General features: G+C 41.6%; 14 protein-coding genes and 1 pseudogene across 17 annotated transcripts in view; 7 read left to right on the forward strand and 8 right to left on the reverse strand.

The window, feature by feature from the left end:
• Positions 1-15,379, reverse strand: part of adamts7 (a disintegrin-like and metallopeptidase (reprolysin type) with thrombospondin type 1 motif, 7) — a gene marked incomplete at both ends in the record, with an annotated part of 65,068 nt that extends 49,689 nt beyond the window's left edge. The window contains 8 exons of the mRNA XM_080843503.1: positions 2,728-2,871; positions 4,219-4,368; positions 5,193-5,317; positions 8,099-8,182; positions 12,192-12,385; positions 13,180-13,357; positions 13,736-14,097; positions 15,256-15,379. Of these exons, the coding sequence (XP_080699629.1) occupies positions 2,728-2,871; positions 4,219-4,368; positions 5,193-5,317; positions 8,099-8,182; positions 12,192-12,385; positions 13,180-13,357; positions 13,736-14,097; positions 15,256-15,379 (1,361 nt within the window). The remainder of the gene's footprint in view (positions 1-2,727; positions 2,872-4,218; positions 4,369-5,192; positions 5,318-8,098; positions 8,183-12,191; positions 12,386-13,179; positions 13,358-13,735; positions 14,098-15,255) is intronic.
• A 1,784-nt stretch (positions 15,380-17,163) lies between these two features.
• On the forward strand, positions 17,164-18,411 carry rxfp3.3a2 (relaxin family peptide receptor 3.3a2; the record flags this gene model as incomplete). The annotated part of the gene is made up of 1 exon (XM_080843820.1): positions 17,164-18,411. The coding sequence occupies one exon, from the start codon at positions 17,164-17,166 to the stop codon at positions 18,409-18,411; it is 1,248 nt and encodes a 415-aa protein (XP_080699946.1).
• Positions 18,412-23,127: 4,716 nt separating this feature from the next.
• Positions 23,128-28,489, reverse strand: cdhr5a (cadherin-related family member 5a; the record flags this gene model as incomplete). Its single annotated transcript, XM_080843504.1, has 14 exons — positions 23,128-24,602; positions 24,826-24,977; positions 25,141-25,207; positions 25,329-25,442; positions 25,598-25,804; positions 25,991-26,088; positions 26,175-26,265; positions 26,369-26,554; positions 26,632-26,736; positions 26,824-26,910; positions 27,050-27,139; positions 27,235-27,297; positions 27,682-27,857; positions 28,255-28,489. The coding sequence occupies 14 exons, from the start codon at positions 28,487-28,489 to the stop codon at positions 24,021-24,023; spliced, it is 2,253 nt and encodes a 750-aa protein (XP_080699630.1). The 3' UTR covers positions 23,128-24,020.
• A 9,558-nt stretch (positions 28,490-38,047) lies between these two features.
• On the forward strand, positions 38,048-41,406 carry drd4b (dopamine receptor D4b; the record flags this gene model as incomplete). The annotated part of the gene is made up of 4 exons (XM_080843951.1): positions 38,048-38,290; positions 38,879-38,991; positions 39,115-39,704; positions 41,192-41,406. 4 exons carry the CDS (start codon positions 38,048-38,050, stop codon positions 41,404-41,406), a joined length of 1,161 nt encoding a protein of 386 aa, XP_080700077.1.
• A 2,944-nt stretch (positions 41,407-44,350) lies between these two features.
• sirt3 (sirtuin 3) lies at positions 44,351-47,772 on the reverse strand. Of its 2 annotated transcripts, none has more exons than XM_080844016.1 (8): positions 47,544-47,772; positions 47,265-47,367; positions 47,004-47,174; positions 46,609-46,841; positions 46,387-46,487; positions 46,124-46,285; positions 45,555-45,767; positions 44,351-45,023 (listed from the first exon to the last, which is right to left on the reverse strand). In XM_080844016.1, the coding sequence occupies exons 1-8, from the start codon at positions 47,617-47,619 to the stop codon at positions 45,012-45,014; spliced, it is 1,071 nt and encodes a 356-aa protein (XP_080700142.1). In that variant the 5' UTR covers positions 47,620-47,772; the 3' UTR covers positions 44,351-45,011. The 2 variants fall into 2 exon arrangements, with proteins under 2 accessions (XP_080700142.1, XP_080700141.1); XM_080844015.1 differs by having other exon boundaries at positions 44,351-45,026.
• Positions 47,773-49,057: 1,285 nt separating this feature from the next.
• Positions 49,058-54,464, forward strand: LOC308369160 (26S proteasome non-ATPase regulatory subunit 13-like; annotated as a pseudogene). The gene is made up of 7 exons: positions 49,058-49,079; positions 49,623-49,687; positions 49,898-50,015; positions 53,385-53,447; positions 53,543-53,621; positions 53,694-53,828; positions 54,339-54,464. The product of its transcript is annotated as a 26S proteasome non-ATPase regulatory subunit 13-like (transcript).
• A 2,177-nt stretch (positions 54,465-56,641) lies between these two features.
• Positions 56,642-61,447, forward strand: jph3a (junctophilin 3a; the record flags this gene model as incomplete). The annotated part of the gene is made up of 5 exons (XM_080844163.1): positions 56,642-57,023; positions 58,386-59,151; positions 59,350-59,474; positions 59,834-61,161; positions 61,367-61,447. The coding sequence occupies 5 exons, from the start codon at positions 56,642-56,644 to the stop codon at positions 61,445-61,447; spliced, it is 2,682 nt and encodes an 893-aa protein (XP_080700289.1).
• Positions 61,448-70,337: 8,890 nt separating this feature from the next.
• On the forward strand, positions 70,338-75,655 carry csnk2a2a (casein kinase 2, alpha prime polypeptide a). Its single transcript, XM_080843932.1, has 12 exons — positions 70,338-70,577; positions 71,713-71,824; positions 71,948-72,049; positions 72,242-72,292; positions 72,373-72,432; positions 72,623-72,706; positions 73,105-73,215; positions 73,357-73,458; positions 73,574-73,674; positions 73,835-73,983; positions 74,259-74,339; positions 74,439-75,655. Exons 1-11 carry the CDS (start codon positions 70,474-70,476, stop codon positions 74,330-74,332), a joined length of 1,050 nt encoding a protein of 349 aa, XP_080700058.1. The 5' UTR covers positions 70,338-70,473; the 3' UTR covers positions 74,333-74,339; positions 74,439-75,655.
• Positions 75,656-77,330: 1,675 nt separating this feature from the next.
• On the reverse strand, positions 77,331-81,365 carry kiaa0895l. Its single transcript, XM_080843292.1, has 7 exons — positions 81,289-81,365; positions 79,738-80,530; positions 79,458-79,601; positions 79,114-79,246; positions 78,161-78,466; positions 77,911-78,008; positions 77,331-77,825 (listed from the first exon to the last, which is right to left on the reverse strand). Exons 2-7 carry the CDS (start codon positions 80,494-80,496, stop codon positions 77,664-77,666), a joined length of 1,602 nt encoding a protein of 533 aa, XP_080699418.1. The 5' UTR covers positions 80,497-80,530; positions 81,289-81,365; the 3' UTR covers positions 77,331-77,663.
• A 257-nt stretch (positions 81,366-81,622) lies between these two features.
• On the reverse strand, positions 81,623-84,311 carry LOC308369581 (gamma-aminobutyric acid receptor-associated protein-like 2). Its single transcript, XM_080844078.1, has 4 exons — positions 84,135-84,311; positions 83,024-83,079; positions 82,758-82,930; positions 81,623-82,599 (listed from the first exon to the last, which is right to left on the reverse strand). The coding sequence occupies exons 1-4, from the start codon at positions 84,166-84,168 to the stop codon at positions 82,509-82,511; spliced, it is 354 nt and encodes a 117-aa protein (XP_080700204.1). The 5' UTR covers positions 84,169-84,311; the 3' UTR covers positions 81,623-82,508.
• A 241-nt stretch (positions 84,312-84,552) lies between these two features.
• On the reverse strand, positions 84,553-86,876 carry nqo1 (NAD(P)H dehydrogenase, quinone 1). Its single transcript, XM_080844168.1, has 5 exons — positions 86,760-86,876; positions 86,438-86,568; positions 86,048-86,161; positions 85,736-85,837; positions 84,553-85,249 (listed from the first exon to the last, which is right to left on the reverse strand). The coding sequence occupies exons 1-5, from the start codon at positions 86,797-86,799 to the stop codon at positions 84,908-84,910; spliced, it is 729 nt and encodes a 242-aa protein (XP_080700294.1). The 5' UTR covers positions 86,800-86,876; the 3' UTR covers positions 84,553-84,907.
• An 8,099-nt stretch (positions 86,877-94,975) lies between these two features.
• On the reverse strand, positions 94,976-96,890 carry kcng4b (potassium voltage-gated channel, subfamily G, member 4b; the record flags this gene model as incomplete). The annotated part of the gene is made up of 2 exons (XM_080844152.1): positions 94,976-95,863; positions 96,132-96,890. The coding sequence occupies 2 exons, from the start codon at positions 96,888-96,890 to the stop codon at positions 94,976-94,978; spliced, it is 1,647 nt and encodes a 548-aa protein (XP_080700278.1).
• Positions 96,891-102,359: 5,469 nt separating this feature from the next.
• ist1 (IST1 factor associated with ESCRT-III) lies at positions 102,360-108,720 on the forward strand. 2 transcript variants are annotated; one of them, XM_080843354.1, is made up of 11 exons: positions 102,388-102,442; positions 103,089-103,159; positions 103,350-103,460; positions 103,563-103,743; positions 103,844-103,931; positions 104,072-104,155; positions 104,262-104,372; positions 104,558-104,761; positions 104,869-104,979; positions 105,610-105,655; positions 106,542-108,720. In XM_080843354.1, exons 3-11 carry the CDS (start codon positions 103,373-103,375, stop codon positions 106,706-106,708), a joined length of 1,080 nt encoding a protein of 359 aa, XP_080699480.1. In that variant the 5' UTR covers positions 102,388-102,442; positions 103,089-103,159; positions 103,350-103,372; the 3' UTR covers positions 106,709-108,720. The 2 variants fall into 2 exon arrangements, with proteins under 2 accessions (XP_080699479.1, XP_080699480.1); XM_080843353.1 differs by lacking the exon at positions 103,089-103,159 and having other exon boundaries at positions 102,360-102,442.
• A 13,315-nt stretch (positions 108,721-122,035) lies between these two features.
• On the forward strand, positions 122,036-129,619 carry dhodh (dihydroorotate dehydrogenase). The gene is made up of 9 exons (XM_080843411.1): positions 122,036-122,064; positions 122,519-122,731; positions 124,358-124,557; positions 126,233-126,315; positions 126,564-126,751; positions 127,300-127,413; positions 128,155-128,308; positions 128,584-128,743; positions 128,861-129,619. Exons 1-9 carry the CDS (start codon positions 122,047-122,049, stop codon positions 128,976-128,978), a joined length of 1,248 nt encoding a protein of 415 aa, XP_080699537.1. The 5' UTR covers positions 122,036-122,046; the 3' UTR covers positions 128,979-129,619.
• A 7,173-nt stretch (positions 129,620-136,792) lies between these two features.
• On the reverse strand, positions 136,793-138,608 carry LOC308369162 (trace amine-associated receptor 13c; the record flags this gene model as incomplete). The annotated part of the gene is made up of 2 exons (XM_080843506.1): positions 136,793-137,727; positions 138,332-138,608. 2 exons carry the CDS (start codon positions 138,606-138,608, stop codon positions 136,793-136,795), a joined length of 1,212 nt encoding a protein of 403 aa, XP_080699632.1.
• Positions 138,609-141,489: the final 2,881 nt, after the last annotated feature.

The following is a 141,489-nucleotide window of genomic DNA, read 5'->3' on the forward strand; positions in this document are numbered from 1 at the left end:
ATTTTTGTCCCAAACTACACACACATGCATCATGTGAGATGACATAACATTATTCACAAAGCTCTAGTAATTAAGGCATTCTCCTTGACCACATGAATGGGGTTTTTATCAAAGGCTTTGCCGAATGAACTCTATAATCTATCTACAATACTTCAGAGGCTTTCCATTTGTTATCCACGGCGAACTGCACAGCGGTTTAGACGTGATGCGCTGCATATTATCAGAACCGATCCAATTAACAGTTCTTAATGACTTCCAATGAATTCTCTGTGACACTTGTACTCAGGATGTCGCTCATAGAAAAGAACAAGTTCAGCGTGAGACTGCATGTTCAGACGACCATACAAAAGACACCGCCTGCATGACCATTATCTCCACAAATTGCAAATTAGGTAACATGTTAAAGTGCTGTACTGTCATCATCCCTATTACCCAGACACATTTTTTACTTCAATGCAACACAAGATCAACGCAATTACAGTGATTATGGTCCTGGAGGTCGATCATCAAAAAGGACTCCGAAGTGTTTGCTGTCTGTTCGCAAAACCACAGCTTCTCAACCCACTCTTCCACATTCCCCATCTAAGCAACACTTAGCACTCGGCATCTCATTAGGCTGCCCTACTCAGTCAGACCTCTGATCTGCAGCTCCATAATGCAGCTTTGTGTAGAGGGCCGCTCTTGTAGTGAGATGGAGGTCTAGCGGCGTGATGCCTGTGCACAAGTTGGGGGGGGGGGTTGGGGGGGATGAAGGGAGGAGTGCATGGCCCCAGGGGCCAGCCTTCACAGAAGTCTAGCGAGAGGGAAACTGGGTTCACATCCCCAGTTAAAGACATGGCTGTGATCTGCAGCCTTCACAGAGGTCTAGTGGGAGGGAAACTGAGATCACATCCCCAGTGAAATACATGGCTGTGATCTGCAGAATTACTATGAGCTCTCAGGCAAGCAGAGCCTAGTGGTAAACACAGGAATGCTTCACGCTACTTGTGAAGCATTTCTTTCTGTCGTTGTATACGTACGTGTGGGGAAGTCCTCTTTTTATGATGGTCTTAGCATGTTTATTTATTTTTGTAAGAATACTTTTGATGACACAAGTTATTTAAAACCGTTGATGAAATCTTACTATCTCTGCTATTAAGGCAATAAACAGTTGAATGTCTCATTTCACATTCTGGCAAGCAAATGTTCTGCATACTTTCTGAAATGCTGATGTTGGCATGTATTCAGTGACCAAAATTCGAAACTATCTGGAATTTCCAGTTCCCTTTTAAATTGCAGTGATATTCTGCAAGTTCTCAGAATTCACATTCTGCGCATTACAACTATTTTTGTGTAGCCAGAGATTTGCTTGATTTATTTCTTTACAGTTAAGCTACAGTTGCAGAAGTGATGAGTTAAAACTAGAAAGCTTATTAGAAAACTAGAAAGCTTATTACCTAAAAGGTTTGCAAAAACCTTGTTAACACCAACAACAGCATAGTTGCCACTGATAAAAGCTTCCTAGATGGCGTCTTTTGGGGATATAGGAAAAATGTTGCTGTGAAAGTACTTTTTGCAGGGTTTCATCACGGAACTTCATAGCATATAGGGCAATGTCACATACTATGAAAATTAATTTGAAGCAAAAAACTCAAAAGGTGGTGAATCTCTGCATACTGATGTGTTAAAGCTCCATAAGCTATTACCATATTTATTAGCATTATGCAAGGTAATGACATTTATAAAGTTGGTGATTCTTGGAGAGTGTTTCCCAAAACATGGCACCTACTACCGTGGCTTTCTCCTGTTGCAAACTTATTCTGGAACAGCAGCTATTCATGCATTGAGTCACATGTGAAGCCAATCTCTTTACAGTAGTGACGGGAGAGTTCAGGCTAAATGTCCTACCATGTTTTTGCCATGTGAACTGTGCTGGGTGAGTCCACAAGGATGAAATAAAAACACTGGGGAATCATTTAACTTTGTGAGACAGTAAACGGCCTGCAACAGTACAGAAAACAGATGAGGACCAGAGTAAAGTGGAAGCACTGGGCTTTCACAAAACACGCAGAAATACATCAATTGCTGTGCTCCTAAAAGAACAGTCTCTCATAGTGTTACAGGGTCCTCCCTGTGTCTCCGGGTAAATGTCCGTGATGTCGAAAGCTCCCCGGGAGCTGCTCCCTCCCACTCCCCTCTCTCTCTGGGGTCAAACTGCAGCCGTCAAGCCATGCTTAATGCATTCCACATGGAGGCTTCACAGAGAACTGGAGCAACCCTAACAGCCAATTCCACTTAGTGTTGTCTTGATGCTGAAGCCGGGGGAGCCCTGAAGATGTTCACACACAGCAGTTTGGCATCACACGAGCCCGAGGCTGCTTGTTTGGACGGATTAATGCCCCGTGTATCCGGATCTCATTACTGTCGAGTGCCAACCCGGTACACTCACTTTTATCATCGGCTGACCGACAAAAGATAAACGAACGTCCTATAACGCTGAATGAAATTTTCTAATTACTGTTAAGTACAATTTCATTTTTCTTGTGCTTTCACTGAGTTTAGCTCTATCGTGAACTGTTAGGTACTGAAATAAGCAGGTACATTGTTCGGTGTTTAATTCACTTTACAAATACCATACATGTGCTGCAGTCGGGAAACAGGGTGAGCTAGGGGCAGAGAAGGAATGGAAGAAACCAGAAGCTGTGGGAGCAGTTTGTCAATGTGGTGTGTAAAGTGTGTGGGACTCACTCGAGGAAGCGGGTGATGTACTGGCGGCTACAGCGAGACCAGCTGGGTGCGAATGTGCCATACAAGAGTTGTGGGGACATGATGAAAGGTCTTTTCCCGATCGGCTCACAGTCATTGCCGTTGCCATCATGCTGAATCCCAAAGCTGTGGAGAAATCACACAGAAAAGTCGGTACTGAATAGACAAATCATTCAATGCCCTATCAGCAGATCTCCACAGCCCACAACTGACAAAGAGGAGCTGCAATGCACAAAGAGCACGACAGGCCAAGGAAGGCCAGAGGGCTAGTATTACAGATGGTTGTGTGGGCGGCAGTGAAGCTTTCATCACCGCAAGTGACATTGCAGTCATGCCATTCTCTCTGTACATTTCGAATTATAGATTTGGAAATAGTTACACAGTTTACTGATGCGTCGCTCTGATTGTCTGCTCGATTGGGTAAAGATCGGATGACTGTTTTCGTGTTTGTTCCATCTCTGTCTCTCTCTCTCTCTTTCTCGCTCTTGTTTAACAGCATCAAGTCATCAAGGTTGTTTGAGGGCAGTAGTGTATGGAGACCTATCAGTACTAAAGAAAAGACTGGAACTTTTACCAATATTTCTGCTACTCAAGGGTGTGAGAGAAACAACTAGAGAAAGGTTTTGTGTAACAACAGTAATCCTGTTGGAAATTGAAGGATACACGCTTCATTTGATGGCAGTTGTCGCAGTTTTTCTCTGTCTCTGACTGCCAAATCTCTTCTTGGCTATAATCTGTGTGCTTAATGGGGCAGTTTCATGCTTTGGCATTTTTCTGAACACTGGCATCACAAAATGTGCCACTTAAATTATTCAAGGTACATGAAAGCTAACGTAATACATTTCCTTGCTTATGATACAAGTTTAAAAAGTATAAATGTAACATATAAGGCTAATTGAATGAATTCCAGAGTATGGTTTACCTGCTGTATCACTTACAAATATTACTACATTTGGAGGACCCTAGCAAATCTGTCCATTAAAGGCTGTTCTAGGAAAATATTGCATTGTGAAATCAAACTCACTATCCTTTTCAAACTTCAATTATGGCTATTTTTGGAAAATATTGCATTGTGAACTGTCATTCAGTTTACCCCATAAGGTGTTACATAATGTCTCAATGGAATGTGTAGTGCAATATCAAGCTTTGCAAGAGGAGCATGCCATTTCATGGTAGAGCCAGTCAACTTCAGACTTTGTGTTTGTTCCATTTTAATCTTTTTCAGGACTAACTAACAAGCAATAATGAAATGCAAATTAAATAAATATATTTTAGACACTAGAAAGCAACATGCAACCAAATCAAATACATTGGTAATAACAATTCATAGTGCTCTAAAATGGGGTAAAAAGGCCTTCTGAACACAATATGTTGTCCATGATGTCATTCCTATTATCAAAACAAAAACATTTCAATCACATCTCTATTCCTGGTGTCCGTGTGGACATCAGAGTGACATGACTGAAAACATACTTGTGCCCAAGCTCGTGTGCCACTGTGAAGGCCACGGGTAGACCGGTGTCCTCACTGATGCTGCAGCTGCGGAGGGGCTGGCACATGCCGGCCACATGCGAGAGCCCCAGAGTCTCGCACGGCTTATTGATCGAGGCGCAGATGTCCTTCCTGAGCACAGAGAGAATGGATTCACTCGAACACAAATAGCACCTCCATTTACCCCCCCCCCCCCCCCCCCCCCCCCCCGCCACAAAAAAGCTTTCAATTCTGTTCTTCACTAAAAAAAATTCTCTAGGTTTTCACTCTATCTATCAAAACATGTGCAATCACAGACACACTCACAGACAGACAGACAGATATGCACACCTGCCAAAACACACAGAGACACAAACATACATACAGTACCAGCACACACACACACACACACACACACACACACACACACAAACACACACACACACACACACACACACACACACACACACTCAGACAGAGACATTCACTTATTAGTGTGCTTGCCCGAAGGGAAGCACAGTATTGTTGTTGTCAAGTTTTCTTTATTTATTCTCCCCGTTTTTCTTGCAGCTAACTACTCCTCGCCCGTTCGAGGTACAGACGCCGTTCAAACACCGAAACGTCCGGCCCGATCCGGTGCAACCTGCTATGACTTTTTGTGGCGGTACTCCTTGCCACTCCTTTTTTATTCCTCTTTTTCCATAACCTTTTTTCTCCATAGACTTGCATGGCAGAACTCTGTGGATTATGACATCATAATGGGGTCATTAAAACTAGCTTGCACCTGTGCTTCACTGACACAGAGCAAGCACACTCTTGCAGTTCGTTCACGAAACGCATTCTAGTTCTCTTTTGTGATTCTATGTAAGACAACTTGCCCTGCCACATGTTTCCTGGAAAAATAATACCATCTAGATCCCAAGCTGAAAACTACAGAGGCATTATCAATTCCAGGGTTTTGTCAGGGGTGTACGTACCTGGTAAGTAAGATAGCGACATCATGATGCACAGGATGCTCATCTTCCTTCATGTTAAGACGTTTCTGCCACTTGCAGAAGCTGTTCAGGCTGTGGTCTGCATGGTGGGAGATCTTTAAATCCTCCTGATGATCACAGAGGATTACAAATAAAGAATCCCTCACCTCAACAAAGGCCAAAACACATTCAAGGACAAATTATCTATAGTCCTCAGTAAAGACTATCTGATATTTAGGCTTAGAACAAGGCCTAAAGGAGGCACAAGGCTTGCTTAAGGATGCAGACCTTTTTACCTCCAGGCAGCATCTCACAACTGCCATCCAAAGACCACCAACATTGCTGATGTTTTGAAGGATTCATGATCTTATGCTTGGGAACTTTTAATCTTAGTGATGATAATATGTCTCATATGAGATAAATGTAATACCCCACTTAACCACTCTCACTGATGTTGAAATGACTAGATTCCTTCCCTGGTCTAATACTGCAGAAGCTGAGCTGAGCTCATACCTCATCACCACTGGCACTCTAGGAGAAAAAGCCATCAAAAGACTAAAGCGTAATACTAACGTCAAAACTTAATCCCTTGCTTGACTTGACTTATTGTGCAGGCTTTGTTGATGACTCAAGCTCAACACATGGTCCAAAGGATGTGGGGAGGCTGGAGCTCGGGTAATTGGCATCTGTGAGGTTAGTTAGTGTAGTAACCCACATACCTCTCAGACAGACTGCATGTGCAGGTACAGGAATATACAGGAGTTACTGGGAATATGGGTATGTACAGTATGTGTGAAAATTCTATGCTAAGTGCATTTAGTGTGAGCTGTATAGCCCTGAATGGCCCTGTTGTAAAGCTTCGATGGGCATGATGGCAGGGAATGACTGTGACCTGTACATTTATGTGATTTTCACTAAGCAGTGATTTTTATTTAAAGTGGCTTAAAGTACAGGTCAGGTGCTGTTAGGTGGCGTACCTGTACTTTCAATGAAATATAGACATATAAATTCTTTATAGCAGGGATTCTAATGCCTTAGTTGGTATAGCTTGAATTTCTTTTAAGAGGCCTAGCAAATTGCATTCTTTGCCAAAGCTCACAAAACATTTCCAAATCTTAGGTCTGCAAAAAAACTGGCAAAAGCAGAAACATTCATTTTATGTGCCATGTGCACATCACGCCGCATGGCAAGAATCCTAAAAAGAACAAGATCTTCCCTAGGGGCCTAATTTGACAGGGCAACGAGCTGTGTGTTACGCATGTGAGGTAATGATAGTCCACAAATGGTGCGACATCAAAGGAGTCGAGAAGAATTGTGATTTGCACGGGTTGGAAGGCTAGAGCAGTGGGAAGCCTCTGTGGGACAGGTGAAATGGCCTATTAACAACATATTGTGGTTGTGCCATTGAATGTGTGTGTTTTTTTCTTATTTATGCCGTGATGCAACTTTTCATTTGTTTTTGGAGTTCAACAGACATCAGTGCATTTTGTGAAAATATTTAAACTGTCAAATTGTCATTGTGAAATTATAAAATATGTTGTTGATAAAATAGTGAAAAGGTAAGTAAAGAGGGTAGTAGGGATGGGCATCCTAATTTCTTTAAGGGGCAAAAAGTCCTGTTACCACTTATGCAGTTGAGAAAAGAATGCGATGTAAATGCACTTGTCTGTTGATGTTGTGGTCATTTTCAAGAATATTCTTGCAAAATAATGAAACACTCTTTATCTAAGCAGTCCCCACAGACCCCCTTGTTGGGCCTTCTGGAGGTATTGTTGGCCTAAAAAAAAAAAAACACTGATGAACAAAGGTGCCCATATGACAACCCCAGTGAACTCTTCACAAAGGCATCTTTGCTGTTGTTGTTGTTGTTGTTGTTGTTGTTGTTGTTGTGATGCATTGTTAAGTATCAGAATCGATGGTTGTAGTGCACCTTGTTGTTACGATTCTTTGACTAGGTTGTTGGGTATGAGTACTTGCATGTCAAAGTGAGAGGTTTGATCACTGTGTGAAGTCCTTAACCAATAGCCCTAGGAATGGAACAACTTTTTACTGTGTATAACTAGAAAGTATGTCTCGAGGAGGAGTGCAGACCTCCACTGGGAATGGCCTGGGCTGTCAGCTCTAGAGAATGTCTGTGGTAATGGCCGCACCCCCCTCAGAGGAGACTGTAAACTAATGGGAGTGCACTCATTCTCAAATCTGCCAGGAGCAAGCAAATGACCAGCAAACAGTAGTTATCTCTCCCTGGCAGCATTACGCTCTCTCAGTGGGAATCTTTTAGAGAACACCACATGGGGTGATGTAACAGATAACGCAGGCCAAGAAGGAAACCGGAAGCAATTATGTGATTAAAATAAATGTTATGAAGAGGCAATAGGCTTTTATACTGGTGGTATGAAGGATGGCAGATTCATGAACATTGCTTGGTATTGCTATGGAACAATCGTATGACATGTTTATATTCTGCTAGAGACACTTGTCACAGTGAGAACAATGGGATCATAATTCTCCTATACGACCTCTGGGAAAACAATAGCAAATTAATGAGGGGTGCATGACATGGAAAACTTCCAGGACACAAATGAATCTGTAAGGTTCAGCAAGGTAGGATTCTTCCATATAATATAATGTTGGACTGTTAATTAATTTTCATTCAGTTGCCTGCAGGGACTCTACTTATTAAGTCACGGTGAGCGAGGAAGTACAACTTATTTCTGTCTGAACCCTTCTATTGTGGATGTTGAATTTCAGTGTTGGAATACTGGGTGGACTCTGGACAGAACTCTGGCAACAGCCCTGCCACCCAATGGTTTTCTTGGTATGCCAAAATAAAAAGTCAATTTTACAAACAAACAAATGCCATGGAACTAGCAGCTTGGCAGCCCATGCTCAAGCCTGTAAATTCGTACCTCATCTTTTTCCAGAAGAATAATCCGAACAACTGCAATGTTGATGGCATTACCTATGCTGGCATCCCGAAACAACCCAGCTACCTGGAAGAGATTGATGAAATACAACAAACATTAAATATTTGGATGAATGATCGCTTGCAAAAAAACATTCACATTACACTAGCATTAATGATAAGCTACTGTTGTTACCCAGTAAATACACGTTTCACAACATAGCATGTCTGATATATGATTCAGATATATAGGACATTTTAGGATTATCTATGCATACCAAAACATCACCATCAGATAAGAAAGGGGTTATGGGGGTCGTATGGGGCTATAATATCAAAACTTGACACAACTCTAAAGTTATACTATACTCTATGATCACAGATATTAATGGCCATGTCTATGTTAAATGTCTAGCAACATTAAATTCTAAATTTCCAGTCTCTAAAACCACTCTATGCTAATTTTAGTTTTAAACCCACATTATAGGTACATAATGTCTGCACTGAAGGGGGACTGTGAGTGGAGTGAACAACTGAACTCGGGAACGTTTTCTATCTTATTGTAGAACTGATGCTTTGCAAAAAAAACGGGTCTAGAGGATGCTGGGAATAAAATGTCCCTGCTCAACAAACAGTCCCAGAGTACAAAGCATGTTTGTAAATAAAGGGTTATTAAGCAGCCAGATGTTGTGTCTGGGCTTGCTTTAGGCCTGAACTCTAGACCCTGAGTTGTGGAACATCTTCTACAACTACTTCTCTAGCGGCACTGAAAACAAAAGGTTTGTATGATAAATAAAGATTTCCAGCCAGAGGCCCTAACACAGAGCCCCTCACGGAGACTGGTGAATAAAGGATGAATAGTCAGAGTACATGTGATGAAGATCATGCAACAAAATGAGGTGTTTTTGAGAGCATTTGTTTTGCATTATTTCCATTTGCATTTAGAATGGATTATCATGTAAATATAAACAGGATTGGGTGCATATTTAGGTAGGTTTCTGCAAGTAACTTCCTGTCGACTATTTCTTTCTATTCTATACAAATGCAAATCACTTCCTGAATAAATAAAGACACAGATACAAAATATTGGCCCTAGTGCATCCTAGTAACCATGGTTCCATGACCTTTTGGATAGCCATTGAGCGCTTGGATTGGCTAAGCGCTCTATCTGTCCGGCTCCATCAACAATACCTTGTGACTGTGTGACACATGTACCACCCAGGGAAGAGACAATGGATGGCTTCACCTTCCTTAATGTTTCATACCATTACATTCACTAGTGCGAAACTAAGTACATGGTCATGCATTTGGACCATATTATACCTAAACACACCAGGAAAACACAGTGGTCCATTATACGATGCATGATTGATTCATTCATGCCGGTCTGACTAAGCAGTAAAACGCATGCACATACTGAATAGCAGTCTGTAAGCAACTGCATCTTGGTACATTCAAGAAGCATCTAAACACTCAACTCTGCAGAAGCTTATGGGGCACCAAATTGAACAGACCTTATTTCATACACAGAACACATTCTGTGCATTGATTGTGCAAACATGTTAGCTTTGTGTCCATGAAATACAGAAGAGAGCACATTCTTTCATGCACAGAAAACAAAATGGATGATTGATGTTGCATCCTAAAAATACTGTTGTGCTTTTTGTTTTATGGTCAAAATAATCTCATTGCGTACATAAAAGTAATTCTGTTCAGTTAATCTGTTCACGCAAAATGTACAATACTATGTTCAATCCGTGCCAGCTAATGTTCATCTTGTCCACTTACAGGTTTTGCTTTATGAAAAGATAACCTAAAGTATGTTGTTCATGGAGTCTGACCACAAAAATCCATGACTGACTCACGGAATGTACTGGACAGGCCTTTTGTGCACATCATACTTTCATTAATGTAGCCTATGTAGATCATTCATTTTGTACTTCAGCAAAATATGAAAGTTCAAGCAGCCTTTGTTTTTGTGGACAGAATGTGCTCTGTAACTCGCTGAGTCACGGAAAACGTTGTGCTAAATCCCTTTTGTGCAGATATACAGATATACCATAATATAGCAGAACTGCTATGTGTACCAAATTTGAAAATTCGATGGCACAGAATGATCATAGTGTAGCACACTGTGTATTTTGTGCCACAAAGTGGGAAATGCCTTCAGCCTTTTGTCTGCAATGAATGACCTCATCTGTTTTGTTTTCTGTGCATTATAGAATGTGCTCTCTTCAATATTTCTTGGACAAAAGGCTTTTTGGTGTTACATGGTTTTGTAGTAACTTAATGCGTAGCAAAGAATGTATTCTGTCTACGAAAAAAAAGCCTGAAAGGCCATCTAAGTCAATTCTAACAGATTAAAAGCCCTTTTGATGTCCTGCAAGCCATATATATATATTTTTTTTATGCCTCAGTCTCTCTTTTAAACATCTCTTGGATTAACTAATGGTAAACAAAGCCGAATTATCTGCCATGAACAGTACATTAGTTAGTTTAAGTGAAATGACAAGTTGAAGTATTTAAGAGGTCATAGTGCTGCAACAGGCTTTGGAACAAACCCAGTTTGAGCTGCTGCCAATTATGTTGCATGCAGACTGTCCACCACAGACAAAGCCCTTATTTTTTAGATAATTCAGGTGCAGTACTGATGTCAAAAGTATCTGGAAGAAAAGTAGAGACGGCATGGTTGTCTTAGGAAATCAGAGAAAATGTAACTGGGATGGAGACACAGTCAAAATCTCTCTCCACAAATGAAGCATATCAATCTTCCCCTATCATGGTATGAAAGGGAGGATGAAAATGGGCTACCGCACAGGGATAATCCGTGCAAGACGTCGAGGAGTGAAACCAGCGGTGGAGATTCCCACTGTGAGCAGTATGTCAGGAAAACACCCCTGAAGCCACAATATGCATAAGGGTTGGAAAGACTGACCAGGGCCTGCCACAATTAGATCAGTGAAAAACATAAGGCTGGAAAGACAACGCCGTCTGGCATCGTAAGTATCCCAGGAAATATGTATGAAAACAGGGTCGCAAAGTAGCCTCTTCACTAGGAAACTGAACTGACATTCAATTTTTTATTTTTTTTATTGAATCCCAACACGTTAATACAGTGGAAATATTGCTATCCTCTATATCCTAAGGAGGTTTAGCACTGTAGTTGTTGTCACAGAATATAATGGGATATCTTTACAGGGAACTGTCTCAGAAGCATTAAGGGTCTTATTCATCATTCAGTTTTTCCCCGTTTCCTTTTCTCCCTGCCACACATCTCCATAAAAAAAGGAGGAAATACTTTGTTGAACAAATGTCACCGTGTCATTTGAACAGACCTTGAGCCTGGCTCACTGTGGCCTGACATACCTGGCATGGCTGCTTGTGTTCCATACCACTTTCCTCTCTTTCTGCTACCAAGGACACGGAAGGGGAAACATAATGGAATGACGCTGTCCGTGAGAAGTACTAGTGGAAAGATGATGGCTTTTTTTGCACCTTTTAACACAATGCCTTCTAACACAACATCAAACAAAAAGCATGTCTCTGCACGTGAGAAAAAAAAAACATTCGTCCCTGATACTGCAGGAAGTGGAGGATAATGAATGTCTCTCCTTCACATTGCATCCTTCATGCTCAACAAAGAGGGAAGATTTCTCCCTTTGAAATCTGTCTTCCTTTGAGCCTTCCATTGCCTACCCCTTAGTAACAGCTGCTAGGCAATATGCCATGGGTGTATTTTGGAAAATGTGCCTAACAGACTGCAACGGTACTGGGACTGGTCGGCTGACTTGGACGCAGCCCAAGGCAACCCTAATAGCATAAAGGTTGCTTGAGCAGACCTCTGCATAAACAGAGCTTGTGGAAGAGATGCAGAAGGATTCAACTTTGAATTAGAGCATTATTAAAGCGTCGGGAGGGTATTGGGGGAGTAATAAATTACATTTATTCCTGAAGAGGATAAAAATGCTGCATACAATCTCACAGACAGCAACAGTGAAGTGAGAACATTCCAACTGGCTCTGCTTGCCACCCCTCAAACACTCACAATGTTCATGACAGCCCAAATGGGCTCTGCTTGCCACCACTCAAACACTCACAATGTTCATGACAGCCAAAATGTAGCTTTCCACTCTTTGGGTTCCATGGTACTCCACCATTTTTGGGTCGGCCACCACCAGCGTTTCCACCCATTTCTCTCGGCTGATGGAGCGCTCCTGGATCCTCCTTCTGTGCTGTCGGCGTTCCCAGCGTTCCCGCTGCCTCTCCCAGCGCTCCGGGGTCCCGGACTGATCTGTGCACAGAGGGACAATTCAATTCAATGGTCTACACTATCCTCTTCCTTGTAGCACATTTAGCTCTGTCAATGAGGCTCTGTCTGTCCATTATGTTTCCAGAGAATTTGTGCGCTTTGATTTCTTTCTGCTGTGCCCTGCAGCGAGTGGCAGTGCTATAAGTAACGGGGGACGAAACAGGAGCTGCAACACGCTTTAAGAGCAGCAATGTTTTCCTTCAAATCTACAAGAGAATGTTTATTTTGTCAGGGCAGCTACTCTATACCGAGATAATATCTTGACATCTGCCCTACTGCTGTGTACATTAGTACATTATTCATTGCTATGCTATTCCATGGCAATATGTAGGCCTCCTAAACTACTGCCTAGATGTGATATCATAATTGTTTTTAATTATGTATCAATCTAATCCCACATATTTCAGTTTGATATAACAGTTTGAGACACAAATGATATGAAGCACTTTATTTTAAAAGATCTCCAACTACCCCTCTCCACAACAGCTTTGAACAGTCTTTTTGAAACATTGTGCCTCATTTCCAAAAAACAAGGTTGTCTCTCCAATAACACCATAGGGTACATTTGGTACAAATGGAAATCTGAAATGTAGTTAAATCTCACTTTCAATCTCATTGTTGTCTTAGAGAAGCTAGGAGACAAAACAGCCAATTACTTTCATTTTCCAACTCATCTCATAAATCCAATGGGGGCTAATTTTAAAAAGTTTGTGTTCATTAAATTTCCAAGTGTTCATGTTTTTGTGTGCAGGCCTGCTGCACACCTGGTCATTCACCTTTGAAGCCACAGGAGTGATTAAGTGCAGGTCCGGTAGGTAGAGGCAGCAGCTGCTCGTCCTCCACTTGAGAAACGTTGCGTTTATAAATAACATGAGTCTGTGGCGCTCGCTCTCCCTGAGCATATTCAAGAGGCCTGATGAAGAACTCATCCTCCGCTAGCTTAAAAAGCCCTGTCTGGAAATCGAAAGGAAGAGGACAGGTTCAAGGTATTTTTTTTTTTTTTAAGTAGCAATTTTGTAGAAAATATCTATTGTGATATTGTTTTCAATTTTGTCTGAGCACGTGTCCTCTTTCAGACCTATATTCAGTCCTATATTCACTAGTGATCGTGCTCATCAAATATGATTTAATGTCCAGTCCATCATTAAAATAAAACATCATACTTCTTCCTTCCTAAAATCAGATTTAATATCAATTTGATGTATTCTCTGAAAGAAATCAAGCTACATCGGTTTGATGTTTGTTTTGCATGAAAGTAACAGATCTGTTTGAGCATCAAACAAATCCATATGGGAGTATCCTTTTCTCTTGCAGGAAAAGTGAAACACTCACAAGACCATCACAAGTGCTTAGAGCAGCTTGACCCTTCACGACGGAGCCCTCTGACACCTTGCCAAGGAAGTGGCAGAGAGAGTGGCGGGGTCGGCGTACTTTTGAACCCTGTAGCCCACCGTGCCGTTGTTCTGTAACAAACCCTGGAGCAATTAGGTGTGGATTCAGAGTCAGGTTAAAGTGCAAATTGTGTCCACCATAGTGCAGACGGTAGAAAACCTGAGCCAACTTCCCAGCATCTTGAGTCTCCCGCCGTTGAATCCGGCTCACGTGGTAAGGCACAATGCTGGAAATAAAGTGACCCCCTGAATCCACCCTGAGAGGGTGGACAACTTCATAAGGAGGAAGTCCGTGGAAGTCCTCTGGAAAATAAGGCCCAAAGCAAATCATTTTCAGGAAAGTGTGATACTTTTTTTTCCTTCAATGTTAATTTGCCATAATATCTGCTAAATTAGTAAACATTTACTTTCCAAACTAACTATGCCTTTACAGAATTGACATATATTAACTGAGATATGAAAGTGCAGTGCTACTTTATGTATATATACATAGCTGGCACATTGGCTGTCAGACAGTGTCAGTGCACTCTGCAGGAAGCTGTCTTCTCAGTTGAGTGTTAATCTCCAGAGCTTATAAGTGTCAGGATATGCGTGAAAATTTAGACAAGCCAGTTTTTCGTCTCTTTACCATGAGGCATAGCCAAGGCCTCCTGAGACTCATACAATAGCTGCTTAATAAAGCTTAATACATTTTTTATATGCTGGCAGTCCTCTTTAAAATTCACAGAATTGTAAGGAATTGATTACAAGGGGAAAGTGTTGGCTCGCCTCAAACGGACTAGATACATCTGTGATGTTTAAGAAGTCAAAGCGCTTATGGCAAATACAGTGTGCATGTCCAAAATGTTGTTACAATTTATATTTAAATGCACAGCAGTCAGACCGGGTTTATAACCTAGCTTATTTTAGAATACATGCTCAGTATAAACATTTCACTAATTAACCTATAGCTTCTTAAAAAAAAATGTTAAGACTTGTTGACACAGGTATGCATATTATTAACTTTTAACTTATATTTGTCCTAACAAAACTCCTCTAATAAGGAATGTTAATTTGACCACTGTTCAAGCTACTTTTTACAACAAATAAACAACTTTACAAGCAGCGCATATGACCTTTGTGAAAGTGATTTTGGCATTCGACAACCATTACTAGCAGTTGCCGCCCCATTGCTTAGACCACGCCCACACCGTAGCCTCAGTTCACTGAGTAGTTCAGGTTCATGCTAAGGTTTTATTGAGCTATTTTCCCCCCAAGTATATCAAACTCTAGCCAGCAACACTGACCTACTTTTTTTTAACTAAATATAAAGTTCAAGCAGTTAAGATAATAAAACTTGTCTAAATCATTTAATTCCATACACTATGACTTATCAATGCTATCGAATACATGTAAAGTTGTATAAAGCACAAGGTTATTTTAATGAGACATGATGCTCTTCGACATAAAGAGAATGCTCACCTGTTCCTTGAACAAATCCACATGTGATGTTTTCAAGAATAACTAGCACTCCAGCTGTCACTAAAAGGTGAAAAGAAGTTGCTCGCAGAAGCGCATGAACTCCACAATACACATTTAGCATCATGTTGTAACGCGAACAACGGGACCGTTTACCTACTTCGTTCCCCTAATGTAACGACTGTCATTTTAAAAACTTTTCATTTTGAAATGCATTGGTATGACGGGTTGACCGTTTGGATCCTCTCTCTTGTGAAAACAAATCATATAGACATGCAATGGACGCTCTGGCTTTTACAGGGTTGGGGACCATTCCTCCGGGCTCTCGGCTGAATTAAGAACCTCATGTCCCGTGCCGATCGTGTGAAGGTTTGCTTGCAAGGCGCACAGCCTCTCCAGCATCTGTCCCTGCTCCTAGCACGGGGGGAAACTTTCTCCTACAAACCCAAACTTTGTCATAGAACCGCCCTCTTCGAAAGAGTCGGTGGGAGGATCCGAAGAATGCTCCTCTCTCACTGGAAACTTGAGAGAAGAATGGCAAAAAGGAGCCTTTGTCCTTCTGTATCACTGGTAACCGTTTTGGAATTATGATCTCAAAGGAAAAGTGCTTCCTTATAACTTCAACTTCACTTCATCAGTCCCAAAATGATTGTCATGGTATATCAGGAATAGCAGAGCATTCATTACTAAATAACTACACCATATCCCATTAGGGATTATATAAATAAAGTGAGGTAAGGAGAAAGCTGACAGCTATTGTTCAATGTCTGTTTTCAGCTATCTGTATTAATGCGGGGGTCGAAGAAGGACAATGTTTCTAGAGCGTCTGACAATATTTCTTGACTGGGACGATGAGTGGAACAGTAGCTGGGTTTCCAAACAGCTTTTTACCATTCTGCGCTATTTACCATTCGAAATAAAACTCGAATGAAGTCTTTTAAGTTGGCTTAAAAAATAAATTAGCCGGAGGGGGTGGTTAACTCACTTATTTGCAAAGGGTATAAAACGATTGAAGGTTGATGGAAACGGGTTTATTCGCATTAAATCGCATTTCTTGAGATTTGATTGGGTGTTTCCGTTAAAGTTGCCCTGACAACCTCAAGTTTTGAACCCACAGCCGTTCAAAACGACTTCCTTGATTAGGAGAGTGTCCATTTATGCATTTCACTGCGGTTGTAAATGCGCACACTCACATTTCTTTTAGCCGATTTCATAAATGCCATCAAAATACGCAAATGAGCTCAATGTAACCCCAAATTGTGTTCTGACTTCAGAGAAAAAATAGGATCCGTGGTCTGTCGAGTCTTAGAGTTCACCCGAGCATGTTGCACAGGAGGCGCATGCTGCATAGTGTAAATATTCACTGCAACGTTAGTTCTTCTAAACGCTGCCGAAGGGCCTATTCATGCGTGGCAATATCCTCAGTTTGTGCATCCTCTGCTGGACATTCCTCCACATAGCACATAAGAGAATTGCGCAAAAGTCTGTAGCCTTATTTATTTGCGCTTATTTCAAATCAAGTTGAAGGCTAAAGGGTACTTGCCTGTGAATTATAGGCTAATGTGACAAACGTGCTGCCTTTAATCAGTTATCAGTGAGGATGGTGATATAAGACAGCCCTTTCCTATGCACCACACATGATACCAGCTGCATCACCAACACACACTGTCAATCATAACTTTCTCCAATGCTCACTCACCTAAGGCGGGAGCGCCGAATGGATTCAATATAAAATGCTGGTTGACTAAGCTGAGCGGAACATCATAGTCGAACGGTGAAGGCAGTTATATAGACTTCGTAACCATAGGAGCTGCTGAACAATAGTTTTTTTCTCTGAATAATAAACCTGGAATAGACATTGAACAGACAAAGTGTTTGTATTTGGATGTCGCTGAAGTCCGTTGTGGTGATATGCAAACATTAAACGGACCGGTGCTGATGAAGGCACCTGCCGGCACACTTACTGAAATGATGGAGGAGATCCTCAACCTGACCGGAAACGGACCTTATAACAAAACTCTTACGGATAATAAATTCAATAGTCTTGAGGACATAGATGTAGCAGACGGCAGCCCAATTCTCAGGATAATCATTTCAGTTGTGTATTCTGTGGTATGCGCGGTGGGGCTGGTTGGAAACCTGTTGGTATTTTTTCTGATGAAGTTAAGGCAGGGTAGAAAAAAATCCAGTATTAACTTTTTCGTCATTAACTTAGCTGTAACTGACTTTCAGTTCGTTCTCACTTTGCCGTTTTGGGCAGTGGACACTGCTATGGACTTTAGCTGGCCGTTTGGTGATGCCATGTGTAAAATTATTCTATCAATCACTGTTATGAACATGTATGCAAGTGTTTTCTTCTTGACTGCGATGAGCATCACCCGTTACTGGTCTGTCGCCTCAGCACTGAGAAACCGTACACGACATAGGGTGTTTTCTGTCAAATGGGTAAGTGCGGTGTTATGGATCTTGGCCACTGTGGCCACAGCACCAACAACCATTTTTGCCACTGTAAAAACTGTTGCTGGGGAAAAGTTGTGCTTACTCAAATTCCCAGATGGACAACGCTGGCTTGCACTTTACCATCTTCAAAGAATTATCATCGCTTTCGTTCTGCCAATGCTCATATTGTCAGTCTGTTATTTGATGCTTTTAAGGTTCATTCGTCAAAGAAGCATGAACAACAAGCATACTGGACGACGTTCTAAAGTTACTAAGTCAGTGACTATTGTGGTTCTGTCATTTTTCATTTGCTGGATGCCCAACCACGCAATAACCTTATGGGGTGTTTTGGTTAAACTGAATGCTGCATATTGGGATAGATCATATTACATCATGCACACATATGTGTTCCCTGTTACTATATGCCTGGCCCATGCAAATAGTTGTTTGAACCCAGTTCTGTACTGTCTGATGCGGCGTGAGTTCAGAAAAATGTTGAAGAATTTGTTCTGGCGCATGTCCTCGCCAGCTATGGCTTCGACTTGTAAATTACGCACAAACTCTACTGCAACGAAACCACAGAGGGAAGACGTTCAAGGTGTGATTCCGCTCAATAAACCGGACACCGACAATTATCGACTTTCTGTCATCGACAGACCATATTCTCTAGCCTGCGAGAAACCAACAGAGGAACCTAGCTCTATTGAAAACAGAGTGTAACGACCTGGAAGTCCTTAAGGCTTTGTAAAGGAATGTTTAGTCAAAGACACACCTTAGGACTGTGGGTCCGTTTGAACAAAAAGAAATGACCGTGTACAAAGACCAAAAGAATTGTGTTGTAATGTTTTTTCATGTGAAAAAGGAAGCATCATATAGCAACCTAAATACCAGCTGATGAGTTTTGTAATTTAACTGTGACATTTTGCATATAGTAAAATATGATCAAGAAGATGTAAAGAAAAAAATCATAATACTAAGAGTATGATGTTATATTTCGATATTGTTTCATGTTGAGTGCTTACAGTATGTGGACCAAGAAAGGTAACCACAAAATTTAAAATGTCGTTTTAACTGTGATATAATATAAATGTTAATATGCCATCTAAATGAAATAGGCATTGATTTCTTTCAAGGGTATGTATTTGATGACATCATGTCCCACAATTCATTATGTGTTAGAGATGTTCAATGTCGACATTACACACAAGTTGTTTCCATGATCCATATCCAGTCACCTCTACCAATGATAACCTATAACTTCAAATCTCAGTTGGCAGCATTATGATTAAGTAGAATTTAAGTAGTGTATTCAACAAGTTTGAAACAAAACGATTATTTCATGAAAAATGGGCAAGAATGATTTGAATGGACATGAATATTTTATTATAATATGATTCCCTGAATATTGATTAGTCACACCGGAAATAAAGAACTCTTGTGTGCTTGACCTGTTGCTGTGTCCGTTTTTGATTGACCTGCAGGGAGTTGTTAGAGGGGCAGAGCACATCCTGATCCAATAACGTGGGCCAAATTGGCTTCACATAAAAAAGACATAAGAAACAGCATGAGAAACTTCTTCTTCTGATTAGTCATAGAACCTACTGGTGGCTATGGAGACAACAGAGCCAACCTTGTTAAGAACTTTACCATGTTGTCCTTTTGACTATTCAATGTTAAAGGGGGGTAAAGGGCATCATGTCTGCCTCTGACTCACTTGGTCCAGACACAAGTGACAAGTTACAATATTTCTGGAGATTATTGAACCATGGTTGAATAAAAAGGCAGTGTTATTCTACTCTCTCTCAAGACCAACAGATGATTCATGCCATGCCAAGGGACAACGGATGAAAACTAGCTAACCTAGCTAATTCCGGTGCATTTGAACAGCTTATACCAACTTGTAGATGTATTCATTGTGCAGATGGTTCATCCAAAGCAACTTACAGTACAGGAAAGGCATTCATTCCATCAATGTATATACTCTAAGCTATGACGTTGCTATTGTGAACACCCTGTTCCACCCCTGCACAGGAACTTGCCCTCAGAGCAGTGCCTCTGTACAGGTTTTGATAGCAGAGGTGCCATTTAGTCTACACAAATGAAAAAAGTATAAGGTGACCTTCAAAGTTCCACTGCACACAAGTGTCACACAGAGCTCAGAAAATGTCTGTATACACATACACAAGTGTACAAGTTTAGTTTATGTCTGAGTGGGATTGTGATGCAGATCATTAAGAAATAATACTTATGATAATAAAAATATTTAAGAAAAAGCCACAACATTAACAGAATGCCATTCATCTGGCTTTGGAAGTGCATGGCCTGAAGATGCCTATGTGTTTACCAACCACAGTTACATGGCATTTCAAACCACCAACCAAACGCATGTCATTAATCCATGAGAGGTCCGTCAGGGGGTAATGAAAACTGTTTGCAACTCAACTGTACAAAGCTTTGAGCATGTAGAAATGTAGAAAAATAAAATTGTGAGCACCAGCAATGGGCCATTCTGTGAAAGCAAATGCTCCTGATACCCATGCCTCATGAGGGATGAAAGAGAGAAACTTGCTGAAGGATGGCATATGCCATCCTGTGCTTCTAACAAAGTGAAATTGTTTGTATGTTGTTTTCTCACAAATTTCTTTTACATACTAATAACATAAGCATTGCTCTGAACATCAGAACCTTTGAAGCTGGGACTTTCCTTTGATACAGATGTTTGAATGTGCAGGGTTCCATAATGAGTGGAAAACCACCCCACAGGTCTGTCTTGTACTTATTATAAAAAAGGTAGCTGCTCTGAACTGCATCTCGCTTGTCCTGGAGCTTTCTTTTGTTGACTGGAATGGTTTGGAATGATGGCTATCAACTGTGATCAAATAGCTTGCCACTAGCTATCTACAATGATGTGGACAGTAGGAGAAAAAATCCCCAGCTTAAAGCATAGAGAATAGATTACTATAACATTCAAGTGGCTTGCATCAGTGTTGGGTAACTGATTTAAACACATTGAGGAAAACATGATTTTTTTTTTGTTCATAATGGTAGAGATTTCTTAAATTTGCATTGAGTTTATGTATAGGTCCCTTTAGTCTTGGGATGATTGGCATTCGGTTCAATCATGGCCATAGGCTTATATGTTTAAGCAGTCGTACTGTAACTCATGCATGACAGCATAGCAGCGTAAAAAAGAAATGCCCAAGAATATTTCTCATTTAAATTACGCTGAATGCCTACAAAGAACAAGATACACAAAAATGCTTTCGCATTCAAAGCGCATTTCTAGTTAACACTTCTGAAACACAACCTTGAGGCTTTGGGAGCATTAAATAGGTGTCTGGCATAATCCTCAAAATATCTCATTGAGCAGCTGGTTTTGTTCTCCCCTGAAGTCATACTTGAATTCAGGACCGGCCCTGAAAGTGTTTGAGCCTTAGGCAAGATTTTTAATCCCCCCCAAAAAAAGACTCATCATGACATTATGTCACTGACATACAGGCTAGGCCTAATGGAATGGTTGCTGTTGATAAATCCACCCACAATTAGCTGAGACCAATTGACCAACCCCCACTCAGAAAATCATAGATTTGATTGGTTCGACATCCTGACACTCCCAAGACTAATATTAGCTGTCGCTCTGGAGCTAAGTATACGGGCGGTAATAGCCTATAGTCCTTGTGAGAAGGTGCACTTCTGGAAAAAAAATTAACCATCTCTGCCTGTCCACCTATAATAGTAATAATAATAATAATAATAATAATAATAATAATAATAATAATAATAATAATAATAACAATAACAATAATAATAATACATCACATTTATATGAGGCTTTTCACAGTTCTCAAAGAAGCTTAAAATGTCACCTATGCCTGCTTTCATGGTACATACAGGTACGTTTCCATACAGTTTCAGTGTTTCTCTTACATTAAACTGTGCAAAATGCAATGCATAGTGAACACAGCTGGTAAGATAATTGGTCCCCCACTCCTTTCCTTGCAAGACACATAAACCACCCGACTCACCCGGAAAGCTACCTTGATTGCAAGTGACACCAGCCACCCCACACACAGTCTGTTCAGCCTCCTCTGGAAGAAGGTATAGGAGACTCCTTTGCCGCACCACCAGACTCAGAAATAGATTCATACACCAAGCTATCAAGAAGCTAAATTCCCTCCCCTCATATCCCCTCATATCATCCAGTCTAACGGGAATCTGAAATCTTTTTTTGCACTACCATAACCTCACTTTACAGAAACGTTTGCTGCTGTACGTGTATAATTACGTTTTACTCGTATTTGTCTTGACTTATCTGTTGTGCCTGTGCACTTTATATGTTTCACCGTGGGAGAGTGGGAAACGATTCCTTTGTATGTCTTGACATGTAAAGTAATTGACAATAAAGCGACTTTGACTTTGACTTTGACTTTCAATGGTGAATAGTTTATGTTAGAAACAATGTTTGTTAAGATTATGCATTGACAATGATTGTTGGCTTATTATAATAGATAAAGTCACCATTTCAACCAGTAGCTCAACAGATGTAATTCATGAATGTCTGTGAAGTGGCATATGTGAAAAAATAAAGACTGTAAGGTACTACTAGTCACAAAGTCTAAAGCCCTTTGAATAATAATAAATAGATGATCTGAGTGGTGGCAGTCGACCTCAGAAGGATACAGCAAGAACGTATGCTTACAGATTTGAAAAGGTTAGCAATTACTCTGCCAAAGAGTTCCGCTCATTTTTAATACTAAGAATCATAGCCCAGAGGTTTTTTATCAGCCACAAATTGGTTCATGCATTGAGTCTTGACATTTCAAGCAGTGATGATTTATAACCCACTCAAAGCAGCATTATGGTGTTTTGGTGTAAAACCAGAGCACTAACCACCTACAAAGCATGCAAAAACCGTACAAAACGTTTTCTTATATTTTCACCAGACGTTCCATCCCGGACCACAGAACTGCATAGTGCACAGCCTGGACAGCCTGTACGGAATGACAGATATGTTTATGACATGTCCACGTGACCGTGTACCATCAACATGAATTTGAAGATAAAACCCAAATGTAGTTATAAAAACATACCTCATAAAGTGGAAAAATGTTGCATAGTGCTGCTTTAAGCTGAATAATTGATATCCACTTTAGGAGGGCATTCTCACTGTGCAGAAATACCCAAATGTCAAGAAGCAAGATTTGGTCTGTCTTGGTATAAATGTTGCCTCTTTAATGTACAAATGCTGCTAACCACCACATCTCATATCAGAGGGGTCTCATTCTCATATGTAAATATACAATAGTCTTCCTTAAAATTCAAATAAGCTTAAACTGTTTTGGTCAATGGCAGTAAGCCATGTGCAATATTCCAAAGTGTGACTCAGGCACGCAGTTTCATTTTAATGAGAAGTTATTGTGAATCAAAATATTTTCGTGATTTCAAAATAATTTATTATGTTATTCTTTCTTTAACATTCCTTAACAATTAAATAATAAACACAAAGTGCACACAATCAATGCTTAATACCTGCTTAGTAAGGTTGGCAAGTTGAAGTATCAAAATATGTCCATAAAACTAACATGACTTGGTAGGTGTGTTAGTGTAGTACGTGTCAAATACATTCCAAAATGGTGATTAAATTAACAATACTTTGAAACATAAGAAAAAGGCCCTCCCAGTTCATGTGTTTGGCGTGGAATTCATACAGTATAAATATATCGATATAAATCAACAGCTAACATATGACCTGAACACCAAACCACTAGTCAATAATAGAAAACAAGTCAAAACACATTATTAAACGCAAAGTAATATGGACTGAAAAGGTCACTCTACCTAAATCTAAAACATTTTGACATATTTGTTCTTCAAAAAGTGCACAAAATACATTGCCAATTAAGCTTAATGAGTGCCTTATAAATTACAAAGAAACTGTTTAAGTTAACTTATTTGCCTTTCAAATAATCCCCTATGTTTTTTTTCTTCTGTTTTGGTCTTTTTTATGCCTTACATGTTTTGAGCCTCTCTTTGTTTTACCAAACCTGACTGAAAATGTCCTTAATATCAGTCTTTCTTTGCTCTTGATTAGTCAAACAGACCCAATTAAGCTAACCAGAAGCCTTTGACCAATTATGTGATGCATTCAACCAGATGTGGTAGAGCAGGAAGAGACTTGCAACATGATGTGCAGAGAGGTCCCTAAGAGCTGGAGTAAGAAACGTTGCCAACATACTATGAGAGGAGAGCATCCGTCTCTTTATCCCAATCTTTATCTCTGTTTCCCAATGCAACATATCTCAACCGAAGTGTCTGTAAATTAGCATTCACTACAGGTCTGGTTTGTCTTCAGTCACATCCTCTTTGTTGTCAGAAACAGAGGCCCCTTGGCCAAGATCTTGTGTAATCATAGCGGTGAGGTCTCCCAGCTCCATTTCGCTCTCCAGAGGTGCAGAGGTAGTCGAAATCGTATCCAGGTCCTCCACATCCTCTGCAGGCTTGAGGCCTATGTTTTCCGGGATGATCTCCACCTGGATCTCAGAGGTGTCAGCGGTCTCTTTGAACCATACACTCTTGAGCCGCTCATCTCTCTTCTTCTCTTTGGTAAGGATGGATCTCACCTGCCCCGGTACCGGCCGGGCTTTGGCCTGGGCGGCAGGACTGCTGTTGGGGACGTGGTTGGCCTGGACATGATGGCCACAGGAGGTGCATGGTTTTTGCCGCTCTCGGATCATCGCCCTGGCCCTGGCAGTCCTTATCGAGTCCGGTCTGCGGTCTGGACCCAGGTTTCGCCTAGGGGGCAGCCCTCTGTTAGGGTCACCCCCTTCATTCAAAAAGCCGTCATTGGTGAACTGCATGCTGTCTCTTGGCCGTCTCCTGGCCTGGGTGAGCTTCAGGCACGGACCTAAGCACTGAACACATGGAACAGAACACATTTTGTTTGCATCACTGAGCACACAGTGTTAGTCTTAAGCCATTCAGCAGCCTGGGTAATCATATTCCCATTCTCAGCGATTTCACATTTTTATCTCGAATCATCCCATACTTCAATGGCTGTCTAAAGGATTCTGCCAGTTTAAAGTGGGTGATTATTCTAGAACTTCACTCACAGAGTTGTGATGGGAAGGTGCTGACCTCTGATAACTTAAGCGCACTGCCTTTCCTCAGGCGCGAAATGAGGAATCCGATGACGATAAGGCACATCACCAAAAGGGCGGCCATGACGAAGCCCAACAAAGCCATGTCTCCCGCCCTGTAGCCTTCAGAAGATGACTGGACACCTGGCACTTTAGCAAAAAACACACAGGCCAAGCATGTCAGCACCATATAAATGAGAGTTTGTTTCTCCGAGTGTTCCTGTCATCTAAGTATGTTCTGATTGGGAGATTTAACTCTTAAGTTGAACTTTTAGAGGACTTTCGTTTTGAAGTGTTGGAAGATAAATCTCACCTGGTATGACTTGTACAGATAGAGCAGCAGTGCCTGACTCTCCAGTAGAAATGCACACAGCACGGATCTGTGAAACACCAAACAGATGGACAGACAAATAAATCAGGTTAGGTGAATTTCTAAACACGTTCCGTGGATTTTGATTGTGTCTCTTATGTGTAAGGTTTTCTGTCAGACTCTTCACTTGCCTGCAGAGCAAAAGAGTCTGTTTTCACAGCTTTCTTCAAGAGAACAAAACCGTCAGTGGTCACATTGACATAGCTGCTGTACTGGACCTCATACCGAATGTCAGGATTCACACCCTCAAACACAGAGAATAAACAAAATAAATCAACAAATTGCATTTAGCATTCTACCGGTTCCTGTACATCTCTGTGTAACAATTTGTGTGTTACAAACATCCTCAGTGCATAAAATGGCCACAATTTAAACAAGTAGAGGAACTATTTAGGCTCACAGTTGCAAAATCCTCATCGCGTGCTCTAACCCTAAAGGGTCTGTTGGATGTCTTGTCCCTCATCACCATGTTGTCTGGGCCTGAGGTGGTGTAGACATAGGCCTCATAGCGCTCCTTCTCAAACCTTGGAGGATTTCTGCTCTTCTTCATAATCTCTATGGTGACGGAGGTTATGGAAAATTGATCTCTGTTGGTCACCTGTGAGGCCTGTGCATTGACGACATGAAACACCACAGTGTTTAAAATCATCACAGTTTATCACCGCTCTCTCAGTATCTCTGTACAGTGTTTTCCTCATTTGATTTTTTTTTTGTGTGTGTCCTGAAGTAATGAATCTGTTGTAAAGCCTCTTATTATGCAAAAATGATTTGACAGCTGAAAAAGACAATTTACCATAACTGTCAAGATAATGGGGCCAGCGATGTCTGCAGCCTTCAGCATTGTTATGTTTCCAGTGTTCTCGTCCATTTGAAATACGCTGTCCTCATTTCCTGCAGGAAAAAAGTAAGACATTTATCAGTGCAGCAGTTATCAAATGGATGGGTTTTATGGCAGATTTAACTATTTAATTTGTTACCTTTAAGGATTTTGTAACTGATCTGCTCGTTTCTGTTTTTATCCCCATCTTTTGCATATATTGGTCCTGGTTGAAACTGTAACGGACCATCCTTAGAAAAAAAGGAACCCATCACACCTCTTAAACACACTGCTATCTCAGTGTGTCATAATGAAATTGGATTTAAGGCTTAAACGTGTAAGCTGAATACTTACTTGTTTTTCAGTTAAGTTGACTCTGCCCTTGTATCCTGAGCTGTAACAGATTTTTGCAATGCCGACTGTTGCCTTTGTGCATGGCTGGAACCATGGTGGACGGTTATCAATGTCGCGCACATTGACTGTGATGGTGGTTGTGGCCGTAAAAGAGGGTACATCGGGTTCTGTCGGAATGGGTGTGTCCTATTATAATGAGAAACTATTTAATTGACAGTTAATGTAAGTTTTCATACTTCATGTTAGGGTTTTGATGTACTTACCTGGACATATAAGATCAGAGTCATCTTTTGTATGACGTCATATTCCACTATCTTTTGCACCAAGAGTTTGGGATAGTTCTCTGTTTGTAGCCTGAAATACTTGCTCTGTAAAATAAATTCATTACCTTATTAATCTGTGGTATGAGTAAAACTAATATACTGTGACTAAAACCACACAATAGTTATGTTTACCGTGGATGGATCCAAAGTGTAGTAGAGTAGATCTGAATCAAGATCTGAGGCTTCTATAAGTCCAATACTGGAATTTATTGGCATCAACTAGGAGAGAGTTAACAGATTTGCATATTTGAGGTGACATTGTAGTAAATATCTCTGCAATATTTCTCCATAAAAGAGGCTGCATATTTTGACCAGAGCATCACTGTGATTTGAAAAATGAGAGAGCCCACATACCCACCTCATCAATTTCTAAAACATATTCATCCTTGGCAAAGGTTGGAGGATTATCATTGATGTTTTCTATTTGTACTATAAGAGGTAGGGTTACCTGTTGAGGAGAGAAAAAAGGCCTTAATAATACTGGTTATTACCATGTTGTCCTGTGTCTGTTATCATGAACATGAGGGAATTAACTGGACTTACTGCTTTGAAGCCAGTTTTGTTGCATTTTATCCTGACTGTAAGTGCATCTTCACTAAGCAAAGCCTGAAACAGTTGTGACACAGTTATAGAAACATTACCTCACATAAAAACTTAACATAAACAACTAAATCATACATTCGTTTAATAACAATACACACAGAAATACCACTCACAAAGTCCACTGTTATCACAATATAATAAAGAAGAGAACCTTGTATGTAAACTATATAACTGCATTTCACTCACATAGGCCTATACCACTCTTACACGATGAAACACTGGAAAAATGCATAGCCAATTAAGTTACACAAAAAACAAATTAGGTATAACCTCTAGTTAACGTATACAGGTTACCCATATCCCATGGTTTGCACTTGTAAGTTTGTATTACAACAACAACATAAACAGAAACAATGACAAAAGTTGTTAAAAGTAAATCAGTTCTACCTCAAAATCTAATCCTTTCTTGGCCATCAGGTCCATCCCTATCAGCTCGAAAGCCTCTGCTGGATTCTCCATTAGCGTAAGCGTGATGTCGCTCTCTGTGGTGTTTACCGTGGCGATGAAAGTGTCAACTGTGCTATTCTCCCTGACGCTTACAGGCTCTGGGGGGACTGTGCACACTTCAGAAATAAAGAACACAGCAAAGTGTAAGTATGTTTTGAAAATAATCAGCCATCTTTATTTTATCAGCCCTGATAAAGTTTAAAATGAATAGGCCTCAGAGCTTTTCTGGAGTAAGAAATGCATATAACCACACAGCTAAAAAGTTTCAGGTATTTATGAAGTCTGTCCAAGTGTTTTCTGGAAGTTTAAAATTCCACTGTGACATAACCTCTAGATAAGTATTACACGTGAAGCTCGCCATCAATACACAGCCTCTCAGTATTATTAAACATACAATATCATTCATGTGTGTGACCAGATAACACTACATGAACAATGGGGAAAAAGGCAGATCACCAAATCACAAAATAACAACATGTCATCAATAACAAGTGTTGCCAAAACCGTACTTACGTTTTTGCGACTGAGTAAGTTTGTGAAGGCAGATTGTCAGGAGGCAGCAGAGGATGCCATTTAGTGATTTGCTGTAATATTTATGCTGTTCCATGTCCCCAATAATCTGATCCACACAAATGAAGTATGGAGGACTGGGAGACCGTGGTACCAGCTGGTACTTCTCCACATAAAGCACTGACTGTGTTCCCTCATGAGTGGGAGTTGATTCCAGTCGCAATGTTTGTGACTTCATCTTACGGTCATATATTGCCTAAAGAGCTTGCCAGCAGGGGACGGCTCAGCTCCCTCCTACTAAAATACTTGCATCTGTTTTTGAGGGGTCATTCTGTATTAGTGCCCATGTTCCACTTACAAAGGAACTTTGGGAGGAATGTACCGACTTAGGCAGCAGTATTTCAAGGATTTTGTGGTTTTTGCTATGTACATTTTTACCCTGAAAGGTCACAACTGCAGACCTGTTTTGATATCCATTGTTTCTGCAGCCCCACACACGGGTTCCCTGTTTTATTATAGTGCTATCTTTACTTCTCTCAAACTGGGTGTGTGTGGGGGTTGTGCAATATACACAGTGTACAAAGCAACCCTTGATGCCCAGTTACCTGGTTTGTCTTTTTTGCTGAACGGTGAGCTTTTGGACATTGATTGTTGGTTCGTACTGTTTGCTGGTCTCTTCATGCATGTAACAAATGCACACAGTTCCAGGTAATCGAACGTGGTTTCTTTGTTCAAATCAGCCAAGATTATTTCCAGCCCATCTGCCAGTGGGACCGTTGGGATGTCGTTATAAAAATATTACTCACAGAATAGTTATCCCACAAGCCCACTTGTTTGGTTTGTTGTTTATATTTAGGTTTTTTCCTGGTTCCTATGTGATGATGTCATCTCATGGCAATGGACTGTTCCTTCCCACAGGTGATACAGGTGTCTGCATCAGAGAATACATTTGCATTTTATATGGTTGTGATGCCAGTGTTCCACTGATTCTCACTTCAATGCCCTCAAATAGAGATAAACTCTTGCTACACTGTAATCCATCGCTCGTATTATAAGATACAGTATTTATAAGACTATAATATGTTAGTGTGTGCCAAGCCCTATGCTAGTGTGTCAAGCCTCGTCTATGCTGAGAGCATGGAAATGTATTTGAGCATGGGTTACTGGTGAGCCAGCATGCAGCTGACACGCCTGTTTAGCCTGAGGAATCTGCTTCTCCACAGGTGTCTCTGCAGACTGACACACTGAATCCTTTGTTATCCCGGAATATCTGTGGCCTGTGACTCCCAGAATCCCTGCCGTGTCTCTGTTCATTAAGCCTGCCTTGGTGTGGAACTCCTCAGGTGCGGTACATACATTGAAAAAAGCATGGCTTCATGAAGCAGTGGTCCCTCCCTCTGCCCATCCCCCCTTCTCTCTCTCTCTCTCTCTCTCTCTCTCTCTACACACACACACACACACAAACACACACACACACACACCCAGACACTGACACAGACACACATAGACACACAGTGTGGGAACAACGGGACACAGTACTACATGAAGCAGACACATTGTGCAACCACATACATGCATGCTAATGTCATGCATTTGTAAAAGCAGCTAGTGGCCTTGACAGCTGCAAGTTTCTTTGTTCAGTGACACTTTATTTAGAAGGTCCCCTGTAGACTATCTTCTATCTTTCTACAACTTATGGTTAAGGTTAGGGGTAGGGTTTGGTGAGGGTTATTTACAGTGAACAATTAGAAAGACTGATTTGAATTTGTAGGCAGACTATCCAAATAAAGTGTTACCCATTGTTCTGTGGCTAAATAATGTCTAAAAATTCCATACTATATAGTATCACATGATTTTTCAGTCTTATTAGTTAGTCTTTTGGTCAAATAAAGGTAAATATTATTGTTTAAAATATGAGAAAACCTTTACCCTAATGGCAGTTTTTTGAATGCGGAAAATCAGCTCACATGACAATCATAAATACCTTTTACCAGCAGGGGGGAGTGTTTCCAAACATTTGCCATAGTTCATTCCCAAAACTGCTAAACTTCCCTCACTAGAGTGAATAGCTTAGTTTCCACATGAATATTATGGCTACCAGGTTTTCTATATTGTCTCAAAATAATAGTAGTAGCTCTTTGCTCGAGGAAACTCAAGACAGCTTGAGAGTCAGACAGACAGAATCCAAGAATTATGGATTTTACACTAAAATGTAGCATACCTGTCATTTATGGAACATCTTGCCTCATAGGGGATTGAACCATTTATATCCATGGATTTTAGGACTTTGTTGGCAAGTTTGTTTGTTTATCAACGAAAGCCCTCTTCTCATTTCACACTCATAGGGTGCCCTCTAGTGTCTGTATATGGTCTTGATTGCCATACTTTGACACGTGTCATCAAAGAATGTTTCACATAGCTTTTAGAAAAAAGTCTCTTACTTCTTTAACGTCAGGCATAACAGTGACCATAGTCCACAGTTTGAAAACAATGAACAGGCCTTTACAGCCCGTGTTAATACCCCTAGCTGAGTAGCCTGTAATTCCAAGCTGCTTAATGCGCACCTGTCCGAGCGCCTGTGCATTGCCAGCTCACTGGTTGCCCCCTTTCAGGGCTTAACACTGAACTTTACAAGTGGGTCAGGAACAGTGCACACAGCACAATGTGAATGCGTGTTTGAGTTGATAAAGTGTGTTTGAGAATGTGTTTGAACAGATGTCACAAAATCATGTGTAGGCTGTGTCAAGATGTGTGATTCCTATGTGATGCAAACAGACTGACAGAGTCACAGGCAAAGAAAGGTGTTTGCTGTTCACTTGCTAACTTGATGCTGAGGGTATGAGAGTGATCCAGGGTTGAGCTATTTATGATCCTGTAATATTGCACTTTGAGTTGTATGTATCTGGTGGTGGTGATGCAGGTGTTGGGGCAGAGGGTGGGGTGGGGCGGGCGGTGGAGTGCATGAGCTCATGAGCACAGCGTATTAAGTTGGAAGGCACAGTCCTGATAATTGGGTTACTTGTCGTGTGATTTTCCGGATGACCAGTATGTCTCAAAGATTCAGGATACACAAACTTTCTTTTTCTTTTTGTCTTCAATACTATTATTTTCTCATATTAAAGCTATGGGCAAAATTTGAGGGACATGCCATTGATACTGTTATAACAGAAGAGAGGGTCTAGAAAGGGGCTAAGATCTGAACCTGTTTTATCATTTTCATTTCTGTTTATCCAAAATGCACAAATACAAGTAGGCCTGTGTAGGACCTATTGTATCATGTTAGGAATGCCCATAACTCTGAAAGATAGATTAATGCACAGCACGTCACATATCACACCCTAATGATGCCACAGGCTATGAAAGTGCTAGGCTGACAAAAGTGCGATGTGCGCACACCAAGTGACGTTCGCAAGGAGATAATTGCCTCTGTGCCTGCTAGAGATGCACAGGGACGTCATTATCTGCATCTATTTCTGTTCAACCAAAAGAAACTTTTTGCCTCTGTATCTCTATTCGGATTACCAAAAGTCACATTAAATCAGATACGTTTTTCGAAAGTTTTTTCAATACTTTGACTGAGTTTTTTTAATAGAGGAAATTGATATATGCAGCTAAAACATTGTATTCTTAATTTCATTTAGATGTATAAGTTGTTGAGGGTTTGAAAGAAATCCAGCTTAAACCAAGCTTTTGTCTCACTAGCTCCTGTTCATGACGCCTCCTCCTCCCCAGTTCCTGAGTGATGGTCGGGAACAGTCTGCTCTCTGCCTGCTGCCAGCTGTGTGCTGTCACGGTGGGGGCAACTACAGAAAACAGCTATAATTTTTCTATAATACTGTATGTAGAAAATTAAATTATTAGTTAGTGAAATCACACAAACGGGTAACGACGGGTAGAAGAAATATCTGTTTCTATCGCAGTATTTGTGATTTACCGATTAATGGACAGATTTGGGTACATCCCTTAGACCTGCAAGGTATTAATTACAGACAGAAGAGTATCTCTGTGGAAGCAATGCTTCAGAAAAAAAACAACAATCCAGTTTTCTTAAAATGGCAGATAAAGGACTCCTCATATCCACCAGCATATCAGTTACATTTAAAAAAATAAATCTTCTTACTTTCCAGTCCAGTCCAGCCACCACACCCCACCCCACCCACAAGTAAGAACTGATTAGTGAATTCACTCATAGAGTAACTTACACTTGGTCTCCATTGAAATGTGGTCATATTAAAATGTCCATAGCTATTTGGCAATATAATTGTCCGAGTTTTCTAAAAAGGTATGGCACCTCTTCCGAGGACACTGAGTCAGTTTTTTTGTTGCTTGTCCACACAATAAAATTGTGGCACATCGCCACCTTCACTAAATGTTTAGTCAGTAACACAATGGCAATATGGTGGTGAGCCAGAGCGAAAGCATGAGTCATTACCAAACATAAATCTGTTATAATTTAACATGTTATCGTTTTATAGCTCAAACATTCTGTAAAGAAGATCCAAAACACTGGTCAAAATTAGGCTGTTTCATGTCCTCTTTGAAAACAAACTGCTCATACTTTTAAACTCACAGCATCCCAAATGAAAACCTACTCATGTGGAAAAGTATACAGCAGAGTACATACACGTTGATTGTTCTTTCTGTGCCCTGCCTGTCAAAACAAAGAAAGTCTAATTGTGCTCTGACACGCGAGTGGAGTTATTTTACAAAGGGAATTTGCATAGGGAAGTAGCACAATGCAGTGAAAGACCAATTGGAGATCACAACAGATGTACAACTGGAGAATGATAGACTGAATGGAAAAGGGTTAGACCGAGATTCTAACCAGCAAAAACTGCCAGGACTACCATTTCGGCCCTTTAAATACTTCTGACAAGAGGAATCCCATCCCAGATTGTATCTATTTATTAGAGAGCTACAAGTTGGCTGAACTGCCAGTGACCCAGAGGCTTTCTAGGACAATACAGAAAACAGGAGATATATTGAGTTGAATGTCTTTATTTATCTATGATTCTATTTAAAATGATCTATGCATTATGAAATATTATGTATTTTTATATTAAATAATCTATTTATTATTTTGACTAAACCCATCACTTGGCATTTATCATGATACAAAGTTTCAACCTCCAAAAGGGCTCTTCATGTTTCCTATACCCACTGCAAGTAACACAAGCCAGAGTCAGCAGAGAGGAGTATGCCATTTGTGACACAGTTTATGTGCTGTATTTGGAACAGAAGCCAGACTGTAAGGGTTCATAGAGGTTATGGAGGTTGAGGTGGGACTTGAGTTGTGAGTAACAACAGCTCTCTCAAGGACTTTGGATAGGTAGGGGAGGTTGGAGATGGGCTGGTAGTTGTTGGGGATGTCGGGGTCAAGACTAGGTTTTTTCAGTGCGGGGGTGACAGCAGCGAGCTTGATGGGGGGGGTACAAGACCAGAGGACAGTGAGGAGTTGACGATGTTGGTGATGAGAGGGGAGAGTGAGTAGAGGCAGGCCTTGACTAAGGAAGAGGGGAGGGGGTCAAGGGCACAGGTGGAGGTCTTCATGCTGCAGACTTTTGACGAGAGGTCTGTTTCAGTGATTGAACTGAAGGATGAGAGTGAATGGCTAGGAAGTAGGGGAGGGCCATGTTGAGGGCTAGGGGAGGTGGGGGGGGGTGGTAGTGGGGAGGGAGGAGGCAGCCAGCTGGTTGTGAATTGCAGTGATTTTGTCATTGAAGGATAGAAAATAGTTGCATTTGCTGGTGGTAAAGGAGGTTGAGATGCTGTCTATGGGCTTGAGGAGTTTGTTGATGGTGGAGAAAATCGTCTGGGGTTGTTGGAGCCAGATTTGATGATGGAGGAGTAGTAAGAGGAGCGAGCGGTGTTGAGAGCATCTATATATTGTTGCTGGTGGAGTTTAAAGGCGTCCAAGTGAACAGTGAGGTCAGTTTGTTTGGCCAGGCGTTCAAGTTGACGGCCATGCCGTTTGAGGTGGCGAAGTTGGTGGCGGAGCGGATAAGGGATGTGAGTTTTGATTTGATGGGGGCGATGATGTCAAGACAGGAGTAAAGTGCATCATTATAGTAGTTGACCAGTGCAGTAGGGGAGACAGTAAAAATAGGGACAGAGGCAGAGAGGGTGGCAAAGGCGGAGGAGAGCAAGGGGAGGTTAATGGACTTGATGTTCCGTAATGTTATCGTGCGATTCTGCTTAATGTGGGGGGTAGGGGTGTCAATGTCCAAGGTGATAGCCAGGTGGCCAGAGATGGTGAGGTTGATGCTGGTTAGATTGCTGATAGTAATGCCGGCAGTGCAGACCAGGTCAAGTGTGTGTACCTTTTTATGGGTGTGAAAGTCGACATGTTGAAAGTTAAAAATGTCCTGAAGTTCTGTAGCGCTTGTGGAGTCAGGTGAGTCAACGTGTATGTTGAAAGCAGAATGGAAGGAGAGATGGCGCAGAGTTGTGTGAGAAATTTAGACAGATCAGAGTGGAAAGACACAAGTTTACTCTGTGCCATTTCTCGGGGTAAATTACTTGGTCTTGGCCCAGCATCCTGTTCTGCTTCTAGGCGGAAGTTAAATTCTAATCATATTTTGATCAAATAGACTTGAACATTAGCTGGGCTCCTTGTAAATACATTTAGAAATTGCCTGGGCTCTTTGACCATGAGGATTACCTGTGTAAACCGTGCCATGAACTTTGCCCTGTGATTTAAATGTTGATTACAACATCAAGCTGCAGACAAATGTTAATTTTTCCGGATTATCAGACTAAATGCGGTGTGGACTAATGTGACCTGCATACAGTTAACTGGACAGATAGCGATTGCCCGCTCTGAAACATCCTGTGTTCCTCACAGTTTGGGCTTACCTAAAAGCACCTAGTGCAGACATTAGTTAGGGGCTTGTCTTTTAGCCGCCATGCTATTGAGGAGTTATAATTTTAAACTAGGTGAAAATGCGCTTTGGGTCTGTGGATTCCCACCTGGCCACAGTGCAGCTCAGTCAACTCCTTTGATTACACCTAATAGAGGGTAATCCCAGATTTTCCAGGTCAGGCCAAATCCAATAAATGTGGAGTTCACAGCTTCCAGTCCGTGTTTTAAGAGCTGATACCTGCAGCTGTAATTTGGGGATCGGATCATGGTAAATGGTGTGGAAGATGGGTGGGTGGGTGGTGTCATTTTCACTGGAATTCAGACAGAGGAACTGCAGTTGTGAGGTTGGGAGGAGATGAGTAAGGTAGTGCTAAATAATTTTTTATCTGTACAGTATAGGAACAACAACACTGCACATTTGATAGTCTGGCTAGGCTTCAGCAAGTAGCTCTTATCTAGAAATCGGTTAAACTCATCTTAATGCTGCTTGATCCTACAATTATGTTACGGCTGCCTCCTTTGTAGTGATGAAAGTTATGCCACATAAAGGGTGAAAGAACGAAAAAAGGTCATTGTAAGAGCTCCTCTTTCACTTCAGCAAGATGCTGCAAGATGTTCTGCACATGTACCCTGGGCATGAATGTGATTAAAATTCTATCAGGACCAATTAGCTTTTGACACGTATCTCCCTCAGTCCTCAGGCTGGGTGGTTGGGGAAGCATCTGTTGGCTTCTCAAGCAACCTGCGGACTAATACAATGCAAATAAGGACCATAGCAGATGCGTGGCTGGGAGTTAATGTGGCTTCACAGCTTCAGAAGCAGAGGAATCTCAAATTCACGCTTTCAAATTCACAACGTTAAGTGGAAAGAGACTCCAACTGATTCGGGATGGTACAATATATCCTGTTTCGTGTTCCTCTAGATGGTGCAAAACACATAGCATTATGTATGTTATAGTTTAATATTAACTGTCATATTTCAACACAAAGGCTTCAAGGCTTTCCAGTTTTGACATAATGTGAAATGTTTCCCACATTTGAACAACAAATACAAGCCTACTAGATTCTAGGCATATTGCTGTTCTATAACACTTGGCATCTTTTTGGGGAAAAATCCTTCTCCTACTCTGTACATAGTCTCAGGTCAATGGTATATTTTCGTTTCAGTGTCCACATGAGATCTACTAACATTCGTCAGTACTTCTGTCAACTAGCTTTTGGAAGTGAACAGTATTTGAGGATGAACAGGCAGATCAAATCACCCGTGATTAATTATGAAGTTACCTCAGGTGATGAAACCTTATGCAATGATGTGAGGAATAACAATGTTGTCTGTAGTGTAGTTCAGCCGATCACCTTTTGAAGCAATAAAACCATTTTCTTTCTGTATTTTTTTAGACATTGGAACTGCCAAAGTGCAGTAGCGGACTGATTAATCTCCAATTAAATTAGTAATTCATCTAAATTAAATTAACTTTTAAACACAAGAGGAGACAAATGCAAATGATTTTATGGAATCTGTCCATGGACAAATCATGTGAGTCAAATCATAGCCTAACTTCATCAGGGTTCTGATAAAATCAGCCAACGATTTGAACTAAAATAAACAAAGAGTGGTGAAAAGCCCAGCACAGAGGCAAATGTTCAGATCCACAGACTCCAGTGTTTGTTTAAAAAAAAAAAGCTGTTTATAAACCACCTGTCTGACTAAGTGACCTCATCCTGAGCAAATAGAAAGTGGTTTGTACTTGGAAGTTGATGAGATGATTGCATGCCCTGCCACTGCCTCAATGGTTTTGATGGCTTGACCTATCTGCACTCCACAATAGGACAGAATATAAAATTCATTACAACAGCAAAACAATCTTATGTATTCCATACATACAGTATGTACTTTATGTAGAGTAATTAAGAGGTAAGATGTCAGGGTAGACAAGAAGCGCAGAAAATAAATATGTATTCCAAATGCCTCTGGTCATCCGGCATTTGTTATGAAAGCCACCAGAGGCATTTGGAATACCGACCAGGCACACTTTATCACTAACCATGTAAAAACAAACAGCTGGGACAAGTAGGCTACGTGACTTTTCATCTATATTAGGTTGTACTCGGTCAATCTAACAATAGTATGTATATTGTATAATAGCTCATATAGAATATTTAGATTGAATGTATGTCTAAATAAATCGCCTGTCAAGTTGAAACCAGTTTTAAGCTTGAGAAATTATCGTTATAACCCAAAACATGTATATGTAACAGCTACCACAAAAAAAACTGTTTAACAGATCGTTATTGTGCTCTATCATGACATGGACCCATAGCCTATGAAGTCCAACGATAATGCTACGTAATGGATAGATTACTGGCTTGGAAGTGCTCAACTGGCACAAGACTAGTAGCCTAACACTTCCGATTAGCAACACCGGGAGAAGACAGAATATTCCTCTCTGTTGGACACTTATGTTTGGAATACTATTTAATTGCGTTTTGGACCTGGATTGTTGCTTGGGTAATTGTAGACTTCTGAGTTGACAATATGTTTTATGTTGTTTCAGTATATTGGTCTCTGGTACTGACAGTCAGGACACCACACAGCAACCGATTTAAACTTCAACCAAGTTGATCATATATGTTCTGATATGAGTCACTGAGATTTTTTTTACCTTCTGAGGTATCGTCCTCAGTAGGTCCCTTCTTGCAAGTTGCCTATATATGCGGATACGCACTTCGGGTGACAGAGCTTGGCGGTTGTCTTTGGACATGTGCGCCACGGTCTTTCCTTGAAGAAAATGGACTTAAGAAATAGTGCACGCACAAGACATACACAAGGACCTTTCAAGAAATCGATAAGAACACACAAGTGGATTATATTGTCTCGACAACATCTTGGATGAATGTTTTCTGTCAACGGTCCTTGCGAGAAAGCGAAGAGCGATGTCCATCAACGTTACAAATTCCAACTGCTGCACGCAGCAAGCTGTCATACACTACAACTTTCCTGTTCTTGTATTTGGGATTCTGTTAATAATCGTCATTATTTGTGGAAATGCTCTTGTGTGTCTTAGTATTTACAAGGAAAAGGCTTTAAAAACTACAACAAATTACTTTATTGTCAGTTTGGCTGTTTCAGACCTGATGCTGGCTGTGCTGGTTTTGCCATTGTATGTTTATGCAGAGGTAAGCATATTTAAGGCTACAGTGAACAATCGACCAAAATCCACACGAATTTCCAGAATGTCTTATAACCTCCTGTAGATTTAAGCTCTAATTAAAATAATCTGTCGATTAAGAGCATGGCTTTCAGTACACTGGGTATGACACCATGATTGGATCAGTAGCTTGGCACTGGGTCCACAGTATCTCATTTGGTCAAGTAACCGTGGGACAGCTGTCTTATGCCTTATCTGTTTCTTATGTAATCTATCCATACCATTAAACCTGTGTTGTTTAAACACATTGGCCCTTCATTTCACTGGGAGATAAGGTTATGTATTTGGGAATTGATTTTCCACATCTCCCCATACATCCAGTTTTGGTACTGGGGACTCCAAATTGCAGCTTTTACTGTAGGCTATGTAGGCGTTCAAAGAAATTACTTTAATTTTCTAATTTGCATTTATGAATCACATTTCAGAAAAAAATATACTAGAGCAGGTGCATGATGTATAATTTGGTCTGTTAGAAGATTTAGTTTTATATGTATGTGGTTTGTGGAAACAACAGCCATCTCACATTTAAGTTTATCTTACTCAATGCTCTTCTTAGTTTCAGGGTGGTATTTGGTCCTCGAACATGATTGTTTGTGATGGACTGATGACAATGGATGTAATGCTGTGCACGGCTTCAATATTCAACCTGTGTGCCATTAGCCTTGACAGGTATGCATTTCACACACACACACACACAAGCGTGTGTTGAGGGTAATGTTTCCATCTAAATCCTCTGATATTTTAAGGTATTACAGTGTGTGTGTACAACACCTTCTACTCTTTATTTGGCAGGTTCATTGCCGTTGCGGTTCCTCTGCACTACAACCGCAAGCACGTTGACAACAGACAGATCATCCTTCTCTCTGCGACCTGGTTATTGGCCTTTGCTGTGGCCTCCCCCATTCTTTTTGGAATAAACAATGTCCCAGAGCGGGACACCTCGGAGTGCAAGCTGGAGGACGACAACTACGTGCTGTACTCCTCCATCTGCTCATTCTTCATCCCCTGTCCCATCATGCTGTTGCTCTACTGCCGCATGTTCTACGGCCTGCGCCAGTGGGAGGAGGCCCGCAAGGCCAAACTGCTGAAGAGCATCCAGACCTGCCAGAACCTGCAGCAGGCCTCAGCACTTCCGCAGCAGGAGCCGCAGCATCCACGCCTTCCCCGGATCATTGCGAAGGACCTAGCCCAGGCCAGGCTGGAGGAGATGGACGATTTGGCCGCGCCAGAATTCTCGCTCCCTCCCGAGTACAAAGAAAGGGTCATTAAGACGGTGTCTTACCCGAACGTCACGTACAGCCCATCGCCCCGCAAGAAGAAGAAGGGGGCCAAAATGAACGGGCGGGAGCGAAAAGCAATGAAGGTCCTCCCGGTGATTGTAGGTAAGTAGACACTGATTTACTGCTGATGTTGTTATAAAGTAGTTCAGCTTCATGCATCATTTTAAAATGGTAAAATTACTACTTTATATAGTTGGACACAAGACAACTGACTGGTAGTAAAAAGGATCGTATGCTTCTGATTTATTCATAACTCAATTCAATTTAAAAGTATACGTTGTTGTGGACATAGTTCACATGTCAATAGCAACTGTCTTTAAGAAAAGTTCTTCTCTTCCTTGCCAATCAAATTTCCCCCAAAGAAAGCAAATTTTGACTTGGCATGGTAAAAGTTGAAAGATCTATCTACTAAATCTGACCTCTCCAACAATGTGAACTGTGTTTGAATGAAATGAGGTTAAACAGGGACACAGCACCAAAGATTGACTAGGGTTAACACAAGTGCACAACAGCGACATTCACAACCAAATAGCTATCTATAGGCTTAAGCTTTAAATCTAATTATCACATAATCTTTGTATGGTCTTGTAATCTAATTTTGCACTTTCAGATGTTAGCTCCAAGCTTAAGTATGTCTGCATTTTTCTGTTCAATTTCTGGCAATTATCATACTTTTTCTGAATTAACACTAGTTTTACTGAATTGAGGTCTGTTTTTAGACAGCACAGCATACACAGTACAGTCATTTAATGTGAAATCCAGTTAAAGTATCATGGTACACTAGAAGGTGATTAATGACATCTTAAAGGATTGTTAAAAAACTACTTAACGCTCAGTTTACACAGATGGCGTTAGGTTGCAAGAGGATGTTGTCACAACTGAAATGTAGTTATTCGTCCTCAAAACTCTAAGTCCGATGTCACATTCGCTCTGTGTCATTCAGTGTCTAGTGTGCTCATGCTTATTTTAACAGTTCGTTCCAACAGAATATTTAAGTGCCCATGTTTCTCCGCACCAGCAATATCTTCAAGGTGTACCCTGGTCATCATAAAAAATGCAATATGCCATACATTAAAGTAAAAAAATAACTATATTTGGTTAATACATATGTAGCAATTAACATTATAGCCAAATAAATATCAGGACTGTTCTCATAGATGAAATGTTATGTATTATGTCAGACATAACTATGGTAGCTTGTGCAAAAGACACTGGCTTGTATTACACTTTGCTGCTATTAAGGTCTGGAAGAACTTATTACCTCATTAGATGCTTACACGTCAGGTGATGAAATCTCTGTGTCTAAGTCTGTAAGTGGCACATTGTCACATGAGCAGCTCTAGTGGCTGAGAGTCTGAGCACATAACCCACTAAAATAAGTGAGGTCTTACTTCCTGATATCCACGTCTATCAGGTTTAGAGTTTGTGAAAAGCACCTTGTTTTTTTTTTACACAGCACCCACCCTATTTTTGCAGTATGCAACAGTATGCGTGTGCGTTGTATGGTAGAAAAATGTCAGAGTCAGAGCTTTTTTTCAGTGTTTCTGAGCAAGATGTCAACCCCCCTGTCCGTCCTTCCCTGACTGCAGGTGCGTTTCTGTTCTGCTGGACCCCCTTCTTTGTGGTGCACACCACCAGGGCTATGTGTGAGTCCTGCAATATCTCCCCCTATCTGATGAGCACCGTAACCTGGCTGGGATACATCAACAGCGCTCTCAACCCCATCATTTACACCGTCTTCAATACAGAGTTCAGAAAGTTCTTCCGCAAATTTGTCTTCACATGGATATTGAGAAGGACCTAGCCCAGGCCAGGCTGGAGATGGAGGACTTGGCCTCCCCAGAATTCCCGCTCCCTGCCAAGTGCAAATTTGTGCACACATGGACGCCAAAATTGCAGTTGGATCCTTGAAATGATGAAACTGCATTATGTACTGTAGGCCAGATATTCAAGTGCTGTATGATGATAATTGTTCTGTTCACTTGCTTTTGTACAGGTGGATTACGTTTGCTATTATTTTTTTTTACGTTTGCAACAGCAGAATGTATGTTTGTTTGTTAATGGTGCCTACTGTTTTCTCTCATCCACGTTTTATGTGGAAAGCTACCCATTACAGATTACAAGAAAACAAGAAAATGTATCAGAAAAGTGTTGTCCTCACAAGGAAACCATACCTAAGAAGCATTGTTTTTCATTCATTGTGATTAGTAGCGCCGTAGACATTTCTGATTTGAATAGTCTTGATTGATCAGTCAAACAGCCCTGCTGTCCCCAAACTTAATTTATTGCGAGACATCTCCATGCACATTTTAAATATTTGAAGCATTTACTGTTGAGATAAAAACACTACAGACCATAACGTGTTGTTATTAATTTATATGGGAATGTCATTTTCCCCCTTCAATATTCAGCTGCTCATATAAAAAACATCAAATACTCTTTTAGGAATTACTGTCATCAGCATGGTCTGTATGCTTCAGTTTGTCACATAATTAACTGTAGGAGAAAACAGCAATGCATATCTCTCTCAGCAAGTCATTGACATTGATAACCTTACAAGTTTAAATATCATTAATTTAATCTTCTCTGAGAAATTCCATTTAAACAAAGTAAAAAAAAAATATTATTTTGCATTGTTGTTTCATGAACCCCACATTGTAAAAAAACATCTTATTTAGGAAGACGCTAAGACAAATATGAACTCAACAAATTAATTATTTATTCAGTGCCATGGAATGGTTTAATACATTTGACCATAAATCCAACACTTGTTCTGTTTGTGTAGGAACTTTCCATTTTAGGACATTCCTGTCCTCTGTGACATTAATCCTGGATAATGATTGAATAAACCAAACTATGACTCATACTCATAACTCTGAAGGTATGAGAGACGGAGACAACTGACATATTTTTGTGCATTGACAAGGAAGACGCAGGGCCAAAGGATTTTTTTTTTTGATTAGCAGTAAACAAGAGGGATATTCATCAAAAGTTCTGAGATGGACTCTACAGCGGCCCTTAAATAAAAGCTTGAATTTCCCTGTTGAAATAAAATACAATTCTTACCAATTGACAGCATAGCAGGCATTCATTTACCTAACAACTGTGTGACCAAAATGGTAGGCATAATTAAACCGAATGGGTTGTGAGTGCACTTCCTTATGAATGCTTCAGAGAGTCTGCCAAAAAAAGTATTTTTTCTTCCCATTCCTTTTTGGATTGAATAATAGATGAAAGTACTTCAAAATCCATGTGAAGGTGAAGCAAGGCAAGTCCAATGCTTCTGCATCCTACTTAACACCCCACGTAATGTACTGTGGGCTGGTACTCTATGCTGTCTCAGAATCATTCCCCACAAGTCCATTTAGTAAGAAGACTAGTCATATGTTTGGGGGAGAAGCAAAAGACGTGTCAATATTGCCTCTCTTTATGCACATATAATTAATTAGAGATATGTTAGGCTACAGAAATGGTAGCATATGTACGTCATCATTATATATAAAATAATGTGTGAACTGCTACTGTGAATCCACTGTGTTCTTCAAAAGGCTGTTACAGTTCTTCATATATTAGTGGTTTGGACGTTTTTTTTTTTCAGGGTACTTCTTGGCAATTGCCAGCAGTTAACCAGCATGCTTGGCTCAACTAAGACTCCAAGACTCCAAGACTTACGACTTATTAAGGGAAGTGGTACAACACGATTGCTCAGGCCTACAGATGTAACTTAATGTGAAATGATCCCTTCTAGCTGTACACTGGTTGTTTTGCTCCAAATCTGAAGCCAAGCATTCAATATTTTCCAGTCATATGTTAAAGGGTGAAACAGACATGAATTAATTACACTCAAGGAACTGTCTGAAGTTAATCCAAAGCAATACAGAAGCTTTTACTGTACCTTTCCATCAGCTTCTGGTATGATCAATTGTGCCTCATTAGGTAGGAACCATAGATGTCCTGCAGACACATTTCTTTTTTGACGTTAGAGAGTATCAGAGGGCTGCCAGCCAGATGTGTATTTGATCAAGCTGTCAGATGTGTATTTGATCAAGCTGTCAGGTTGCAAATCAAGTATTCTTTTTACTCAGGTGCAATTGAAACCAGTAGGGAAATCTAGGTCAGTGCATGTCTTTAGCATCGGTCTTATTACTGACCAATTTTTGGGATAAGAAATGTGACTTAAACAGCAGGCCACCTCACCCTGCCTCAAAACCAATGGCACACCTTCTGTATTTGAATAATGTATAACTACTCTCTGGAGTCACATCCTGTTTCATGTAGTTTGCAAGACAAGCTGTAGATCTAATCCAGTTTGTTACATTTAGGCTTTTTTAATCATGATAACATTTTTGCTAATTATCAGTTTCAGTTTGACCAATTCCTTGCTTGGCATAGATTATGTGAGCCGTAGAGCGCATTGACTCCACATGGTAATATTCTCCAGCTCCGTAGCTCCTCCTAGTGGAGATGATAATTATGAGGCCCTTTGGCTAAAGGGTCAGCTTTCACTGCGTTGCTGAGGTTTTATGACGTAAGTAGAAAAAATTCTCATAAAAGACTGCTCAAAGTTATCTCCATGTCTCCTATGTTAAACCTACATAAACACAAGACCAAAATAGAATCTTTATTTGTTTGGCTAGCTTGGAAAGCACTACAGACTCCAGCATGCCAAGACAGTGTATAATACCTCACACTAAAAATGTTTCAGGGCATGGCTACAAGGCAAGAGGCATTACCCAAATAAACCCACTGCACACATGCTGCCCCACCATATTTGTGCAGAAGAAATGAAGTGTCAGGCTAAAGACAAAAAGACTAAAGGGGAGACTTTGGCTTCATGAAGAGCATTTTTAACCCCTTTCGTAGGAGGATTAAAAAATGAACACCTCTACACCTTTAATTCATGTACATACAACATATATTAAAGAAACAGATCACTACAAAAATTCGAATAAAATGATAAAGTATCTCTAATTTTAAAGCACACCCCCATCTGGAAGGAAAGTGTCTTCCTTCGTTTACTTTAGGTGGTAGAAGGATTTTCAGAGCGGCAACCCATTGCAGTGCTCATAGCTACTAGCACATGCTTATAGGCATGTCCATAATACTTCCCAAAGCTTCTAAGGTTACAAACCAACATTACAAAACACAAGCAAAGGAACAGTACTGTGACGAGCCCCGTTAGAAAGATTTTGATTTACTAGCAAGGTGAGCCTTCACATCGTCCCATGAACAATATAGACAGATACAAACAAGAGTATAGAGGATAATTCTGTAGAACAGCCCTGCCCCTAGATGTGCAAAATGAGGATTACAGTGAAACAGACCAAGTGATTGGATCCTGATTTTAGGCTGGTACCCATTGGTTGGCAGATCCTTCATGGATCAGAGTTGAGACCGACACTGGGTATCTCATTCTTCAATCTTCTTTTGTAGAGAAAAAACAAACAGACAAAAAAAGTTACCATTCTCTCAAAAGGAAACCTGCCCCTCCCTGACTGGATTTTCTCTGAGTTAAGCAATTTTCAAGAAAATGTGTTTAATGTTAACAAACCCTTTCTATCTCAGAAAAGTGGTCCTATGCCTTAGATCAGGAGATCCTAGACATTTATTAAAACATCCTAGATGTTAGGGGTTGCAGAACAATGTAGGGTGCTGAGAGAGTGCATATTATAAGAGAGGACCTGGGACCAAGTTCATTCAAAAATAAAGTCGAGCGAGAGGGATAATGATAATATTAGTTACTCAGACCTTACACAAGGTGCAGTCTCTCCTTTTGTTACAGTACACATTGAGTTTTGCGAAAGGACACCAAAATTCATGCCGTCATAATTTATGCTATTAGACTGCAGGGGGAAAAGTAACCAAACAGAGACTATCTATATTCTCATAACTCTGATGTGAAATCATTAGACCAAAAAAAAAGGAAAACATTTGAACACTTCAATTTCCCACCTTGTTTGTCTCAGCAGCACAGAGTGCTTTCAGCTCCTCTGTCCAGCCCAGTGCGTCAGCCAGCTTTGACACCCCACTAACCACATCCCCAAGTTCACACACATCGGTGCACCGTGGGGATCCCCACGCGAAGGGACCCACCGGGTCTCGATTGATCAGCAGACGCGGCACTGAGCCCCGCACCGCACTTGCCAGGCTGGCAAATGGCTCTACCTGCAGGTTGTAGAGAAAAGAATATAGGTTTTAACCAGGTCCTCAGTTCAGTACTTTCTGTGGTCCACAACCATGGTTTAACTGGCTAATATCCATCTTCATTGTTAATGGAACCCACATTTAATATATACTTTCTTTAAAGCCATGCTTAAACAACAAGGACAACCAAGGTGAAAGGGTCTTGTGACTGCATTTCAGGTATGTATCCAATCACATAGACCCACTCAAATCACAAGCCCACATTACAAAAAAAGTCTCAATATAATTTGAGAGGAATTCAAAAATATATGTGTGTATTGTCTGAACTTTTGCTTACACTCACCATAGAATTCAACATAAACTCTGCTTCAGCTCACCTCTAGGGAAGTACCCATAATGATAAGCAGGTCAGCCATAGGGAAGTCTTTGAGGTACATGAAGAAGTTCTTGGGGAGCTCTTCCCCAAAGAACACAATATCAGGCTTGATCACTCCCTTACAGGTGGGGCACTTTGGGATGTTTCCCTTCATCACATCGGCCTGTTCAATCAAACCCATAAGATTTAATAACAAACAAGACACAAGACTTGTATGACAGAAGAAAAAAATGGAAACATAAATATGTTATTTAAGGCACTGACATGCAGTTCTTCTCCTTTATAGTCCCTTCTGCAAACAGTGCAGGTGGCAGTGGCAAACGTTCCATGTGCCTCAACCAGCATCTTGGGGGGAATGCCGGCAACTTGCATCAACACAAACACACACAAACTATTTATGTATAGATGAGTGCATTTTGTGTCCAAAGATGCAGCTGAAACATATGCAGCTCAGTTATGAATAACATTTTGACAATGAAGACTTACTTCGCTCCAAGCCATCAATGTTTTGGGTGTACATTCTTAATAACTGTCCCTTGTCATGAAGAAGACGAATAAAATAATGGGTTAGGTTGGGCTGGAAGTTTCCTGGATACAACTCTTTGGCCAGAGCAAAGAAGGGCTTGGGGTTGTGGTGGAAGTAGTTGATTTCGAAAATGGCCTCTGCATAAGGTAGGTTGTACTGCTGAAGGTTGTCATAAAGACCACTGCCAGGAGATCTGTGGATGAGAAAGACTAAGGGGTTGATTTCACTTCAGGACTGTGTACTGTAGTCCAGGTTCAAAGGAGCACACAACGTCTACTCTGTGACATTTTTACATCCATCTTTTTTTCTAAGAAGAGGGTGAAGAGAGGTTCGGCATCGATGAAGGTGTGCAGACCTGAAATCTGGAATGCCGCTAGGTGTACTGATCCCTGCTCCTGCCATCACCACGATCCGCTTGTATTCCTGTTCCTTGATGCCCTTTGCAATGTTCTCAAGAGTTTGTTGTTTAGAGCTCCCACCACTTCTCCCAAATATTCCTCGAGACTGACAATTGAGAAAGCTTCTCCTGATGTGTAATAGGATCAAGTTTAATTTTGTTCTGGTTTATTTAAGTATAATACTTCAATACATTCTCCATCTTACCAGCATAACTTACCAGATTTGGATAGCATTTGACGAGATGGCTTTTCGGTCTTGTTGAGTGACACACCAACCATGTGCTTTTCTTCGTGCATAACTCAGATGTGTTGGTTGACGTTCTAAAAAGATGAGAGCATCCACGTCAATTCCTTGATTAAATTAAATTAGATTAAGGATACCCTAGTATGAACTTCACACTTAATATCCAACTTGTTGTTTCATGAACATCACAACTTAAAGTCAACACAGCTTAAGAAACATAGCTAGCTACCGTAATTGGACCTAAAACACTAACCTTTGGGGGTAGACCATGTCCTTATTATGTGTTGATAAAAACATAACCTGTACTGCAGAACTGCTGTGGCAGACATGAGTAAAATCCACTCTATTGCACGACAATAAGTCGCATAGGTCACATCTAAATAGGAAAAATAAGAAATGCCTGTATATCACTGAGTAGTTCTCTATGTACCCTACGCTTGCAAATCCTGTACAGGAAGGCCCGAGGTTGTGGAGGACATGCTGTTCAATGCACAAGAAATAAACATCGTATGATTGGTTGCTTGATATTAACGTCAGTGACCGTAAACCTTATAAAATAAGGTGAAAAGAACACAACATCAAGGAAGTTGGCGTACATCAAAGTATTTCACTGTTTTCAGAAGGTATAAACTATTACAAATAATAATTACAACAACAACAAGATAATTACAAAGCTTCGCTATCATAGTTTTTCTGATTAGGCCAGATAAAAAAAAGAAAAACTCAAAAATATGTTGGGCCCAGATATAGCGTGTTTTGTGGTATTATCTGAACAACCACATACACGAAAAAAAGAGAAATTTGTCTCACAGGCTATAATGCTGAGAAAGTAATAGGTAGAACTGATAGAAGTTGGACTCGAGTTTATATTTGCTCTGGAAAACTACCCAAAGTAGACCTGACATTAATCTGATAGCTGGTTAGCGAGTTAGTAGCGACATATTTGTCTTAGATAAGGTTTCAAGATAAAAGCTGCTGCAAGGTACCTCAAGCAACAACCGAGCATCAGTGCAACCCCTGAAATGGCGGCTGAGTAACATTCACTGGAGGACCTATACTATGAAGTGAGGCATCAGCGTTATTCTATCTGTCAATCTGTAATGGTAAACTAACAAGGATTGCTACCTACCAAACTTGGGAATGCCAGTTTATCAGTTAACACTGACAAGTTGGCTTGTTAGGACTTGGGCTAAAAAGTAGCCTTACCTCAGCACATCTTTCAAGCAACTTCAGTTGGGGAATGGAAAAGTCTTAAATTCAGCTATCCCAAACAGTCTTTTATTACAGGAATAGCTAACGTTAAGGTCAGGATCAGCTGGATAAGTAACTAGGATAATGTTACTCTGCAATCAACTGACCTGTGAAGTTACCTGGTCTTGGTCATAATTTTTTTTTTTTTGCGCCCCTAATTATGTGTGTATTTGCATATCCCATGGCACCTTCTTTGTATCAGCATGTGTGCTTTACTACCAAATGTTGAACGTTTGAACTGTTGTCAGGTTGTGGCACCAGTTGACCCTTGGTGGAAATAAGTCTGTATGTACGTAGTCAGACAGATGTAGAGTAAGTATTTAATATATTTATGCTGCATATAAAATTGTCGGTACCAAACATCATCACCAAATAAAAGACTTGATGTTATAATAAATAGTATTCTCTTCTTGATGATTTAGTATTCTCTTTCTCTATGATTTATCCAGCAAGTACAATTGCTTTGTTGGGAACCATGTTCTCTAGTACAAAGATGCTTTACGCTGCCTGGGTTGTATGGATATAAAAGACATTCCAGGTAATTATAATATCTGCACAGTATTAACAGTCGCCTGAAATCCATAATAAGCACGCCATAATTGACAATGTCTTGATGAATGATCAGGTTAAGTCATCCTTAAAATGACGTTGGTTTGCTGTAACCTCACTGACTCAATCAAATTGTGCTTGATCAAATTTTTGTCATGTTGATTGATCTGTCAACTTGCCGCATATTATTTTCTGTTGCACCTGACAAGGCAGGAATTTCACAGGTGGCACAGCAGCTTTGTGTTAGTAGTAGCAAAGAGAACTGGTTAAAAGACTATATGAAAACTAGACCTTTAATAAGTCATCTTTGCTACATATTTTTGAGGGGATTGAGAGTAAAACAAATATGACCTACTACCTACCTATCTACCTACCTACCTACCTACCCACCCAATTATTAACTTAAAACCGATGCAGCAAGTATGGTTATATTTACTTGATAAATGGATGTTGATAAGCTAGATCTGTGATCGCCTTTGCTGGAGCTTTGTAAATATTGACTCATGCTTTATAATGTTTTGGTAAAACCCAGAGAGGGCAATCACCCAGGGGCTTGCTGGACTATTAGGAGAAGGTGTCTACAACTTTGGTGAACTTTTTACCATTTTTTTTAGCTAGTGGTACTATTGTTGTGTTTTATGTGTTGTTGTGTTATATGTTGTCCCTTGTCGCACCAACAGGAGCAGCACTCCAAATTTCGTTGTATGTGAATACAATGACAATAAAGGGTTTTCTATTTATACTTATTTCTATTTACTGCATCATTGAAGGAAGTTATCTTGTTCACGGTTGGCTATCTGTGTCTAGCTCATGCACCCTGTGTTGGAGACTCTGAGGAACACGGACAAGCAGAGGCACCCTCTATGCCTTCAACTGAGGAAATGGTGAGAAGTTCCAGGCCCTGAAAACAACATGGGGCCAACAGGTGACGTCTGACTCTCTCTGGAGACAGCTTTGATTTGCATTGACAATTATATTGATCTGAGTTGCTCAGCTGGCACAGGCAGCATACAAACAATAAAGATGTGTGTGGGGAAATTAGTAGAAATCAAAATTTGAGCCAGTAATTTCAGTCGCAAATGCCACATGAATAATCTTGCTAGAAACACTGGGGAATTCCATGGGGAGAACTGATTGGCTGATGGTAGGAACATCAACCATGGTATGCTCAATTCAGGTATGCAAGCCAAACTGTAATAGGCTGCAGGCAGGCTAAAACATTTGTGTCCTTGTTTAACATCAGGAAGAAATTATTTAAAAAAAAAAACAGTGGTGCAAGAGGTACAGTGTGTAGTTTTTGTAGAAATTAGTAGAAATGAAATATAGTATTCATAAGTGTGTAATTACCTGTAGCTAAGAATTGTTGTGTTTTTGTTAGCTTGGAATGAGCCATTTATGCCTGCTAAGAGAGTGGATCCTCTTCCACTGAGTCTGTCATGTTGAGCTGCCATGTGTCTGCAGTAGCCTAGAACTGACAAATCAAAACACTGGCTCCAGCTTTTCTATGGCATTTGATGGCCGCCCACCATAGGTACTTGCACGCACATGTAAAAGGAAGGGCATTCAGCTGGTTGCAATTCAGCAACTTTACCACAAGATGCCACTAAAAACTACACTAACTTTAAGTAAATGTTGGAGTTGAAATATATATTTTTAAAGGGCTATTCTCAAGCATAAAATGTATTTGAATAAGCATACGTTGTGATACCCTGGTCTCTATCGTATTAAGACTATCTCTCACTCCGTTACATATTGTATAGGGAATCGACCCAATGGATCAAGTGACATGGATACTCTTTAAGACACACCGGTTGCACTGGCCTCGCCTTTATAGTGCAACTTAAGGCACCTGTGTTGGTGTGGGACTTTTACTTTTTGTACTCTCTACTCAAGCACAACGAAGCCGCTTACCAAGTAAGTAGTGGAAGTCAGAGGCAGCCTCCCGGGTTGTAGCCCTTGTTGTTCTTGTTCCTCGCAGGTGGTTCCCCGGGCAGTTAGCTCCAAAGGGCGCATCGCACTGGGGCTTACAGGTTCAGACGTGAGCCTACCTTCTCTGATGGCGAATTCTTTTTGGATTGCAGCTCTGTGAAGTGTAGCCTGCCTGCTCTGCACTGGGGGCCGCCAACACCAGGGGCCCCAATTATCTCCACATTCCTGACTGTATGCTAGCCCTAGCTACTCCGCTCCCACTCAGATTGAGCTGAGGCCTGGAAAGCATTAGGGACAACCCAATGGCTCTTTTCAATCATGACCCAGGGCTACCTTTTGCAATTCTTCCTTGTCCCCCTTTATCAGCATCTAGTCCTCAACCTGCAGTGCCAGACCCACAGCATAGACAGGTGTCAGAATCAGAGGTAGCTACACTCCTCTCCAAATGTGCCACCAAGGAAGTGGAGCAGGCTAATGCAAAGTCCTGATAGGTCACACAGTTCCTGTGTAAAACCCTGAACTCCAGGACCGCGACGGTGTCCCTGACCACAGAGCAAAAGAAGACTTTTTAACCTTCATACAACGGTCAGCTGGAGGTTTTGTTTCCGCCTGATGGGGCTGATAGCGACCACTATTCAGGTGGTCCTGCTTGCCCTTTTGCACATGTGGCCTTTGCAGCACTGTCTTCTCAGCCTGGGCCAGCACATCAATGTGCTCGTGTGCATGGCAGTTTGCCTGGCGCTCCAGCACTTTCTCCCACACCTGCAGGTCCATCATGTGCTGGTTCAGGCCTACATCAACTGGCAAGGGGTTGTGGCCTTTCCTGTGCCAGTTGTCCCACAAATTATGGACATGAACATTTCCTCTCTCTGAGGGTGACCCATGTCCTGGGTCCTCTGAACACTGCTGCAGATCAGCTATTCAGGGGAGGTCTCCAACCAGGAGAATGGAGGCTTCATCCAGAGGCTTCAGGCCAAGAGTAGCGAATCATTTTGCCTCCAGGGAGACAACGCAAGACCGAACAATTGTTGTCCTTTTCAAAGTGGAATGTATAGGGAAACTGCTAGTGAAGGGACACCAACTATACAGGAGATCTGCGCAGCAGCCGCATGATCAACTCCGTCTACCTTTACAAAATACTATTTCCTGAATGTGGCAGCCCTTAGCTTGGTGAGTTGGTGCTAGGTGCAACCAGACAATAACTTTTATTTTGTTCTCCCTGAAGACTGAGATTCTGTCCAATAGGTTCTCTGCCAGAGTATTGCCTGTAACCACTCTTCAGACAGCTGTGCGTCTGGCAGGCAGGCTTGAGCGACCTCCACTAAGACAGTCACGCCTGGCAAGGCTGGCAAACCTAGAGTAGCATCTGGCTCCTGGGCTACAGTGAAAACAGTTGGGGGAAGTTTTTGTTGCGCAGCAGCCAATAAAGTTGTTTGGTGTTGCCTCTGACGGTTTGAAAATTTTAGGGCTATGGTGTGGTTCAGTCGTTTAAAAAGAAAAGCTTGGATGGCCTTTTAAGGGGTGGTTATTGATCCTGGTATGCTAGATATTTAATCCTGTGCTTACTTTAACATAATGACAGTTCTAATATAAAGAAAAGTGACTAGATAACATATTAGCTGGCTAGCCTTCTAACAAGCACGCTAGTCCGGTCTGTTACGCTTTTTTCCACGACACGCCCACTTAAAGCAAAGCGACCGTTTTACTGGCATGTATCCTTACCGTAAGGCAGCAGCTATCACGCCTGGTGGTGCTAGCTAGTCAAGGGGTATGTAAATAGTGTAATGGTGTGTCTTACAGAGATTCCCTGTACATATGGAATTAAGTAACTGAGTAATTGAGATAGTCTCAATGCGATAGAAACCATTTGGTTACATTGTAAAATGTCTTCTCTGAGTGAAGGGACTATCGCTTCACCTTAAGGGACAGTGTGTCGATCAATATCGAGCACTTGTCCGACACCAGCACAGGTATGTTGCACCGATGTGTCTGTATCCACGTCCCTTGATCCAGTGGGTCAATTCTTCACATATGGAATATGTGATGGAGTGGAGAGAGAGTCTCTCTCAGAGGACAAAGGTGAAAATGTAACTGAGCGTTTTGCAAGCATAATGGAAGTGTGCAATCTGACCACTAGGGGCTGAGTGAATGTGACCGGCCAAACCCTGCCCCTGGAGTTTTCCTCTTTCTACCCTTTATAACTTAAGTTAACTCTGTTAATTGATTCATTTTATGTTATGCCATTGCTCAAAAATGAAACAACATAATATAATACATATGGTATGTGTGTTCTTGTGTACAAAAAGGTTAACGTTAAATGCTCGCTATGAGAGCTAAAGGAGAATGGAATTTCTGGTTGTTCCAGCCAGACCTTGCAGCCAACGAAGCTAAGCTGAACCGAAAGATCCAACTGCTTTGTGTGATGGAGGTAAACCATATTTCTTTAAAAAAAAAAATAATAATTACCTTTTTTTTTTTCATGACTCTAAAATTACGTATTTTTCATTCTCGCCTCTGGCACAGATGACCTTAACCCGTCCAGCCAATAATCAACAGCTCACCTTTCAGGAGATTGTCCAGAGTGCTAAAATCCCAGTAAACGGTAAAAGGTAAATAGCTTTGTTATACTTTATCAGTTGTTATTGTTGATGGATAATTTGTGTTATAGTTTCAGGTAATGCATTTTGTGATTGGTCTCAGGATGAATTGCTGGTGATGAAGGCTTTATCAGTTGGACTGATCAAGGGCAATATTGATGAGGTAGACAAAAAAGGCATGGGTCCAACCAAGAGTCCTTGATCTGAATAAGGTAAGAGCTGTAAACTAAAGTTTAGATGTTTATGTTAATACTATGATTCGGCACAATAGTCAAGTTCATAATTGTCCCTTACTGAATTTACAGCATATTCTGCTTTTCATTAAATGAATTATGAAAATGATTTCTAAAAATTAAGTAAACCTTTTCCTCATGGAAGCATATTTATTTTTGTATTGTACTTGTCATAATGTATAGATTTGTATTAAATAAACAAATTATTTATTTGTGAATGAGGGGTCAGAAATGTAAAATGCATATCCTAAGTTTTCTTTTTTTACCAGTAACAGCTCAATGTGTACCCAAAGTTGAGATGAATCACTGAATAGACCAGATCTTTGCAGAGGTGGATCAAGCTGAATGTTAAATCAATATTATGATCAAATAGTCAGTATTACCCTAGTAGACTTAAGAATTCATAAAAACTAATTTAGCTGAACATTTTCTGTGTGGCCTAGACCTAAGTATGTGATATGATCTGAAAACTGATTGCTATGGTTCCAGATAAAAGGCATGCACGAGCGTCTGGAAGTGTGGTGTGGTGGTGTGAGGAGCATGGCGGTGCTTGTTGAGCATCGGGCCCTTGAGATCTGTTACCACAAACATCGGTTGCCATTCCTTGCACTTTGATTTCACAGTTTGCCACAATGTTCATGAGTAATGAGTAATCCAAATGTATACATTGCCATTTTTTTTTTTTTGCCTGTGAATGGTCCATTTGCCATTTTTCTGTTATGTGCATGTGGTATTCAATGTTGCCAGTGACTTGGAAAATAAAAACCTAAAACCTGAAATAAAAGTTATCTGAACTACATAGATGTCCTCTTTATTCTTTTATTCACTACCTTTGCTGTACCCACTGATAATGCTGCCAGGTAACCATTCCTGGAACACAGCATGAGATGGAACACCATTTATAATACAATGCTTTTCAATTAAATGCTCTATTTGAATAACCTTTTTATAACCATTTTTTGTATTAGTTTATTAGTTAGTCAGAAAAACTGATCAAAATGTTTCCTCACCTAACTTAATTGAGTATGTCAGTGGCCAGTGCCATCTGAATTGTGTTTTGATGTAGACCACTGCATAAAATGTATGCTGTTAATATGCTAGTAAATAATGATAGTAAAATACAGGGACACAGATTTTTACACTACATTTTGATCTTGTGTTTACCACGTCAGACATTATTATCTCTCGGTTTAGTTATATTTAAATTATGTGAATTGGACAGTTGGATGTACATTTCAAATCACAATACATTACTTTTCAATATTAAACGTGAAGATTTTTTTGATGTACAAAATGTCCAAAGTAATGAGTCCAAAGTAATAATGAGCATGAAAGGGTCACCGTTGCATTTGTTACCTGTGAGACAAGGAACATATGTCCAGATTCTTAAAGTAAAATCTACACCCAAAAACTGCCTGAAATAAAGCAATATCATGTACAATATCTGGTAAATCAAGGTAAATATCAAAGGCAAATACAGATTGCTAATTTATGATTTGGAGAACAATGTACAATGTTTTGTTTATTTGGGTGTTCCAGATATAGAAGAAAAGATATTAACCTATGGCAATATTCTATGTAAAATAACAACCAACCATAAACAAAACAATGCATCCCCAGTTAATGCATCAAATAAACAAAAGAATACCAATATCTGCCCTCATATTTTTGTAATGTCGTTTTCTTTTAACCAGAGGAAGGAGAGAAATTAGGCTACGTAATTAGGAAAAGCAGCATATGCCCACAGGGACGCAGTGGAGCTCAAATACAAACTGTGCTTCCAGTGGTTCAGCTTCTATCTCTTTAAGAGGGAGAGGGAGCATGTGTGGGGGAGGGGTATTGGCTGGGGTGGAACAGTCCTGTGTTGAGCAGAATCTAGACACTGAGCATCATATGGCTAGGATGGATATGGGTTAAATACAAATATCGGGATCTACAAACCCTAAAGGGGAAGACTCAAAAGATAGAAGAGAGAAATATTTGTGCTATTTGTGACTACCGCACAGCATCTTCTGAGGGAAAAGGCTTCACCTCCAGATCGCAGCAGGAGCTTGGAGGGGAAGGAGAGAAGAAGGGAGAAAAAAAAGCAAAGCAATGGAAGGAGGACTGCTCCAGACCTGGATGTAAAGGTTTGTACACAGAGCTAGTTTCCGATCTATTTTCACTGCATGCTACACATTAACAACAAATATACCTCCTTTGATATTTTTTTTTAAATGCCTGCTGTGGTGCAATTCTTCCTCCTGTATCTCTCCATTTATGTGTGCCGGTGCGGCACGCCAAGGGGGGCGATGTAATGTCTGATTGAGCGTATCAGTGCTGCTGTGTGGATCTCAGGCTGTGGAAAAAAACAGGCCTTGTTTGCTTCCAGATCTCCACAACGCGCGCAAGAGAGAGACACGGAGAGAGAGAGAAAGAGAGAGAGAGGGGGGAGCGGAGCCGAGGGACTCTGGAGTGGAGAGGGATCGAGAAGCTCACGATCAGCGTGCCCACGGGTGGAGGGGCCCAATGACAGGAGCAGCGATGTTCCAGTAGGCCCAGCCTCTCTTTGAGAGTACCAGGAGGAAATGATAATGATGAAGATGCTCTGAGAACTTTTCAAGATCAGCTTTATCTGACACAGTTCTTTCATAATTTCTTAATTTTTTTATATTTTTATTTTTGTAAGCTACGTCTTTCCCTGAAAGGAGCAAAATTAATCTCACCTGAACATACTTTACCCACGCCTGCCTTTGTCAATAAGCACTTGTTTTCCTTGACATTCTGAGGATTTGCCAAAACCTGTTTCATGCATGTCCACTGGAGGCAGGTTTGACTTTGATGATGGGGGGTCGTACTGTGGAGGGTGGGAACAGGGCAAGGCCCACGGGCGGGGGGTCTGCACGGGTCCCCAGGGCCAGGGAGAGTACGCCGGGGCCTGGAGCCATGGCTTTGAGGTCCTGGGGGTGTACACCTGGCCCAGTGGGAACAGTTACCAAGGCACCTGGGCGCAAGGTAAGCGTCACGGCATCGGCGTGGAGAGCAAAGGCAGGTGGGAGTACAGGGGCGAGTGGACACAAGGATTTAAAGGCCGCTACGGGCAGCTGGAGAGCACAAGCAGTGGAGCTAAGTATGAGGGGACTTGGAGCAACGGTTTACAAGATGGATATGGAACGGAGACTTACTCCGATGGAGGTGAGTGTGAACTTACTGTAACAGCCTTTCCTCATTATTTCTAGACAAAACTGAAATGTTGTGGATGTCTTTCCTATGTTCAATCTCTGAGTGTTATACCTCTGTGTTTTTTTTGTATTGCTACATAGCAGGGAGACACATATATGGACCAGGCTTAGCATTGAAAAGACCCCATTACTCCACTTAGAGCATGCCACAGTGTTGAATCAATGTGAGGCAAGAATCTCTGTAGTTCAATGTTGGGTAACAGTAAGTGACAATAGGAATTACACAAATCAGATACTGCTTTTTGCAATTATGTAAGACTGCAGTCAGTTCATGAATAAGCCCATTATAGGCATACCTTTTGCCAGTCTTTTTTTTTTTTACATGTTTGGCCTTATGGCTAACTCAACTGGTAGATATTAATACCTGCATACAGGGAAATAGTGACAAGATGCCTGTCCAACTTGGACCAAAATGGATCTTACCGTTCCACCATATCAGCTTACTCGGCTTCTCTGCATTGGTCTAAAGACGCCTCTGTACAGTAAATTGCCATGGAAACGTAGAGATAGCAGGCAGGTCATCATGTCACCAGAGAATGCTGTTCTGAGCTCTGATTGGTCGTTTGGCGATATTCGTGTCTCTTGCTGACTTAAGTGATGCCATGGTTGTTTAATAATTATTGTCGGAGAGGTGGATTTTCTGCATTAGTCGACGGAGGGAAGCACCCGCTGCAGGTTGATTCGAAAACAGGTCTCCTCGGTTTCTTTGCGTGCTGATTCATAACCGCCTAAAACACAACTCAGTTTAGGTGGAAACGCCTGTTTTGGCTACTACCAAAGACCGATGTAAAGCACCAAAGATGTGCCTTCGGAATGCCACCAAACATTCTACTTCCAGGCCTATATGTTTGCCTAATTAGGAGACTTGCACTCATTTCGATTATTTATTTGAGATGCCCAATTCATCACTGCACCGATCGATTAGTAGGTCTACTACAATACATTGGTGCTTCCGATGGTGATTCCACGTGCCTCCCTCAATTTCAGGACCTAGGACAGTTCATGGTTCAATTCAATAATGAGATGCCGGAACTGTTCGATAAGGCATGTGTAGAATGCTGTTAAAATACGTAAAAAGCCATAGCAGTTAAGTAGGACAGAGTGACGTAGGATATTTAGTGTTTAGATTTCATTTGGTTTGACAATTAAGCAAGAAAAAAACTTTGCAATGGCCATTAACATAACCAATGTCATAAAAGCCTCCAATTACAGTATCTAATAACTGTGTGTCGGCCTATTGGACCTGATATGCTTTCGAAAAGCGTTTCAAGTTTTCTTTCCCTCTAAAAAAAAAAAAAAACATTTTTCCTTCTAGGAACATACCAAGGCCAGTGGCTGGGGGGGATGCGTCACGGATACGGAGTTCGACAAAGTGTGCCTTATGGCATGGCGGCTGTCATTCTCTCCCCTCTACGCACCTCCATAAACTCCTTGCGCTCGGAGCACAGTGAGGGGCCGTCGCTGGAGGACGGCAGTGGCGGTGGGGTGGGCGGCGTGGTGGGGAGCCCCGTTGGGCGTGGTGGCTTTGTGCTGTCGGCGCACGGCGATGCAGACCGGCAGAGGAAGAGGAAGGGCCGCTTCCGGCAGTCCATCCTGAGTGGCCTGAAGCTTCGGCGCTCCGAGTCCAAGAGCTCCCTGGCCAGCCAGCTCAGCAAGCAGAGTTCCTTCTGCAGTGAGGCTGGCATGAGCACAGTCAGCTCGGCTGCCTCCGACATCAATTCCAACGTCAGCCTGGGCGAGGTCGAGCTGGGCAGCAGCGTGGATGCCACGGTGACAGAGATCTACGCCGGCGAGTGGAGGAACGACTGGCGGACAGGCTGGGGCGTGTGCCGGCGCTCAGATGGCCTGCGGTACGAAGGGGAGTGGCTGGCCAACAAGCGGCATGGCTACGGTTGCACGACTTTCCCTGATGGCACCAAGGAGGAAGGGAAGTACAAGCAGAACACTCTGGTAAGTGGCAAGAGGAAGAACCTCATCCCACTGCGCGCTAGCAAGATCCGAGAGAAGGTGGACCGTGCAGTGGAGGCCGCAGAGAAGGCTGCAGACATCGCTAAGCAGAAGGCTGAGATAGCACTGTCCAGGTAAGGACTGACTATGCAAAACAGGTCACACAAAGTCCAACGAAACCTAACTTGTGAGAGTATATACTGTATGTCATGATACAATTTTCAATTTCCACATTGTTTCTGTACATGCACACACACATAAAATGCAAAATAGTAGATATTGAGGTTCTGACTGCGTGGCACATGTGCAAATTGTCTTGTCTTGTCTCTAAGGATGAGCCACGCCAGAGGAAAGGCAGAGGCTGCAGAGGGTGTCGCACAGAGAGCCCTGGAGGAGTGCCGCCTAGCCAGGGTCATTGCCAAAGAACTGTCCCCCTCCTTCAATCATTATGGAAATGGTCAGTCCATCTTCAATTGTATGACAGAAGGGGAGAAATTCTCCAAATTAGGAAATAACAATGTAAAAGCATGCCATGTGTTTAACTGTTTGAATGTATGATTTACAAATGTAATTCAATTCATCTACAGAATGGCAGTGATCATATGTACAAAGCTCTGGTTTTAGGAGCCGAGCAGGTCAATTTTGCTCCCTCCTCTCAATAACGTTTGCCCATTCAACTTTCTCTTGGGTGTAGGGGTACTGTTAATGGGTTCTTAGTCTCACTTGTTATCCATAAGCTTTTATCTCATCCCAGCAGTATTGTAACTCTCTGACCTCCTAAGACTATTCCCTCTCATTTCCACTGCCTCTGCTTAGGGCTGGATTGCAAGAGGCCCAAGCATCAGGATAGGAAGGAGAAGGACATAGAGGTCATGTCCACAGGCACAGACAGCCCGGAGCTCTGCACGCCGGACACCACGCCGCCTGTCCTGACACCAGACCGCAGCCCGATTCTGAGCAGCCCCTCATCGCCACCCTGTAGCCCTCCATCGCACCGCACTCGAAACACTTGCTTTATGCGCCAGAGCGCCGTAGACGAGCAGGGAGGATCCGAAATCCAGGTTCTGGTAGAAGGGAGGGGCATGGATCACCTGAGGGGTGGAGGAAACGGCTGGACGGCTGACATGTATCCCACCCGGAGAGGCAGCAAGGGGGAGAGCAGTCGCTCCACCACACCGTCGCTACTGGAGGAGGCTGAAATAGGTCATATGAATGGCCATGAGCAAACCAACGCCAATCACAAATCCCGGGAGAATGTTTCTTTCAATCATAAGCCCATTGAGCACTCTCCCTCAGAGAAGTTGTGGGAACACAAGCCCTCCAATCAGAAGGCCTGGAAGCATGCACCGTCGAATCACAGGTCCAGGCAGTACATGGCCTCTAACAACAAGGAATGGGAAAATTCATCTTCCAACCATAAGTCCTGTGAGCGCGACTCTTCCAAACCACAGGTGCACATATATTCCAATCACAAGGCTTTGGGGCACAGTCTGCCCAATCACAAGAACCATGAGCACGCTTCTTCCAATCACAAGCCAAAGGAGTACATCTCCACACAACACAAGCCAAAAGATCACGCCCCTTCCAGTTACAATCCTCGAGAGCATGCACCCTCCTATCGCAAACCCCATGACCACATCTACTCCAACCACAAACCAAGCCAGCCCATTTCCAATCATGTTATGGGAAAGCCTGCCTTGTCTGACTTCAAGCCCATAGAACCAGATAGGGACTGCTCACCAGTGGGCGGCTGGGCTGCCGAGAACACCACCCAGTGGAGCCCTTCCCGCTCCCACCTGGTGGAGCAAGACGAAGAGAGAATGGATGACTACAGGGTGGAGATGAGGCTCCAGCCCCAAGACTCCTTTCCACAGCAACACTTGGGCTCAGGCAACGAGTCTTCGGCTCTCAAAGGGCACAACTCACAGAGACTGAGGCTAAGGAACCAGGAAAACAAAGACTGGGGTCTTTCAGCCAGAGAAGGGTCTATGGACTCGGTACAAATGCTGGACAGCCTGAATGTAGGGGTGGACCTGGAGGAGTGGCCACTGCACAGGGATGTCACCCTCTCCCCGCCCCTAACATCATCCCCTATCACACTGGAACATGAGGGGGAGCATCTAAACCTGATCAAATCAAACTCAGTAAGTACACACTGTACTGTCACTTAACAAATGCCTTTTTGCTGGTATTTTATCCACACTCCTGTAACAAGGCCAATATAATGTGCCAAGTCAAAATACTGCTAATAGGCCTAAATACAGCTAATTTATGAACAACTTAGCTCCTGTTAACTGTTAGTTCTAACTCACTGAGTAAACAACTAAATGCTCTCTTTTCTATTTGCAGGGCTCCAGCTCCATTCTAGTGGTCATGGTGATTTTACTCAACATTGGGGTTGCCATTTTATTCATTCATTTCTTCATTTAACATCATATATGGCCTGCATAATAATATTAGCATTGCCATGATAAATTGGACACAATTTTAGTTTAAGTCCACTTTTTGGACAAAATTCATTATTGGCTAAGCACTACATCCTCACAGATGTATTTAAGTATTTCGGTCACTGTTCCATTAGTTTTAGTGCTCTAACTTTGTTTTCCTCTCTACTCATTATAAAGGCCCATGTAAGGTATTGTTTAAGCTTTGCGATGACTACAGACATTTAGTTTTTTAAATATTAGAACTATACCTTATTCATTTGAACTTTTTAACTCTCTTATTGAAATATTTTATTTATTTTTATTTATTTAAATTTTTATTTATATTGAGAGGAGATTCAGGCCTGCTGAGCAGCAAGATAGAATAGCATAGTGAGATGGTCTCTTGTACAAAGACGTTGTAGCGCATGTAAGCTGGTCATGGGCAAATAGCACAGGATTTTGTTAGGCAGGCCAAGACTACATGATCCCATAGCTTTCCCATTTCTCCACACACAACATGCAAAACTACACCCCAAAATAATTAATTGTAAGAAGTATGATCTACTGTATCTGAAAGGGCTTCATCGTCATACTCTGCATTGGTAAGGATAAAATGTATAGATGTATGTTGTATTTGGGTGAGAGTGCACACCATTATGTTCACACTCAACACAATCCCTGCGTCATCAATATTATGATGTTTCAGCACAAGCTCATCAAACATTTTGTTGTACTCAATTCACAGCTAACACTCTGGCGCACCGTGGACCCCCCCCCCACATCCATTTACTCTATACCCAGTCTCCCTGAAAACACACACCACCTCACCATCCAACATTTCACACAACACAACGGAACATAGCTGGTGGAGTATTCTGGCTCACGCTCTGTAAAGTTTGAGACTGTTATCTTATGACCACTGCTTTAAAAATATATTATATATTACTCAACAGTTAGCATCTTTTAACAGTTTGCAAGACATCTTTGAAAATGCTGAGTGCCTTTTTACTTGAAAAATCATCCCAGCAAGCAGGCTTTGTTTAGATAACATCCTGAGGTCATAGGCTGGGGCATGGAACGATCTGTCTCTATCCCAATACATATTTGAACTGATTAAACTAGAAAAGGCTGTTTACTTTAGAGTTGGCTTATTAAATCTGATGAGCCTGAGGAGATTTTTACAGCATGTTTGTTAAGCCTGTTTTCTTCTGGTGTTACTCTGTGTGAATTTCTGCCTGTCTCTCTATCCAGCAACATAGGCGACAATAGGGACAACAGTGTAAAAATGCCAGCTTACGTTTCTCAGTGGAACCTGACTGAAATTATCTGAATACTGAATGATAAAACTGCTACTGTATATTTTATACTACTCACCCAGTGACATCATCATGTTGTGAAATCATTGCATGCCAAAGCATGCCTTTTCTTACTCAATGATTTATGAGGTTGTTTCCAAGTTATGTGGAAAATTAATAAAAATGTTTGAAGTTAATGTGTCTCTCATTTATCACATGACCTGTGATGACACGTGCAGTCTTTATGAGATAGTTAACTGTGTTTTTACCACATCAAGACAATACTGGTATATTAACATAATATTTTAAATCATTATCTCCCCTAGATGCAAGTGTAATGGAATTTGGCGGCAAAACAGCCATCATACTTGCCAACTGAACAAATCTCTGATTATTATGTGAAACAATTACCTGATGCTCTAAGACGGTGGTTGATAAAAGATGAGACTTCTCTCTAATTTCATCGATCATTTGTGCAGAAACCCTTTGGAAACAAATGGAACGTTTTAGAAACTGACATACAAAACGGCCAGAATGACAGAATACAATACAATAAATCAACAAATTACATTTTATTTCTTCATCTTGACCAGGGATCTATTGAGTTCTGTAATTTTAATATTTCAAGAATGTGTTAACTGGCACTGTTCTGTTTCCGGTGAGTGCATTCACAATGGTCTCTCGTCTCGTCGTCTGCAAACTTGCACAATATTCTCTCCAGTATTTTCGTCTTTGAAGGTACAATAATTAATGGCTCCTGATTTCATTAGAAATGCATGGCGATATTACGTTGCGATGTGAAGACGGGTTTCTAAAATGCATTGCATTTTTTTTTTTTGAGATTCTGAATACAGGGTGGCCGTGTTCGGGGGCTGGTCCACGGATTCGGATCACCATCTGGGCCGCAAGCCCTCGGAGAAATAGTATTTGCCCACCTACATCCTATTTAACCGAATTGCCATGGTTCATCGAACGGCGAGATAGAGGTAGGCAATCGAAACAATAACTATTTACTGTAAACCACCTAGACATTCCAGCAACAGACGAAACAATGTATCTAGCTTGCTGTGCAGCGAATGAAAAAAATGACGTATATGGCTGTGTTTTGCTCTACAGTGCAGTTATGTCCATAGTTCGTCTCATCAGTTTGCCTTCGAGAAAACAGTCCTTATACTTGTAGGCTAATTGGTCAAGCTTCAATAACCTGGTCACATATTATTATAAAAAAACGATAAACGTCTCGTTTTTGCTGAAATTCAGCGGTCTTGCCAGCACCATAGGTCTGTCTCGACGTTAGTGTACATTAGCCTACCTTCGTTATGTATATTTTCTTAATGAAACGTATTCGAGCGAATGCATGGCAAAAAGGTGACACTATTGTTTGTCTTAAAAGGAAAATAGGCCACTGCTAAGGCTTACGCTTTTAGAATCAGGAAGGCTAGTTCCACTCTTGGCAAGAACATCTGCCAAATTATTGCTATATCGCTTACAAATAAGTATTTGCTGTTAATAAGTCCAGTGTTTAAATTAATCCTGAAAAATTGGACTTGCAGCCTATAGTAAAACTTGGAGATATGGACGTGTGTATTTTCTATTTATACAAATGGGTACATTTAGCTCCTCGTTGCCAGGTTTAATATGAAATGATTATACATGTGTTTTTTAACTAAACAAGCCATTACATATTATGTTTTAGTATATACCTTTCCTTTTCCTCACAGGGGGTTTTACCTGTAAAGGACACACTCTGCACTAGGGGAACATCTTGTTCGTAACATTAATTACACATGGTGTTGGTGTCCCAAAAATAAAACAGGTGGCTCTGACACAACAGTGCACTTGGACAGTCATACTTTTGGTTGCTCTGTGGGTGGCCTGGTCCTCACTTCCCCCATCAGGGACATCTTTCATGATCCGAGGTCCACCTTCCTCATCTTCAAAACTGAATCCATACGTGCGCAGCGGCAGGATGTCGGAGGCATGGCAGCAGCATGCTGTGGTGCCTCCACCAGTGGTGCATACTCTCCCCCATGGGGCAGAGAACCCACTGGGGAGTGCTGTGTATGGGATAGTCCTGCAGTCAGACCCCTCCCTGCCACCGCCTCCACACAGCCAGCATGCCCAGCCACACCCAGTGCCAGCCCAGCAGCCTTCCCTGCAAGTGGGTAGTGAGGGCAGCCACAAGTGTGGCGCTTGCGGCCATGATATCTCACACCTGGCCAACCCGCACGAGCACCAGTGCATGGTGAACCAGGATCGCTCTTTCCAGTGCACTCAGTGCATGAAGATCTTCCAGCAGGCGACAGACCTCCTTGAGCACCAGTGTATTCAGGTGGAGCAGAAGCCTTTCGTGTGCGGGGTGTGCAAGATGGGATTCTCCCTGCTCACCTCACTGGCGCAGCACCACACAGAACACACTGGAACCAACCCAATGAAGTGCTCCATCTGTGAGAAAACATACCGCCCCGGCTCCTCTGGGCATCCTGGCTCCTCGTCGTCTGCCAACACTGGCGAGGGATCGTCTACCTCGACGTATGATGGTTCTACTTCTCACCGACCTTACAAGTGCTCTGTGTGCCACAAGAGCTTCCGTCACCTGTCCGAACTGTCACGTCATGAGCGCGTGCACACGGGCGAAAAGCCCTTCAAGTGCACCATTTGCGACAAGAGCTTCAGTCAGGCCTCTCACCTTCAGCACCACCAACGCACACACAGCTCCGAGCGCCCCTACAAGTGTGCTGTGTGCGAGAAGACCTTCAAGCACCGGTCCCACCTGGTGCGCCACATGTACTCCCACTCCGGCGAGCACCTGTTCAAGTGCAACCTGTGCGAGATGCACTTCAAGGAATCTTCCGAGCTGCTGCACCACCAGTGTCAGCCGGCCGGGGACCGCCCCTTCCGCTGCAGCTCATGCGACAAAGGCTTCAAGCGCCAGTCCGACCTGCGCCAGCACGAGCGCACCCACTCAGAAGACCGCCCGTTCCAGTGCGAGGAATGTCAGATGACCTTCAAGCAGCAGTATGCCCTGGTCCGCCATCGCCGCACGCACAAGAATCCGGCTGACCGGCCATTCAAGTGCAACCTCTGCGACAAGGGTTTCCTGCAGCCCTCCCACCTGTTGTACCACCAGCACGTGCACGGCATCGAGAGCCTGTTCAAGTGCGCCGCCTGTCAGAAGGGATTCAGCCAATCGGGCGAGCTGCTGAAACACAAATGTGGTGCGGCTGCCTCGACATCTCAGAAGCCCTACAAGTGCGACGTGTGCGGCAAAGGTTACAAGAAGTCCTCGACGTTGCAGCGTCACCAGAACAATGCACACTGCACAGAGAAACCACTGAAGTGCTCGCTCTGCGACCGCCGCTTCGTGTCGTCCTCGGAGTTTGTGCAGCACCACTGCGACCCGGCCCGAGAGAAGCCACTCAAGTGCTCCGACTGTGAAAAGCGCTTCAAATACTCCTCGGAGATGCAGCGCCACAGGCGTGTCCACACAGGCGAGAAGCCCTTTAAATGTCTGACCTGTGACAAAGGCTTCAAGCAGCGCGAGCACCTGGCCAAGCATGGCAGCGTCCACTCCAGAGAGGCCCAGTTTAAATGCGTGTGGTGTGGAGAACGCTTTGGAGATCTGTGCGCTCTCCAAGAACATACCGTCCAGCACACTGCAGAAGGAGGAGGATACCCTGTGGCCCCCTGCATACAGTAATGGCTTACACGTGTCTCAGAAAAAATGAACTCATAAACTCACGTAGTACCTTTGCTTCCTTGATAGTTAGAGATCCAGTGTTACACAGGCCATGTATTCACACACTGCCTGATTATATCAATATGCTAGTCTTATGCACTTCTTACAGATCAACTTCTCTGCCTCCTCCTTTTTGGTTGTTTCTTCACAAAGGAAATATCTGAAGCACAAACTTTTAAGAATTGTGGAAAATCATTTCTTACCCTGTGCTGTTAACGTGGCAGCCATATTGTCTGTAATGGTCTTCTGTGACATGTGCAGTACTTTCTTGGCCTCTCATCCAAATCCTGGAGGTGAACGTATGGGCTACCAATCTTCAAGTGCCATGAACACAGACACAATAGAAAGCACTTATGTATTTTATCGTATTGATCATATATTGTGGACTTATTTTTTACCTGTGAACAATGACATCAATGTCCTTTCATTGTGATACAAGTGAAGATGCTTGTATTTCTTGTAACCTATCCAGTGCTATGATGCTACCCCCAAAACCAATGGATATCTTTGCACGAATGTACAATACATATGTATTAAAAGGTGTCTTCACCTGATTATTGATGAAGCTGGCATACTTGTCTATAGGTAAAATAGGTAAATTGTTCATGTTTCTCTAGGAAGTGCTTAAGTGTATTACATCACAGGTATTGTAAAATATGCTCCTTAGTACAGACTCAGCAGTGTGTTATTTCAACAGTTTCCGCCGTTCTGCTTATTGTAAGTTGGTAGGTTTGACTCCTCGTACCTGTTGCATTTTTGAGAAGGGGGTATTTGTGGCAAATATGAAGCCACAAGGACAAACCAAACAGGACAGAAGAAAATAAGCATCTCTGTTCTGAGAAAATGTCAAAATGTCTGTAAATAGATGTGTTATAACAACTCTCACAGACAATGGTAGAATTTGCATAGTATCTGTGTTATATCAGCTGTGAACTGTGCTAAATCCATTTCTACTCTTTCTGTTTGTTTTTTTCTCTCATGTGAAAATGTTAAGCATGACTTTACGCTCTCTTTCTCAGCTCATTCTGGATCATCTCTGCTGCCCCTAGTTTGTTCCTCCTTCCAGTCTTCAAATGCAGGTCTACTACAGCTTTAGAAATGTTATTGAGTATCCTCTGTTCATGAGGTATCTTAACGAAAATGCATACTTTAAGTGTGCATACATAAAAGTGGGGCAACATGATACATTTTTGTATTACTTGTAACAGTGCTTATGTTTCTGTGTTTCTTGTTTCTCCGCTCCAGAAAAGATTGTGATTTTTTCCCCCAGTAATAATGTCAATATTTGTGTTTCTGTCTGGTAATGTGTTGAAAAAGAGAAGAAGATTTTTTTATATATAAGCTGACTGAACATGTAAAAATGATTGTGACATTAAAGGGAGCTTTGAGTTATAAGGGATTGAGCTTAAGCCAAAGGACTGTATGTGACCTGTTACCACTCAAACACTAGTATCGGAATCTCTAGCATGGTCGTACTTGATTTCATAACATTGTGTTACAACTTTTATAACTTTCTGGAAAACTATGTGTAGCCATGTAACGTGAGTGAAATGTACAAGTGATCTTCAATATACTGTATGTAATCATCATCAAGTACTTAGCACTAACAAATAAACATTTTTTCATGAAAGTATAAATTCTTAAGTTTGTGTTATAAAATCATGATGTAATATCGAGAAAGAAAATGTACTTCTGATGAAACATCGTTTTAACCATTCAGAGCCAACATGATTCTTTCAATGTCCTTCATAGTCTTTGCACTGCATTATTACTAATCAACTGAATTTGGTACATTCTTGTCAATGGAACCCACTTACTATGTCTCAACTAGGGTAGGCTACTGGATCTCTGTTCTACCAGCTAGTCTGCAGGTTTTACATAAGCATAACAGTGTCACGTACGGAAGCGTATTATAGCCAGAAGTAAGAAATAACTTGTCAGATTAAATTCTGACTTTAACCTCAAAAATTATTTCTGACTTTTATTCTCAGAAATTCGGACTTTATATTCAGAAATCAACCCCAAGCGTGCGCACGAGAGAAATCACCCCATAAGTGGCCCTTATACGCTTCAGTAGTCACGAACATAGAAATGATGGAATATTAATAAACCAACATCAAATTCCAGTTTAATGTGGGCTATCCAGGCAGTGTCCTGCTAGATGAGAACTGTCACTTCGTTGCTTCTTTTTTTTTTTCATTTGAGGATAACATGTTAGCCTACCAAAACGACAAATGAACAAGCATTTTAGCTCAACTAAATAATTCTAAAATGAGGAGAGCTCAGCTCAGCAACATGAAGGCAGGAGACTGCATCATATTGCTGCCCACAGGGATATTGATCCTATTAGAATGACACACTGGCCACAAGAGCTATACGATCAAGGGCTGTGATTTGCTGATGTATCTCGTTCCGAGAAAAAAAAATCAATGCGTGGTAGTTCAATAATGAGGACACGTCCAAATTATTGTAAGATACATCCGGAAACAGTAGGTTGTGGTATCTGAATTTATAGAAGTGTTTAAAACATGTTTTGGCTACCTTTTAAAAGGCTACGTTACCAAATCAAGGCAGCCTACAACTGGCACAAGCAGGCTACCAAATCCACATTGCACAGCATTAGTGCAAATACTGGTAATACAACAGGGACGCGGAGCCTTTTGGCAGAGAATAAAAATAAATAGGCTAAGCCTCAGTCAGGAAATATTTGTGGGTGTGCCACAGTGTCAAGACTAATAAAGTTCACGTCGAAAGTTCACGTCGAGTGGCTACACTGAAAAGCTACAAACATAAATGTACATATTTGTTTTAACAATAAGCACACTTTATAGGACCATATGAATTATTTTTGAACCTACACATTAAACACAGTTCGAACGGATTTTGCCGTTTGAGGACCCGGAACCAAATATCTTGAGTTTATGACGCTGGCTGCTGGTTCCATGGACATATTGGTTCCAGTCTGTCACTGATTTAGTTAGCTGGCTAGCTAACGCTGTCCCCGCAAACACTCGTAGCACTGAAGAATGAACCGAAGGGGATTCCAATAAGGGGATCCCCACACCCTTTCATTTAAGCGATACCAGGGGTTCCCCTGGGGGACTTGAGCACGCCGTTAGGGAATTTATGTTTGGGCGTGAATAGGTGTGTTCGTGCGAAAGACTTTGTGCGTAGCTAACGTTACCTTAAAACACAGGGCCAGTTAGCCAGCTTTTACGTTAGCTTGTTATCGAAAAGCTAACCAACACTATTTTCTTTAGACGTTAATGTTCGTCTGCGAATGGACGTTCATGCCACAGTGGATACTATGTGCGGTCAGTATGCTTTGTAATTAATGTTTTTTCGATTTGCATTATATCGGGTTTTATTTAGTCTATTGGTGAGTTAGCTTCATAGCTTCATTTTAATTTGGTTGTAACGGGCCTTGCGACTCCATCGCTAGCTAAGATCTACAGTGCCCGCAAACCAGTCTCTTCCGTTTGCATTCCCCCACACTGGATCGCGGGTCGCTGACTAATGTAGCTTGCTAGTGAAGCTAGTATAGGTTGAAAGTGAAGAGCAGAAAATAAATCCCTTGCCCATATTTGTGGCTCTACTCCAGCTATTTATTATTTTTAGAACATAAACAATTTATTCGCGATTGAATCCCTGCTGCACAAAATATTTTACTTCTACCTCATTATATTAACGTTATTTCCTTTTCACGCCGACGCCTCGTTTAAACTGGCTTTCCATATTCCGCCAAACAGCCTGTTCAGCAAGCTTGGACACTCGCTCATCGTTGTACTGACAATCCGCACTGCTAGCTCTAATGAGAGTTTGCGGTGGCCAGTTCTGTGCAGCCACCAACCACGGACGAAATTTGTCGTGAGGAGAAACACCTACTCTGAAGCAGCTAAAGTCCGGACACCAGAGAGTAGGTGTTCTGCCATTCGGTATACAGATAAGAGTCTTGCGGTAGGGGGGTCTCGGACAGATCGATTGTTGAGGCCCGCCATGCCCGGTCCAGCGGCCGGTAGCAAAGCACGGGTGTATGCCGATGTCAACAAGCTGAAGAGCAAAGAGTACTGGGACTATGAAGCGCACGTCCCAAGCTGGAGGTAAGAATTCAGTCTTTTGGTTAGGCCATAATTGGTCTGATGGCGTACTGAAATCAGATTGTAAATCGGATTAAATGTGATTGATTGACAGGGATTGTGGTCATTCATAATCATCGATTGATGCGTACCAAAATGCATTATATATTCTCTTTATAGATAGCTAAACAGTAAGATAGACTACAATGTGGGCTACAGCTGCATACTGTCAGTAATGTGAAGACTGGAAGGGAAGCCTCCCCCACTCCCCTTCTTGCCTTTCCGTCAATCATTCCTCATCGAATGGTCAGCGGAGGCTTTTTCCACAACCACGCCTCAAATGATTATAACCCACCACCACATAACATCTTGTTAATTAACTGCACTCAATATGCCTTTGCACCTTTGACTCACGAATTACTGGGAAGGCGTGATTTATATCCCCAAATCGTATTTATTTATTTTTGAGTTGTCTTTTTAGTTCCGGGCATTTCAGCTATAGATGGAACACTGTTCATGCTGCCTACTCTAATCAGCTATACAACCTGTATTGACAAAAATGTTTAAAGTTAGTTCCTGATTGCAAAGTTTAATACAAGGAGAAAAACTGAAAGACGCATCTGCCAAAAGCATGTGGCTTGTCATATATCTGAAACCTACTGATCCATTAAAGTTGCAACATTTGAGGGTTTATTGGTCAAAACCAAATGTTTATGTGGAAATGTCTATAATCTAGACTCATTGAACACCATAGCCTGCATTACTTGGATATTCCCAGTAATGGGTCTCACTGCCTCTGGGCCTTAAATCAGTCCAAAGCTCAAAGATGTCAGAGAATGTGTATGTAGAAAAAGAGCTTCACATGCAGGCAGATAAAGGGTTACTTCCATCTGGGGATCTGTTAGCTCTGCTTGATGAGCTGGTCTTGCATATTGTAGCTTTTACATGTAGCTTCATTGTTTTTTTTTAAGCAATTAATGATTGCTTATCATGGTAATGGCTATGGAACAGGTTTTGCTACCATTTTATCCTGGTGATTTTTTTTTAGCTGATATTTCTTGGATGTGATTGATTTGCCGTGTTAACCCCTTTCTCAGGGTCTGGTCAGATGATGCAGTTGAACTTAATTGGTGACATTGTTTTTTCTTGTTCCTCTCAGCAACCAGGATGACTATCAGCTTGTACGTAAACTGGGAAGAGGGAAGTACAGCGAAGTTTTTGAAGCCATCAACGTCAACAGCAATGAAAGAGTGGTTGTCAAAATTCTCAAGGTATAGCCAAATAACTGTTTACAGTAATCAGTATTTTTTAACATGGGGAGATCCTGATTTTGACTGTCTGCTGCATTAACCTCAGTACCTCATGTGTCTAACCGACTACTGAAACACCCTTAGCCTGTAAAGAAGAAGAAGATCAAACGTGAAATCAAAATCCTAGAGAATCTGAAAGGAGGCACCAACATCATTCGTCTGGTGGACACAGTGAAGGATCCAGTGGTAGGTACTCTTGGGCATTTCTTTGTATTGTATCAGCTATAGTAGTTATTTCACCATGCATTGAAACAGGAGTCAGCTGTTTAACTTGTGTGTGATTATTATGCAAATAAAGGCCACAGCTGAGAATCCTGTAGTAAGCTGCATTGTGTGCAAGCCTTAGTAATTGTGTAACTGTGTGTCTTCTCTTCACAGTCTAGGACACCAGCACTGGTGTTTGAGTGCATCAATAACACAGATTTTAAGGTAAAGGCTTTTTTTTCATGGGTGTTTGAATCAGAATTCAGTGTTCTCAATGGTTAATCATTGCCTTTTGTGTCTTATAGGACCTGTACCAGAGGCTAACAGATTTTGATATACGTTTCTACCTGTATGAGCTGCTGAAGGTGAGGAGACCAAAAGACTACAAATGCTTCACTTGCTTTTATATCCAGTCCAGTACATTGAGACTGTGTGTGTGTGTGTGTGTGTGTGTGTGTGTGTGTGTGTGTGTGTGTGTGTGTGTGTGTGTGTGTGTGTGTGTGTGTGTGTGTGTGTGTGTGTGTGTGTGTGTGTGTGTGTGTGTGTTTCTGACAGGCTCTGGACTACTGTCACAGCATGGGAATCATGCATCGGGATGTCAAGCCACACAATGTGATGATAGACCACCAAATGAGAAAGGTGTGCAAAGTTCTTTCTTATATCATTACAGTGACCGCTGAGTCATATAAGAGTATATCGTAATTACCGCAGTGAAAAGACACCACAGTATTTAAATGGTCACAGTGTAGTATCAGATCCCCATGTTGGGTATTTGATCTGCTTATCAGATTTGTGTTCACAAATAAACAGTAAAGACACCATTGAATTAGGAGATGGGTCATTCTAGGCTCATTCATTCTTGTGTTGTTCTTTAGCTTAACTGTTTATGGAGAAATTGTACTGAAACAAATCAGATGGTCAGAGCGCAATATTCAGCATGTTCACTATTGCTTTGACTAAGTGTGGCAGTGTGTTCGAGGTGTCTTACCCGTCATCTTATTGGATGTGTGTGTGTGTGTGTGTGTGTTTGGCAATAGTTGCGTCTCATTGATTGGGGGCTGGCGGAGTTCTACCACCCTGCTCAGGAGTACAATGTCAGGGTAGCGTCCAGGTCATACAAAGGACCAGAGCTCCTGGTGGACTATCAGGTGAAATGCTGCTGTCTCTACTAATTACTAATCCATTTTGAAGTCCAGTTGACTCTTATCTTTATGTCCAGTTGATTATAATGCCTTGACTGCACATTTGTCTGTTACTGTTGTCTTATTCCATTGCTTTTGTCTTTTCAGATGTATGACTACAGTTTGGACATGTGGAGCCTTGGCTGCATGTTGGCCAGTATGATTTTCCAGAAAGAGCCCTTTTTCCACGGACAAGACAACTATGATCAGGTATTTTCCCTAGCTAACTCCAATTAGCTGTGGAGAGTCATTTGGTCTCCACACCCAAGGCTTGTTATGTGTGAAATGTGACATGTTTTGCTTGACTGGGCTATTGTTCTGTCAGCTTGTCCGTATAGCCAAGGTCCTTGGGACAGAAGAGCTCTATGACTACCTGCAAAAGTACCACATTGAACTGGACACCCGCTTCAAGGACCTACTGGGCCAGTGAGTATAAAGCGCCAAATGGGGAGCAAAACTTCACGGGCATTGAATTTACCTCAGATCTAGAGATTCTACCAAAATATTACATATTCATTTTTTTGCTCATGAGAAGTTTTGCTGTGTTTTATTAACGAACTGCTGATTTGTGGTGGCCCCTGTGCAGGCAGACTCGCAAGCGCTGGGAGCAGTTTGTTCAACCTGAGAACCAGCACCTGGTAAGCCCGGAGGCCCTTGACATGCTGGACAAGCTTCTGCGCTACGACCATCAGCAGAGGCTAACTGCCGGCGAAGCCATGGAGCACCCTTACTTCTGTAAGAATGCCCTCTCTTTCCACTCTCTTCCCTTTTCCCTGTCATGGATCACCCTGTCTTCTCATAGTTTCTGTCCCCTTCTTCTGTCATAGTGTGATGATCTAGATCCCAACTTTCCAAGTCTATCCATTGCTCTGTCTGCTCTTTATATATATACAGATAGATAGATAGATAGATAGATAGATGGAAGGGTAGATCATTTGTGTACTCAAAGGCATTATATTACTTTGGTGCATATGTGCAGTCCATGTGATCCTGTCAATCTCTGCCCTCAGATCCTGTGCTGAAGGGACAGAATCTCTCCAACACAGACAGCACTCTTGCAATAAGCGGCTCCAACGCAACATGATGAGCAGGTATCTTCATTTCTGTTTCATCAGAAGCTCTCTTTCTCACAGTTTATCAGTTTTCAACGCTCACCAGCTGGTTTGCTATGTCTCCTCTTCTTTTCTCAGGAAACTCCCCGGTTTATTATGAACCTTTTTTTTTTTTTTTTCATCTGTTTTTGTTTTTACCTCAACTCTTGAAGCTTTTTTGGTGGCAGAGTTCTTTGCCCCTCAGGAGGACAGTTTTACTGGAACAAAAAAAAACAACAAAAAAAAGTCATCCAGCACACGGACATGTACAGAATGAAGACACATACGCATACATGCGCATACACTGGCAAATTGTCTCTTCTGCACACACACACACAAACACACACACAGACACACACACTGTCTACCCGCTGCTCTAGGCTCCCAGCAGGAACAGTACAAACTACAGTAGTTCCCCCTCCTTGTCCAACCACTCCTTTATTTTTAGTTAGAGAAGGAAAAAAAGTTTTGTAAAAGAACACACTGAACCCCATCCCACCTGCGCTCCCCTCTTCTTTTCCGTTTTAAAATAAGCTTGGCAGACACCGGAGGAAAGAATGCCTGCTCTTTCCCCCCTTGCATTGGGTCTGTCTATCTCAAGAGGGATCAGTCCTAGCAGTGCCAATGGGGTTTTTGCTGGACGGGGTTCTAATCTGCTGATATGAGGTCAGAATCCGAAGCTGTAGTGTTGAGTGGCATGGAGAATTTTTTTTCTGCTATGGTTGGATTGAGAATTACTATCAATGAGAATAAATACATTTTATTTTATTTGTTGTATGTATGTCCTCATTACATTACTATAGTGCAGGGATGCCATTATTTATACAGCAACAAAAGCCTCCAAAATGACATTGCATATATTATGATGTTTAAGAAGTATATTAAAGTGCATTATGTAATGTTTGTCACACTATTGATGAGATGTCTATAACTATGTATTTATATGGTAATCATGGTATCAGGGGGAAGAAGACTCTTGTGAATCCTTGTTTATGGCTCCTAAAACATGTCTACCTTGCAGTGGTTTCAATTTGTCTTGCAAGTGTGCATTAACAATTTGTACCTTTGCCTAAAAGTTAGAGAATGTGACCCATCTCTTTTTAGTGTCAAAAAGATTTTTTTTTTTCTGGATTGTTAAAACGTACTAGCTCAACAAAAGCAAAATTCTGCAAGGTAAACATGCACCTTCTCTTATTTTTTATTGACTTGCTGTTTCGGATTGGTTTGGTATCCAATGGGAGTTTTGCAGCAGACCTAAACAGTTGCATTCATTTTAGTTCGTCAGTCTAGTTATTGAAAATGTGCTCTAATAAAATCTGGGAAAAGGTTGTTCAATACCAAATAAATGTGTAATAAGAGTGGTGAAATGACAAAAACACACCATGCACAATGTCAGTGAATACCAGAAAGAAAGATTTCATTGTTTTATGTGGTGGCTGAAATCCACTGGCTGTGGGTCTGAAAAGCAAGTGTATAGTTTACGCTTTACATCTCTTCAAATCATTAGACTCTGAGCTCACAGTAACAAATTGGGTGTAGTCATTTAATAAATACACTGGAAATTCCAGCTTATCACATCAAACACAAAATGTGCAACATTCGTGCAGTGTATAACATGACCGTATAGAGAAGTGTGATTACAAGTCTGTGAGCACTAATACAAATGTAGCCAATACACGTAAGCCCTGCGCCTTCCTAAGGCACATGACATGATATTTCGCCCACTACCCCTGAGCCCGGTACGCTGAAGTTTACAAACAGCTACTACAAAACAAATAAGCTAAAACAGACAAAAACAGCCATGAGGGAGCTATGGAGAGCGCTTGCTTTTAGCTGTTCTGCACCTTTCTGCAGCAGTAACAGGTCTGCTTGGATGAGTCAGTCAACCTACATATATGCCAATGTTAAAGTCCACCAAGGTTGCTCTCGAGTAAACTGTCCCACCTCTTGTTCGATTATCTTTCAGTATACTAGATATGTGTGCACGGCACAGTCTGAATCAAGTAAAATCTAATGCCTTGAAAGAGGTCAGAATGCTGTACTCAATGTACTATATAAAAAGGCTGCCGTGTACAGCTGCTGCTACAGTATACTGTAAATATCAAGAGGAGACACAAGTCAGTGGCACTTGTTGGTGTTTGAGACAATCTTAATAACATCTGCCACATTTTTTCTGGCAAAAGATTTAATTTTAGCTGTGAGTCATCCTTGGTGCCCTTTCGTGCTACTCGTAATACTAAGGCTTGAAAAAATGACTCCTTCAAAATGGAGGTATAAAGCTAATACCAGTAACATTCGTTTTCAAAGTACACACGGAAATAAATATAAAATAAATACTTGCATAAATATGTAGAACATGAATATCTTGAAATGTTGACAAAGCAGTAGCAATATCATGATGGGCCTTTCAGGAGACGCATTAAATGCAGTGCCTTTGGGAGGACATGAGAAAGGTATTGAGCAAAGGGTGCGCTCGGTCACTTTTTTTTTTAACCCAACTTGCTTTAGATATGCTCAAGATCCATCTGACAGATGAATAACTACAAACCTTAGTTAAAACATCATAACTTCTCCAGGTAAACATGCTGTCATACAAAACAAGATGTTCACTGACCCAATACAAGGCCACCCGCTGATATGTGACATAATGTAGTGACATGATTCTTACTCCTTTGGAGATATGGGCCCCAAACATTTCTCATTTAAAATCTCATTTAATAATTAGTAGAGGAAATATCTTGCACTGTATTATATGTGTATTATACACTTGTCTTTAAATTTACTCTATTTTCATTATGTGCCATTTAGAAATGGACAATTATAAAAATTATGCCAAATAGATTGTGATTTTGTCTTAAGTAAGGCTAATCATAGTTCCCTCAGAAGTATAGTAAATGGATTGCTATGGAGTACTATCTCTGTTATAAGATAGTGATAAGACCCAAAGGAGGGTTTGCGGTTACCGTTGCAAGAAAAAGTTTCTGAGCCCTCTTGACTTTAGCATTACATGATGTCCTCCTTGCAATAATACACAAACAGTCTGATGTACAGTATAGGACAGGTAATTGTTGAGGTTTTAGAAACTTTTTCTCACGGTGGTGTGCGTAAACATGACATTATTATGGTATATGATTATGCCATGTAGGTCCTCAAAGTCCAAGTTCAGAGCCTATTTCTAATGACTTTTATGAGATCATAGTATGTGTATAGTTAAGCTATAGGCATTTTACAGTGACCCCTTTTCAGGTGTCCTGGTCCTTTGTGTAAAAACCTTGGCCCCTGTCATCACCAACAGTCCATGGTTCTGAGGCCTTGGAAAAAGACCTAAGGTACGAGATTTTGGAGCTCTGCATCATCCAGCTCGTTGACTTCAACAATGTAGTCAAGGTGCTGAAGGTACCGCTCCTCATCCCGCATAAAGTGAGGAATTCTGGTCCTGCGGAGGACTGCCAGATGTCGGAGCCTATCTATATCCTCGTAAGACACCTGTGAAGACATTTTTTAAACATCAGCAACCAAATCAAAGCCAGCATAGAACCATCAGAATACTGTAATTCATAAAGGGCCTGACCTTGCCGAGAGAGGTCAACATCTTGAAGTCAATGTTTCTTCTGTGTCGCAAAATCCTGAGGATTCCATCAAGATAAACCTGATCCTTACTGAAGCAACCTGTCCAATGCAAAAGCACTTGGTAAGACTTGCATTGACATTCATCTTGGGAAAACCATTTGTAAAGGCTTGGTGTAGTTCAATTTCTACAACCACTTTTGGTATATTCAATAAATCGCAATGTTTACCTAATCTATGTTATGTATACAGACCTGGTTCGGAGGTATCTGTTTGGCCTCTCTTGGCACGAAGGCAGTACTCCCAGCGCACTGCGGGGTTCTGGACAAAGCGGGCTATGTGGCTGAAGAGCTGACTGAAGCTCATGTTGGCAGCGTGGTAAACCGTGTAGTACAGCAGAGCGGCACGCCACAGGTAGGGCTGTTTCCGTAGCAACACGCTGTGTAAACTGGCAAGGCCCTCCTCGGTAGGGTTGGCGGGCTTCAGGCCAAACTGCTTCCTGCCCACGGCAGTACTCCAAGGCTGGAGATTGTTGTTCACTCCTCGCAGGTAGTGAGTACCTAACAAAGATAATCCATATCACACCAAGCATAAATAAGACCTAGAAGTGAGCACACCTGAACTTGAACAGACTTAAGGCTCTGAGTGGCACAAAAGACCTAAGGATATATACTTAAAAAAAAGATTAAGAGGGTAAATGCTCTAAAATACCCTGTCTAAGAAGTATTCATATGGATTGAGATTTACATTTAGAGAATTTCACAATGGGTATTACTATGTAGTTGAGATTTATATTTAAAGACTTTCATACTGGGTATTACCATGAAATTGAACTCTACTACATTCCCTTCTAAGCTGGATCCTGAGCAAATGTTAGTCTGAAATTTACATTTAATTGGCGCATTTTTTCTGAAAATATTTAAATGACTAATGTATTATAAACTAACATCGTTCTTTTGATTCCCAATCCTCCAAAATGGGTGGGCTCTACTGGTTTAATAGCCTGTCCATGAAGACAACCACGGTACATATATAGTGACATCTGGCATACTTTTCTTGCAGTTCTAACCTATTCTTGACCATTATGACCATGCTTGTGCTGGCATGGCAGTGGCCAAAGACCTTTTGAGTTAAACCCTGCTGTAGATGAAAAATCACACTCTGACTACTGACATCGAGTCATCATTAATCATCGGCTATAGCATACCAATCTCATGTCTCAGCATCCCTTCCAGCCAGTGCTGACGAGCTCCCTGCAGGTTGATGGTCAATGTTGGCCGACACTTCTCCACCATCATCACTGCTTGGGAGAGTAGCTCATCAGAGAGACACACCACTACCTATAGGCAGACAGAACACATAAGGTCACAGGGGAACACTATAGAAAAACTCTAGCGTACCTATGTCAGTTATCGGACAGTGTCAAAACTTCAGTTTAATAATGGATTCACATGACAATGCGAACGTTTGGCGATAACACCCGCTGTCCGATAATTAACACCATTACGACAAAGAAGCAAATTTAAACAAAAACAAGCAACAAGCACCCACCTCACCCACACAGCCCTCCTTTTGCAAGTATTTTCGTGCTGCTGCCCACACGCGGCTTTTAGGGAGCACACTTCCCCCTGTGACTTCTTCAAAATTTTCATAAGTGTCAAACTTCCTCAGAACACATTCCATGATACCAACAGCCTGCAATGAATGGACAGTTGAGTACAAATGTATAGCTGTCAATGAACATTAGCATTGTTTCTCCTTAAACAAGTTTTTGGTTCTTTCCTGTTCAGCTCTTCAGATAATTATCATACTGATATTTGATGCGACATACCTGGGAAAGAAAATGACCAGAACCTTCCTTGTACTTCTCCAGGACACTCACTGGCTCTGGTGAAACATACCTAAACTGGGGCTCATACTGGTAGCCTGACTCAAAAAAAGTCTGCCGCTCGTGCTCCAGGTTGATCGGCCGCAGTGCAATCAGTAAGCAGGGGACTCTGGGCGAGATGGGTGAGGGCATCGGTTTGAGGCTGCCCAGCCGGGGAATGTGAGGCAGGGAGGTGGCTGCGCGAATGCGTCCCAAGCTGGGCCTCGGGGTCACGCTGGTGTTCATGGTGCAGGTGCTTTCACTGCGGCGCATCCAGCCTTCTGGTCCCAGGCTAGGGCTTGTAAGGCTGCGCATAGGTGGGGAGGGGGCTCCACTTCGCCATGGCGGCTGCAGAATCTTCCTGTCTGTGGACTGGCTGGTCCTCGGGCGTTGTGGGGTGATATCCAGACTAAGGGGCCTCCGCCCACTAGTTCTCCTACCTGTTGCCTGTGTGTCCTCCGCCGTGCCTCTGCGCACCACAGTCTCCCCTCCACCAGCCTTACGGACGGCCTCCACAGAGCTGCCTGCACTGGAGCGAGCCTTAGGCTGCAGTCCATTGTGGGAGAGACGGTCCTTCTGGCTGATGCTGCTGGTTCTAGCCCTGGTTCTAACGGGTTTGGCTCTGTCAAGCTGGGCATCTGGATTTATCCCATCGGTGCTGTTGCTAACGGCACCCACCCCTTCTGTCTGCTCCATGCAATTATCCCCCAAGTCCAGCACCATTGCAACAACAGCTCAATCAGTGAATGCTGCACATCTGCAAAGAGGTTTTTTTGCATTAGTCCATTGGGTTGTCTCTAAAACGGCATAGGTTGCCATCATTTGTTTCTGCTGTGATTCAATAAATACTGAAATATTGACAGGACAGTCTGTTAATCAGATCAAGAGATCATTTACCAAATATGCATCAACAAAACATAACATGTAAATATGTTGCTGTGCAGCACAGCTTTCTCTAACATAGATTAATTAAACTCATCATTCAGTTTACCTAAAGCCATGTCAACGTGACATTAGACGGTTGTCGACACTATATCTGAAAATATGACCGCATGTAGCCAAACACACATGGTTGCATTTAAGGACCACTATAAAATATTGTGGGCCAAACATGTTTTATTACGCATGCAAACTAGCCTAAGCAACAACCTAGATATCAGGATGTTTATCTAGGCGGTTAATATGAAAAGGGCGAGGTAAGCAATGCAGAATTTCAAACAGCCAGTTAAACAGCTAGCCTGCAACGCAGTCTGAGTAGGTATGCTACATTCATACGAATTGTCCTCATGGAAGATACAATTTCGATTACATAGGGAATTACTGAAATTAGTTTGAGATTTTGACGAACAATGGGGAACGTCTCCTCGTGTGAAGTCTCCTGTCCAATCAACAAATGGAGTAGGCTATATTTGTCCCCAATGTTCCCGTCTACGAAGTAAGTATCAGACTGTAAAAATAACCAAAATGGACTGGAATCGTTGTTTATAACGCCTATATTTAAAAGCAGTCACTTACTATGCAGCGTTCTCGGGAATGAGCAGTTCGGTATGCATTTTCATTCATAGTGTCCCATTACTATTGCCTGGTATTCTGTACAAATGGTGGTTATACTTCCGGTGGATAGATCCGCTGAATATTTGGCAGCTAACGGTACATTTACGGTAGGCGTCTGTGGAAGGCGTAGGCTATCCAAACCAAATACGGTGTGTTGGAAAGTGACGCGTTGGCCCGGCGCAGCTAAATGACCTATGGCGCAGAGACGTTTGTTGCGTGAGCACGCACAATTTCACCGACACACAGAACATAAAGACCTTATTCATCTTTTGAAAGAAATTTGCCGACGGCCGCGTTTCATTTTAAGAGTACTTTAATACACTTAACAAAATGTTGTCCGAGTGAACAGAGGATAACAAGAAAAGAGATGAAAAGCCAATCGTGATTCTGTTATTGCATTGTGAGTCTACAGATGATGAATAAAGGCAGGGAGCCTGTTGATTTTTTCATCTATGATTTCATCACATGATTCCATTTCTCGTCACAAAACTTGTGACAGCTGGCTATTTCAGCAGACTAATTCTATCAGGGGGAAGTGTTTCTCCTCTTCTGGTAAAAAAAAAAAAAAAGATTAAGCATGACATTAAATCACTAAATGGTTTTGCTTCTCTCTTTTGAAAATATAAGCATTGAAGTGTCTCGAAACGATTGGAATTTATAATAAATAAATCTTAAAGTACACAGCACAATACCGTTATACAATGCTGTACTTTGAAGGGAAGTGCTGTCCTGCAGATGTATGATTTTAAAGAAGCTGGAGAAGGCATTTCCAGTTTAGAAGTCTAACCAAAGCAACAAATCAACAGAATCTAACTATCTAATCTAATTTGTATTGGTTGCTATATATCTATTATTGTTAAAATATTTTGCATTAAATATTATATTGAACGAAGACCACAAAATATCAAACAAAATATTTTTACATCATTGATGAGACATATAAAGCCCTTCCAACCAAAAATACAAATTATTTACACACATAAGCAAAACATTCATCTTTCAAACCTCTATTTAAGTGAATGTCAATGTGCACTAATTCAAAACACACAAATAAGGTTGGAATAACAGGTGCATCCACATTCACTATCTTTATGTTCACCATTGCGTCATCCTTTTTCGCAACAACATTTGTTTATAGTAGAGGGAGGGGTGATGGTGGAAGTCGCTACATGTCAAGTGTTTTAAAAGCCAAAAGTGTTTTCGCCACTGTAAGCCACATATAAAAAACCATCTTCATCCTTTTCCTTCTCATACAGTTGTCCCATTGTTATGCTGAAAGAAAACACAACATATTATCAAATTATATCATAAGGAGTAGTGACCATGCATATTAATGCAAACAGTTTACGAAGGGTTTATTGAAAAAATTAAATCACAATTTCTCATCAAAGGGAACAGAACTGTTATTTGGGTGTAAACGGAGGTCTGACCTAGACTGAGGCACAGTCTTGTCAACAAAGAGGAAGATGGCCTTTTCTGAGGGCAGCTGGATACGTTTTCGAATGATCCACATAAACTGAGCCACCGTAATGTCTGAGGGAACCAGGTACTTCCGTTTATCAATATCCACTATTTGTGATCCTAAAACTTTCTCCACTATTACCTGAAAAACAGTTAAGGGTAGTTTAACACACACACTGATGGAGGAAAGACCAGAACACATCATGCTACTAGTCCACTACTAGGATATACTCACTGGAACCCTATCAGGGTATTTGTTACGGATTTTGGCTGACTCTACACATCGATGTTCTGTGGAGAGACAGAGGGGAATGGCATCATAAAGAGACAAGCAGGGATCCAGTGAAAAAGACACCGCTCTACACACTCAACTTAGCTTAAAAGGAATTTGCAATATGACTATAACAAGAAAATAACTTGAAAGTATGAAGCTGTCTGAATGGTCCTCTGAAAAGTCATGTTTGTTGGTTTGAATTGATGAACCAACACCATAGAGCGGCATACCTCTTCTTCTGCAGCTCAGTGACAGTAGCCCAGAGTCAAAAATAAGTTTGTTGTAGTATAGTGTGATATGGCCTATGTTGTTGCCAACACATGATGACTCTGCGTTTTCAAAAGCTGTCAAACTGCATGTGATTCTTTATGATCCTTCGCAATACAGTTGTATGCCTCACTTGAGGAATTACCTCAAAATAGAACGTGCATCAACACAATCGGATATGTTGACATTCTAAAATCGAGGGCAACCTAGTCTAATCATAGTGCATATGGCTGTCTTTTTTATTTTCAATCTCTTATGTTAATTCGATGTAAGAACTAGACTCGACTGGAATTTAAATTATATCACACCGTGGTGTTATAACCTAAAGGCTGCGAAACGGAGTGCTATAACAAGCAAATAAGTTACACTGATTTAGGCTATCAGAGGTATGGGCTACAATAACAACTGGACAACTTTTGACAGGGTATTTTGTAAATAGCTGGAAAGACTGCAATTTTATTGATGTTGCATTTGTTATGCTTCTTTCCGAGGTTACCTCGATAGGGTCCACGAATGGGAAGATTATTTGCACACGGTGCGACTAATATTTACACGCCATGTAAAATTATAATGTCCCAACTCACAACAGGCTCTTTTGCCAACACTATCACCGGTTGTATGTTATAGTTAGCAAGAGTTCACGGTGGCAAATTCCACAACCAGCTGTCCTGTCAAGGTCTAGAAGCCCACTCGTAAACAGCTTTGTCGATCCCAAATTATGATTTTGTTTTAGCTTCACAACAAGTATAGCTTTATATCTCAGAAATGTGTCTGAACAATCATCTACAGTTACTGTAGAGCTCACCAAGAGAATGGTCCTCTTTAAACATCCATTTCATTTTTGCTGCTTTCCTTCTATAACCGGATATTCAGATTAAATTGAAGTGCCCGTAGGGGTAAATAAGAGCTAGTAATATCACTTCACTCGATACAAACTAAGAACGTCGACATAAACAAGGTAGCAAACCAGGCCTCCTTAGCACAGTTCAACCCAGAAAGTAACGTCACAAAAGGATCATACCATTCTCCGCCCCGAGGTAGGAGGGAGTCTGTTCAGACGCATTACGTCAATCTTGCTGATTTCAAACCTTGTAACCTACGTGGTGGTGAAATGTAAGCAATGAAACCAAATCTTAACATTTAGTTTTTGTTTATTATTCGTTATCCGAACAGTTAATACATTTATGGAAAAAAAGTCAACACTGTCGACAAGAGGTCGTTTGCATAGCCCTGCTCAACAATCATTACCTGTAACCCGTATCCTAATTGCATAGTGGGTCAGGAACAGTGTTATGATGTGTTAATTTAAGGCTTAAGTTTAACAGTTATAAAAAGTATTCAAATAATGAATGTATATTAAAAGCTTGTTCTCAAACTAATGTGAAATTGTAGCTGAAACCACTTGGAATAGGTCTAAAATATAAATAGACTACAATGGCATTTTAAAATATAAAATAATAATAAAATACAAAACACACACATACAGGTATGTGAGAAAGAAATATCTATAACATACTATTCTGTTATCATACCCTGTGTCAGTTCTCCACCTGATATCTATAGCAGGTTATTATGGAATTATGATGTCTGAACATCTGATACTGTTTTTGCAGTCTCATTCTCAGCTTTAGTCTGGTTATGAGGAGGAAGAGGTTTGCCCATGTGATGCCCTGTTGTGATGCCATAAGGGGCAGTGCTAAGCTTCTCCTTCACCTCAGGGGTCAGGCGGAACCCTCCTTGAAAGCTAAGATCAAAGAGTGCAGAGGATGCAAAGGACAGTGGTTTCTCTGCCCATATCCCCTTCAGCCTGGCTCTCCAAGCATCCAACAAGGCTGTCCTTACTGCTGGGGGTGTATGTGCAATACTCCAAAAGATCTGAGGCTCAAGAACTTGAAATCCACAGAAGTGAAGGACTCCATTCTGCAAGAAAAAGAGAAAGACTTAATACTGTAATCTGGCAAGTATGAAGATTAGATTACATATTTTGAAACACGAAACAGCTACTAATTCCAGGTCATAATGGCAGTTAGATATTTGTGATGTACAGCAATTGTAATATTATTGTTCCCGATATTATCCTTGATCACAATTTTGCTGTTGAAACATACTGGATATTTATTGTGGAAGCTTCAGTTTCTAATCATAACAATTACAGATTATCTTTATTGTCTTGCCTTTTTACTCGATGTCTGTTTACTCAATGGTGGTGGTGAAATAACCATTGACATGCTTTTGCTTAATCATACTTCAGTGGAGTGCAGAGATGTCATTACACTTTGACACCATTGACGGATCCCAGGAATGGTGTGTAATGTTATTAATATCCTATAAATTCCTAAATGGTCATATTAAGCGATTTTGACGATCAACCTCATCTGTGGTATTTTATGGGGATGAAATACTTACCTGCAATGGCCACAGAATTACGTTTATGTCCCCATTGATGCCATCAGACATGAACATAGACTCCATGGCTCCAGTGGTAAAAGATAGCACAGCCTTCTTGTCCTAAAAAAGCATGTTATCACATCAATCACATCAAAGTTTCTCGTTATCATGTGCAATGAAGGAATGCACTCTCCTAAGGAACACAGTCAAGTGATTGAAGTGATTAAAGATGCATTTCTATTAATCAATTCAAGTGCAGATTCATGTATAGTGTCCTGCTGCCCTCCTTGGCTAAAATACTTGAAATATCTAACAAGTTTCAACACGTACCTTAAAAATACCATTGTCATACATGTTTTGGAGTGAAAAGGCAAATCCTTGCGATAAAACTCTGTCAATCCAGCCTTTCATGATGGCAGGGACACTGAACCAGTACAGTGGAAACTGAAAAAAAAACCAGTGAAAACAGAAAAGAACAGTTAAAATGAAGTTAGTTAGGTGGGGGAAAAAAACAAGACCTTACTATACAGTGTTGTCTGTGTGGTAGCTGTATGCGACTGTGTGTGAGAGAGAGATGAATGATAGAGTACCAGCATGTGTGTTGGAGAGAAAGACCCTGTTTCTTTCAGATGCCAATATTTACACCCAAGAGAGAGAGAGAGAGAGAGAGAGAGAGAGAGAGAGAGAGAGAGAGAGCGAGAGAGAGCAGTAACCCCAAACCTGAAAGATGATCAACTCTGCCTCCTCCACCTTGCGCTGCTCTTCTGTAATTTCCTTGGTGAGTCGGCCCTCCTGCCAAGCAGCCATTGTTTCATCTCCATACTGGAAGTTATCTGGATTCTTCAGATCACCTGGTCATGGCTCAGTGTCAGGCTAGTGTACATCTTAACAAAGGCTCAAAATTCTGCCATATCATCTCAACACTTCTTCTTTGATTGGAGCAAATACTGGTCTAAAGAGGTCAAAGTATGTAAAAAAATATATGTGCGTTTGTCAATCAATACATATGGCTGATGGAGTAATGGATTAAAAGGCGGTATACCTGTGATATCCTTTGCAGTTGCAGAGGCTTCGAAGTCCATTGCATAGAGATCTGAGACAAGTACTTTGCAGCCCTGTTCCTTTAGTGCCTCCACAGCGACTTCATGAGCAGCAGAGTTAAATGAAGTTGGGCTTTGATGCGCATAAACTATCAACACAGTCTTACTAGCTGTGATGCATAGGAACAGTGTTGGTAACGCACACCGGAAAGGGGGAAAATAAATACAAAATAAACCATTGTAAAGACTTGTCTGATGAAATTACATTGCAACTGGAACTATGTCAATATTTTTGCACTATGTTGATAGACATTGTTAGTATGATCTAAAAAGATATGCATGGAAAAATATGCCTAGGGTTTATGCTCCCTAACCCGAAGTATCTATAGTCGTTAGAAGGGCCAAACAGCAACAACAGAAAGATAATCTTACAATAAATCCTCAATTGACAAATACTGTTGATATAAATCACTTCATCAGCTGTAAACTAGTATCACATCCAGTTTTATGTTAAAAAACCTTTTAAATAAAGTTTTAAACCAGGTATCCTATTCCTAAAAAAACAGGAAGAACCTTCTGTACTTAAGTCAGACTCACCCATTGTGTGTGTTCCTGAATAAGCTCCCCTTTTCCCGGAACCCTGGCTGTACACTCGGAGAGACCGCCTGAGGGCTGTGGACACACCTCTGATACAACCCCTGTTGACTACTTGCATGATAAGCATTGTGAGATTATATCTGATAAAGAAAAACTTGAGGCCGCTGCATGTGACAATACACAGGACTAAACTCCGGCCATGAGACAGGTCCAACCACAACGAATGTTTTGACTAGGATGTTCCATTTTCAAATGAGAATTAGGGTGTAACTAAAAAGCCATTCCCTGGTAAATAGTGCACTACCACTGAGAGCATTCATGTGAAGTACAAAGCAAGTCTTTTGCGAATAGTTTGATGGTGTGACATGATAAATGCATTATATAGAGGGTGTAATTGATTTTATTTTGCCGTAGACCCATAGCAGGATAAAGCCAGACACCTGCAGTACCTGTAGTGGTTCATTCCAAAAATCCTTTGACTGAACAAGCTTGGAATGTAACTCTGGGTGATCCTGATAAGAAGGAATGCCATCTATACACTTCTGACATCCTGGTATAGAGTATGACTTTGGAGGAGAAGAGACTGCTGAGAGTGTCAAGTACACAGAACAACTTGGCAAACAATATTTCATGAACACTTCCCAATTGGTTCTTTGCCCAGCAAAACAGTCTGTCAGACCTGTTGTTTCAAGCACTGAATATCTATATCTCTGGATTTAAATGAAACATTTTTATGGAAAATAGGAACATTTCTATCCAACCGTTTTTCTAATTCTGAAGTTTTAATTGAATCTATTATCTGCAAACTAAATGAAATGATGTGGTGTAATTATTTATATGTTTAATTTATTTTTCTCCCTTTTTGTAAGTTAATTGATCTGTCTGTCCATTGTGACTTTTCTTGAACTTTATATAACTGCTGACACTTATAATCTATCTATGAAATTCAGAACATGGGTCACAGGAGGACTTTTATATGGGCATTTAATGACCTCTGCTGGTTTGTATATTTAATACCAGCAGGTGGCACCATAACATCTTATTTATCTCCCTTGTAGCCCTGTCGTCGGAGCGTTCTATTTACTAGGCTATGGGTCAAGCCAGCATGGTTTCAGTTTTCCAGTATCACCAGTATGTAGTTGTTGGCTGATGATTGTTAAGTCTTTGTCTCTGTCTTAGATATAGTGTACACATCCGGCTGCCGTTCATAAATGCCAAGAATAGTGTTTAATATCTAGAATTTTGGATGTGGCCTTAATATTTGCTTTGTGTCTGTTGATATCAGTGGCAATGTTTTGATACAAAAGGAAATTATTTACTGGTTTAGGCAGATGGTTCTGTATTTTGTGATTTTGTCTCCAGGCATGATTGTGAGGAGGACAAAAAAATATGATATATTTATTTTAAAGAATTCTCTATAATTATACAGCTTTACTGTTTTCATCACGAGAGCAGCGAATACACTCCACTGTAGTAGTAAGTGAAATTATTTCCTCTTCTTTTCACACCTTAGGTGGTGTGTCTGAAGAGGTGTGTCTGAAGGGTGTGAGCTTAGCAACGTATCAGTATGCAGGAAACATGAGTCAGCTCCATTCATCACTGTTTATAATTTGCAGAACTGTGAGTGAATTGAGTGAATAATATTTCTATACAATCTTTTACTACTTGTACCTTAATATACAATTGCAAGAGGCTTTAAGTTCAAGAGGCCAGTGTTCAGTATTATAGTACCAAACAGCAGATGATGAAGAGCATAGAGGTTTTTATTCAAGGCAGGATGGGGCAGAGAAGTCCTGCCAGGTCTAAGCATCTTGTGAACGGGCGTTAAATGGCACTGGTTAGAAAGGGTTGTTGCTGTTGTTTCATTAATTACATGAATTGACACATCTAATTTTGGAAAGAAGAATAAAGTGTAAGAGGACGCCCATGTATTCTCACCCTGGTGTCATAATCAATAAATGTTGGATGAACATGTAAACTGCGCTTTCTGTTTCTTATCAGATGTGTTCAGGAAGAGCACTAATAAAAACACACATGGTGTATTTCCCAATGGCTGTTAGTGAGAAAGTTGACGAGTAATGCCCTTCTCATTCTCATATCATCATTGTACTGGAATGCACCTTACAGTGAGAGTTAGGTATTGTCCCTGCAGTCCCAGTGTCTCTGCGCCGATTCCGGTTTTAAAATAGCTCCTGCAGGTTTTTATTTTACCCACAGATGGCCTAAGGCGGAGCTTGGACTCGTGCCCTTTTTCCACCTCACTGTTATCAGCGTTGAGGATTTGATATGAAAGGAATCACACACAATTTTACTCTTATGTCATTTTATTTGTTCATTGAGGTTAACATTATGCATCCAAATTTAACATGGTTGCAGGAAGGTTACATTTTAATTGTGTATTTGTAAATTAATCTATCCCTCATCTGTGTTTTCTTAATTTCTTAAGTTAACCTTGTAGAATAAGAACCTCAAACACCAAAAATGTGTGCACATATGTGGCTTTAATTCACTGCAGTTATCCTGGAGTGCACCCTATATTCCTTGAAATGATTATGTATCCAGTAAAAGCTGTTAAGTACACATTGTGCTTGCTGTGTGATGGCGTTTTATCTAATTTACTCACATTGCATTGAACTTTTACATTGAAAGTTATGCTGCTATATGTTTACTTTTTTTACTTTTTTTTATTCAGTCTACCAAAATCCAAACTACTGTTGCTCTACTTCATGGTTGGTCCTGCATCCTCACTGCCCGTGTGGTTTACTCTTCTGGTTTGTGTAGTTCTCCTTGTTCAGCAAGTGACAGCAAGTGACAGCAAGTGACAAAGTGAATTTCTAAGTTAAGCCTCCATGTGTATATATACTTCACTACAGGTGGGTGGAGAGTAGCAAACAGGTTCCACGCATCAAAGGTTTAAATGTTACAAAGCTTCATGATAATCATACACGCATTAGTGCAAACATTGCTGATGTTTTAAAGTCTTGTGTTGGTTTAAGAATTTTTTAAGGCCTTAACAAATGTTCAACAGGAAGGCTGTCATGAAATTCCTGTACTGATTTACCCTCCTATTAGATCAGAGGTGGAATTCTATTGTTATATTTCTAATATATTTAACTGCAAGGATATTTGTGTACTAATCTTCTGATCATGTTGCATCACAGCATTTAAGCTACTTGTGGGTTAAGGAAGGGATTTAACAAATTATATGTTATGTTGAAATATTTCACCCTGGCTTCAGATTGCAGGTGTGTTTTAGATGAAGTCAGTTTTGCTGTGACCAATGAGATTTCCTCTTCCTTGAAAGAAATGTTTCCTTGGGTTTCCCCAGGTCGATGTACCTCTATATATACAATGAAGAGGAGAATAAGATGGGACAGACACTGACACATAATCATCTTCCTGCTGTACCGCTAGGTCTCCATGATCAGAGGTTGCTACGTCACACCACTCAAACAACCTGAGATGAAAAGGGTGGGTTGCTCTATATTTTATTCTATTCTGACATGAGTCATTTTAGTGACATGTGATAAAGTCCTAAAAGTGGAGGCGCAGCTCACTATGAGTTTTATTAAGATAGTAAGTCGATTGAATCTTTATTCTACAAACATTTCCTCACTTTTCCATTTTTTGCATCTAGATTGTGTTGCTTCTTGCTCTTATGCATTTGATGAAGACATCCAGTTCAAAGATGAAATGTTTGAGCTCAAGAACAGCGGATAAACTGATGGGAGGTTGGCTCCGTGAAACGGCCTCTCCTCATTCAAAACACCCTCCCTCTGACTACGCCAACCGCTCTGTCTCCCCCTGGCAATACAGGTAAGAATGACACCTCAAAGCTATTAACAGATGACTTCCTGGTCTGAACGCTTAATCAAATGCAATAATTTCCTTTCCCAGAGTCTATCATGACAAAGACAGATTTCCGTCTAATATATATGTTGCTGACTGCAAGTTTGAGGGATGTATCATCAATGGATTGGAGGACAAAAGCTTCAATTCGGTTCAAGTGTTCCAAACTAAGATGGTGTTGAAAAAAATGCCTTGTCCATCAAAGCGGAGGCGATACTATTTTGAAGTAGGCTATGTGCATGTTCCTGTGGCATGCACTTGTGTTGTTCCTCGAAAGTACTTACTTACTTCCAAGTGATGAATGGAATTCTTTCATCAGTCTCTGGTATTCTTGTATTCAAGAGCTTAACTAATTTTGTATCCAACTACTATCCACTGTATAGTATGTGCTTAGTCAACTTATATTACTCTATAGAGGACATTTCTGTTCTCTACAGATGATTGTATTCAGTCAGTATTGTATTTTTTTTATTTACCCTCACATTATTTGTTGCAGTCATGGCACCAAAGTGAATGTTGTTTGCATTCTATGCAAATTCAGAGTATAGCAACAATGCTGTGTAATTGTTTCTTTTTAGTTTTTTTACTCGACAAATTTGAATAGTGACGTGTCCAATTATACTTAAAGGTGCAGCCAACAACTGACGTTCTCTAAAAACCTGTATTTGGGTAAGACCTGTAAGAGAGTGAAACAGTCCTCACTGTAAAACATCTCTTGAGCTGTGGCAATGCTTTACAATATTGCCTGGAAAACCTACTGAAAATGAGCTACTGTGAGTTAAATACCCATCACAATCCACCCACTCCGATAAGCTATGTTCTGATGTAATGTTACTCAATGACTCCACCTACTGTACAAGCCACAAACATCTGATTTGATGGCAGTTGGGTTGCCTCATAGCAACAAAGACAACCCAAACAATCATTTTAAAAGGCTGTTATTTCCCCTGGATTTGGAAATAGCATTAGTTTACAATCTAAAAAGCCAAACTAGTATTTTAGAAATAATTATGCAAATACCTCTAACTTGCTAAATTTTCACTTGCAGATATTGTAAACGCACAAACTGATATTATTTGTTACATGTTTGGAAATACCAGGAACACTGAAATATTATTGAACTATTACCGTACATTTTTACCACTACTACCATGAAGAGCCAGTTAAGGATAATAGTTAAGGATAATTTATTATAATGTAATGCACAGCTATGTCACTTGTCATTTAAACGCTGGAAAAACATACTAGCATTACTATTATAATTTTGAAGTAACAAACAATTGGCTGGAAAGAGTTTCCAAGAAATACTAAGTGTTAAATCATTAAAATATGATTTATTTCTGTAATATTTCAACAATGGTGCCCTAGAAATGTCCACCTATTGACTATCATTTTCTTTAAAGCTCTTTTAAAAACCTCACATGTGTTATATGGGAACTTGAAAAGGACAAAAATGTAGACTTATAGTTATAGTCATTAAGTGCACATTTACTTAATGGTAATAATAGGTTAGATTAGAGTATTATGCTGTACACAAGTGTAGGTCTATGGTTAGCCTTCGAGATCCTTTCTTGATCAAATGAGTGTGCCAAATGTGCATGATGACAGCCTGGAAGGATTCATGACAATGTAACCATGATTTTGAATAAAGTTATCACTCAATCTACTTGACCCATGTTCGTTAATTTTCACTCATTTCACGTCCATCTGTATTTGGTCTGCAGTTTTTCTTAATCCTCTTTGAGTTGGCAAGCTAGCCATGATTCCATTCCTCTATTCCTGTTTAATTTACTTAGCGATACCTAGTTCCTTCCCGCAGCACATCTGCACCAAAACCCTGGTTGTTGTGCCCTGGTTGACATAGCGATAGCGGTCATATGGGACAGAGCTAATATAAGGGAAATGGAGGTTCGGCTGGCAGTATCTGTTATGTCCCATGTGCAAACCCAGGTAAACATCCTCTATGTGCACAGCTTTGACAAGCTTGGCCACTTTGGTTGGCATAATAATGATGTCCATGGAAAATCTATGGCCCAACCCAAAGGCACAGGGTAGGCCTCGACAGGTAGAAAAAAAAATATCCTGGCATTCTTTATCACAAGCCCTGAGGTGAAATTATTATGAATGACTGTTTTCACCTGTCAGTTCTGTGAGTGGGGTAGCATAATTATTATTACACCTTTGCTGACATCACTTATTCTACAGTAAGAAAAGCAAAAGAAATATCTGCACTCTCTGTTTCCCACTCTATCCATGGTTCACTACCGTAACTCTTTGTTTCCCACTTTGTTGCGTCACTCTATCCATGGTTCACGGAGCTGCTTGTGAACGATCTCAGGAAAATCAAGGGCATCCTTCTCCAAAAAAGAAATGTAATGTAATGTTTTCCAAAGTGTGTCACCTGGCCTAGAGTGATCACTGATGATATGAATGAATATTAATGAAAGGTACAGTCCGCAATTCTAATCCCATACCATTTTTGTCAAATTTAGCAATGGCTCCTTATGGTCCTCTAGCTGTGCGTACAGTGTTTGAGCTCAAACTGAGTCTTGTGTTCGTACACAGTCCTGACTCTGTCATTGGGAAACAAACATAGGACCTAGGACCGATCCATAAGCAATCCCAGCCAATCAACACGGTACTTCAGGAGCACGCAAGGGAGAGGTGTCGTTTGATTGACAGATGAGCTGAAATATCAATAAACTCTTGTGAAACCGAACCCGAATCACAGACTGTATCTTTAAATAAAAAACGATAGTATTCACAAAAGACTGGTTTGGAGGTCCCTGAGAAATTATCAATCAAAACAGTTAAAACATACATAAAGCACATTTCATAGAAGTGTCCCACTAAACATTTATTTCAAAAACATGAAATATACATGAAAGTGCAGATGCACTTGAGACCCTTTCTGCTCCACATTCAGTTGCCATAGAACAGGCCCCTGAGGGGAAAAGTGCCTTTAGGGTTCTGCATCTTTCCACGTTACCATAGCACAGTCTGACAAGTGAAGTGGAAAGAGAGCTGTATCAATATAATACATTTCAGCTTTTCCACACTGCTCTTTAATTAAGAGTGTCTGAAGGACTTGCCTCTTTGGAACTCTAACCGTGTTCCATGGCTTTCTCATAACCACAATCATCTATTCATTTATTCAGTGTTAAAGTTTTCAAAGCAGCAAGACACATTGTTTTTATGCAACAGTTCAAATCAGTGATGTAATATCTAAAAAAAAAACACTGCTGTTGTAAATGACTGAGGAACCATTGGGGCCAATCCACAAGCTAGGGAATACCCCCAAGCTCTTTTACCTGTTTGGTTTGCGCTTCTTGCCACCTTCAAGGCTATTATGATTTGTTTTCATTAATATAATATTACATCATATTCTGAAACATATTCGGAAATCTTAACCACACAAGTAGTCAAAAAATGCAAGGTGTAATATTTAAAAAAAAAAAAATCTGCATGTAAATGTTAGAAAGTATTAATGCAGTGGAAGTAATAATGGACTTTACATACTGCAAATGCCAAACAATACTAAAGTAGGAGTATACAGTATATGCTGTCAATATTAATACAGTGTTTCTGCACTCAAAGACCTTAGGCAGGACTATATGGGTGAAAAGGGTAAGATCAATGCTCAGGGAAAGTTTCAAAGTCAGTTTTGTTGATTGAGCCAATGTCCATGAAACTACAAGCCATATGTATATAAAAGCACATGCTCAGACATGTCCAGGTATACTGGAGTCTTTAAATAGTGAGAATGACCGTTTTAGTGGCCTGATGGGAGTGGCTGATAGTCGCTTGGGGCCTTCCCATTCTCCCAGTGGCCCACAGCATTGTCTTCATCCTCCCAGTCTGGGAATGGAGGGGCTTGGAATCTCCCTTCCGCTCCCTGCATGTTTTCAGAGGCTAAGGCTGCCAGAGTGGCGATGCGCTCCTCCTTCAGCTCTGCCTTGTATATCATCTCATGCTCCAGCTTGAGCTCCTGGTAGGAGCGGGAGAAGCGGTGGAAGATGGAGGTGGCCGGGAAGGCCATGATGAGGATACCGCTGAGGATGCTGCTGAACGCCACCACCTGGCCGGGGAGACTGTTGGGCACCATGTCGCCGTAGCCCACGGTTGTCATGGAGATGATGGCCCACCAGTAGGCGGCGGGGATGCTGGTGAAGCCCTGGGCGCCCATGCCGGCTGTGGAAGTGGTGGGCGCTGAGCCCAGCTCACTTTCGGCCAGGTGCACCAGTGGCGAGAAGAATACCACGGCCACGCACAGAAAAAGCAGCAGCAGGCCGAACTCGCGCATGCTACGCTGTATGGTCAGGCCCAGTGTCTGCAGGCCCAGGGAGTGGCGCGCCAGACGCATTACATAAAGGATGCGCAGGGCGCGCAGCATGCGCAGGATGAGGCTCAGCTTGTCCAGATAACCTCGGCCGCTCGTGCTGCCACTGGTGGCTTCGTCCTCCAATGGGTCGTTGTCGTCGACCATCAGAGAGATGTAGTACGGAAGGATGGCCACCACGTCGATTATGTTGAGTGGCCCGCGGGCAAAGGCCAGCTTGCTGCGTGCTTGGATGAAGCGAAGCACAAACTCCAGAGAGAACCAGACCACACAGATGGTCTCTATTATAAACATGAGCTGACACTTCTGAAAACACTCACCCTATGCAAGAGAAAGAAAAACAGGGTTATATTAAAAACATGAAGGACATGAACAGCATACAGTAGAGCCTGTTATGACTAAAATGTGCTTCTCAATGAAGCACCTATAACTACATGATTTCGAGTATCATTTCAATTAGCGTGTAAATTGTACAGTGTTGTCAAGTCGAAAACGCTGTAGTATACTGTAAAAAACCTTGACTTTCTGAATATCACTGACACGTATTTGAGCCAGAGCAGTGTGATGAATAAACTCCTGCTTCCCTCACCCTTCTCTCCTCCTCTCTGAGGTCTGGCATGGAGGTTATGCACAGGCTGATGACTGTCACAGCAATCATCACCACTGACAAGAGGGCGAAGGCCTTCCCCAGCCAGCCCGACTCAGGGTTTTCCACCATGTCCCTCAGCATGCTCATCACCCTCTGGCACCCCCTCTCTGCCTGCAGGGGGCGCTGTAAGAGGGCCAACCTGCGCTGCCGCAGCTCCTCGTCCCGTCGCTTTCTCTCGGCCACCTCCTCGACGTGGGTCATCATGCTGCGCCGGCAGCAGCGCTCCATGTGGCACGGGTCCACGCCCCAGTAGTTGAGCTCGTCCCAGAGTGACACGGCGCAGGCCTCCCGCAGCAGCCGCAGCTTCCCTGCCGCCAGGAAGTTGAGAATGACGCGGAACGCCGCCGAGCTGCGGTCGAAGAAGTACTCGTGCCGCACCTCGTCATAGTCGTCGCACAGGCGGCAGATGTCATTGTGGCTGCTGCAGAAGCGCAGCTGGCCCAGGCGTGTCAGGGGGAACTCCTCCAGCGTGCTCCAGGGGAAGGTGTAGCGGTCGCCCCCCACGTTAATGAGGGCCAGCTGGGCATGGTCTACCTTGGCGGAGGCCTCAGGCTCTCGGAGGAACTGAGCCCGCTTGTAGTAGACCCCTTTAATGGTCTCTGTCTCTGGGATCTCGGTGAAGAAGCGGTCGAGGCTGCTGTTGTCTGTGCTGACTGAGAGGTTGCTGAAGTCACGGTTGGCATTGCTGATAATGGGCATGGTGCTGGTGGTCGAATGACCGCGTCTGTGTTCTCAGTCAGATGAGATCTATGCTGGACTAGGAGACCAAGACCGGATTAAAGTATTAACACTAACATTTTACAGATTCTTCCTACCAAAAGCCATATTTATCATATAGACACAGCATCATTGTGAAATGAAAGATACACTATACCAGAGCACTAACACAATCAGGTGTGGGTGTGCACAGAGACATTAACCAAGAGGGTAAATGAAGGCTAAGTAAAGAAAAAAAGATTGATCCTATGAGGATTCAATTGTGTAGAACCTAAAAGAACTCTTAAATAATATTTTTTAGTTGTGGCTAAAAAAATACTGACACATTTTGCCATACAATAAATGCAAATACACACCACGAATGCAGCACAGACCGACATCACTGAAAGTCAGATGTTGAAAGATACAATAACAGAAGTACCTTGAGAGTTTTGTGATGTTTCTCAAGCAGTATGTTAACTAAGGAAGTTCGTACCACAGAGAGGCAGATAACCTTCTGAACACGTGTGTCAATACATGCATTCGCCTACAACTAAAAAACATTAAAATATCCACATCATTGTAGCAAAAAAAAACATATCGTAGTAGACACAGAAAACAACAAACACAATTGCCAAGAACTAAACCTCCTTCCCTCTATAACTCAGGTGTTTATGATTATTATGCAATTACAGTAATTATATCACTCAGATCATTATATGACATAATGGTCTTTCAATCCAATGTGCAATATCCACTTTTTGCTTTCAAAAACGAAGATGGTTATACAATGATTATCTTATTCTTATGCCATGATGCCAGCTTTAACACTACTCCTGTCCATTCAAATTCTCAGTTTCGAGCCTTGGTTTATTTTCTGGCCATGCAAACGGAATAAATTCATTATAAACAACAGGATAGAGCACGCAGAAAAAAATCTACCTGCAGAACTGCAACTGATTTATATATTTCACATTTCAGGTTTTAACCACAAGTACATATTGCACCATAAAATTAAACATTGAACACATATCAACAACATAGGCAAACCAGTCTTTTTTCTATTACATCACTAACCCACTAAATTATATACCTTTAGCCTATTTATGTAGGGCTGTGTTTGTTTGTAAATAGTGTTTGTCACATACTCAATTTCATTTTGTGGGTAGGCTATGTGGTCATGTGAAGAACTGATAAATAGACAACTGTCGTCCACACTACACTTTTGTTCCGGGGTGGGAAACAGCACGTTAAAGGCTTTCAATGTCAGATGTCGCTTAATATTTTGCCTAAACTGAACAGTTAGAAAGCCTTTTGTTTAGTTTACTACATGCCACCCTGTTGTTTGTTAGCTATTTGGCTCGATAGTTTTAGAAGATATTCAAGAATGTGTCAGACTCATAGAAAACAGATTTTCTATTTAGTGCAAAAGTGAAGTTGTTGCCTCCTTAAATAGTAAGTTTCTACGTGTGCAAATTCAAAGTAACACTGAACAAACGGATTGTCCTGGCCAATATATATCTCCCATATATTACAATGTACATAGAATAATGGCTTAACTTTTGTCCTTAAAATGTCGGACTGTGAGACCAATTAACAGGATATTTTCTCAACACATCTACATAAATTCAATCTGGGTGAAACTAAATGAGCAGAGATAGAAACGATTGTGTAATGGATATTTCAGTACTTACGGGTCAGACGCTGTTAAGCATAGCCAGAACCGTTCAGAAGTAGCCTACCTTATTCAGCAAATCACAGATGAATATCCCTTGGAGATGAGCAACATCTCAGAGACGGGAGATGCAAGGTAATCCCGAATCAAGAGATGTGTGACTTACCTGAATGCTTTTAGGAAACACTCCTTCAGTTTCGATGGGGGAGGCAGGTTAACGCACCAACTGTATTTGAACCTGTTGTTCTATTTTATGAAACTGTGCCACGTAGTCTACATGGTGATCAAAACTAATCTGACTCTCTCATCAACATCCACTAAGTTATTGGTTCTCCCTGCCCGGGTTCAGAGAGAGGAACACATCCGCGCATTCCGAATGGCCAGGGATAAAACCGATTATCCAACGGTGTCCTCCAAAAACCCACCACTGTGTCATCTGGAGGGTTGTGTGTGTGTGTGTGTGTGTGTGTGTGTGTGTGTGTGTGTGTGTGTGTGATTGCGTGGTGTGTATGCGCGCGCGCGTAACAGTGATAAAACAGAGAGACACAGAGTGTGATCAGTAAGATTATGCACACATATTTTACTGCATTTAAATATGAATCATAGCCTAAAGTTACATGACGAAATTGTCATTTATCAGGGAATTTCTTTATGGCGCAATCACCATACAACTTCATATTCCAGATAATTCAATTCAATAAATCAATTGGTAACAATATCAAAACGTTAAAAAGACAACAAATGTTTACACCGTTCGTAATGACTGTGTGCCTATTTGACTATGCATCCTTATGCCACATGTTTCACAAGTATACTGAAGTGTTGAACAATGGCAACAGATGCATACTATGTTTTGTAATAGTTGAATGGTAATCACTTCACTCCTGATCCTGTGCCTGATTCATGTCAGCCAGGGATTACGAGTAATCTCTCAGACGGATGATGATATCTGAACAGCTTGGTCCTGGGTAGTAACCAGTCTTTCAAGTCACCATTGCTGGATAGCATCCATGAAGCTCAACTGACAGTGTGAACTTCATTCTTTAACAAGCCCAGTTTGCTGTAGGTGATGATGAGTGCTGGTTTTCCTCCAGTTCCCTCCAGTCCACATTTTCAAAAGGTAACGGTGTGGGCATAGGGTAGATTAGGCATAGATCATTTCAGAAAACTGTGAAAAAGAACTGGCCTCTCTGTTTACTGTGAAGCAAACATGTACTTTAACATTCAATGGAAGCTGGAGCCTATCACTTTTTAATGGCTGTTTTTCATGTTAAAACCTCCTTGACATCCTCTGGCCTATTTTTACGCGACTTGGGTTACCTGTAATGGGATGTGGCAGCCACACATCAGAAAACTTGAGAATGTTCTCAGCTAGAGTGCTTTGCTTACACCTCCCATCTAGGCCATCCTTTGCCCACCCCCAGTCCTCTCTGGTTTCAAGAACAAAGCCACAGAAAGTCCTTGTGAGGATGAAAGATACCCATCAACTAAAATTACAAAACACATTTCCATTCTTCTGCCTTACATGCATGGTGGCTGGAAAGGTCAAAGGATGAGATGTAATTTAAACCCCAAACAGTTAATAAAGTGAATAATAAACAGTACACCACCATTGTGTAGAGAGAAGTGAAGAAGAAGAGATGGTGAACTGTTAGAGTAGAGATGATGAACTGTTTGGACTGCTTGTTTGAAAAGAGAAATGACCTTAGTGGGTGAAAATTAAATTCATGACTCACTTATAATGTAATGCATTTCCCTTCCTTTACTGTGAGAAATATATGCCACCCATCAAACAATGTTTGTAGAACAATTATGCCATTCTCTATATCCCAGGTCTGCGAGTTGTAATTTAATCTATCAGTATTGGCATCCCTGGTCAAGGGTGCTGTCAGTCTTTAATCAATTTCAAAGTCTAATCAATGGTGTGGATGGCATTTTCTTATCTGGGTTTCCTCAAGTGTTCTGTTAATATTGTATGAGTTCAACACATCCTGTGCAGCTAATTTTCCACGGAAACAAGATAGGATCAATACGAGGAGAATAAGGAGAAAGGTGGTGAGATAAATATTTTTGTCCCATTATTGAAAGAGAAATGGAAATTGACAGTGCTTTCACCCCCTACCAATCTTCCCCAACAAATGTAAATGGAAGACGCTTAACAGTTGAAAGTGGTTTTTAAATCAATCTTACTTTCAAGTCAAGCAACCTAAAATAAGTTCAAGAAATGGATAGGAAGAATGTTAATTAAGCATATATTTAAAATATGAGTGAGATGTTGTCTGGGAAGCAGTTTCACAGATTAGATTGTTGATTTAAACCTACTTGCCAATTCTGGGAGCAATTGGATTGATTATATACATGTCTTGTTTGCAAAAGAAGTTGGCTAGATTGGTCTAAAATTCTCTGGAGAAAGCAGCTTTTGGTTGTAAAGGCTATTCCACCAGCCATATGGGTCTTGTTTGAGAAAACATATCCTGTCTGGTGTGGTGCAGGATCTGTGAATGTGCAAGAAAAAAAGAAGAAAGACTCAGTCCTATGACAATCTACTATCCTGATAGAAAGATATAATGTAATAATAATAATACATAATAGCTGCCTGCCTCTATGGGATTGGGAAAGAACACTGCAGTACTGGTGTATTTTATTACTTATTTATTACAAAAATATGCTTTTACAGTTTCGACTGGTGAGTTCTTGACAGCCAACCACTGTTACATAAACACATCATTCAATACTGGTTCACACGCAGCATGCCTCCCAAATAGTTTCAGCACAGTGACTATCAATGATCAATGTTGCATCTGATGTATCAATGATGTGCTTTTATAAAACCTATTGACTTGAACATGCTTAATGTTTTCTCCAATAATGACTATGTCTCCATCTGTTGGTGGAATTTAGGCCATTGATGTCGTTCAGCTTGCAGGCCTGTGTGACCCAGACAGTACACTTGGTACCACCACTGTGATCTCGCCCAGTGTCACAGAACTGGTTTAGCCAGAGGGTCGAGCTTAGAGGGTAACCTTCAGCCAGTTAGAATCAACTGTTCTGGTGACAAAAGGTTTGTTTCACTTAGGCTGCATTCAATAATGCATCAGTGTGGCCAATCAATTCAGCTTTTGGTTACTGTGGTCATCGGTCTGGAGTTGTTTGCAAAAGCCAAAACTGAGCACCATGAAACAAGATGTCTGTGGCTAGTTTTGTACTTACTGGGCTGAAGAAGCTAGCATTACCCATTAAATGAATGGATGTGGAACTTGATGTGCACTCTCTCCAGGTCTTGTACCTCCATGGTTTCAGGCGATAGATACAGGTTCAAAGATGAGCAATCTTACAGACAACCACAGCAGCAAAGGCCTTGCAATTATTATTGAATGTTTAACATCTCCCTAATTCACCATTGCATGACAGATTGTGAAATGGCCAAAGGCATTTAGACAAAATGAGATGTTGAACAATCCACCAGCTGTTTCATCAGCTAATGGTCTTCATCACACTGTGTGTTTTGAGAGAAATTCCATGATAATTTAATGGTTTGTTACTTTGTATAGATTGATTCCATTAGATATTTGTATAGGTTTCCATGGAAATCGTTTATTGTATCAAGGACCAGAGTTCAGTACCAGGTCCATTGCAACCATTAAACTAACCATTATAATCACGAAAATGATTACAATGTTGTGATGGTTTCTATTTCTAGAATCCCTTACCATACCATTTGTATGCCTTTTTGTGTCACGCGCGTAAACGGTGTGGAATGTATGCGTCACACAAAACGTGATGCGTAAGGGCATTGCGTTTCGCGGAAGTTGAACAGTTGTTATCATTTTAGCCTGAGAGGAAGCTGTGTCTTTGCCTACTTCTAAACCTAAACACAAAGGTAACTTAAACATGTCGACCGATTTTGACATGTGGTACTTGTTTATTTGTGTTTTTTAATCTCGGTATGATTTGGTGATAGCGTCACAGCAGATAGCTATCCGTCTGAATAATCTAATGTTTCATAACGTTATGCTCTTCCGGGTAGTTAACATTTGATAGCTTGGTATGATTAAGCAAATCATCAACGTCGTCATGTAGGAACGTCCTTAGTTTATTAACTGTTACCAAAGCTTTATGATTAGCTAGTCTGTTGTATTGTTAGATTTGCTGATAGCTTTGAACATTATTAGCAATCTGGATAGATAGTTGACTGCCATGGATAAGAATAGCTAAGCAAAGCTAGCAGGGCTACAGTGTTCAAATTGTAACTGGTGCAACTGAGCTAAAGTTATGTCGATGAAGTGTAATTTCCAAGTTAAAATATAATTCATAATATAATGTTTTCCGTTGTAATTTAAACTAGGGGTGATGACGTGAATTTTGAAATGGATAGTTAATGTCAGGTGGCACACACTGCCGTACACAGTCCAGCTAGTTAGCCAGCTAGGTGATCCCCCATGCTGACCACGGAAGTGACCGAAACATTCACTAGTTTAAGTTGTGTGAAGCTCTGCTTTGTGCTTTGGGTCTCCTGACTGTCTTAGTGTTCGCTAAAACTGAAGGTGTAGAAGTCGGGTGGCCATCAAGAGGCAGCAACACATTTTGACGTGAAGCGGTATTACGTGACGTTATCCTGTTTGCCCTGTTTTGTGTGTGTGTGTGTGTGTGTGTGTGTGTGTGTGTGTGTGTGTGTGTGTGTGTGTGTGTCATGACTGGGAATAGCCTGTTAACCGCATGATGTCAATGTTACCCTTTTCTGGTATACTTTAAAACACTTTGATTTTGTTTCCGATGTTTGTTCTTAGACAGAGACGACACACAGTACATTATGCTTGGGGGTGGATTCAAAGCGGAGAGACTTCGAGTAAATCTCCGACTCGTCATTAATCGCCTTAAACTTCTGGAGAAAAAGAAAAGTGAGTTACATTGTCACGCCATGTAATTCATTGATTGAATACAGTGCTTATTTGTGGCCGTGTTGAGTATCCTCATTCATACATTTAAAATGTCCTCCACAGCCGAATTGGCCCAGAAAGCTCGGAAAGAGATTGCAGACTACTTGTCTTCAGGCAAAGATGAGAGAGCCCGAATCCGTGTAGAGCACATAATCAGAGAGGACTACCTGGTGGAGGCTATGGAGATCTTGGAGCTGTACTGTGATCTACTGTTAGCCCGCTTTGGCCTCATTCAGTCAATGAAGTAAGTTGGCCACAGCAGATAATCCATGAGCATGTCCATTGTGTATGGTAGTCTGCTATGAAACATCAGGGTTTGATTCGGTCAATCTCTCCCACCTCAGAGAGCTGGACCCTGGCCTTCAGGAGGCCGTATCCACACTCATCTGGGCCGCTCCTCGACTGCAGTCAGAAGTCTCAGAGCTCAAAATTGTGAGTACAGACAACAGTTTTAATTATTCAGATGGGCTTAAATACAAATGTAAATATATAAGTGATTATGTGTTATACTTTCTAAATGTAGGATATGTTTATGGTGCTATTCAAATGGTACAATTTTTTTTATAATTCAGGTGTCTGACCAGCTATGTGCGAAATACAGTAAAGAGTATGGTAAGCTCTGCAGAAACAATCAGATTGGGACAGTCAATGACCGGGTAAGAGAAGTAGGCTTGGTAATATGTTTTTTTATTTGATTTAATGTCGGTGGTGGTGGTGGTGAAATGAACGCTCAGTATCTCTTCTCTTGACTTTCTTCTGAAGCTTATGCACAAACTGAGTGTCGAGGCCCCACCAAAGATCCTTGTGGAGCGCTACCTCATAGAGATTGCCAAGAACTACAATGTCCCTTATGAGCCTGATGCCATGGTCAGGGTGAGGACCAGTTTCTTCTCATTATATTCAGTGGAAGGTTTGGGTTGCCGTTTTGCTAAGATTAATTTTCTCAAATCTACTAGTTCCTCTTTAGATATCACTAATAAATTGACCATTTTTAAGATTTAGAAAAAACTAGGGCTGCTTGTTTATCCTCTGTCTTCCTATTATCCACTTCCATGCAGCCGGAGGTCACACCAGGGGAGGAGGCTGACCTTATTGACGTTGACAGTGATTTCAAAAAGGGTGGCGGAGGAGGAGGAGGAGGAGGAGGAGGAGGAGGTGGTGGCGGATTCACAGTGCCCTCCGCTGCTATGCCCATGCCAATGCAAATGCCCATGCCGATGCCCATGCCCGGCGCGTTCAACTACCCACCTCCCAAAGGAGCTGTAAGATTTGCTTGTTTGTTTGTTTGTGATGCCATGTTGCACACACCACCTAATACAATGAGGTTTGTTGTATTTGGGAGTTCTTATATTTCCATCTTCTCCCATAGGATGCCTTCAATGGTCCTGTTGGTGCTTATGATGGCTTTAGCAACTTCCAGCCACCAGGGAGAGGGGGGCAGCCCCCCCAGCTGCCCAGCTGCCCCCCCACCTACGAGTCTGTAAGTGAACGAGTTCCCCAACCCTCCCCAGTCCACCCACCAGATGGAGACCACCATTTCAACTCTCAGGGAAGACCAGTTCATGTTCCCTGAAACCTTGATTTCTTACTTTTTTTGCCATCAATTCTGATCCTACATCTCGGTGAATGCTTTTGGAATCTGTTTTTCTCTTGGTGGAAGAAGTACTTGGGTAGCTGCCATGCAATGACTAATAGCATAGATACAGAAAGTACAACTTTAGAGTGCATATAGCGGGGTTAGTGTGTGGCTGTAGTAAAAGCATGACAGGATGGTAGTATTGCTTTTTTTATCCTGTACTGACCCTTTAGTTAGATGAACACTACCAACTAACCACTCTTCTCATTGGCAGACCATTGATAAACAATTGGCTTGCCACTGCAAGCCTTAGTTAGCCTGTGAGAAGAACATCCACTGTTTCAACTTCACTCCTGACATTGCCCAACAGGCTGCTCTACATTGCACTGAACTAACCAACCAACCAACCAACCAACAAATGCCCTGTTTGTCAAACTCACTTACTCATCTGTCTTGTGTGTATTTCTCATATGGTGATTTGAGTATAAGATCACTTATAAATTCCTGTGCTTACCTGTATGTGTTTCTCTTAAGATTGATGAATTCTCTATCAAACCCTATGATCCATCCCAGGCTCCAGGTCAGTGAATTTCAATTTTCGTTTTGGTTTTATAACTGAGTTAACTAATGATGGTTAGGACTGCAGTGGGGTAGAAATTTAGTTTTTCAAGTATTGAAGGTCAGCCGAACAGAAGGTTACAATGGCGTGATGTGCTTGCTACATGTTATATGTGTATGCTCAGTAAGGAGGTCTGGGTGTTTTTAGAATTGTTTTGTCGGTTGCCTGTAAAGAGAAAAATAATTGTGGGTGCTGTGGATGTCATCTTTTTCAAATCAGATAGGGGAAAAAATGTTAGTTAACGGGATATGTGTAGACAAGACCACAAGCTACATGAGGATGGCAGCACTCTCAGATAAGGGGAAAAAAGCTGTTATGATGGTAATGGCAGTGACAGGCTCAACACCGCAGACACACCTCGTACTACTTCAGTATGGAGGGTACTGTTGCAGCCCTTATGGTGCTACAAGCCACAGGTTGTTGTGGTAGGCACCACAATTCAATGTTGACGCAGTTTATGCGCTGCCATACTTCTCTTTAGCTAAGACTTGCAAAAAGTCTGTGTCACAACATCTGTTTCAACTGGTGATGTCAAACTGGTATCCTTTGTAGTACCATCATACAACATCTTAACTTGACAGCTAAATATTGTGATTTTGGGCTATTTTTTCCCAGTTGATCTCTAGAATACACACTTGTGTAGTGTGCACAAATATTTGGTTGTGTCTTATAAAACAGATCTTGCTGAATTACAAATAAAAATTGCGTATTGACTTTATTATTACTCTTTGTGTGATTCTATCATCTTTGCTGGTGTATTTGTTGGGCACTGTAGAAAAGGACTCCTATGAAAAGGTTATGTAACTGCTCTGTCATTATTTCCCCATTTCTCCTGACCTTTCTGCAGGCCCGAGCGCCTCTGGTCAGATCTACGACAACAACGCCCTCCCGGAGCTGCCCTCTGTCCCTGACACGCTCCCAGCCGGCTCCCTTGGCGGGCACACCGCCGCCTCAGACGACATCGACTTCGATGACCTGACCCGTCGCTTTGAGGAGCTGAAGAAGAAGACCTAAATGCCAGGTCCCTGCGTGTCTCTGCATCTCTGATCGAAGTCAGCGCACTCATCAAGACAAACAAACAAACAAACAAAACAAAAAGCTTTCGAAAACCTTCATCTGTGGCTCCCGCTGTTCCTCACTGCTTTCTAACCACAGGTCTGAAGGTAAACGCACCTCATCCAAGCCCTCTTTGGGGTCGTTCCAGTGTACTTCTGGTGGAGGTTCATATGTCTTCTCTCTTTTGAAATGCAAATTCAAAGCTTAGACTGACCAAGAATACTTAAATTGTCAAGAAATAAATTGTATATCTGCAACTACACTTTATACTTAAACAGACCCTTTGTAAGTAAGTATATATAAACTGTTTTTACAGGAGCACTTTGAACGTATTGTATGGCCTTTCTGACATAAATGTTGTGCGTCTGTAATTTAGATAACGCAGCATGCATGGATATCCTCATGTTGCCATCTCCTCTAAGAATATAGTGAATGTTTTCCTACATGGGCTCAAAGTAGTGTTTAACACGCAGATATCTAATGCCACCAGAATTATGTTAATGTTCCAAATTTTCTTTCTTGAATGGCAAGTAGGCCAATGCGTTTGTATGTCACACCCCAAGGTTACATAAAGGCTTTTCCTTTCAACATCAGACAAGAAAAACCTGTTTGACTGGTCTTATAAAAACAGGTATACAGGTGGAGAGGTGGTTACAAGCTGGAGTGAAACTATCATTAGAAAAGAGGGATAAAGGGCAATCATAGGAGTCTGAGTGCAGAGGGAATCGGCTTGGAAAAATGTATGACGTAGAATTACATCACTGAATACATATACGTGAATACATCAGAGGTCTAGGTGTAGTGAGGTCTTTTTGGGTTGCTTTCCATATTGTTGATTTGAAGGAAGCCAAGCTTTGCTTTCTATTTAATGTACTCCATGTTTGAAACTTTCAGTGTATTTCAGAATATTGGTTGCTGCTCAATGGTGATGGTGAAATTTGATTGTTATATTGTATAAAAAGTCGCCATGTAACATGTTTGATTTTAATCCCCGTTTACACATTGTCTGAATTCTTAATGGCTGGCAAAGTTGTCACAATATCCAAAGCAACAGAAAATTATAGATTACTGTCTACTTCTGTAAGTTTCTTGAAAATGAGTGCCATGCTTCTCCACTCACAAAGCTCAATAGTGAGACAGACAATGGGTTTTATGTCAAACTGACTGGATTATTTATTTCTTAGAACACAGAGTTTTTTTTTTGTATTGTGTATCTCCTTTGTGAGTGTGCTACACACACGCTTAGCTCCAAGCCTGTGTTTAAATGGACCTCCCTGTGTGTGTTTGTCCATCTCGTCAGCAAGCATATCTATCTTCCTTGATTTGATAGATGTGACGACAGTGCTTGTGAATTTTATCAGGCTTTTCTTCCTAAAGCGCTCCAAACAGAGTGGGACTGCAGATCTGGGTGGAGCTTGTGGTCTCCGGAAAATATGAAATACGGGGTTATACCTGAAACCGGTTGAACCAAACCACGATTTTGCAGTCCTACTTCCAGATGGTGCTTTATGAATATTAAACCAGGCCAAGAGTTTGCCTTAGTTTCCATCTTTCATCAGTGGCCTTGCTATTTCCATTCAATTTGTAGTGACAAATTACTTGTCCAGTGGTGCGATAAAGTTTAAATACACCATGAAGCATCATCCCTACTGAAACCTTTTCTTTTTGCAGAGTACTCTCTTTTTTGTGGGAGAGACTGGGTAAAATCAGAGAAAGCGCAAGGTGACAAGATTTTTGTTCTCACTCACTGTGTAATCTAGCCCTTTGTACAGCATATTGGAGATAATGTAGTTAAATCAGCCCTATTGCAATGTAAACTAACCCTTCCATGTGCTCACAAATGGATATAAAACACTATTGTATAGCAAACCTGCCCATTTGGTCTGAAATCATTTTATGAAGTCTTGTAGAAAGTGTAGGAATGGCTATATATGAGTTTTTGACCTCAGATTCATACTCTGTCATTTTCAGGAACCCTTCCTGTATCTAAAACAATGATTTAATAAAAATGTATTTCCAAGATAAAGCCTGAATCTTTTTCACAGTTTATGGTCAAAAATACTTTTTGAATATATACTCATTCCAGAAAGAGAGAACCACTCAAATACAGGTTTGAATGAGGTGAGGTACCAGCTGAATATTGCCAGTAGATGGCGAACTTGCATTAGTTTCATGGCTACTGTTGGTACACAACTACTAAAGTGAAAACTGAGTACCACGAACGTTGCATGCTTAAAGATAACTCAGATCTAGATCCTCTCATTTGGAACCACAGGGAGGAAAAATTGTGTAAAATATTTTCAACACAGAATATAATCATGGAGCAAAGTTGACACCTTGATAAAATATCCTCTTCAACCATCAGTCAGGCAGGATTCCATACTGCATGACATTATCTGTGATGTGAGTTATGAACATGCATAATTTAAAAATGTCCTCATGAATAACTGCTCTGTTGGCATAACTTCCTATTCCCATGTAGCAGAGAGAGGACATGAATCCCTTGATGATTTAAAAAAAAAAATACTTCACAGGGAAGGTGCATCTTAACCTTAGTTTCAAAGGGTCATGTGCCAAAGTGTCAAAGGAACTTTGATTCTATGCATTTGCTAGAATCAAATTAGATAAGGTTTTTACCATTATTAAATTCTCAAACATGGAGGACATGATTCCAATATTAACAGAGCCACAGACTTCCGTTTCTTCATTTCTAGAAAAGTAGTATAGTAGTATCATACTCTGTTTAACTATTGAACAAAATACTGATGAAGGAAGGTGCCTGCTAGAAAACCCCAATGAAATGCTCACACAGGCAGCATTGTTGTTGTATCCTCCTGTTCAAATTCTATGGTTCGGCAGGTATGATGATGTGTTTATTCCTTGTGGGCTACAGACAGCATATGTTGCACTGTGGAGGAGGGCCTTCATGGACCCCGGGTACATGTGGCATATGTTGTACTGTGAAGTAGGGCTGAACGATTCATTGCATTTGCGATTAAATCGCGATATGATAAAACGTGATTTTTTTTTTTTGTAAGATGCTACATTTTGCACACAGTACTGTTTAAAGCAGCGTAGCAGATCCGTTGTTAATCGGTAAACGAGATGCTAGTGGCTCAAAATCTGTTCAAATGTGCTTACTTGACACTACGACAAACTAGTTAGTCAACAACTGTCCTAACATAGTCAACCATCAAGCAAGTGCAACACAAGACAAAGCAAGACGGCAAATAAGCTACTGACTAGGTCAGCAGACAGTTAAAACCCGGGTGGATTCAGGCAAACCTACATAACGCAGTCATTTGCCTACAGACCCTGGTATGGCAATGGCACGGAGGCGATTCTCCATATTAAAAGTCATTATAGCGCCCCAATTTTTTTAAGGCAGTTATTTTAAGGTAAAACTGCTTATCCTGACCCTAACCCTGAAGTACAATTACTGCATAATGCCACTACTGCATAATGTGTGTTGTTGTATTCTGCTGCGTAGGATGGCTGGGTGGTTGTTATGTTGGTTTGGTTAGGGTAGGTTGCTGGCTATGAGTACTTGCATGTGGATTGGCCCCTGTAGGAAGTCCCCAAGCATCAGGACTTTAAAAGCGACAGGCCCAAGGAGATGACCCACTGAATGGACAGCTCCTTCCCGACAAAGCCATACAGCAGGGTGAAGAAGCTGGACAATCCGCTGATGGAGAACAGCAGGAACCAGCAAATGTACCCACTTATATACACAGGTTGAACATTTATTTTTGCAATTCTGGGTTTACAGACCTTATTTTCATTCACTTTCATAGTCAATCTTTGGCCATTTACTGCAGGACAATAATTTCAATGTATTGGTCGTGCTTGGTTGGACACATCATCACTGCAGACAAAAGGTTCAGTGAGAATAGACCCCACCTTTTTTACGCTCTGATGCCCCTATGTGCAGGATGTCATAAAAAGGAATGGCCTTTTGACATTTGTCAGATTTCTTTTGAAAGAAATTAGATTTAATGGAACCCTACCACAAAAGTGAGAAATGGTCTCTCAGTGCAAGTAAGTACATTATGAGTCACCAAAAGAAAATGCTGCTGCCCTTCCCCTCACCACCAGTTGTGTAAGTGTACGTAGTGCTTTTATACCTGCAATGCCAGAGAAATACTTCTTATGTAAGTGCAGGGCTAGACTGAAGACAAAAAATTTGGCCCAGGCAACCCACCATCATCCGTACACCACCCTTGCGGTCTCCTTAAATATGCGTACCTATTGCACTATTCCCCCAAACCACTTCAAAGTTGAGTAGTAAGTGTTGTGGGCCAGTCGCTCTTGACTCTGGGGATCACAGATGGCTGTGGAGAACACAATCTCCATACTCAAGCAGAAATACAAGTCATTGTCAAAGAAAGGGCTCTGCTAGAAGTAGAAATATCTTTGCAAGTTATTTAATGAAATTTAAATAAACAAGTGTGTATGTGCATGCTCAAAGGCCAGCAGCACAAGACATTTTTGGTGTAGGTAGACAGCTTTCCCAGAGATAACCAATGCCATATAGATCCTTAAGGTTAGCACCATAACTGGCTGAAAATAAACAACGGACAACTTTGTTTCCTGTTGTTGGAAGTGAAAGTATTTTTCCCCTGTAGGCTAGTCCATAAGCAGGAATTAATTTGACCACAGTGGAGCTATAGGTGTTGTGGGCCAGCCAGTCTAAGTACCAGGGCGCTTCACTCTTGAGCCCACGGCAGTATGCTTCTTACCTTGCTTCTTGTCTCTTTCTTCTTTTTCTCCTGAAGAAAAGTTTTTTTCTACTTTTTTTAAAAACAGTATATTATATTATATTAAAGAGCCTTTTTGTGCTTCTTTCACAAGAGAACCCTCAGCCCACTAATTCTATTCATATTATGATGATACGATTTAGACCCAGGTCCTTCTAGGTAATTCATAGCAACGTGAAAAGTAAAACGTGTAGTTTTCATATGAATAATGAAGTGGGCACCCACATAGATGATGTGATTGATGCGGACATACACACACACAGACTCGCTTTAAAAGCTAAAGACACTTGGCTTTAAACTTAACTTATACAGTACAACTGCTTCCAGAAGAGTTTTATGCCATAACCATCTTTGCTGAGCTTACTCAGAAATGCTTAATTTTATGTACAATATTTGTCAAAGTACTAATTCTAATGAGAATATTATTACTCTTATAACTGATGACTTATAGCTGAGGTTTTTGAACTGAGACGAAATCTCAAATTTGGTCTTTGTCTGTCAGTTCATCATTTTTTCTAGTGTATCCCCTTTGTTTAGATATTTAAATATGTCACAGAAAGTGTCTTGCATTGTAAATCACTTTGTCCAGGGTATTTAGGCTATTTTATCTATATTTGGAAAGATATAAATACATATACATGCAACCACATATTTACACAGTCCATAGGTAACAGTGGTCTCTTTTGATAGATGAACAACAGAGTGCACGACCATATACACATATCAGTATACTTTTAGCTTGTTAAATTATTATATTGATACCATGAGCCTATCAAAAGCAAGATACATATGGGTCATTGCCATAATTTTCATGAACTGTATGATCAAAAAACTAATTTTTGACATGTCATATAATGGGTTATTCAGGGTTGTCAGTCCCCTTCTTCCCATCAGGACGCTGTCTTCCCAGAGTACTGCTGTCGTCTCCTCTCTTGCTCTGAGGGAAAAGGATTTGAAGTCGCTTTCTAGTTCAGATCGGCTTACAAACAACCCAAAAGCTGCATTTTGAGAACACAACACATAAACACACACTACTCACTAACCCACATTCTTCTTGTGTTTCTCCTGTCCTGAACATGAGGCTATGTGAATGATAAAGTAGATGACAGTAATTGACTGAAACTGCTTAGTAAACATTACCTGCCAGTAGCATCTCCACCTCTTCAGTCTCCTCCACTGCCACTTGCCTCAGGATGAGAGCAAAGAAGATAGCCAGAGCTATCACCTGCAATATTAGCATAAGGATTAGCTTCATGGTGATCACTTTGAAATAATCTCACCAGCCTTTGAATACAGGAACACCAGGAATTATGATCATATTCCTCCTCATTTTAATTCCAAGAACCAAACTGCTGCATGAGCTGAATTGGAGATAGGTTGCAAGAACATTCAGGTATGACAAAATGTACTTCTGACATGAAAGGAGAAATTCTGACAATTCTCCACCTCCCAACCCTACCCTTCTTTGAGAGTAACATGGCTGTGATCATGTCAAGACATACTGTCAGTCTACTGTCCTCAGTCTACATGTTTGCTGAAGGACTTCTTTCATACCTTTAGCGGCTGCAGGACAAAGATGCTCTGGAAAAGCGACAGACCCAAGGAGATGACCCACTGAATGGACATCTCCTTCCCGTAGACAAAGCCATACAGCAGGGTGAAGAAGGTGGACACTCCGCTGATGGAGAACAGCAGGAACCAGCCCACAAATACAAACCACCAGGGGAGCCAATAAGTAGACTTCTTCTTCTGCACCACAAGCACTGGCCTGATGGAGCAGGACAAAGAAATTGGCTTACGTGGAGGAAAACAGTCAATCTTTACATAGTCTCCCCTGAGGAATTCTTTCAAAAGGTAGAACTAATTAAAGTAATAAATGCTGTTAAAGCACAACACAGATCGGACTCTGTGTGTGCCTGTGTGTGTGTGTATATATGTGTGTATGGGTTTTGAGGGGAGGTGGGTACCAACTGGTCTGACCTCTGTGTTGTGTGGCTCATGAAAACCATCTCTGCCTTCTTGAGCAGCAGTCCCACCATGCTCTTGACACAGTGGTATTCCTCCATGCAGGAGAAGGCCCCCTCTCCCACACGCTCCAGGGACTCGGACAGATGGGCCAGTGAGTACAGCACAAAATGGCTACACTGCGCCCAGTGAGGATCAGCCTCAGTCTCCCCTAAGGAACCAGGCCACACAGTACAACAGGGTAAGGACTTAAAAGTAAAAGAGTAAAAGTTACAATTCATATCTGTAAACAACCATTGTGTATTATAGCATGAGTAGTGTATTGGTTATGTCTGTGGATGGCGAACCTTGCATCATATGAATAACTGAATGAATGACGTCTAGAGCAGCAGAGAGGTCGGCAGGTGACTGCAACTTCCCTGCCAGTGGCTTGATTTGATTTTTGTGGCTTTTGCTGAGCATATTCACCACATCTTCAGTTTCCTAATGAAAGGACAGCAGTATAACACCACCACATTTGCTCACCACAATGTTCAAATTCTAAGAATTGTATTGAAGCCCAGAGAGAGTGTGTCGGTTGAAAGCACTGCACAGCCAAAGGTGTGGTTATACATCATGCGTTATACACCAGCTCTAAAAAGAAGAGTGAGTGGCTGAGTGACTCAAGGCTGTAAGATTTAATGGGAAACACACACACACACACACACACACACACACAGCCACGCGCACACACACACAGGCATTTTAAAGAGGACCTTGAGAAGAGTTGGCATGGTTACAGCCGGGGCCTTCTGGTACAGTGTGCCGCACTGCTGGGCCTTTGGTGGTTGGAGTCGGGGCCTGATGCTGCGGAAGATGGTGATTATGAGGATGTTGATGGGGAACATGAGGAGGCCGCTCTCTATACCGATGATCACCTCTGCCCAGGTTACCACCAGTGACCCTGAAGCAACACAGGAACTTGAGGCGTAAGTGTTGCTATGAGAATGTTTTAAATGTTAACTGGCTATACTGAAAAGTGAGAAGAATGTCACAAGGCCCAAACAGTTTAGTGCTCAATCCCTGTCTTCCAGAGCCAGTGCCATTTCAATAGCACCACCCCAATAGTGAAAACTCCTGTCAGAATAAACACATTCTTTAGACTAGTTAAGCTGAGCCGACCATAGCAGCAGCTGACTCACCTATCTGGACTATAACTGGAGAGTCTTGGTCAACCGGAGCCTTCCAGAACATGATGTTGATGGCCATGGTGCAGAGCAGCAGACTCATGCAGCAGGAGACCCTCTGGGCGCGGGTGAAGGGGCTACGGCGGGGCGGGTCCACTATGGACACCCAGATGTGCTCATCCCTGAACCCAGATGACGTGCGTGTCTGGAAGATGTTGCTGAGGGGAAGTTGGGTGGTTGTTAGCTTGAAGGTGGTCAAATGCAATTGCAAGAAGTGGTTGCCACTATGCTGATAGTACTTTGTTTGTATTGTATTCTATTGGCAAATTAAAAGTATAGCATATAAATAGATATATGTTGCAGATGTCGCTGGAATCTTTTTAAAAACACTCCATATGCCATTGAAAATATAATCGCATTAAAGCAATCATTTCTACAGAATGATGATAAACTTCATGATAAATAACATGATAGGTAACACATAACCCTAATAAATGATGCAGTGTAGACCAATGGACTGTGGGTAACCATGACTACTTAACTACTTAAAGTGAGGGTGTCCACCTGAAGCTGGCAAGTTCATTCTTCTTGGCTGGGGTGAAGGTCCTCTTGATGAGCTCATCTCCTTTGTTTGAGCTCAGCCAGGTTGAACACAGAAAGTGCCAGACCTTACGAGTTTGCAGGTCTTGGATTGTGACTTTGTTTAGATACCTAGCAGAACACCCCAAAAAGGCAGAAAGCCACTCAGTCTTTTAATTATAATTTTTTATCAGTAAAGTATTTTAATTTCTGTAATGCAGTGCTTCTCAGCGATTAGGTCTGAGGAGCAGGCAAGCTGAACCGCACAGCTGTGAGAGACAAAAACGTGCTCTTAAGATCTGCAGTCACTTAAACCACACTGCTCATTAGTGTGTAAAAAACACCTTTCACCAAAGCACAGACATAATCAGCTCCATTCACTCGCTAAGATACTTAAGGGAAAGGGAAAGAGCTGTGTGAGGAAGCAGAACAAAAGAGTGAATGAAATGGTAGGTCAGCCACATGATAATAATTTGCCATCTTGAAATGTGTGTGTGCTGAAGTGGCCATGCTCTCCTGTGGTAAGAGGATAATGACATGATAATATCGCTCCCAAATTCCACCTTTAGCCTTAGATTCATATTGCAAATGTATCATAATTGACAAGGACGCCAGATGTGTCACAAGCACAATGCAGCACAAGCTTCAATTTTTTCAGCACTATCTTTCCCACAGGCTTTTATTTGCAGGGCTGAGATGAGGGGTTGTCAGGGTTCCTCCTCACCAGGCAGGGTGTCCTCCTGAGTTGTCATGCCACAGCCGGATGCTCTGGAGCTCACCCAGGCAGAAGGGCGTGGAGAGCATGAACATGTCCACCCCGCCTCGCTCGAACACCGGCTTGTCCGGGTCCGTGAGGTGGTGGGGCTCGCTCTCTCCCTCTGTTCCCTGCAGGGCAATGGAAGCCTGGGGAACAAATAACCACACAACAGCAGAAACATCAGCATTACTGAGCATAACTGAGAACCACCTTAAGGTTGTGTCTGGGCCACATTAGGATCAGACAATCGTATTGAATGACTGGCCAATACTAAAGCTGTGACTGTTTTGACTTCAGAGTGATCAGTCAAAAAGAGTACTGTCACCAATTTGTTACCATACTGCTGCACATGAAAACAATGACATAGTGTGTTAGTTATTTTCATTGCTACACTGTACAAATAGAAGCAAGCAGCTTCTGAGGCACTCACCACAGCAGATGTGCCTGCTCCACTGCGGTAGCCTGTCTGAATGTTCAGAATGTAATTATAGTTGGCACACGCATGGTTGTCCTCAAGAAGTGTCATCTTCCTCTGAGGAGCCAAAATCCAACATGCAATGAATGTCTGTCAGTGTAATGAATCAATCAATCAATAAATCAATCAATCTTTCAGTGTATCTGTTTGCAGTGGAAAGGAATGGGGGTCAGGGATGATCCACTTTACCTTCCTCGAAGCCCGTCGGTCTGCATAGCAGGCCCACATCAGAGTCATCAAATACAGGCCAAAGAAACTACTAAGCAGAACCACAACCACATAGTTTTCTGACACTGTGGCGAAGTACTCGCTTATGCGAGACAGGTCTACATGAGTAGGTGCCACAAAGAAGGAGCTCCCGAAAAATGAAAGGTGGTTACAGAGGCACTGGGTCAAGTTGGGCTCTGACTTCGGCCCCACCTGTATAGGCACGCACGCACGCACACACACACACACACACACACACACACACACGTTGTGGTAGTTACCCAAACTCTGTAAAGAAGTATATGAGAGAGAATATGTTCACACAATGCAAAAACAATATTTACTGAGCATCCATAGGTGCTCCATGTTTCGTTGCTGGAGTCCCAGAACATGCACTTAGAGGTGAATATAGTGATTGCAACTCGGAGGCCATTGGTCCAGCTGGAGTTGAGGCTGGCATTGACAAACCAGGTCCCAGTCCTCCCAGCCCAAACTTCTTGAGTCAGCAACCGGCGATAGTTATCTGGTCAACAAAATGCCCCAAAAAGATGAAATACAGCAGTGACTGCAAGATAAAATGAACAAACTGTAGCCCAGAGTATGTGCATACAAGAGCCTGTTTGTGTATTTGACAGGGATAAAAAAAAGAAAACACTCAACAATCTTTTGACAAACAGGCCCTTTAAGTTGAATCATAATCTCAAATGTAGTTATAAATATGTGGGCTAGACATATTTGTTGAACTTTGTTTGTTGAGTATTTGCTATTTAATATTTATTGGTCACCTAGGGTTAGCCTGAAGTCTGAAGGTGTTTCGACTTACCTTTTGAAGTCAAGAATACCTCCTCCTCATACGTAGTTTCATTAGGTGAGGAGTCCACAGCTAAGAGGAGTCGCAGAATGACATCCTTGTTGGGCTCCATAGTGAGCACCACCGTCGCGTGAGGATCTGAGACATTGAATGAGGTGATGATGGCCATTTGATTGTCAACTGTCACCTCCATGGTAGGAGGTCTTGCTGCTCCAGAACGAGGCAGCATAATCTGTTTTGGGTGGACATGAAAACTTAACAACAAAGTCTAAGGCCATCTTACTTCTATTTATTGGAATTGATTGAAAAAATACGTATTGTACCTCAATGGGCTCAGTTAGGTTGCTAACACTGATTTTGCCAGAGTTGCTACTCAGCTCCAGACTGCCTACAGCCCCAGAGATGGGCTCATTGGAGGCAGTTTCCAGTGGGTTGTTCTTAAAGCTGAACATCTAAAAGAAACAGCCTGGCCCATCAATTCATGATCAGAAGCACCACAAACAGGGTTTCACTATGATAACACACAGTGGGTCTCTAACCTCAACAGTGACGGAGGAATACTCCTGCAAAAACTCAAGCGAGGCGAGAGAGGGCAGCTTGAAGTAGAGGCCTTCTGTCTCCAAACCAACCACCAAATGTTCCATTGTATTTGGGCTGTGTCTAAAGAACATGTCAAACACAAAGTTTACAACCTTCCAAGGAGTGAAAGAGTGTTCGTAATACGAAGTGTGTGCTTACAAACCTGCTGGAGTAAATAGTGGCTGTTGGAGTCTGTACTATTTGACTGCTTGAACCACCGGTGTCCCCAGCGTTGTTTAAGGCTCCATATATGTTTAAAACCAAAGGAAACATATCTGCATACTGACAGAGGAGCACAACACAGAAAGAACTTCACTACAGGTTGGCATCATTAATATTCAGCGTTTTTACAAATGTCTGCATTCAAGGTCAAATAAGCTTGTGGTAAGAAAAGATAATAACTGTACTATGAGGTCAGCAATATGAAAAGGTGTGTTAAAAAGGAGCAGGAAGTAATATTTACAGTAACTCATAAACCTCCAGGGAGATGTATGGAACTTATAAAACTTGAATTATGCTTATAGGCTTGTTTATGCACATGGTACAAAATGTTCCCAATTCGACTTTGCAGGAATCATTTCGAAGAACATAGTGATTTTTGACATACCTCCTCAAGAAGGAGATTTGAGTTTGACTCACACTGTGACACAGCGTGGGAGACCATGCCTCCGGTGCAGTTGATGAGCAGCTGAATGGACATTTGGTTGTTCTGCCGCAGACTGGTTATGCCAGCTGCAGTGAGGAGAAGCTCAAGATATTGCATCTGATGGTGTGAAATGAACATGAATGTTACCACGCAAGCATGATGACCATGCACCAAATGTACAAAGGGTACAATGAAAAAGATCAGGCCTATAGTCCTACCCTCTGGCTGTGTGTGGGACCTTCTAGCATGGTCTCACTCAAATCTAGTAAGCCAACGGCTGCCTGTCCGGAACATGACACACGGTATTCATATGACAGTAATATAGAATAACAAATTATATCAGAATGTCTTAATGAAATCTGACCTCTAGGAAAGCATCAGGGTCTCCCAAATTGTCTCCCATGGTACTCAAATGTTGCTCAATTTGTGTTTCTGCTGCAAATAGCAAGAAAGGAGGTGGATGAGTGTTTTCCTTGTTATGAAACCTAACCATAAATTGTATACTTAATAAAAAAGCTAAACGATCTCACTGACCTGTACTCCGTTTGGTCCGATGAATTAATCTCTGACTAGTGTTGTCCTATAAATATAGAATCAGGGATATGGATACATGTGATCTTAACAGTAATAGCAAAATCACTGATTTTGGCAACGAATAATTGTTTCATAAATGTACAACTCACAGCAGCCTGAAGTTGTGTTGAGGGTTTCAGATCTATGAGAGAACAAAGCTGTTTTTCAAATGATGTTCTCTGCGAATATATTGCTTTATCATTATGGAATTATGGTATTTTATTTTGTTAATCTTGACTTTTTTCATTGCAATATGTTGCTTTGCTGGGTTAAGTGAGAGAGTGAATACCTGAGCCTGCTGTAGGGGGATAAAATAACATTAAAGAAAAGAAAGCTTGTCAGCATGTCAAACACTCTTGTGCTCCTCTCACTGAATCTTACTAGTGAGGTCTGATGCAGTGGCACATTACTGATAAGTGCTAGTTAAGAGAATATCATACCCAGTTGACAGATGTAGGAGAGGTTCATGGTGCAATACTGTGTGGTCGCCACTTTGAATGGATCCATGATCATGTATGAGCAGTAGTAGGATGTCTTGTCCAGAGTATTTCCCACTGAGAGTTTTGATTTAGAAATGAAAAAAGGACTTGAATCCGAATCAAACAATACAAAAACATTGTGAGGCAATCTGCTCTTAAATGTAGGGGATAATTACACCTGCCCAATTCTTTTTAGACCACATGAGAAATGATGATCATGCTTTTGCATTAAAAGTTCTACCTTCACTTTAGACTGTGGGTATAAGTAAGACTGCACCTGTAGTGTTTTCCTTGCTAGGTGCTGCCTCTCTCCCCTGATTGTTTGCCTTCTCTGTAAATTCACCTCAAATTTTCAACAAATACAGGGGAAATCAATTTAATGTAGAGACATTAATAAGCTAAGGGGAATCATATTCATCCTCTTTCCTGGTGTAAGGTAGTTGCAGAGAATAAAGTCCATAGTATGTGCGGGACAGTGGAAACGACTGTCGTGATTATTTCAGTTATTCTTCTCTGAACTGGTCTGACAGCCAACCTGCAGACTGTGATATGTTCGATGGCAACCTGTCCATCACAATACATCTTTTCTTGGCCTTATATAAACAACAATCTTTAAATATCCTGTCTGCCTGGCTGTACTACGATGCCACCTCTCCCCCTAAGTGACCCTGACAAATGACAACTCCACTTTATGTCTCCATCTTCAGACATTTCCCCAACCTGTAATGTACACTACATAGTCAAGATTTATACAGGATGTGCACCTGCCGAGTAATTTCTTCTTGTCATCATCTCTCAACTGTTTGTTTTTTTAATTAAAAGCTATAACTAATTGTATGCACACCAAAACAGAATGTAGTGTTACATAAATTAAAATATCTCCATGTCATCATCACCATCATCATCAACAGCAGGAGCAGCAACAACAAACGCATTGCCATCATAATCTTCATCATCATCATTATTCTTCTTACCCACCATTAAATGGATTCTCCTCATATTTCCCCATCAGGCTCTGGCCTACCCACCAGGCCTCAGACCTTCTGCGTCTCGCTGCTATCATGTCTTGAAGAGCGTCTTTGAGCTTACAGTTTAGGGCCCCAAGAAGCTGTCCTCCCCGCTTCTCACAGGTGCCATTAGCCTCAGTCCAGGGCTTAGCTTCCAAAGAAAACTCATAAACCACATTGTTTAATTCAGTCCTTAGCTTTCCTGTGTGGTTGTATGAGCCCTCGTCGCATGAATTTCCAGCTGCAGAAAAAAGACATCTATCCATCCACAAAAATACACAGATAACTATTAAAACAGACATTTCTGACAGAGGTTAAACAAACAGACTTGTGTATATCCGAAGGTGAGAGAGACAGTGAGGAAGCGTCTGTCCCAGCTCATCTTATGCAAAATAAGTAAATCTGTAAGTAAAAACAGTGAATGTGAGATCACTTGATTAGGGAAATAACAACGCAAACTCAAACAACATGCAAAGTGGCCATTCTTGCAGTTCCATCCCAGACAAACTTCAGTAAACACTGGCACTGACCCACCCACCCAAAGAAGAGCACTGAGCTTCTTAAAGATGATAGTACTATGATATATAATATTCTACGACATTAGGCTATATAGGCTAGTGTTTGTTCAATTTCACAGTCTATTTAAGTAACATAATTTCCACAAAGGAGACAGGATTCATACCAAAAATGTTAGGTCTGTGTCAATTTGAGCAGAGTGAAACTTCAGGAGAGTTACAGGAGATGCTACTGTTGTTATTGCAATTATCTTGCATGACTTAAAGGGAAACTTTAGATTTAGAAGATTTTTCAACCTTGGCCCGATTTAATTGTTTTTGTTATGATTAAAGAGAGTCAGCGTTTTAACATTATCTTCTTCTGGTCTCGGATGAAGCACCCCATTCAGTGGGCACTGAAAATAGAGCACCTCCTTTCGATAATTGACTGCAGGCTGGCTAGGGTGCTACGACAGAGACCAGAAAAAAGAAGGGTTAAACACTGACTGTGAAAACAGTAGGCTACTTTTGTACAATTTATTGAGGTTAACAAACACAGGTGTATCTCTGTACAGATCCTCTCCATGTTCTCAGACTCCGACCCCTACAAACATTTAAAAGTCTGTCCGTGGCGAAAACAAGCGGTTTACTTTGATGCACATGCTTGCTCCATGTGATTCCATTATTTAGCTGTTTTGCAGTTGGGACTTCAATGTCAGACTATCGCGAGACCGATGCCCGGAAGTTGCTGTGTAAGTTGTGCAACGTGAAAATGCATCTCCCAATGTGATATAATGATACATGGCGGGACACCTGAAGGTAATGTCAGTACCACTGCATGATCGTAACAAAAGCATGACGGTAACACCCTGTATCCTGAAATGTTCATTCATATTCTGGTCGTCCATTTGGTTGTAGAAGAAATGTCACTTGAACCAACATTTATAATTTAGCGAGCTGACTTATTTTAACCTGGATTGTGGCTAACCCGGCTAACCAGCTAACTATGTTGGGTATCATTTGAGTGAAAACATAATTGTGTGATACAACGTTAGAAAGTGATCGTATCCTCAAATGAAATATATTATTTATCTTACATTTTAAGAGAAAGAGCTAGCATGCCTTTCGTCCTCGGTCCTCTGGCCCTGGTACCAAACCAATCATCATGTTACCACATGTGTGATATGGATATGAAAACTGAACTTCAAAACTCTGACAGATTAAATGTCTAATTGCTTTTTTAAGGAAACATTTGCTGTTATGTCTTCCACAGAAACAACTGAAGGAAGCAGCGGGTATATTAGGGGCTGGCAGTGTCCTATTTGCCTCGTACCTCACTGCCTTTGGAGATGAGCGCTTCTATGCCAACAGGCTCATGCCCTTGCTTCAGGGGGTGGTTGGCGCTGAGACGGCCCATGTTGTGGCGGTGCGGCTCCTCAGTTGGGGTGTTGTACCTCTGAACAGATACCAGGATCCTGCTTCACTGGTTAGTGTGTGAACAGATGGCCATGTTTTATGCTACATAACATAACAGAACAGTTGAGGTGCATACCTGAGGTTCACATCCAGAGCTATCAGCTGCTTGGCATGGGCTTTGAGGGATTCACAAGTCTTTCGTCAAGCTGAGAGTGTAATGATGGTGGAGGAACAAAACACATCTTCTGGCTAACTGTTTAAATGAAGAATGTTTACATGTTTGCGATGGCCAATAAATAAGAGGTGGGATTCATCATGAACTTCATGATTAGGCATAGTCACCTTTCTTGGGGCATGGGACTGACTGTAAAGACTCCAAAGTTTCTGAAAGAGCCTGGTAAATATTTCAGACCAAAACTAGTGCTAGAAATCTATTTGAAGTATAGAGCCTGGTAAATATTTCAGACCATAACTAGTGCTAGAACTCTATTTGAAGTATATATTCTTATCGCAGAAAACAGATTATTGTACACGGATTGAAGCCTGGCAGTTGTGAGTGGAGCATAAGTATTTCTCTGAGGCCTTTAAAGTCCAGAGACATGCACAGTAATGTAACTGCATATCTGTTTCTTTACAGTTACTCTGTAGAGATCCTTTACATGTCATCATACTCCGACCCCTAAAACAAGCGGTTTACATTGAGGCGCATGCTTGCTCCATGTGATTCCATTATTTAGCATTAAAATGGCATAGTCCAATCATATTTGATCCCACAGCCAAGTTTTCATTTAATACCTTACTTTCAATATGTAGCCTACAGGATCAGTCTGTGTAAGAATTCTCTACATTTTCAGTCTATGTGGATGTTATTGGCACACATGTAAATAATACATTTTACCCCTTGATTTATTTATTGACATCTACCCACTTTACCATTTGCAGTTTTAGTTTTACTCTCACACTATATTATTTTCAGTCCTTGATGTGATTCATTACAACACAACACCACCAGTAAAAGCCTCTTGTGTGAAGCTTCTCTGTGATTTTCCTTGGTAAAATTATTGGCCACTGCTGAAAGAACAGAACCAGTTTATTTGCAAGGCAAGCTTTCATTTACATATAGGCATTTAGCAGATGCTTCTATCCAAAGTGAACTTCAGTGCAGAGATACACACATGTGTGTAACTGTATGTTTGTGTGTTTCCTGTGTATTGAACCCATGACGTGGCTAGTGGTAGCACCTGGCTGCACCATATGTCTATCGATTGAGCTTCATCTGTTAAAGCTGAGCATGAAGGGAAACATTGCAATTGCATGGGTAAAAACCAACAATCCATGACAATGACAATAGGCTGGCATTTTTTAAGTTGAACATATGAGGCCATATGATAGCGTGGCATCCTTTTCATGACAAGTGTGTTGCGAGTAGTCTTCAGCTCGCTTGTGCATCTTATTAACCTGTTTTGAGATCATTCTAATAACAATGCTCATAAAAGCTTTACCACAATTACCACTTAAACATACTGGTATCCTAAGTAGGTGTTACTATTGTGTCTCATCACTTATTCCTTTTAAGGAATATTGGTCTTTAAAAGACTGGACTTTCATGTGAAGAGTTATTGGAGTTGAGGACAACAGACTCCAGTGGAAAAACTTGCATAGAGTGTGCCTCAAGTTTTTGTTATTCCATATTAAGGAAGTGAGCGTCATGGGCCGGAAGTTCAGAAACCCCGTTGGGATGGCTGCTGGCTTTGACAAGCATGGAGAGGCAGTGGATGGTCTGTACAAGTTGGGCTTTGGATTTGTGGAGGTTGGCACGGTTACCCCAAAGCCCCAGGAGGGAAACCCTAAGCCACGTGTGTTCCGACTGCCCGGGGACCAAGCAGTCATTAACAGGTAGGTATCACATGATGTGGTTAACCTTCACTTACCAGCAGAAATGCTGGTCTTTTGTCTGCAGCCTAGGTAGGGCAATGTTACTGTAATACTAAATCAGACACTTTACCACAAAAGCTGTCCCGGCAGCTGTCTCAGCAGGCCATGTATGCCGATATGGACTGTTTAGTATTTCTACATTTTCAGATATTTGCTGGGCTTTTCCTGTTGGGTTTTTCTTATCGTGTTCAAGGGTATTTCCTATTGGCCATCTTTATAGACTCCATATGCTTATATCATAGCATAGCGAAAGCATATTGGAGCTCATTGAAATATTGGGCCATGGCCTTGTGAACACTGGGAATTGTGTTACAATGCATCTTATCCATCTGCTCTCTTGTAATATCCTCTGCTGCTTGCTGTTATGCTGTCAGTTGTGTCCTTGGAGGTTCAAAAGTGTATTGAGCGAAGAAACCTACTCAAGTCTGTTATGGGTCTACTGCACACAGTATTTTACCCTTCGAAGATAAGACCACTGCATTTTACTTCAGATACGTGTCCGTAATCCATCTATTCCATTTGAGCTCACGTGTAGTTCTCAAAGGAGAAGGAATCTGGTGAGCATTAAGGGGACTTAACACACAAATTCAGCAGTGTGATTTGTTTTTTGTTGCTTCAACGTGTTTGAATAGCAAATTGAGTCTTGAACACCAGTAATGTGTACCAAGTCAAAGGCTAGTAAGGCTCGGAAGTCTGCACCCTGTGGACTTGGACAGGCAGCCAGCTCTACTATGTACTTATTTCATTCTGTCTGATGCCCTCACACACCACCCAACATAATGTTTAGTAGGCCTCATGCTGAGTTAATAGGCTAGCCATTATAGGGTCCCAGTGGACCTTCCATGCTCAGAGTAGAGCATGCAGGGGAAAGATAAAAATCGATTTTAATATATTCTGCGTTGTTTTTGCAGAATATGGTGTTCTAAGAATCCCCATGCTCTATATGAAAACGGCCTTTTAACCGTGGCAAAGTCCTGTTTTTCTCTGTGTATGACATGCTGTAAGTCACTTGTTTTGTTGTTATTGGTCGCATTTTGTTTTTGCATGAGGATGTCTTGTCCGACGGTTATGCAGTGTTTTTTTTTTTTTTAGGTCATTGAGTTCTCTTGAAGGAAGTGTAATAAATAAGTAAGCACAGCTCCTTTATCTCCAGGCATCTCTGTGCTGATATTTGCTATTTGTTTTGTAAATGATTGAGTGCCATCTTCGCTCATGGTCCCTTTATGCATTCAGTTGCTAGAAAGCTACTTCTGTTGATTGAGTGCTTTTGCATCAGAGGCATATGGGTGGTTTAAAAAAAAAGAAGAAAAAGTCAAGTGTACATGAGGACAAATGCAAAAAGCATTTTTAATAAGATACGTTTATGCACTCAGTTTTTCAATGTCCCCAAATGTTTTGAAATGCTGGTGGGAGGTTGACCTTCAGGTCCACATCCACATTTTCAAATGCACATTTGGACATAGGCTAAACAAACCTGTCCAATGAGTTGGTGTTTCTAAACCATATAGATTTTATGTCAAGATTCTCAATCATAGTGTGTGTTGATAGTGTTGGAAACCGTGTATATTTGTGTACAACTTAATTAGAAATCTGTGTCTATGGAGTTGACAGGCATGGATGTCTCTGTGTTTTTTAGGTATGGATTCAACAGTTGTGGCGTTTCTGAAGTACTGGAAAGATTAAAAGCAAGGGAAGCGACACAGACAGAGCTTACGAAAGGTAACATTCCAGAGTTACTGCAGGATTCATGTCTTTGATTGAGGACACTACAGCTTTGCTTGCCATTGGATACTTATCTGATGTCTTCTCCAGCTTAGCCTATGTTTACATAGAATGGATCCACCTATAGAATATATCTTTAATGTACTGTATATATGTGAAAATATCTTATACAAGGCAGAGGAAAGATACCCACCTTAAATAGCCACCACCTTTTTTTGCTGATAACAGCCTGACTGCACTTTTAGTGGGCCTTCCTCTCGGCATCAACCTGGGGAAGAACAAGCTGACGGAGGACACCGCCTCGGATTACCTGACGGGGATCCAGAACCTGGGGCCACTCTGCGACTACCTGGTGGTGAACGTAAGCAGCCCCAACACTCCAGGCCTAAGAAATTTGCAGGCTAAAGAGGAATTGCGCCACCTGCTGAGTAAGGTGAGAAAGACGGCATAAATGTAGAGCACCGTCCTAGAGTTTGGAGAAACCATGAAGACATTTGAGATGCATATGTGTGCAGGCAACCATCATGCACTGTGCTTGCACAGCTAAAGCTTAAGGTTGCATCATATACTTGGGATGTTTTTCTCTTTGCGTGGTATTTTTGTGTCTGCGATTGAATGTTATTTCATTTGTACTGGTGCTTTGCCTGTTTTTTGTGAGTGTATGTATGTTTGTGTAAGGAAGACAACCTTTTACAACATTATCTTAGAATTTTGCCATGGAGACATTTGTGTTATACATATGAATGTTAGTTCATTTGTTTACTATTTTCAGTTATCAGTAATACGACCACAGGGGCTTTGGGTTGCATAATATCCTTGTGGTATGTGTGTGTGTGTTTGTGGTGCTTTTCTGTCTGTGATTGTATTCAATTTTGTTTTTAATGGTGCTGTGTGTGTGTGTGTGTGTGTGTGTGTGTGTGTGTGTGTGTGTGTGTGTGTGTGTGTGTGTGTCACTGTCACTGTCACTGTGTTGTGGCTCAGGTGTTGAAGGAGCGTGACCTGCTGCATGGGAGCAGGAAGGTACCCGTGTTGGTAAAAATCGCTCCTGACCTCACCGCCCAGGACAAGCAGGACATCGCTGATGTCATCCTGGAGGTCAGTACCAAGGGGTCACACAACTCCTGCAGGCGTGTGTGTGTGTGCGCGCGCCTGTGTGTGTGTTCTACCTGGTGACAGACTACAATGATCACACCTTGCGCAATCATGCATTAGAAACCATTGCATAATAGTAGTCTGTGTCTTCATGTTGTTCTCTCCCCCCCCCCCCCCCCGGTGTTCGAATGACCTCAAATTGTGGCTTTGAAATTTAAATAAAGATGACTGGTAGAGTAGACAGTATTTCAACCATGTAATCTTGTAAGAGATGTGGGCACCCGTGAGTCTCTGATCTAATTGTTGTGGGGAAAGGGATCCAGATCTGGTGCTCATTGTACTCAAAGCATGGCAAGTCAAACTAGCTGGAGCCAGTTTAGAAGCTAGAGTTAGAAGTCTGAGATATTATCAGCATGCTTGTGTGCTGTTTCATCCAGCCCAGTGACTCTACTCCTGCTTGTTTCCTTTGCTCTGCCTAATTAAACTCGTGAGTGGTGCACTTATTAGCCGATGACCCCTAAATTATGCTTAACAAGAGCACCTTAATCTCACTCACTTTAACCAGGTGTGCTGGAGCTCAAAGGGGCTCTAAGAGACTGACTTGAGAACTCTTAACCTTATCGAGGACCATTGAAATTAGCTTCACATTGAACTAAACATTTCTTAAACATTAGAGAATGTGTTTCTGTCTTTGAGTTTGTGTATGTATGTATTACATTTTATTTTATTTTTTTAACAATGTAGCTCGGTGTAGACGGAATCGTCGTCTCCAACACGACTGTGTCCCGGCCGGCAGCGCTGAAGGACTCGGCGAGCAAAGAGACGGGCGGTCTGAGTGGGCAGCCGCTCAAAGCCATGGCCACTGAGGTGGTGCGGGACATGTACCGCATGACCGGAGGTATGCAGATGGTCCTCCACTCACTCTGTTGACTCCCAAACACCAGCACAGGCTGCTCTGGTTTAATTGAACAGGAACCCTAAACAGAACTACAGCGGCTTTCGTTTGATCACAACTGCGTATCCGTTAGTTGTGCAGTGTTTATCGTTGAATAGAGGTTTAATAGAGGTCCCCCTACAGGGAGATATTTTATCAGGAGAACGGTGCGCAAATTGTAAAGATGACTGTGACTGTTTAGCCGCATCATGTAATGTTGTGTTTGTGTTTGCTCATAGGGAAGATACCCATTATTGGCGTCGGTGGCATAGCCAGCGGGCAGGATGCCCTGGATAAGATTCGCGCCGGGGCCTCCCTAGTTCAGCTGTACACGGCACTCGTGTACCAGGGGCCGCCCGTCGTCACCAAGATCAAAAGGGAACTGGATCAGCTTTTAAAGTGAGTGAAATGAGAAAAACATTTGGGGGGAGAAAACACATTTGCTTTTATGTGTGTAAAACAGACTGCAGATGTTTGAGACATGATAAAGGCTCCTTTTTTCCTCCATCCCTCTAGGGAACAAGGCTTTGCCAGCGTCTCCGAAGCAGTGGGAGCTGATCACAGGTCAGCAGATGCAAAAGCAGCAGCACAGAATCTAGACAGCGAAAACTCAGTAAGCCTTGGCGGCCTCTGATCCCCTGGTCAGTTACAAAAGTGATTGTTCTCTAACTAGCTGCCTGATCAAAAATCCTGTCATTACTTGAAGTCAGTATAGAGACAGAGTTCTCTCACTGGTCCATACAAAACAGTGTACCTATTTGGTGTTTCTCTTGAAATGTGTCATAATTGTGCAGATTGTAGAAAAATAATGTTTGTTGAACAATATAGTAGTTAAGATGCAAGGACTATGCACTGTGTTTGTATCATCACTTGCTTTGAGCTTTGTACTATCCGAGCCATCTTTGAAAGGATAAAATGTTTTGCCCTACAGTTATAATTTGATTCAAGTTCAGAATTTAAGATTTACAGTAAAAGAATAGCCATCCCAGAAGTACATTTTGTCTTGGAAAATCTCCTTTAATGACCGTTTTTAGAGGTTTTGCAATATGTCATACCAAATAAGCCTTTTCATCAACCACTGCATGCAGAAGAGCCTAGTAAATTAGGGCGGTGTAAAACATTCTTCTGGGAATGTAATGCAGTGGTGAAGAGCTTCAAAAAGACACACAGCATTGGTGACCTTTAAAAAAAGTTATTAAAGGAAGTCAACTGTTGCTGGATTTTACGGAAATTAAAATGTATCCATAGAACACCCACTCGCTTTCATGCTCAACTTGCTGGAACTGGAAATAATTAAATGAATGGTTAAATGCCAACAAAACAAATGATTAAACGTATTTATATTAAATCCTCTGTATTCAGTTTTCCTCTGTTCATATTTGTTGGTAGATGATTGCAGTAGTTGTAGTCAAAAGTAAAACAAATAAAAAATACATAAATAAATATGGTGCGTGGGGAGTTTTTGCTGCCCATTGCATTTGCTGGAGAAAAAAAAATAGGTATTGGAACAAATACAGCAGGCATCCAGCAACTTCTCTGCTTGGGGCCCTAACTATAGGCTATTGTAAAAGATTGGTTGTAGAGAGATTGCTTTACAGTTTGGTAATGCAGGTTATTGACAGACAGGACATGTGACAGGTGTGCTGTGTGTGAGGGGGGGAGAGAAGGTGGAATTCCCACTAGTAGACTAATGCATAGCGTAGCCTATTGCATGCAAGGCTGGCTTTTTCTGTTTGTTATTTAGTCGGAACACTGCTTTGTGGATTTTTTTGTCCCAATCCTCTGTTAAGCTTACCGGAACCTTTCCTGCGGGTTTGGTTCGACCCGCGCATCACTACTGCAAAGCTGATGAAGAACATTCACCTCAAATGTTCCTTTCTTTCTAATGAAATTGTGTGCACCCATATATTGTGTGTGTGTGTGTAAACCTCTGCCACTATTCCCTATCTATAGAATCTAGCAGTAAACCGAAACAGATTGGCTCGTCAGGCTTGTTTTTCTTCCCTGCAGTGTATTTATCAGCCTTTCCTCTCTTCTTATTTCTGTCTCCTTCCTGTCATAGGCTGAATCTGTCAAGCCACCTTTTGCAATCTTTACCCCAGAGAGATGCCCAAAAAATGAAATCACAAACTTTCTATCCTGCATGCAAAATCAACTCTGCATGCAAAACTCAGCCTCTGAAAGTAAATCACAAGCAGCAGCTCAGCCTGTGGACAGATTTGAGCTCCACTGCAATGGTAATAAATAGAAAGAAGTCGATGTGTTCATATTTCCAGCCAGCACTGACACTGACTTCTCCTAGAAAGGTTGCTTCACACTTTATACTTACCTCAAGGTACATGCCAAGCAACAGTAGACTTCGTGAAATTTTTTCAGATTACTTCCGGGAGGCCATTAGCCCTCGCCACAGTCTTCGGTGAGGCCGCAATGAAAATAAACCTGACGTTTATGTGTCCACTCCAGTCCTCTCTGGCAAGAGAGCACAATGTTCTTTCATCCTCCATCTGTGATGTTTACTAAGAAATGCTCTCAGACAGCTGGTGAAGATGCCTGTCTGTACAAAGGCCACGTCTGTATGATTTAATGTTTCCAGTAAACTGGCTGTGGAGTTATTCTTTGAAATCCTGACAAGAGAGAAGTAAATTGGATCTTGATTGAGGTGTGATGACCTGTGTCGAAATGGTTTCCATTAAATAAATCAAGCCCATTCACGAATGCATATTGGCTTTGGCTCTGTAATTGCAGAGTGAGACCCAAGGATTTGTTTTATTTTTTGTTTCTCAGTGAAAGGGAGGGGTCACACAACTCCTGCAGGCGTGTGTGTGTGCGCCTGGGTGTGTGTAGTCACTGGCACTGTTCTACCTGGTGTCAGACTACAATGTCCCCCCCCCCTCCCACCACACACACACACGCACATCAAACAAATCAACACGTCTTTATCCTCCATCACCACCTTAGAGCTTCAGCCGCACACAGCATCAGGGTCTGAGCTCTCTCCAAACGTGCCTCTGACAGCCCCAGCACAAAGAACAGGCGCCTGGGTCTATTTAAGGGGGCTATGTACCTTCTCCCCGGGCACAAGCCACCACCACTTGCTCCGTCGTGACCGAGGTCTGCGTCGCACACCAGGGACTCGGGGATGGAGAGATGGGATGACATAATCCACAGTGCCCATGGCAACCCTGGAGGGGGTCCAGGATTTGCCACAGCCCGCTGAGTGGATGGGAAGTGACAGCGCTGACCCTGGTGGGTTATCCACGTGGGGTTTGAGTACAGAAAGGCCCATCTAGCTGCTGTAGTTTTCTCACTCTGTCCATCTCCAGAGCACTGCAACACTGCAGGTGTGAAAGGCAGGGAAAGCTTGGATAGACTGCAGATCCAAACAGGTCATTCATTTTGCATTGTTTTAATATTGGGATTTCATGTTGTCAAATGTGTCAAATATAAACAGTTTGTTTAACAGTGAAAACCGTCATGACCCTTCAAGTGACCAAAGTAAATATTATACTACTAGACACATCATATTTACTGTGTATCCAAGTTCCTATAATAATTTTCATTTTGAAAAAGTAAACAAACTTCCCTCCAACACCAACGTGTAACAGCCATCACAAATTGGTTTAATTATTTGAGTGAGAGGTATCCTGTCCGGGGCCTTCACCCAGATGGTTCTTATGAGAGCTGTGGATATGGTGCCGGCAGTCTCTGTCTGGGGCAGGTGTGGGTGGCATGGGCCGTATCCCACAGTGTCCCCTCCTGCCAGGCTGATTCGCCTTCCTTCTCCACACAAGAATATCAGTTTTTTCCCAATTTATGATGTAATTTTCTAAATCCCAAACAATGCTGTGTTGACATTACTATGTTGCCTTTTTTTATTGTTTGTTTGGTTCAGTGCCACTGTCATCTATGTGCCTGCTCTTGGGTATGGAGTGGTTTAAGGCCTTGGATTCTGTAAAGCGCCTTCACGCAAGGTTTATTGTTGATGGCACTACCAGCATACACATAAATACAAAGTAATGTTATTTACTTTTAAAGAATGTTTACTACTACAGTGTGATATAACCCCTCAACTGACCCCTCAATTTCCTTGCATGCTACCAAGGAGCTAGTTATGATGGCTGAAGTGCATGTAAGGGTGTGTCTCCCCATTTTAACATATTTTCTGTCATTGCATTGGATTGGACAAAGGTGACACAAAAATCTAATTTCCCTGCACTTTTTTTATTCACCACACAATGGTCTTGCATGCTCTTCCTTTCGGAAATAGACAGCGGGAGTACTCATCGTCCTCAGCTAGGAGCAAACCATTTCTTTCTCTGTCCCCATAAAACAAAAGCATTGAAGAGCCACACGTGGCTGTCGCTGCGATGTTCCGCAAACATAACAATTCCCCTTGAGTGGTTTCCAAAATAATTACCCACCCCAAAAAAACACAGATAAATAGAAATACACCGCTCTGACTCATCACACAGGCAGGCTCGCTATCTGCCCTAGACGCTCTCCTTGCCCCTGGCCTCGTTTTCAAAGAACTGATTTTTATTCTTCTCACACCAGGGTTGAGAGGAATGCGAGTTCGTTCTTTCGTGTTTTATTTATTTAATTTTATTTACCAAGAGAGTGAGAATGCCAAAGATGTAATGGCTTGAATAAATAATTCTCCTCAAACATGCAGAATCAGTGAAGGGTTGTTGATATTTGTGCTCAAAATATCCCTTCCTTCTGTGCTCCTGAGGCACATGTTTTGATTGGCTGGTTTATGGCTCAGTCTATCTACTATCACTATCTTTCTTTCTCACTGAGACAGACAGCTAGGAGACCATGATGGCCAATTCGCTGAATTTGACAAAAAGTTTATGGGGACAATGCTATTCGTCTCTTCTGAGAGCTTCCTATTTTCGTTGCCAGCATTTTCTTGGATCAAAGACATGCACATATGCAAAGTAAATTAATCTCAGTTAACTAGATTCATTCCAAACTCATGATTAAGTTAGCCATCAGAGGAGTTCCCAAGCATACTTCATCACAATTTGTTCTTTGATAACCCCCTGTAGTACCTGTTCTGTTCTTTGCATATGGTGCTGTGTTGGATGTGAGGATTTCTTGGTTGCAAATGTTGCTGGAAATTGAAAATCTGTGTTGAAATCTGTGCTGAGTTGATTGGGTTGTTTCTGCTCAAAGCCGTCTCTCCCAGTAGTGAGCAAACCCTCCTCAGACCTTGAGCAGAAAGTTTGTCTGGAACATGTCCAAAGCTTGCAAAGCATTTTCCTTTTCACTTCACATATTAAACCAAAATGCATACGGACAGTGAACAATTCAATTAAAATGTTGGTTTAGCCACAGCCTGGAAAGCAAAACCCTCCACAGGGCTGGAACCCTCAACAAATACCTCTTTTGCACAATTATGCATATCTTGCATATTTTAATGATGTTTAGCATTTTAATTTAGTTGCTTAGCAATGTGATTAAAATTCTTGATCAGCGAGAAACTCTAAGTACGTACGCAAAAGACACTGGTAGAATGTTTACGTGGAATTTCATTTGGTTCTTTTATTTTGTCTACATTTGTTGTCTTACTACACCGTATCCTTTGTGAGGAGGAGCATATTGTTTTGAGGTAATTTGGAGTCATATAGCTGTTTATGTTTGTCAAGGTTAGTTGTTCTCTTCCATGAACCTGATGACCAGTGATTCATACATGCTGGCCGCCTACAAATAGAATAATGATGCGCTCAGTCCTTTAATAAGCGCTTCGCTTGGGGCGGCATGTGGAGCTCTTTAGATGAACACTTCGAAGGACACTCAGGTACAACCAGGGAAGGTGAAGGAGGCCCTAATCATCCATTATTGCCCAACTGTATAGTGTGTGTGCTAATGGAACATCCGAGTGAGTGCTGCTCACCAGCGTGTCCCTGCCAGGTTGGCGCTCTGATCACACAGCAAACACGAGCGGCATGATAAACACTCTTTGGACAGTGGGTGATATTATCATGAGAAAATCAGTTGTGAAAGTCTTATAATCTATTGTGGGATACTAGGTAAAATGAACAAATATTATTGATATGTTGACATTAATATATTAAGGTTATTGAGGAGTTCATTGTTTCATTGTGTCCCTGCATACATTGCCCTTTTGGTCTGAAAAAGAAATCCATTTTCATGAGCAGTACAATTTCTTGGGCAAAGGAAAATTAAATTAAAGATTATTGTCAAAGGTCTAACACATTACCACAAATAGTCTGTATTGTGTGAGGACACTGGTCCCATCAATCTTGGTGTCCAATCAATTTTCAAAATAGAATAAGTCATCTAAAAGCCTCCATTATACTATATTGACATGAGGAAAGGCTAATCAAGCCTGACCACAGGATAACACAGTTGTGCTCTTCCTCTCATTCACTCCCCCTATTTTCTCTTTCTCACCCTTTAACTCTTTTTTCCATCAGCCAGCACTTTGCTTGTCACTGTTTGCTCCTGAGTTCAGTGACATGTGACTGGCCATGTGCAAGATCCTGTATTTCAAGTGGACTGCCCTGGAGGTGGAAAATGCTTTTCCTTCTTCTTCTACCCCTGATATGAACCAGACAGGGTCGGCGCCCCACACCTGTCAAACGAGTTATTGTATATGTAAGTGAAAATAGAATTCCGTAAGATTGGAGTATATAGTATGAAATTGTAAAATTGGTGTTGATTGTTGAAGGCAAATTCATAATATTAAGCATTTGGATAATACATAAGGTACTCAAATTGAAGCCCCCCCCCCCCCACACACACACCACATTCCTCTGATGTTTCAGGGTCCTCAGGTCCTCCTGGACCTTCACAACAAGAGTTGAGACATGGTTTGCAGCAGCTAAGTGGAATGATTTCATGTCTGAAAAAATTCAAGACAAAACAAATCCCACGTGTCACATCAATCCTTTGGCCAGTAAATAAAGGTGTTCTTTCAGTCTTTTTATATAACATCATCATTTCATTATACTTGGATTTCCCAGAGTACGCAACCAACATTTTCTTCCTCTAATCAGGCAACATCTTCACCAATGTCGCTGTGATGGCTGGTTCCAAGTTGCTGCTACTTCAGCTTTGACTCTTTAATTATTCATGTTTTTCAGGTGGAGAGGGAGGGCTTGAATCTCTCGAATCATCAAAATACAATTATAAATCAGCAAGTTCTCAACCCCCACCCTGTCTTACATAAGGAGGGAGAAGGCTTGTGGTCAGACAGAGTCAGTGAAATGGGGAGGAAGGTGAAATGCATTTTAATGGTATGTTTCTGTTGCAAACGCGACTGCTGAGCTGGAGACTTTCAGTTGGGCTGCTCTAAAAGACATTCAGAGCTGTCAGCCAGCGTTAGTGTCGGTGGCTGAACCGCGTCAGAGAGAGCAATGATTTTCTGAGGTGTTTATTTTTTTTAAATCTGAGATCATCATCTGATTAATAATGCAATACTACAATAAAATAGTATGCACAGTTAAGAGCATTGACCATGACTTAGATATTCTTTTAGAGATAAAATCTTGTTTTCTTACAGTTACAGTTATCACAGTTAGCATGGTCTAGAAAATAGTGCATGGTTGCAGCTGTGAAAAGATCTGATTAAAGGTTTCAACTGAAAAGTTTTTATTGATACCTAACTTATTTATATTTTTATATGTATAACCAATACATTTTTTTTATATTTTTTTTTTATTATAGAATACAACTATATACAAAACCATAGTTATGACCTATTTTAGATTTTTGCATCATATAACACATAAAGAAATCTAGGCTTTTGGCCACTAAATCAGACAATATCACAGAATGAGTCAAAAGGATCGGTAGAAATAACAGTATTTGATATTGTGAGTAAGTTGGTTCTTCTCTTGAAGGCGTACATACTGTACTGCATGTATGTAGATTTGAACAATAAGGCATTATCTTAGCTTGTCTCTGTTGCAACGTCATTCTGAACTATGATAACTGCAAGTGAGTCTGTATGAAAAGCTGAAAAATCCATATAGTGCATTCATTTCTATTTGTGTTTATAACCAAATCACTGTAAGAGTGACAATCATAGCAAAAATAATAGTATAAAAATACACAGGTAGTGTAAAAACACAATATTAAATTAACATGATCATTATTTCAAGAAAGGTAAATAAGCCATGTTCATATTATTATAATGTGCTTGGCAAGACATCACATTTGATTGTCCCTTTAATTTCAGATTCAGTGTCCATCATTGTTGTGCCTCAAATATCAAGAGAAAACTGTCGACATAAAAACTGTGTAATCAATCCATACAGTTCAGTTTTGATGGTCCCTGAAGTTGAAATAGTATTTAAAGCCCTACAGATGTGGGAATAATTATCAAGCTTCCATACTTTCAAAGGAAGGAAACCTGTTATGAGGGGTCTTGTTTAGGAGAAGAGTGTGGGGAAGGGGTATAATAGTGGTTGACCACTTTCAGTTTTTTTCCCCTTGGGGCATTGAGCGTTCCCTCTGAAAGAGGAGGGTGACGCCCTTACGGAAGCGTTGGTCCCTGACACTGTAGATGACAACATTGCAGCAGCTGTTGCCAGCCAGAATCCAGAACGCAAAGAAGGAGAAGTTGCACCACGCGTAGCCCACCACGTTGCCCAGCACGAACACGGCGATGGGCGAGAAGGAGGCCGTGAACGCGAACGTCAGGATGCCGATGGTCTTGGCCGCCTTGATGTCGGAGAAGGATGGCCGGTGTTGGCACCAACCCCCTCCCCCTCCTCCCCCACTGCTCTCCCCACCCATGCTGCCCTCAGCCAGCAGCTTGCGCTTGCGGGAGTAACGACGAATGCTGGTGAACGAGACGATGTTGACGACCAGTGTGCCCCCCAACAGTGTAAAGTCGAAGGCGGGGAAGAGGAGCATGACATGGGCGTCGGACGGCTGCGGACCCAGCACATCCCACAGTGGTGCGTAGTTGCACATGCGGCTGCACGGGCTGTACTCCAGCGTAAAGCTGCGGCTCAGCACCAGAGGCGCCACGGCCAGCAGGAAGCTGCCCGCCCAGGAGAGCAGGATGAGCAGCATCGAGCGCCGGCGCGTCACCAGCGCGTCCTTGTGCAGCGGCCACAGGATGGCCACACTGCGCTCCACCGTCATCAGGAAGATGGTGCTGATGGAGACGAAGGTGCAGCCGGCGAACACGGGCCCGATCAGCATGCACGGCTGCCAGGGCACAGACAGGTTACCGCCACCGCTGCCGGTGCTGCCGCCGTGGTTGTGATCCGCCGCCTCCATGGGTGCCGCTGAGGACTGGTACCACACTGGAGGAGTGCTGGTCACCATGAGTGAGATCTCAGTGTAGACAGAAAAGGGGACAACCAAGACGCCAACTAACATGTCAGCGATGGCCAGAGACACTGTTGGAAGAAAGGAAAGAGAGAGAGGGGAGGGGGGATGGGGGCAGAGGTCAGGGTTACATAACAGCTTGTCAAAGCCAAGATGCAATCTCTTTTTTCCTTTTTGTGTACAGAAAGTTAAGTCATTTGTTGGTGTATTGGAAATGTCGATTCTATTCAGCAGACTGACAAAAGGAGTGATCATGTTGACTTATTCCTTTTTGAGCATTTCTAAGAAATTCCCATCAAATTTGCCATAATTTGCCATCATTCCCATCATTTCAAATATGTCCCATCATTTCAATTGTGCCACTATCAGCATTGATGGCACGCTCATGAATGGTAGCAGGCTATTGCACTCAAATGGCTCAGCAAAGGCCAGCCATGCCAGCATTCTTCACACAATTATTAGTCCTTTGACATGACCATGACACTTGTCTATAAAACAATATAAGGTTGATTATTTTGTCTCTACTGGCAAATCTTGACCACTGGTTATTCCAGAGATGTTAGCATTGTATTGCGAAACAAAGAGGAACAGAAGCATAGCCAGGTTTATGGCTGTTACACGCAGGTTTGACTTAGCCATGCCTCCTGTGTCTGAGTCTGTGTGGTGCGCCCTTACCTTTAAGGTAGCCCTGTGGAGTGCGTGATTGCCTGGTCTGCATGAACACGGTGAGCGTGACCACATTTCCCACCACGATGGCGAACGCCAGGCTCACCATGAACACCACGGCCAGGGTGCGGTTGAGCAGCCCACAGCAGCAGACCGTGCAGAGTGGAGCCTGTGACTGTCCGTCCTCGAGCCCGGGTGGCGTGGGTGCCGTCAGGTTGGTGCTGTCTGCAGCGCCCAGCAGTGCCTTCATGCCCCAGGGGATGCTAAGGTTGGCCAGGAGGGCCATCATCCCACACACACACACTCACGTGGCAGAGAACACTGCTGGCCGAAGGACAAGCAGCGGTGTGTGTGTGTGTGTTTGGGTTCTAGAAGGAGGAGGGGTTGTATCTAGGTAAGCCTCCTCCACATCATCTTAAGAAGAGCAAAATGATGGCCCTGTAATGACAGAGAGAGAAAGAGAGAGAGAGAGAGAGAGAGAGGGGTAGACAAGGTGTAAATATAACCCACTCATAGAAGATAAAGAAAATGACAGCCTTCGACCAAATAGGAAAGAGAATTTTGGCTTAATTGTGGCTTAGACAGACAGCTTTCTGTGAGTGGTCAGGGAACCCCATTTAAAATTACCTCCACTAAAAACAACAGTGGAGTTTTATCGGCTTGGGAAAGAATAGGCAATCAGTACCAGCGGTTGTAGGATGGAGGTAACGTAAGAACTATGGGATTTCACATGCATACAAAGTTTCTCTATGTCTCACATTCTCCATTTAATTTGCCACCCTCTCAACCTCTCCGGCTCGCGTTAAGAGTGATGCCAATGTCCTGTCTTCTCAAGACCTGTATTTAATTTCCCCTTCAGCTGACAAACCGTTCCACCACCTCTCAGTCTCCTAGAGTAGTCACTCAACTGGAATGCTAGAAGGACAAACCCAAGGAGGCAGATATCGAGAAAAAATAAGGGTGACTGGCAGGAACACCAACAGACCTGAACAACCAAAGCTCAGGATTTAGCTGTAATGACTGCTATGACACATTTCTGGGTGTTTGGGAGAGGGAAAAGGGAACAGGAACTCCACCCGAAAAAACAAAGGCTTTAAAAGGGGATTAAAATATCAGAAGATTTGGACAGTAGGAAGTGACCTGGGGGGAATTAAACAAGCAGTGAAGTTATTTATTTACTTTTCAAATTTGTATTGGCACCCAGAGATCAGGCCATATTAAAGATGGATAATGTAGTTACAGCTTGGACTAATTTTCATCGGAAGGCTTTGTATCTCAACAATGTGACCTATCTGGTTAAGTGGTAAACCTCCTAATAGAAGAGCCCTGTGGCTTTGTTTTGCTAGGAGAAGGAAGTCATATGGGTCTTCTTTTGGGGGTTTATATGTAAAAATACAAAATAGAAATATTTACAAAAACAGTACAAATCTGACATTTTCTTTGATCATAAAATGTAAACTAATGTAAGTTTCATGCTTGTTATGAAGCAGCGGTGTGAACCAGGTCTAATTGGAGTCTAGAGTGTTTGCGCTTGTGTTTGCGTGTGTGTGTGTGTGTGTGTGTGTGCGTGTGTGAGGGGGGGGGGGGGGGGCGCAACCTTGCCTTATTCATTAACTCCTGCTTGTCACCTAAACTGTCATCTCTCTTGGTGGCCCACCTTAATAAGCAAGCAGCAGTGTGTCACACACACACATTGGACCCTGGGGACTCTACTGCCTGCTTAGCTTGGCCTGCACATGGGATGTTTCTTTTTCCAAAGAGTTTCCCAGAGGAAAGAACCACAAAGGTCTCTCTCTTTCTTTCTCTTTTCAGCCTCTTTCACTCCCACTTTACATGCACAAATATAAACTCCACTAATTAGGCTTGAAAGAACATGGCAAGAGGATGCATTATCTTCCTCATTATAATTCAGCTTTGCATAAAGATTGAGACTCAGTAGCTGAATAAGATAAGATTAAGAGCTTTTTGTTGACTGAGCCAGTGTGCATGTATGGGGATGCAAACACTGCAGACTTAATGATCATGCTTTTTGCATGCAATGTCAATTAGAGGTCCCAGTTGCTCATAAGAAAAAAAATAGTACATAGCTACCAGTTCACACTTGGAGCCTTTAAATGCTATTATAATGAAGTAATAAGACCTTAGAGTACACATCTCACATATATTAGAATTTGCATTTATTGTTCCATTTATTTATTTAGTTGTTTGTTTGTTTGTTTCTTTATTTATTTATTGGTGATAAAAATCCTTTTTAAAAGCCGGATGCGTTTCCCAATATCTGCTGTATATGCTGTGCTTGAAGCTAGATAAAATAAGATGAAAGCCCCAGCTCAGTCGAATGAATTCTGAGAAGATGATCTAAGAATCTTTCCTGTCACAAGTGGAAGCTGATTGACGGAAATACCCTGAAAAAGCCAGAGCCTGCTAGCAACAAGCAGCATGGCGGCATGCTCGAACCACACATGAACCAAGAGAGGACCTCCTGAACGCTTGACTCATTTCACTCACTGGCGGAGCTGGGAGCTTCAGGCTTGCTCCCTGGAGGACATGAGTGTGCAAGGGAGAGAGCCAGAGAGAGAAAGAGAGAGAGCGGGAGAAGGAGCCATGGGCTAGGTCGTGACTCTTGCTAGGCTTTTCACAACAGCAAATGGTCAGCTGGAATAATGGACATGCCACATAGCACTGGGTCCCCCACAGCCTGGGGAGCCTGTGCTAACATTGCCTGCACGTGAGCGTGCTCTCTCTCTCTCTCTCTCTCTCCCCTCTCTCTCTCGCTCTATCCCACTCTCTCTCTCTCTTTCCCTCTCACTCTCCCACTCTCTTTTGGTCTCAGTCACTCACTCTCTGTCACTAGTTATCTTTCTCCCTCTGTCTCTCAGACACTCTCTTACCCAAAGCAGAGTGTCACAGTAAAACAATGATAAAGATTGAAAGGAAAAGAAATCACAAGTTCTCTCTCTCCTTTTCTTTTCTCCGTCACACTCGGCTTGCACCTGTTCCTCTCTTTCCACATTGTATCTCTCCACCCATCACTTCCTCACTCCATCCGTGTTGTTCTTACTTCATCAACTGTCAGTCTTTCTGCTCTTGTACTAATGATTACTAAACTTCCCTTCAAAGACTACTTTCATTATTTGATAACTTCCAATCATCTACTTCATTACAGA

The sequence above is a fragment of the Sprattus sprattus genome (genome assembly GCF_963457725.1).
Source record: "Sprattus sprattus genome assembly, chromosome: 8".
NCBI classification, from domain to species: Eukaryota; Metazoa; Chordata; class Actinopteri; order Clupeiformes; family Clupeidae; genus Sprattus; species Sprattus sprattus.

What these genes read in the sequence shown, in the direction of transcription:
- LOC308369581 (XM_080844078.1), bottom strand. Translation starts at nt 84,168, where the DNA reads ATGAAATGGATGTTTAAAGAGGACCATTCTCTTG. An exon ending in TAAAGAGGACCATTCTCTTG is followed by an intron (nt 83,080 to 84,134) that starts GTGAGCTCTACA and finishes GTCTCTCCACAG; the next exon opens with AACATCGATGTGTAGAGTCA. An exon ending in AAGACTGTGCCTCAGTCTAG is followed by an intron (nt 82,600 to 82,757) that starts GTCAGACCTCCG and finishes GTTTTCTTTCAG; the next exon opens with CATAACAATGGGACAACTGT.
- nqo1 (XM_080844168.1), bottom strand. Translation starts at nt 86,799, where the DNA reads ATGGACTTCGAAGCCTCTGCAACTGCAAAGGATATCACAG. An exon ending in AACTGCAAAGGATATCACAG is followed by an intron (nt 86,569 to 86,759) that starts GTATACCGCCTT and finishes AGCCATGACCAG; the next exon opens with GTGATCTGAAGAATCCAGAT. An exon ending in CAGAGTTGATCATCTTTCAG is followed by an intron (nt 86,162 to 86,437) that starts GTTTGGGGTTAC and finishes TTTTTTTTTCAG; the next exon opens with TTTCCACTGTACTGGTTCAG.
- kiaa0895l (XM_080843292.1), bottom strand. Translation starts at nt 80,496, where the DNA reads ATGGTGCTGGACTTGGGGGATAATTGCATGGAGCAGACAGAAGGGGTG. An exon ending in CTGGTCATTTTCTTTCCCAG is followed by an intron (nt 79,602 to 79,737) that starts GTATGTCGCATC and finishes CATTCATTGCAG; the next exon opens with GCTGTTGGTATCATGGAATG. An exon ending in GATGCTGAGACATGAGATTG is followed by an intron (nt 78,467 to 79,113) that starts GTATGCTATAGC and finishes TATCTTTGTTAG; the next exon opens with GTACTCACTACCTGCGAGGA.
- ist1 (XM_080843353.1), top strand. Translation starts at nt 103,373, where the DNA reads ATGCTTGGGGGTGGATTCAAAGCGGAGAGACTTCGAGTAAATCTCCGA. An exon ending in AGCCTGATGCCATGGTCAGG is followed by an intron (nt 104,373 to 104,557) that starts GTGAGGACCAGT and finishes ACTTCCATGCAG; the next exon opens with CCGGAGGTCACACCAGGGGA. An exon ending in ACCCACCTCCCAAAGGAGCT is followed by an intron (nt 104,762 to 104,868) that starts GTAAGATTTGCT and finishes CTTCTCCCATAG; the next exon opens with GATGCCTTCAATGGTCCTGT.
- csnk2a2a (XM_080843932.1), top strand. Translation starts at nt 70,474, where the DNA reads ATGCCCGGTCCAGCGGCCGGTAGCAAAGCACGGGTGTATGCCGATGTC. An exon ending in GCGCACGTCCCAAGCTGGAG is followed by an intron (nt 70,578 to 71,712) that starts GTAAGAATTCAG and finishes TGTTCCTCTCAG; the next exon opens with CAACCAGGATGACTATCAGC. An exon ending in TCAATAACACAGATTTTAAG is followed by an intron (nt 72,293 to 72,372) that starts GTAAAGGCTTTT and finishes TGTGTCTTATAG; the next exon opens with GACCTGTACCAGAGGCTAAC.
- sirt3 (XM_080844015.1), bottom strand. Translation starts at nt 47,619, where the DNA reads ATGTCTGCCACAGCAGTTCTGCAGTACAGGTTATGTTTTTATCAACAC. An exon ending in AGCGGCATTCCAGATTTCAG is followed by an intron (nt 46,842 to 47,003) that starts GTCTGCACACCT and finishes TCTCATCCACAG; the next exon opens with ATCTCCTGGCAGTGGTCTTT. An exon ending in TTATGGGTACTTCCCTAGAG is followed by an intron (nt 45,768 to 46,123) that starts GTGAGCTGAAGC and finishes TACAACCTGCAG; the next exon opens with GTAGAGCCATTTGCCAGCCT.
- dhodh (XM_080843411.1), top strand. An exon ending in GACCAAGCAGTCATTAACAG is followed by an intron (nt 124,558 to 126,232) that starts GTAGGTATCACA and finishes TGTGTTTTTTAG; the next exon opens with GTATGGATTCAACAGTTGTG. An exon ending in ACAGACAGAGCTTACGAAAG is followed by an intron (nt 126,316 to 126,563) that starts GTAACATTCCAG and finishes CTGCACTTTTAG; the next exon opens with TGGGCCTTCCTCTCGGCATC.